This window comes from Hetaerina americana, unplaced genomic scaffold (genome assembly GCF_022747635.1).
Source record: "Hetaerina americana unplaced genomic scaffold, ioHetAmer1.1.p SCAF_8, whole genome shotgun sequence".
NCBI lineage: Eukaryota > Metazoa > Arthropoda > Insecta > Odonata > Calopterygidae > Hetaerina > Hetaerina americana.
In genome coordinates, this window is record NW_027287427.1 from 73,098,442 (window position 1) to 73,240,801 (window position 142,360).

General features: G+C 38.0%; 2 protein-coding genes and 1 non-coding gene across 3 annotated transcripts; all 3 read right to left on the minus strand.

Annotated features, from left to right (window-relative positions):
• Positions 1 to 30,073: 30,073 nt before the first annotated feature.
• Positions 30,074 to 60,493, minus strand: LOC139698140 (uncharacterized). The gene is made up of 12 exons (XM_071597064.1): positions 60,344 to 60,493; positions 57,298 to 57,505; positions 54,970 to 55,152; positions 48,824 to 48,977; positions 44,569 to 44,725; positions 44,179 to 44,349; positions 41,402 to 41,522; positions 38,301 to 38,347; positions 37,975 to 38,082; positions 36,086 to 36,211; positions 32,221 to 32,386; positions 30,074 to 30,198 (listed from the first exon to the last, which is right to left on the minus strand). Exons 1-12 carry the CDS (start codon positions 60,491 to 60,493, stop codon positions 30,074 to 30,076), a joined length of 1,716 nt encoding a protein of 571 aa, XP_071453165.1.
• A 2,220-nt stretch (positions 60,494 to 62,713) lies between these two features.
• On the minus strand, positions 62,714 to 62,854 carry LOC139698198 (U4 spliceosomal RNA). The gene has a single exon (XR_011702876.1). It is a non-coding gene; the product is annotated as a U4 spliceosomal RNA (small nuclear RNA).
• A 3,926-nt stretch (positions 62,855 to 66,780) lies between these two features.
• LOC139698141 (cytochrome P450 6k1-like) lies at positions 66,781 to 79,242 on the minus strand (the record flags this gene model as incomplete). The annotated part of the gene is made up of 5 exons (XM_071597065.1): positions 66,781 to 66,947; positions 67,971 to 68,246; positions 71,490 to 71,732; positions 73,281 to 74,147; positions 79,215 to 79,242. Coding segments are annotated over 5 exons (1,581 nt in total), but the record flags the coding sequence as incomplete, so codon positions are not given.
• Positions 79,243 to 142,360: the final 63,118 nt, after the last annotated feature.

Below are 142,360 nucleotides of genomic sequence, written 5' to 3' on the forward strand. Positions count from 1 at the left end.
ACTTCGACGTAGAAATAAAAAGAGTATTAAATCAAAACTAACATTTTATAATTAACAGAAAGCTGTAAATTCTGCCAATTAATTAAACTCTTTACTGCCCTATTTGGAAATGCGCTTAATTTATGCCAACGTGCATGAAGCCCGGACATAATTGCGCAACATTATGTTAGGATACATGAATAAATCCTTACAAAAGACATTAAGACAAGTCGCGACCCAAGGAGGTACAATAATGGCGTTAGGAAAACGCTTCAAAATTAGAGAGTGTTACACTCAAGAGTAAAGAGAACAGGCGAGAATATACTTTCCTTCGAGAATAGGTATTTGTTGGACCAGTATAGATCTTCTAAAATAAAAACTAATTACGCTGCGTCTTCTGAGACTTTCAATGTTAAAGTACTTTGCGAGTATTTGGAGTGCCCATATAGCGTTCTGATCATATGGTAGGGAGATAAAAGAGGGTGAGCAAACCGTGGCCTGCTTGAGGGATTGTAATAGCATCATCCACCCTGGTAGTGAGGGAAAAGCTAATCTTCTCAATAAATTCTTCCAAAGTGTTTTCACGAACGATGTTGCTACCGAGGATTGCCCAGATGTGCTACACACCGAACTAATGGTAAATATTACAGCGGACGATCGAGGAATTATCAAACTACCGAAAGAGATTAAACACAACAAATCTACAGGTCCCGAAAGTTTACCAGTAAGGGTATTAAAACAATTAGTTCCAAATATCTGGAAGTAATATTTACCAAATCCCACTCATAGTGCAAACTTCCTAAGAATTTGAAAACCGCGCATATAACGCCTATTTTTACTGTGATGACAAGACGACCCAAGTAATTACAGACCTATTTCCCACGTCTATTTGTTGCAAAGTTTTGGAACGCATTATTATCAGCTCGATAATGAGATATGTCTACAGCATTAACTTAAGTAACAATCAGCACGGATTCAGGAAAACCCGCGAGACTCAATTAAGACTATTTAAAGATGACTTATTATCGGGTGAGAGTGGTAGGCAAGTGGATGCGATTTTTTTTAATTTCTAAAAGGCATTCTCTGCACTTTTTTGTCGTGTGTTCAGGCTCCCGTCGTCCCTCTACTCGTATGTGGAGGTGATGCCTCACGCTGTCCACTGCCAACAGCTGGATGTCACATAAATATGCATTCTACCCTTCACTTTAGAAGCTTGAACCATGGGTGGCATGGACATGAATTAATAGAACTTCCCCCTTCTTACTTTTCAGTTCTGCTTGACCGGTCTTGGTATGGTGGAGGTCTATCGTATTAGGTTGTGGTTCATTATTCCCTCCTTTTTCGTATGCCAAAGGACTGTTATGTTGGGTTAAATTAACGCTTATTTTGAAATAGGTTTTCCACCAAGATGTACTGTATTAATTTTCTCGTTTTTCGAGTTTTTTAAGTAAACATTTTCCCATTTCCCATCCTCTCTCTTATCCTCCCTTATGCCTGAAACAACCCCTGCCACCCAACTTTTTGTTGGATTGCAGGGTATTTTCTAGATGAAGAAACTGGGAACTCCATCTGTGCTTCATATCGATGGCTAAAATTGTCAACCCGTCCTACCCGCCAATGCGGAATCTAGACAGCGGGACCTATTTCTTCTGCCTCCCGGTCCCGACCGGTTTTCTGGCACCGCCGAAACATCTTGCAGCAGAAGCCGCGTGCGTATTTAACGTGCTGGAGAGCTCCGAGGCTGGGATCGAATTTTCACATACCTTGCACGAGCCTTTTGAAATTTAGGCGCACAGCCACCGACCGAGGAGAAAATGAAGAAAAGAAAAAGGTTTTTTTCTTGAGGATTTCGTGTGCCACCACGGCTAGCCGAAGGTCGTCCGCCAGGAAGCAGGAGGATGGGCGAGAGGAGGGCGGGAGAGGGGAAGGGAGGAAAACGAAACGTGTTTTCGGTCGCCCGAGATTTCGTTCGCTTTCCCTTCGCCCTTTTCCGTTGGATAAATTTCGTCACACAGCATCAGGTAAAAAAGCACTAGAGGGCGTCTTGATGTATTAATCGGTCTTGATAATTGGTCATGCAATTTCATAATCGGTCTCGATTACCAGTTGCGGCGAAACTAACACACCGAACAAAAAGGAAGTTGTACTTAGGACGTTTTTCCTACAAGACGTTTATCCCAAAAAATATCAATAATGACTAATGATGAAAATTACGGTTATCAAAAATCGTTCCCGATTGTCAATAGCAACGAAATAACCGCATACCAAACCAATAACAGTTAATTACGTTTTTTGAAATTTTATTTAGGGTCCCAATTTAAAAAAACTTGTTTCCTGAGTCAATTTTCGTTGTATTTTGTCCGAAGAAAAACAGGAAGGCCTTGTTGAACAGAGCGATTTTCACGGATTTATTTATTTCATAGTCTCTACTGTCTCCACGTGGTGAGTTCCCAAATTCCTGTTAAGTGAAGATTTAATGGTAGCTAGTTCCATATGTGATAGGTTTTCCATGCCTTGATTGTAAAAAGCATTAATTTAGCGCAACAGACCATTTTGTCCGTTGTTACTGCGATTGCGTCTAAGTTCGTAGAATCGTTAAGAAAGGCATTTTTGATTTTGTAATTGTCGTGATTGTACTCTTTCTTAATTTTGATGATTCATACGAACTGTTTGACCCCATTTTTAATGATCATCATAAAAAATATTTTACGCATTCCCTATTATCATTTTGCATTCTTATTTGCATATTTTCCAACCGGTTTAATTTTAAAAATTGTTTTAGTTGTTAACTTGGACATGATTTTTCTATAGTTTAGCGCATGGGTGTATCTTCTATATTTAGGATAACATTTACGAAGTTAATTTCCCTTTTTCAATAGTAATTTGCATCAACATAAATAAAAATAAAAATTGTGTGCTTTATGTTTTGTTTTTCATTAATAATTTGTCAATGAAATTTACGATAACAGTGTTTCATTGACACAGAAAGTAATTTAATATCCATTAGCAAGGATGGAACAACAATAAAATTGCATTTACTCTTCTAGTAAGATCTTTAAGTATGAACGAGATAAAATATTTGCAATTGCAAAAACATGTGGCTACTCATAATTTCGCAAAAATAGGTAATGACATGTAATTAAAACTTGAGTTACTTCTAAAGTATAGTCTAGCGATACGAATAAGGTGTGCAGTTTACTGTATAGCCACTAGTTGGAAGTGATGGGGTCTGAGAAAGTGCCGTTGGTTAATGTACTAGGGAAAAGGCAATGGTACATTTGCACTCTTTTGGCAAGCTATTATGTGTGAATGCTCGACACTAAAGGAATTATTATGATCCCACACTATTTAGAAAAATCAGACCATAAAAATAAGATAAAGGAGATATATTCCGTACAGCTTGAAACAAATACTCATCCTATTCCCGGACAATCAAAGGGTTCATAATAACAAGAAACTTAAGTCACTATAGAAATATTAAAAAATCAAATTTTCAAGTCAGGATAAGTTTAAACGTTGCACAGACATAATGTATATTTGTAGGTACATGTATATGTTAGTTGATAGTATATGTATTTACATGAATGTAAGTTATAAAGGTTTATGCATGAATATAGTACACGACTTTGTGGGAATAGATCGGCATGCATTTGTGATTTTTGCATGCGCTTTTACTCTCTTTTACGGTTGATGACCTCATACCCACCGACACATATCCTTGCAGCGGATTGTACGTTATTACGTAGATGTACTGTTTAAAGTAGGTTTTGGATGGGCACAAGCTAATAATTCTTAGGAGCGCCCCAAGCAACAACTGATCCCACGTAACAATAAACTATTATTCAATTCCGTACACATTTATTCCATTATTCCCTCATTTCATCCAAATCAGCTTCTTGGCTTACCCTCCCATCGCTTGTCTAACGTTCTCCCAAAAAAATGCTCTCCATCCATCTTTCCTGCCTCTTAGGATTTTCGTCAGCAATCCCCTCTCCTCCCTCACTTCCACTTCCTCGTTTGATTCACTTTCAGTCCACTCCGCCATTTCCATCCCTCTCTATACCTTCACTCCAATAACATCCGATCTACGCTTATCACCTTACTTTAACGATTGTTTCCGTACCGTACGAAACCACGATTCATATTAAAGTTTTCACTAATCTTTTTTTAACATCTTTACTTAGCTGTCATCAACTCCCTCTTCCTTTAAATGCTTCCTTTGTTAATGTAATACTTCTTCTTACACCCCTACTACTTTGAAAAATTTGGCCCAAAACATTTCCTCCTTTTTTTGAGTTTCACTTATCCTTTCTTATTCTGTAAAATGTTGTAATCTTTGTTTTGTGTACTTTCACCTACGCTCACCTATTACACTGATTTTCTGGTGCACGTAACAATGATTGTAACTCCTTGGGTAACTAGTTGACTTAAGTTTGATCATCCGAAAATGTAACTGATTTCGCAGATTTCCCACCGATTTTCATTCCTACCTAGACAACACTCTGTTTGGAGGGTTAAAAAAATAATGATTTTGACAGCAGGATTTTCGTCGTTGTAGTCATACTGTATTTTATATTCCCGTTGGATTTCATTCCGATGAATGTTTCCAGTGGCCCGAACCTGGCCCGAACCAAGTTTCTGGTTTTACACTTCACCTGAATACCTGGAATGATAACGAAACCCACCCATGAACAAATAACGGCTTGGCATCATAAATCATTTTTATTTGTTACATAATTATCATACTGGGAAAGCTCCGCGTATAAATGAAACGATCCATGTGTATTTATTTTTAATCTGAGCCTCTCAAAGCAATATTTCCTTTTTGGTGCGTTTCAACAGATCCCGAAGCAGAGACTTTATAAAGGTTGTGATCGTCTTCGTGCGTTAGATTTGCTTCACGAAAAAGAGTCTGGTGAACAGGGAAGAAGGGAGAAAGGTGACTGGCAGGGAAGTTTTAAGGAAACAAGTTGGTGTGGAAATCCACTACGCATAGTGAGGAGGATTTGAGAAATCAGATCTAGTCACTGAAAGAATTAGGTCGGTGGAAAAAAGGAAATGAATGTGGAGAGAACGAAAGGCTGGGGATAGAATTTTACAGAAAATAACGCGTGTTTCACAGAAATGGCGTTGGGATTTGGAACTTGGATGTCATCAATCCATCGAAATATCTAAAACGTATCTTTCCTTTGCATTGATTATCTCTCCCACCGATACGTGGACAAAAATGCAATCTTCGATCAAAATGCAAGTTCTTAATCATTTATTTTAGTTAGCTTTCTCCAAAAGACGTTGGAAAAAGTAATTTTGGTTGATAAAATAGCAAAGGAAGAAAGACCAGGCTTAATGGGGACCGAGAAAGAATTACTCGAAGAAATTCAGAAGCTGGAAAGATGGATACAGGGTATTTTCAATTGGGGATAGAATGTTGACTCTCGGAAGGCCGCTAGGGATGCAAGGAAACGAGAGGAAAAGAATAGGCATGTTGGACGGAATCTACGTATACTATATCTACTCAATACTACGCAAGCCGGGGAAAGGGCGTCTAGAGGGGAGTGGCACGGCAATAAAACACACTTGAGCACACACACATAATATAAACCATAAACACAGTAATCAACCCGAAGGTCGGTTTGGTAGGTGATGGTAGAGTTCACCCAGTACTACAGGGTTCGTCCGGAAAATAAGTGTACTGAGCTCAGGAAAAAAAATTTATTACACTTTTACATATCTTAAGCTAATATTCCTCAAAATAGGACCCTTGTGAGTCGATACACTTGTTCCAGCGGCGTTCCCATTCCTGGAACGCTCCCGCGAAGTCATCATCGGGAACCTCTCGAAGACACGTCGTCACGGCCTCTTTGACGGCGTCCGAAGTCCCGTATCGCGTTCCTTTCAAACTCCTCTTTATCTTCGGGAACAGAAAGAAGTCCGGTGGTGCCAAGTCCGGGCTTTAGGGCGGGTGCGGCAGCGTTGCCACGCCGTGCTTGGCCAAGAAGTCCGACACGACAAGCGCGGTGTGAGACGGCGCATTGTCGTGATGCAGCCGCCAGATGTTTTTGATCGCTGGCCGGACGCGGGCGACTCGTTTTCGAAGCCTGTCGAGCACTTGGACGTTGTTTTTGGCACATTACACTGCTCTGCTATCATCCGAACACTAAGACGACGATCAGAGTTCAGTACATCGCGAACTTTTCGCACATTTTCGTCGGTGAGTGTCGTTGATGGGCGTCCAGGCCGTGGTTCGTCGTCGACCTCTTCTCTGCCCTCCACGAACATCTTGTGCCACCGAAAGATCATGTTTCTGGACATGGCTGACTCCCCGTAAGCCTGGTTAATCATACCGACAGTTTCGGTAGACGATTTCCCAAGCTTTACCGCAAATTTGATGGAATAACGCTGCTCCAAAAACTTCGGCATTGCGTTCCGTGACGTGGGTCGAGCGTGGAGATTCGCGTTAACAGAGCTCCTCACTACACCACAGCTCAGAGGCGACTGCCTTTTTCAACGTCGCTTGCCAACATACCCCCCTCCAATCGCATCCCGTCAGAGCGGTGCTGGGCGCGCCTGGACCGGCGGGAAAAAATCAGTACACTTATTTTCCGGACTAACCCTGTAAGCCCGACGGCGTGTGAAATTCACACATCAGGGTAGGGGGGCCAGCTCCTTTCCCAGAGCACGTTATGGTTTCCCAAGAAGATCTGGTACCCGAAAAGTCACAAAGCTTGGGTGGTCCACCCAAGGGAATGCCTTACCCGGAAATCGAACCCGGGACCCTCCGGTCAGTAGTCCACCGCTCTACCCCCTGGACTACCGCGACCCATACACATTTTTATGTATGTATAAAAACATATATATATATATATATATATAATGGGCTGACACAACATAACACAAATAGAAAAGAATAGACACATATAAAAGAACACTTACACGGTAAATTGTTCGAGCTTTCGGCCCTCTCAGGGGCCTTCTTCAAGAGAGACTCCCTATATATATATATATATATATATATATATATATATATATATATATATATATATATATATATATATATATATATATATATATATAAAACATTGGTACATATAAATTCATATGTACGTCCTGCAATAATTGATGTGTTTGATTGGGCCAAAAAGTTTAGTATTTAAGCTAATGTATTCGGGTGCTTGGCTTCGATTTTGTTGTTTGGGTATCGTATAAGGGAATAAAGAGTTCTTGAATTTGTCGATGCCGGTGTTTATCTCTCTTATTTTATCTCGGGGGTCGAGTATACCAATGTAATTTGGTACCATACTTATTTCCTTCGTATCGCAAGATAACTCGGGTATCCTGTATCTTTCTAGCAGTTTTAAGTCTTGCCTGATCCCGTGAACCTAGGGGCTTCCAAACTAATTCCTCCCAACTTACCCAGTCTTTTCAATAGTATCGGGCTCACCCTTGTAATACATTAGACACATAGGTGACATCTTCAGGGACCTGAATATGTCACCTATGTGATGAAACTGGTAGTACCGTATTAATTTTTTTTGTGAATTTACGAAGTTTGTCATATTCCTTATACCCAGTCAGGCTTACTCTCTTCTTCTAGCTAGTTTTTGACACATTTGGTGGATTTTCTCTGGGGCTTTCCCAATTCCTGAAATAACGTTTTCTCCTAAGAATCCCAAGCACTTATCGAGTATTCCAAAAGTTGCCTAACTAAATCGTAATAAAATACCTCTATTACCTTTAAATTTTACGTTCCTGCAACCATAACAGGGAGGAAGGTTGAAAGAATACCTGTATATTCGGATCCGAAGAAGAATTTATTGAGGTGTGGGTTGTCAGGTTGTTACTTGTAAGGTGAAGCTTAGAAATTTATCGGTGTGGTCATACTGTGCCCCTTCAAAGCCTACCTTAAATCTTAATTACTAGAAAAATGGTAATAATTTACATAAGAAAAGGCACATAATTTTGATTCTTTTGATAAATTGGCGTGGAGAAAAATAGAGAATGATATGGGAATAGAAAACATGAAATACGAAAATTACCAATTTTAGAAAAGGATCAATTAATTGAAATGTAACCAAGACCAAATATTAAGAAAGATAAGCAAAAAGTAGAAAGTCGACTTCACTTAACTATCTCATTAGACAAGCTGTTCTTTATCAAAAACATAACCTAACGGGAGCAATCATATGTGATAAACAAAGTAAAAATGATCAAAGGCGAGTAAAGACGTATTCAATATGTAATATTAATCAGCCCCTAATTAATCGATGATTCCCTCTAACAAGACTCATGGGCAAGCAAATTATACCAGAAGGAAAAAGGCATTGGGCAATCGTCGATGCACAAGAACCACTTACCCCCAAAAATTACTAGTTATTAAGGAAACCAGAAATATTAAATGAAACCGAAATATAAAAAAAATAAGAAATGAGGTAGACGAAGACAAGGAAGGTCGCTGGGGGAAATGCGAGGAACACGGAAAAATTGGATGGGTCGAAGTCATACTGAGAGGCAGTGGGCAATTTTGAAGGCTGAGACATTGAGTGTAGGTTGTTGGGCCAGCGAAGAAACGAGAATTGGTATTGTCAGAAGAAATGAGGGAAGCGTAATTGGGCCGTTGCTATTCTTGATTTTTGTAAACGATTTGAACCACGAAGTGAAAGGTAAGATTAGGATGTTCGCTGATAACTCGGTCATCTATCGGGAGATATCTGGGGATGAGGATCATTTAATTGTAGCACAGAATCTACATTGCATTTCTAATTTGTGCTCTAAATGGCGATTGTCATTAAATATTAATAAATGTTCGGTGGTAAATTTCTTTAAAAGATCAACGGGATTTGTTTGCAAATTAGCTGGAGTTGACCTAGAAGTAGTTGATGCGGTAAAATACCTAGGGGTTACATTCACTAAAGACTTAACTTGGGGGACTCACACACGTAAAGTCTACGGGCAAGCATATAAAAAATTGGGATTTATTAGACGCGTTGTCGGCAGCAGTGACTCCAAGGTCAAGGAACGTTGTTGCGACGCTCTTGTAAGGCCTCATTTAGAATACGCATGTAGCGTACGGGATCCGAGTGAAAAAGGCCTCATTTGGGAAATTGAGAAGGTTCAACGCCGGGCAGCCCGTTTTGTTAAAAACTCTTACAATAAAACGGAAAGCGTCACGGAAATGCTTGTGGAGTTGGCGTGGGAATCATTAGAAGAGAGACGATTAAATGCAAGATTGAAATTAATAAATAAATTCAGATCCGCAAGTTTCATCACCGAGGTCTCGCATATCATTCGCACTCCAACATAAATTAGTCACTTGGATCATGTATATAAAATTCGGGAAATATATGCCAGAATTAGCAGACTCAAGGAGTCTTTCTTCCCACGGACAGTACGGAATCGCAACTGCAGGGTTATAGATAGCAAAACTTCCACTTGCCACCCTCAGCGCCTAGGGAATAATTAGTTCTACCTAATTGCAAGGACTTTCACTAATTTCGTGTGTTTTGTTGTCAAAAGCCTTCCCGCATGGCCGCATTAGAATGCCATTAAATAATGTAGTGCTCTTAACAGTATTGCTTAACTTGATCTGCTCTGTCCGTATTTAAGTTTTCTTCCAACCCTCGTCCCTCCCCGTTGGGGACCCTCCCGCTACCCGCAGCGTTTGGGTCACATTCCCTACCTTTATCCTTGGGGAGGAGAGCGTTTTATGGTGCATGTTCATGTGGTAGTGGAATTTCGCCTTCTTACTTTTCATATTCTTGTTTGCGCGTTGTTTAATTGATTTCATGCTGCATCCTGAGGTGCAATTGTTTGTTGGTTTATCGTATGTGCCTTTGTATGAGTGTTGGATGAAGGTATTTTTTCATGAGTGAGTACGCCGCTGTGGGTGCAATTTTGCATGTATGTGTTGATTTTGCATGTGGTATTGTTCCTTGTTACGGGTGGTGACCTAACACTCCCTGCCACACGCCCTTGCGGCGGCTTGCGGGGTATTATATAGATGTGGAAATGAATTGAAGTAAAATGCAATGTCTCATGCTTTTGTGTCCAATATCGAGTTGGACGGGACTCGGAATTAGTGCGAGGTCCTCGAGTAAATCAAATACGTACATACTTCAACCGGTAGACAAATACTTAAATAATACGAAATTAATAAAAGGAGAGCGCTTTCGGAAGAAAGACAAAAGATGAAGAGGTGGTGATATTGGTGGTGGAAGAGAGAAGTATGTGGAGAGAAATTCGGCCGCAGGAGAAATACTTAGATTCAGGAGATAGTGAAAGGGAATAGAATGTGAATAAAGGGAGAATGTTGGGTAAGCGAGGTAGAGGGAGGAAAAGATTGGGCCATTTGGACGGAATGAAGGGACGTAGAATGTATGTGGAGCTGGCTAATGGCTTTCTAACTATGTGTTTTTCATGGTATTTAATATCTTGTTAGACTAGGTTTAGCAGCGTAGCCGAGCTTAATCCCCGGGTCCATAAAGAACCTACCCTGGCCGGTAGACTTCTGTTAAAAATAATAACAGAGGCCACAAGTTTAACTAAGACTACAGTGAAAAAGAAGATATAATCCGATCGGAAACACTTTAAGTCGTGGCGCCCTGTCATAGTCAGGACCCTGATGAGTACAGCCGAGGGAAGAGTGGATAAGAAAAAATAAAATGCCCAGTAGATAATACACGCTGAACAAGCACTGATTGACAGATGTGAAAGATATTAGTACATGCGTGGGAATTGAGGGGTTAGCAGATAGAGGTATCCAGTGAGCAACTGTGGCCAATCATCTCAAGATTGATAAAAGTGATGTTTATATTAAGGATGTGAAAGATTTTGGGGTAATGGGGTGGCTTCACCCTCCCACGACTTGAACACTCATTCAGACGGTTAATGCGATTAACAATTTGGACATACGAGGCTCGTATAATGGTGGTCCCACGACGCCTGTTTTGGATTGGAGAACAGAGGCCGACAGAAATCGATGCTCCTCTTATTTCCAGCAGGAAGATGGCGTAAGCCTTTCTTCGCATTGAGTGAAAGTGGAGGCCAAATTGGCGATCAAAGCGAGGATCAAGTATTTCGCAAGAGGTGCGGTAAAAATTACTCAGACGTCTGAAGCTCTGCCCTGCGGAGGGCAAAGGGAAATCACATTAAAACGCCGAGGAATCGTGAATCGCTAGGTAACCTCAAACAGGTTCAAATAAAAGACGCGATAGCTCATGAATGAAAATTCATAAGTCTAACTTATCCGCGGTTGCATTATCTATTCTGGAATTGGGCGAGGTAGAACATCAGTCAAATGGGTCAATTATTTCGGGGTTGGGTTAGTAGTGATCTAAGTCTATCTATTAAGTAATCTACCGGTTATGGTAGGTTTTAGATGGACATAAGGACCAAATAAATATTTTGTGATTCCTAGCAAAACCTACTCTATATCAATCCTTCTTCATCTCTGAGTACTTCCTTCCTCCCTTCATCCCGTCCAACACCCCTATCCTGTTCCTGCCCTTTCCTCGTTTGCCTAACATTCTCCCCTCTATTGCTGTCTCCAACGTCCCTATGCCGATCAATACGCCCTTCATCCATTTTTCCTACCTCCTTAGGATTTCTCCCAACAACCCCTCTCTTCGCCCACCATACCAAGTACTTCCTCATTTGTTTTCTTCTCTTTCCATTTTACCTTCTCCATTCTTTTCCACATCCGCATTTCAAAAGCCTACAATCTACTTATATCATTCTGCTTCAGTGACCATGTTTCCGTGCCATACATAACTACACTCCATATCAAAATTTTAACGAGTCTTTTCTTAACATCCGTACTCAACATCCCTGTCATCAACTCCCTCCTTGTGAAAGCCTTTTTGACTAGCCCTTTCTCGTTTCTTCTCCTTACGTCCCTACTACTTTGACCATGTTGGTCCAAAACACTTCCGAGATACGTAAACTGTTCTACCTGCTCCATTTTTTCCCTCCTATTTTAATGTTCAGCTTAGCCTTTTTCTTTCTGGAAAAAGGCAAAATATATTTTTTATTTATATTGATTTTCATCCCGTATCTATCGCACTGAATTTCCAATTCACTCAGCAATGCTTTCAACCCCTTGGCTGACCGACAAACTAAAGCTTGGTCATCAGCAAACGTAACCGATTTTACGAATTCTCCGCCCACTTTCATTCCTAACTCCATTTCCATGCCTCTTTAATCATTTCCTCCGCATATAATTTGAACAGCACCGGTGACAATCGGCAACTGCATTACATCTCTTCCTAACATTGCCCATCCGAACTCTCCACCCCTCACTCACACCTAAGCAGTCTGAGACGTATACAGGTTGCGGATTAGCTTCATGTGCGTCCAATCCATTTCTATTCTGCAATATACTCATGGGTTTTTCCCAATTTTACTCTATCTAACGTTTTTACAAAATCTACGAAATAGGCAAATACGTCCTGATTGTATTCTATTCCTCTCGATTAGTGATCTCATTACTGCAATGGCATTGCGCATACCTCTCCCCTTCCTAAACTCAAACTGATCATCCCCTAAGTTAGCATTTGCCCTACTCTCTATCCTTTTGTTGATGATCCTGAGAGCCACTTCAGCTGTATGGGAAATCAAACTTATTGTCCTGTAGTCCTTGCATAACGTAGAATTTATCTTTTTCGGAATAGGAAGTAACACCGATCTCACAAAGTCTTCCGGCCAGATTCCTTTCTCATAAATGCTACGATACAGTCCACATAGTATCTTCCTACCACATTTTCCCAAACCTTTGAGTAGTTCCGCAGGAATATTGTCTAGCCCCACTGCCTTATTTGATTTGAATGTTATGGCAACTCCTCGTTGGCTTTAGTCCTCGCCGATGCATATTATTCTATAACTATTACTTGAATAATCTCCGCTGTCCTTCCATCTCACCTCGCATAAACACAAAATATCTACATTTCACCTTTCCATCTCTCGCTTAATATTCTCTAATTTTCCTGTCCTCAAAATTGTCCTGATCGGCAGTGGGATGTTGAAGACTGTAATAGAAGGGAGAATGTTTGGCAAACGAGGAAAGGGCAGGAACAGGATAGGAATATTGGACGGGATGGAGGAAGGAAGTACTCAGAGATGAAGAGGGACCTGATGTAAAGTAGGTTGCTGGATTGTGTTTTGTTTTGTTGGGAGTCACATAATATTTATTTGGTAGTTGTGTCCATCCAAAAACCTACCTTAACCGGTATATTACCTTAAAATAACATTGTCCTAACATTATAAGTTCCTATTCTAACTAATTTAATCTTCTTCTGCATCTTCTGTCCTGCTGCTGCCAGTTTTCCTTTGCTAGGGTTTCGTGAGATGACGACCGCGGAAAACTTGCCTCTCCCGCTGCCGGGCACGACAAACGGCCGATTGGGCCAAGTCCTGCAGTTTCCAGGACTCATATTCTCTGTAGTGTCCATCATATTAATCTTGGGAATGATAATTGAGGTGGTTTCCCGTTGCCTTCCTCAATAGTGTTTTTAACGTGACACCACCACTCAATGGCCGCCCCACTGGAGTCAGACACCTTCGCAGCCGCCTCACTGAGGAACGCTGCGTGGACTACCTTTCTTCGGGCTCCTAACCTTCGACCTATCTGACATGGGTGACCCTATCAGGAGCAATTATTATTGCTCCCGACAGCACAGCTTTAAGTGTCTTCGGAACGCACAAGCCCTTCCTCCACGTCAAGGTTGTAGTCCATAGGAGGGGTAGGTCAATGAATACTCTTATATTGGTGTACTGCTAGTCAAATTAAAGAGATCGTCAATTTATTACTGTGATATATTTATGAAATCAAAGATAAATCAATTTCCTTATATTTTCAAAGAAAACTTGTAAAATACGATCATGTAGACGGTATATTCAGAAATTTGATTCACCGTTGCTAAGGAAGATTGGAGTGTTTGGAAAGAAATAATTACTCAAAAAAACAATAAAAGCCTTTGACCTAAACATGCTTTTTGCTTGTATCGCATTGGTCCTTAAATTTGTTCTTTCTCCCTATTCTACTCAATGGCTCTTTGTAAGCCAACTTAAGCATATGTTTATGATCCAGATATAGGACACGTAGAATAACGAGATGAACTCTCCAACTCTTACACATGAAAACGCAGCTTACGTTGTTTATCCATAATCACTGGAATCCATTCGAGTGTGAATTTAGTCGGCCAGCTAACCTCCGAAGTAAAGCCAGCCATCCACAGCATTTCAAACTCACGGCAATCAGGCATTTAGGGTATGACTGACCTTTTCCCTGCACCACCTTGGGGTATCCCAGGAAGATCTCATATCCAAAACAAAATCCAGCCAGAAGATGGTGATAGATATATTGAGGACAGGGGCGGGTTATGAATTATCCATACTGTTGTATCGATAGATCGTAATACTATAGACATTACTTTTCGATACATTTATTGTTTGCTGTCGATACAAATCGGTTCCAAATCAAGTACCGATTTGAAATATGCTAAATTTTTTTCTTTAAGGAATTTATCTTTGTCAAGAATCTCACAATTCACAGATGATTAAAATACGTAACGGTCATACATTATTAAAACATGCTAGTCAACCCGTGAGATACTATTCGCATGGCATTTGAACTTAGTTATTATTCGAGTCTTCATTTATATTATACTTTAATGAGTAAAAATAAATAATAAGTACTTAATTCGTTATCATCATACATAATCAATGAAGTTGTCGTTATCAAAGTCACAAGTTTCTCGAACGCTCTTCCTTGAAATGCAGTCAGTTCGGTCCAACATGGGAGATCCCTTACGTAGCAAATAACCTCAGCTGCCAGTCTGTTCCCCTAGCAACGACTACTACTACTACTAAAGAGAAAATTGCTCTACCAATGACAGATACGCATCCAATACGTTCTTTTGTTTTGAAAGAGATCGAAAAATTTCTGACATGGTTGGACATGTAGCCAACCCTTAGATATATCAATGTAGTTTGCTGGTTCGAATTACTTTCCGTACTATACTGACTGACTGAGTTCAGTTAAGCCTTCTTAGTAGAATTTTCAGCAGGGTAGGAACATGGTTTCTCCATTGCCCTGTTTGAGGGAGATATTTAAAAAAATTATGTTTAATCGGCACCACCTGGTACAAAGGAAGGATGGCAAGCATACCACGGAAGGGGAAATTAAACAAAATGCGAGGATAGCATAGGATTGACTACGCAAGTTGAGTGGAATCGAAACATTTCGAAATGTTTAGGGAGTATTTTATTTCTAATTGAAAATGTAGATTTGTAGCTTTTCTGTTTCGTGTTTCAAGTAACCACTATCAGACTGAATGATGCTGTCCGACTTCATGTCGGATATTTTTCTTGCTCTGAGCTTCCGCGAGCAGAAGTCACGCACGAGAAGGTAGTGGAAGAAGCAGAAAGTCGCCGCCTCAGTAATAATCCGGCGGATGCGTGTAATCGTCTAAATTGCCTCTCCCGTAGAGCAGTAGGGAATTTTCACATAATCAAATTCAATGATATCCATATCCAACTCTATCTTGTGAAATCAGGCACCGAATGGTACCTGATGATTTCATATATGTGATGAAACTGGTCGTGCCGCTACAAATTATGTCGAAATCTGTAGTTGTTTTACTAATTCCTCAGGGAATTTAAACCTCCCCATTTTACATGAAACTAAAACGCTAACAATTCACGATTTACTTGTAAAATTTCCAGGAACTATGTTTTCTTATAAATTCAGAGTTTTCTCAAATGCTGAATCACGGTCATTACTTTGTTTGTTTTCTCTCGTCTTATTTTCCGGACGGAGGCTTCAATCAATGCGTCGGTCTTATTTCGCAGTAAAATCTTGTTGCGCATACAGAATGAATGCACTCACGCACGTGAACGCATGGTCGGGTATTAGATATAGTGTGGGTCTACTAAACTTAGAGTCTACATTTACATGATACCAGGCAGGCAACCGGAAGTGTGAGGCAGAGGGTATATTCAAAACAGGTATGCACAACACGCAGAGTTGCGATCCCGTTCCATATATGAATGACTGGTAGGTAAAAAAAAACTTTTGCCATGCTTCCGCCATATCATGAAGAAAATTACGTTTTTTCAGTTTGCTGGAAGTAGGAGAATCGCCACTAGGAGGGAAATAATGCAGACAAAAGGAATGAAAACATGCCATCCCTAAAAAACATTTCTAATACACTGAGCAAGTTTAAAAATAATATGAACTCCGCAAGAAAAAAAACTAAATTAAATCTCTATATTTTCGAAGACAGGAAATAGCTGCTAGTATATGAGTCCCGCGCTCAGTTCCAGGTGATACCTTTGAACATGTCGAGCTAAACTTAAGACTTTTAAATTACATTACTGTTAGAAACACTCCAGGAGGCACAGGATGAGAATAAGATTAACAAATTTTGAGTGGATTCCACAAATTATCATTTCAAGAACTCTACCTGCTCACGAACAAATATTCCGATGTAAGAAAGGCTATTATTCATTCGATATGGGGCATGAATAAAACAAACGGCGAATCCTAATATTTTCGTAATCTGTCCTATCTGATAAGATCTCATGTTTGTGAGAATGTGAATGTGATATTATTTTTCGAAAACATTATTGAATGGTTCATACGTTTTCAGTTTATGTAATTTTTTTCTAGGAGAGAAAAGGGTTGATTCTTTTTCGTCCTTTATTGGTAGCTCATTAGTCTATGAAATGGAAACAATAATCTCATTAAAATCTATTCCTGGGAATCGAGACAATATTTTAAACTCACGTCCTGTGGTTTAGAGGAAACGTCTATCAGCAGCATCAGTTGGCTGACTTACGATCGTGACTGTTCGTGACCAAGGTGACTGAGCAAACCTATGTACACCATCAAACACCACTTAATTGACTACCGAGCAAGCAGATAAATGAGAGATTTTTTTTCTCCTACATTGCTCGTAGCCACAGCAGTTAGATCATTTCGAGGGAAAATTTTAACTATCCGAAATCAAAATACACGTAGTCCAGAATGTCAATAATAACCGAATAAACTGATATGTGTAACACCTCCGAAACCGTTGCCCTAATATTCCCTGCCACTCACGCGCTTGGTGGTCTGAACGAAATGGAAAATATTCTGAATTTGGATGAACGAAATGGAAAAATTAGTTATTTTTTATCGGTGTGATTTGAGCGTATTCAGGATGAAAGTGGAAAGGTTTACGGTGCCTTGTATGGAAACAGATGCTACTGAAGATGATAACAACGTTTCATGGGTCAACGACTTACTGATTAATGTGAAATTCGTTCGTTATGCTCTCGTTAACTATCTGATTACAGAAATATGTCATTGGATGGGCAATTTTGCCATTGAAGACGCACACTTAATGCGAAAATCTTCCTTGAGCACCTTGAGGAATCGTGCAGGGATTCATACTTCTGAGACAACTTGTTCTTGGATCTTTGTTCCTGAAAATTTCGTTAACGTTCATAAGAAAAAAATTATTATCAGGTGATTATTATCATAATTCCAGCGGCATCTACACGATTCGCGCAAGAGCAAAATTGTTTTATCATTTATTTTAATTAATAGTTTTACGATTTCCTGAAATTCCGCTGGCATAGATTTTAGACTTGGTATTTAGAGTTGATTCAGCAGATGGAGGCTGAGGTCGAATATTAACTTTTTTCTATTCTTTTTCTGATCAGAATTTTGGTTGCACTTCCTACATTTCATTTTTTGTCTTTTAAGTCCTCCGCTCTACTGCGGACTCCGAAGGTTGCGCCATAGAGCTTCATTGAAAAGACACGCGTCCTGTAAATGGAATTGGAGGGAAATGTCAAAAGAAAGGTCCCTAAACAGAAAAAAATACATGGAAAAATCGTATCGTATCCCAGCCTAATGAGATAGTATATTGCTTTACCAGTTCACCTATCTCGGAAATGTTTTGGACCAAAATGTTCAAAGTAGTAACGACATACAATAAGAAGAATAATTACGTTAGGCATTAAAATTTGACAATGAAGAGAGAATTTATGGAAGGAATGTTGAGAAGAGGCTGGTTAAAACTTCGATATGGAGTGTGGTTTTGTGCGGTGGGGAAACATGGTCATTGAAGCAATAGTGATTGGTGATTGCGTGTAGATTGGAAGCTTTAGAAATGCGGGTGTGGAGAAGAATGGAAAAGGAAGTAGTAAGCATGGTGAGAAACCAACGGAAGCAGGGTATAAATCCAAAGTAGGCTGGAAAGGTGGATACAGAGCATTCTAATTGGCATTGAGATGCCGAAGTCGATGATCGAGAGGAGAACGTCAGAAAGGCGAGAAAGGGTCATAGGGTAGACATGTTGAACGGGATGAAGGGAAGAAGGAAGTATACGGAGATGAAGAGGGGTTTATTGTATTGTCGTATGCAAGGATGTGCTTTGTTCGGTGATGCAAAGAAATGTTTCATTGTATTATTGTTCAGTCTATGTCCATCCAAAAACTATCGCAAACGGCAGAATATCCACAATAATAATAATTTACTCCTCATTACTGATGGAGTTTTACTAAAGAACTGATGCCATTATTTTCATTGGGGCTCCTCGGAAGGGTTCTCTAGGGCTTTGTTCAATCAGGGCTTATATATTTCAATTTTTCTTTTTGTTATTTTTTCGTTAAAACATCCTATATAAAGGCGAAATTGGCTGACATGGGATGAATACTAAATACTTTTACTAATATTATTGGTCACAAATAATGCGGGAGAAAAATATTCAATTGATCTATCATTTCGTACTGAAGCATAGAAATCCTTGGTAGATTTCCTGATCAATTTTTTTAGGTATCGTCGTATGAATTATAAAAGACCATCTATGCTTAAAAATAGCCAGATATTTTCGCCGCACATTGAAATCCATCCCCATCGATATAATTCCTATCGTAATCTCCTTAGTATTTTATTATAATTGTCTACTCTTTAACTCTGGTTTTGGATGGAAATAGACACTAACCACTGTGATATTTCTACGGTTCACCTAACTAGACAAAAACTGACAGCCTACACTACAATTTGTATCTTTCTTCTTTATACTTTCTGCCTTCCTTCATTTCGTCCAACATACTTATCCTTTTCACATCAGTTTTCAATGCTCTCTCACAAATCAAAGTGCCCTGTATCCACCTTTCTTGCCTGCTTTGGATTTCACCAAAAACACTCCCTCCTGCTCCAACATGCCTAGTACTCCTTCATTTTTTGTTTTCCATCCGTTGTACTTCTACCATTATTTGCTATGCACCCACACCTTAAAACCTCCGATATCCTGCTTAATCCTCTTTCCTCAGTGATCAAGGCTCCTCGCTGTAGAAAATCATCCTCCGTGGCCAACTTTTCACTGATCCTTTCTTAGCATCCTTACTGTCTTAAATAGCTCCTTGTTAAACCTCTTTGCTTAGCAATTTTTCCTCTAATGCCCTTGTTACTTTGACCATCTTCGTTCATGACACTTCCTAGTTGGGTAAACGGTTTCATCTCGTAGGTACATAAATACTAAAATTACCTTTTTACCACAATGAACTTTTGTATCCATTATGATCTATTGGGGAAGATGACTAAAGAAGATATCCCGCTGCCTTCCACAATAGTGTTTTGATGACCGCCCCTCTGGGGTCAGACGCCTTTGAAGCTGCTTCACTGAGTAACAGTTGTTGCGCAGGCTACATTTCATCTGGCTCCTACCCCTCAACCTAACCGGAATTGGTAACCTTTTGCCTTTTATTGTAAAGGTCAATTGTGTGCTTGAAAGCCCTGTTTATGTTTCTTCCCTAATGAAAAACTTTTGGACCAATCAACTAAAACAATCGGAAGTCGAGGCGCAGAGAGCATTTAGAGTACATTTAATGAAAATGCGACCTATAAAATTTTAAAAAGAGCTGAAATATATGCATCACGAAAAAATGTAAAGTTTGAGCTGCTACCGCTTGCACAGCTGTTAAAATATGCACAAAGTTTCGAGAGCCGTGAATAATTATTTTGAATACAGTGTTACGTCACGCTTTTTTTTCAAATTCCTCATGCTAATATTCCCATGGTTGCACACACTTTCTTCCATCGAGAGGCTTCGCCGCTGGTCACCATACGGCTGACGTCCCATCTCTCTTCTTCCATCTTTCCGTAAGAGGTCTTTGTTTAAAATTGGAACCGGCTTTATAGTTTTTCCATGGAAAAAATCTACGAAAGAAAAATCTGACATATGTAAGGTGGGGAGGTTATTGTCCTGCCGTCACAGAAACAAACTTTAAGTGAAACAATTTCCCCTTCGAACACATACCTACGCAGGTACTGCTGCATGCTGACGGGTGTAATAAACCCACCTTAAGTAGCAAGAAGGTATCCATTATGCGTATTGCCATTGAAGGTGGATTAATATCGTTTCCAGAGTCCATTATTGAAATATTAATTTTCCGAACGGAAATGGGGAGAGGAAATGGGGTAGTTGTTTAAAATTCGTGTTTTAACCGTGTCTAGGTTAATTACTTTAAGGTCAAGGGGGTACGGATATTCCGCGATGTAATGGGAACGTTTAAGAAATTGGCTCTATCTATTAATTTAATAAACATATTGGATTTCAATTTATTTTTACGAGTAATGGTCACTTGTTCTCTAATGTTGGACAATTTTCTTCTTTACACCAAAACGTTTAGTCAAATTTTTCGGAATGAGTTCTTGAGTTTTTGTGGGAACAACAAACATATGGAAGCCTCAAGTGAACATTCAACGTCAGAAATTTCTGAATCACTGATCTTTCAATTGGATCTTTTCAGTTACTTTTACCACCCCGTCTTCATATAATCTAATTTCTAAAAATAGGGTCGTATGAATCATTCTTCTGTAAAAATAACTCCCACTAAACGAGGTAAATTGTCACTGATAAAAACTGTGAATGGAATTAAAACAGGGAGGCTGAGCCGGATACCCAATGGAGAATCATCTCCCTCCGAGGGGAATATTCTAAATATTGCTTATATGCCTATATACATGCATAAGTTTTGAATACCAGCTGTGCCCCCCAATCGTTAAGATATCTACTGCTGCGGGTGGATGATGGTGGTAGATGGGTGGTGGTCCCTCAATGTATGTATTTAGTCTTAACAATTATAATAATTTTATGCTTTCTGCGCAGGGAAAGTTTATAAAATTATTTTTGTTAACACACAAAAATGGCCACTGTAAATGCTCTTTTAGAGGCATTATAGATCCGCTGCTGCTGAGAGGTCGCTATTACATGATGACTGTACAAATATTATTGCAATTATCTTTACTAAAATAATGTTTACAAAAGGTTTCTCTAAAAACTCTTGTATGTGATATGTTTTGCGATATGATACGACTTGTCTCTTTCACGAATCGCCATTAAATCCACTGCTATTCACAAGCTGTCACACTAATTGTTATTTCAAATTACGTATAATTAGATTTTCAGAAACTGCTCTAAAACGGGATGCAATGGAATTCCTTCCTTCAAAGGATTGCCAGGATGAAAAGAGTTCCTTCAATGCGTATCTAACGGACATCATGATTTTGGAGATACTGCATGAGAATACCACTGCAAAAAAATCAAGACAGTGAGATGACATCTTATTGATTCTATAGTGAGTTAAGTGCGCATAATTACTTAGTACCAGTATTGCTGTAGACAAAAAACAGATTGGTCGAAAATCGTCTCAGAAAAAGGGTATGTATCGCTTAAAGATGATTCATTTCAGCTCGTAAGTAGAAAATCGTTTTCATTTTGCATAATTTTACTCTTCCTTGTTCCAAAGAGACCTGCTTTTCAAATGACCACGGATCATTTTTTTAAAAATCATTTAGTTAACTTCTACGGAGCCTTCTGATTAAGATTGATGAAGAAGTCATAGATGCCAAGTTCAAATAAAACCAAGATCCCCATGGTTTACACATGCGGAGCACTTTGTTACTATAAATTAACGACATTACTGTTGCACATCTCACAGAATACAAGTCAGATTTTTATTGCTGGAACTCATAAGTTGATGAACTATTGAAAATTAAAAATAGTATTACAAAATGGCATGGACGGAAGAGTGAAATGGGTGCTAAGTTAAAGAATTTATTTTATCAACACTATGTACGGAAAAATAAAAAACGACAAAACTTTGCATTAGCGATGATTTTCCGGTGTAAAAATTAAAATAACTAGAATTTTCTGATAACTATCTAAACACGCGATAAAATCTTTTTATTAAATAATCACTCTAAAATGCCTTTCTCCTATCACATAAGAGTGCATAAGGACACAAGAATCTATACGTATGTTTAAACAATTGAATAAATGCAAATCACATGAATTCAATGAAAACGGAGAGTTAATACATTTAGCACAGTGTGAAATTGGAAGATAAGACCACCAGTGGAATTTTAAGGAGATAGACTTTGTAATAAAAGTTTTTTAAAATCCTTATTACGTCGAATCCTTCGTGATTATAACAGTGTAGAGGGTTAGTTATTGCCGTTAAAATTAATCGAATTAGAATTTTTTGTTATTTTTTTCTTATTTCCGTGAAAATGACCGCCGACAGTTCGATGTAAGGAATAAATTTGCCCTCAAAAGATTCGAGACCGCAATAGTATGGATCATCTCGCACGAAAATCTGAACTTACCGAAAATAAAATCATACCAAATTCATAAAATCACCGATTAAACTAGTTGATGGTGACCTGACGTTCCCTGGCACACGTCAACTGGGCATTTGGTAGGGAGTGTTTGATTAATGTTGAAGAATGTAAGATGTAATTATGTATTTATTAGGTTTTCCAAAAAAATATGGTTTGCAAGAATAGGAAAAAAATTGCATTAACACGAAGAGCAGATTGCATGGATTATTGCCTTACCTCACCACGTGCAGGTCAAGTAGAGCTCTGGAAACTAAACTTTGAATTCCCAGGGGACGTTTTGGCCAAGGTCCACTCCGAAGCGGTCGGGGTTATCCTCAGAGCTGGTCAAAATCTCCTCCTTGGTTTCTCCAGGTCCGTGCGGTCGCTTTGGGATCAGCGAGCGGATTGGCGGAAAAATTGCCCCATCAACTTTCGGCCCCCCTCGGCTTTTCAGCTTCATTCCTTATTTATACGCGGCGGTGCCTTAACGGCAGGACTTTCGAATTTTGAGCGGTTCCCGGGGAATTGCGACAGCAGCGCCGGCTCGGCTTGACGAGGAACCAAGACTTCCTGCTAGTGACACCCATTCGGTTGAAATCGGAAACTTCTAGGAGGGACTCGGTTACTGCAATGAATACGCCAGAATCAAATTACGCGGTTCATTCAAAACATGGCCTAACTCATATTAGCGCGAAATTAGTTTCCCCACCTCACCGGCGGCGTGGCTAACCTTCGAAGCAACGGCGGTGAGGTAGCCGTCAGTAAACCAAAAGGTGGGATGGCGCCATTTATCAGGCGTCATATCTCCATAGCAACGGTGTACATAGAAGAAATTGGCAAAAATAATATAGTATGAACGAACACCTGCCATTATAAAGAAACCTCTTTCAATACCTCATACTCAACAGTAAGGCATAATAGCTCTCTCTCTGCCTCACTGTACACTGACCTCGAGTACGGTGTGATAACTCCCTCGCCTGCTAAACTAGAGGTCACGGGTTTGATGGCCTTGGTGGGCTTCTTTAATTGTCCTAGTCGTTAGTATTTTATTTTTTAAATCGTTGCGAAAGTTTAAAACTTTTATGTCTTCGGGTTAGTGATAAATAACGTAATATAGCTATTCAGTTACAGTTATCTCTATGAAGATATAATCATGAATATAGCAATGATATGTGTTATTTATTATATTATCTATATTATCTATGTACTATCTTGTGATGTTTATAAGTTATGTAATTCGGGTATGTTTTATACGATTGTGGAAAAAAACAATGGCAGTACCTAAATCATTTAATGCATGGCCAAATGATCTGAAGAAATTATAATATCTTAGAGAAGATAAAAAGGAAAAATAAAAAAGTTACAGTTGACGAAGGTGTGATGGGTCGCCTTAGTCCAGGGGTAGAGTGTTGGACTACTGACCGGACAAGCATCTTTGGGCACCCTCAGATCCAAGCTGTGTGATTTTTCGGATCTCAGATGCTCCAGGGAAACCATTAGTGGCAAAGGGAACGGAACTGGCCCCCCTACCTTGATGTGTGAATTTCACAAACCGTCGGGCACGTTCACTTGGTGAACTCTATTATCATCTGCCAAACCGCATCTGATTACTGTGTTTATAAGTTAACGAAGATGTATCAGACCATAGATAATTTTAACCATCTAATTTATCTTGCTAGTTGTCATGTTGTTGAAAATGTCACTTAAATTTTAGAGAAACGTAAAAACTGGTTTATTTTTAAAACCCTCTTACGAGCCAAGGAAGAGAGAGATCAAAAGGAACTTGACCAGACAAAATTATGGTATTGTGATGATATCCTGAAAAAAACCATAAAGCGAGTAATCAACCTGGAAGTCGGTTTGGTAGGTGAGGGTAGAGTTCACCCAGTTCTAAGCCCGACGACGTGTGAAATTCAGGGGGGGCAGTCCCTTTCCCTGAGCTGGTTATGGTTTCCCTGGAAGGTCTGGGACCCGAAAAATCACATAGCTTGGGTGGAGCTGCAGATGCCTAGAGACTTGCCCGGGAATCGAACCCGGGACCCTCCGGTCGGTAGTGCAACGCTCTGGACTACCGCGACCGGCTGTAATGATATCATTTTTTAGTTTTTAATATTTGTAAAATGTTTTTCATTTGAATTTAGATGATTTAATGTGCAAATTTTTCAAATAATGAGATAAAATAAAGCGGTCCCTAACAACTAATAAGTATTACATATGGTGTAAACTTCCTCTGGTTTTCTCTGCACTATCTCCTTCTTCAGTCAGGATTGAAGATTGGTTAAAAATAATGAGCTGATGAAATTTATATCTAGAATAGTCTTTTTCAATCCCAAAAGCCGTGCTTCAGTGGTTACACAGTAGCCTTGGTGAGGAAAGCGGTAGGCTATTGACCAAATAGGTTGGGTTCAATTCGGGGTAACTCTGAATGCCCCCTACCTATCCCAAGTTGCATGATTTTACGATGATCTTACTGAGGCAACGGAATTGTAGCACAGAAAGGAACTGGCACCCCTTTTTACCCTCTTATATTGGGAATTGAAGGCACCGTATAGGACACTAACTAAGTTTTACCCTCGCCTGCCGAAGCAACCATCCTTCGGGTCAGTTACTGCATATTAGTGGGTAGAGTGGCCCCTTATGGGAACATCAATTCTCCATTTTTATAGGCCCTCCAACAAAAGAAGACTCGATACACCAATCAGTAACAAAATTTAACATTTTTCCATTCCCTTTCAATCAGCAACACAGTGAAAATCGTCAATATACCTACTTTCTTTAGCAATAGCGTACCGATCTACGGCAGGTTTTAATGTCTCTGTCGCTACTCACTACCGTACTCGTAAGCCCGAAGCTAACAGGACACAAAATATCCGTAAACCCCCCACTACTTAATACAATAATTCGTTGTTTAGCTTAACATACTTTCCACATCTCTTAATTCCTCCAAAGATGCCTATTATTTTCCTCCCCTTACCTCGCTTTCCCATAGTTATCCCCTATTTTCTTGATTTCAGGGTAATTAAAAATTCGAGCACTTCATTTCGATTTAGTTGTGAATGAGTATCGAGAGGGGGAAGTGCGAATGCTTGAATCTCTCGGTGACGGTGTCAACCTCACTTATTTTGGCCCGATTGTCGAATTTACCAACATTATTTAGTTGACGAAAACTGACCAACGCTTGGAGTGGCGCACGTCCGTGTGTGACAATATAACGCGTTAAATGCCTTGATATTCGACAAATCCGCCTTCAAATTCGGTTGTAATGCATTGATTTTAGAAATATGCTCATAACGGGCACTTCCAGTGTCTCTTCCGTAGATTTCTACTCGTACAGTATAAATATTTACTCGAAGTGAGATCGAGGAAATTATTACGGCGCCATATGAAATATGGTAGATTGCACAACCATGATAATTTAACCGAGACACCGTCACCGACAAACTCAAGTACTCGCTCTCCCTCGCACGATACGCAAACATAACAAAATGGAACCCGAGTACCAGCATATATTTACTCAAAAGACACACATTCTAAGATGTAGTCAATAATCGCAAATGGGTATTGTATAGTTGTAGATGTGTTGAATAAACTCTTCGAAAAAGATAGTCTTTCTTCGCCAACCAGGACACGAATTTTCTTTTCTGGATAAACTCAGTGGTCACCGGCGTCACTCGGTGGAACTTCTCCACGTCGGGATCAAAAAACAACATTGTACGAACTATATACTCTACAACTATATTAAATATGCTCCAATCGGATTACATCACATCTTGGCAACTCCAGGTACACATTTTCTGATGCAAAATTTAATATACAGGGCAGGGAGGGCAGGATGGGGTAGCGGAAGAATAAAACTGTTGTTTGCACATTGGGTTAATTACAAATTACAGATTGAATCTCTTGCATTATTTGGAAACAGATCATCTTTGCGATGATAATAAAAATGCATCATTCTTCACGCCGTACCATGCAATAGGAGAGAGCATGTAAGTAGTATCTAGGGTAAAACGACATTTTTAAGGTGTAATTTTTCCCATGAACGATTAGGGAGCATAATAACTGCAAATAACCGTTGGAGGGGAAAAATCTTCATCCCAAGTTACCTATTACGTTGTCATTATTTGCATTAAATCCTTATTTTATTGTACTTGTCGCTGGCAGCCGGACTCGCCTTCTCAGAGACGTACAGACCTGTATTTCATACTTATGAATTGCCATTCGTAACACTGCTGTGAAAATTATTTCCATTTTACATAATTATTGGTTACTAAAAATTAAACAATACTAAAATTTGGAACGCCTGGTGTTATATCACCACCTGCTACGAACCCTCGGGGTGCGTAGCAGGTGGTGATAATCGTATTTTCTAATACGAGATCATACTTTGATGATCATGTAAAATCAGGGATTTACGAGATTAAATGCACCACTTGGTAGGACAAAAACGGTCGCTTGAACCGATCAGCGGTTGTCAAACACAAATGAAACAAGCTACGCCATCACATTCAAAGATTTAACGCTAATCAAACCCTCAAATAACTTCAAAGGTATCATCAACAGCACACTTATCCAATTGGTAAAAGATTTTAAACAAGCCAAAATTCAAAATGCACCAACGTACATTTCTAACATTGCAACCCCCCTCCCACCTCTCCCTCCCTTCCCCCGGCAACTTAATTTCTCACTTGAAATCGAGCAGTGCTGCTTATGTCTTCTCGCTGTCAAGACCTTTCCCTCTCCGCTGATGGTCACCGGCCAACTGAAATAATTGTATTGAAGCCTTTTAAGTTTTCTTATTATGGACTAAGGAATTACTTCACATTTACAGCCAGTGGCTCACACGTCTTTTTTCTCGCGGTGACTTGAAGGGGACCATGCAAATGCATATTTAAGGGAAAGGAAAATGGGTTGTCAAGGATTGAGTGGGCACAATGGGGGGATTGGGGAGAAGATTGGGAGAAACGCTCCTCGTGACTCAATCGGGTACGTGTTGTTTGGGGATGGCGAGGGTTGGAGAGGCGGGTTGGAGGTGGATGCGATGACCGATACACGGGAGGGAAGAGTGGTAAGAATACAATTTGTCATTTATCTGGAAAGAGTTCTCGCTGAATTCCAGCTTATTTCGAATTGCTCAAGCAAATCAGGATCCTTTTCCTTGGAAGTGTGAATCGTAACCTACAAATCACTCATATGCTCCCCTTCAACAAAGTGTTTGGTAAAGAGAGATTTGAATTCCCTATGACAAAACAATTTGTACGCACTCATCCTCGAAATCCTCCCCGTTTAAGGTAAATCGTATATTTATGTTTTATTCCGAGAACTTTTCAAATTGCCCTCGTAAGATGGCCCGTAACCAACAATTAACCCAATGAATACTCGTATGTTACCTGCATCATTAGAAAATTTATAAATCGACTTGCAAGCGATCACGCATGGCAAAGACACCAATTATGAGTTGACAGTGGATTTAAATCCGACTTGAAGGCATACCAAATAATTTAGCGGTGAGTGACCTGAATTTGGTGGGTCGCGGTAGTCCAGTGTGTAGAGCGTTGGACTGCTGACCGGAGGGTCCCGGGTTCGATTCCTGGGCAAGGCACTCTGGGCACCTGCAGCTCCACCCAAGCTATGTGATCTTTCGGGTACCATCTTCCTGGCAAACCGTAATCGGCACAGGGAAAGGAACTGGCCCCCCCTACCCTGATGTGTGAATTTCACACGCCGTCGGGCTTAGTACTGGGTGATCTCTACCATCACCCAATCACCTACTAAACCGACCTTCGGGTTGATTATTGTTTTTATGGACTGAATTTGACTAACTTCTTTGCCTTCCTCACAATCGTCACATGAGATCAGGCTAGATCGGTCGGTTTCTTCGGTGATGGCTGGAGGTGAATTTGACGTGCTCGAAGTGCGAAGGCATTAATACTAGCTCAGCCTGCGTTCCTGCCTCGCCAGCATTAACTGTTTAACGGATTCCCTTCTGGTAGGTTTACTCTCCCTCTTAACTCTCGGGGCTTCAAAAGGGTCAGTAGATGACTCTCGATTCATGGGTAATTCAACCCTTCTTCCCATTCATTCGAACTATCCTATGCACCTGTTTAAGACAGGTTTGAGACGACTCCTAGCAATTATTTACTCTCAGGTATTACGAGAATTTCCTCGTTTCCTCAAGATTCTTTCTTCCGTTCTTCGCAACTTCTAACCAACCCCCATTTTTTAAAAAATGCCTGCCCCTACTCCGCTTACCCAATAGTCTCCCTTCTCTTACAGCCCTCAGTATCCCACTCCTTCTCAATGTTTCCTCTGTCCAATTTCTCAACCTTTTTAAGATTCTGTCAGCAACTTCCCCTCTTCACCTCTATTTAGAACTTCACCATTTGTCTTACTCTCTGCCAAACTTATTTTCTCCATTTTCCCCCACAATCACGTCCAAAAAGACTCTAAAACTATGCTCTTACCAAAAAGACCAGGTTCCACATTCGTTTAGAGCTCGTTCCATATTTAATACGAATTGAGCGTCATCACCATACTACCTGGCTTGTGCCTGCAGTCTCCGAATGTAGCGCGAGAAATACAATAGTATGTTTGAGCGGAGGGTCGAAATCCCCATTAGTCCATTGCACCATTTTACAAATACATTTTATACATTAGGTTTCGCACTTTATGTGAGATAAAATTAAACGAGTTTAATTTACGATTTATTTAGGAATTTTTTTACTGACTCAAAACAGTGTTATTATCCAAATGCTTAAACAACAAAAATTTTCTATGCCTGATGATGGAAAAAATACTCAATATAAAAAATGAAGTTGATTTTTTATTTAGAAATGAGGTGTCATCAGCATATAATAACACAGAGGTCAAATATTTATAAGAGGTTCAAGTACTAATTAAATGAGAAGCGGTTATCTCTATGAATTTATTTATTGTTATCATGTTCTTGTGAATAGAATATTCAACATTGAGGACATAAAGTTCCTCAAGAGCATACATACCATAGACAATTTTTCTGATGCATTAAATCATTGAAGCCCCTCTTATGGTTAATATGTTCATGACGATGAAAAAAGCACAAACATACACGAAAACAGATTTATAAGTAGATAGCTACCATTATACCAATTAAATATGTAAATATCATGGGATCAGCCCATTTTTCAAGCACAAATGAGCCATTTGTTGAAAATGCTTAAGAATACTGATTATATCAATTAATTTAAATTTTCAAATAGAAATTTCTAAAAATAAAATTGCTCATTTCAAAATATTAGTAATTTAAAATTTGTCATTATCATGGGCTTATTAAATTATATCTGAGCAACATTATCCAAGAGTGTTCTCTCTTCTCAGGTAGTGTTTAGGACAAGTACTGTAACATAACAAGTAGAATTTATAATGCTATATTTTTAGTTAATCAGCAGTCTCTCATCAAATTCAAGATGATTATTTAGAATCTTGAATTGCCCGACTGAGGAGGACAGCTCGGTCCACTTTTCCACCTGTAGATTCAGGTAGTACATCAGTGAATACAACTCCTCCATGAAGATGTTTGTAGAATGGCATGTTATCTAAAAATGAGAAGTGGTAAAAATAAATAAACAAGAGATAGTTACCAAAATGATATAATGAATGCAGGACTTTTTTATTTATTCAGCCTTAGTCCAAAAACGGCACTCTTTGGCCTTCTACATTGGACAATTAACAGTGCTAACAATGAACACAATTACAAACACCCAAGCCCTAGGTGGAGGAAAACCCACCCAGGTGGGAATTGAATCCGCGACCCATGGATTGGCAGACGAGGACGTTAGCCCACTACCAACAAGGCCGGCAATGTATGTACTTACATAAATATGAGCACTTAATAGTGGATATGTAATTAGGTTCTTTAAATTAATTAAAATTTGTTCAGCTAAGGTGACAGGCCTTAATATTTCCAAAGATTTATGCCTTTTTACTTTTTTTAAGTTGCATTCGTACCATCATATCTCATAATGAGTGTGAATGGACATGCTTTGAGGACCAACAAAGTGTGGTGAAAAAAATGATTTGATGAAAACAATAATTGGTTAACTCTTATGGCATGATTTCAATGGGTTTACTCAGGCTATCAGATATGATTGAATATTTATATTCAATATTGTCTACATGGAAAAGCTTACACTTGTTATTTTATAAGCAACAGGCATCACCCAACAACATCTTGTTGAAAGTTACTGGGAGGAAAAGATGAAGAAAGATAAGACAATGATTCACAAACTCATCATTACATTTACCTCCTATTTTTGGTTGCAAGACCTTCTTTATGTACTTGTAGTTCATAATAGGAATTGAATCCTTTGTTTGGTCTGATGAATCTATATTCCACTGACTGTCTGTGGCAAATACATTTCAATTTTTAATCAATGGATGATTTAATGAATGGTAAATGGAAATTATCGTATTTCTCTTGAACGATAATGGTCATTATTTTGGAGTACATGAACAAATACAGGGCCAAAAAAATCAAAAACCAATGACCAATTTTCTGAATTTTAACTGTGCTGCCAGTGAGCACTTGACTCTTGAAAATATTTTGAAATCTGGACATGGCAAAACAAGTACATTACAAGTGCAGATGAATGATATGGTACAGATTGGGTACAGAGTGTATTCAGATTCTCCGACAAAAGGAAGTTGAAAAAATCATATGGAAAATGTATGCATGTCTGTAAAAAAAATATGTGCATGGAAGAAAAATTATTTCTTCTATGTGTCCAGGACATGTTTAAATAGACCAACCAACTGCATAATAAATTTTAAATTACTGAGTAATAAGGAGACTTAAATCATAATTCCTCATTACTCACTTCATGGAGTGCATCTTTATTCATTTAAAATGTTTTGTAATTAACTGAGAATAATAACTAAGGTAATCATTTGGAAACATTGATCGAAAATGTATTCATGGTGAAAAATATAATTGACCACATACTGTATTAGATATCATATCCCCCCATCAGAAATATTTTTTGCTTCATTGTATTCAAAATAAATATTACATATATGCCTGAAAGTAATGTTGAATCTCTCCCCTAAGTATAAAATTATCTACTCAAGAGTGCATTGCAATCCCTAACTTAGTATGATTTATTTCAAATTTGATATGATTGACAAATATTATTTTAGAAAAAAAAGAGAATAAATTGTTTTTGCAGATATGCATTGAAAATATTTTTTCATATTGTTTATATTTATATTCCTTCCCTTTAGAGGTTTTCTAGATCTGCTACTGTTATAATGCCTCAGGGTCATAGTCACTTGGAAATATTCTGTATCTACCCCATGGAATAATAGAAAAGGGCATGGAATTGGAATGGGAAAAGGGAATGATATACAGCATAATAAGGAAAAGAAGAATCAGATGGATTGGGAATACCATATTTCTATTAACAGGAGTACAACAGAAGAGGAAATGGAAGAAGAGGTCCCTTGAAGCGGTTCAGTTAAGGACAAATTAGTGGCCAAGTATATAGGGATATAAGGATGAAAAACTTCAGATCAATATCAATTGCAGGGCTAATGTTTATGATATCTATGGCTCATCTTACCTGCTACATGCTTCTTAATTTCTTCTTCAGTAGTGCAACATCCTGGCTTAATGACTATGTAAGCTTTTGCTGCCGATGTTGATTTAGGATCTGGCACTCCAACCACACCGACACTTTCAACAGATTGATGTTCCAGAATAACTCGCTCAATATCAGCTGGTGATACCTTCGAAGAAAATAACCAAAAAACAAACATAAAAACTGTAGGTAGTCTCAAAATTAGGCTGATGTTAAACCATGTATCAAAAAGAACTAGTCTTTTTTCTGTTTGATTTCCTTTTTAATTTTAAATACTAAAGAAACACCTAGGCACTAAGCTGTACACAATAACTCAGTTATTTATTGGTTAACAAAGAGGAATAAAATAATCTAAATTATGAGAATAAATTATTTTATTTGTTGCTCTTGGAATAAGGTGATTCATCACGCTGAAGTAACAGTACAGGTAAAATCTGTTTGTTGAATAACACATTTATTTTAGTCAAGAGAAATGGGCACAAAAAAGAGATATTTGTAGATATATTTTGTTTCATAGGTGGCATTACTCTTTTGGTCATAATAGTTCAGGCTGTTCTGATGCCCTAAGGTAATTTTGCTTGGTGGTGATCCTGTCACTCTGAAGCTAAATGCCTAAAAACCACAGCATAAACCTTCAAAAAGTATTTTATGTAACGATATGGTAATCAAAATAGCAGTACTCCTTTTTAAAAACTCCAAATTTTGGCATCTTCCCCAGTTTCCAGGTTTCAAGAGTTGACACCTACACTTAAGGTATGATCATAAGGACCCAAATGAGCTGATTTCCTGAGTTGTAACCCATAAATTGGTAATGGCTATTGCCATGGTTTTCCAATCTGAGAGGTGGCATGTAGGAGCCTTCAAAGTAAGTTCCTGTTGTTTACTATACTTGTCATTCCTTTAACGTTTTTTGCGATAATGTCTTTGTGGCGGCTCAACACTTGAATCATCATTGAGCGCCATTGCGAACGCGCCTTCGCCGGCAAGTGTTTTGGCTTCCGGCGTTCGCCACCAGGGTCCGCCGCCAGGGCGCAACCACGCCGCCAGAGCCACTCTCACTCTCACTCTCTCTCTGACTGGCTCTGGACCGTCACGCGCGCCGCCATCGTGGTCAACCCAAGGACGCTGCTTCCTGGTGAAGGATTCTTTCCTGGCTTCGCCACCGCACGGCCGAATATTTACTGAATAATTACTGTTCAATCGCCTCATCAAGGTTTTAATTTTCTGAGCACAATAAACTTTGTTAATTGTTAGGTGGTGTCATTATTTCCACCACGATACCTCCTTCAGTCTTCTTCCATCACCTACACTGCCCAATTCATTTTTTGCCTTCATATGTAATTCATTTCATTTCATTTTACAGTATCACAGCCAATTTAAGTATTTCTACAAATGTGGTCCCCACCATTTCTAAAACCTCAGCTATGGGAAAAGTTTTAATATGGGGTATTTTAAATAAATAAAAATAAATCAATGGACTTTCATATTTCAATCATTGCTATTTCATTGAGGATGTAAACTGAAATGAATTTATGACTGAAGTCTAATGATTTTATCCAAAACAAAGTCTGACCAGGGCGTTTGGATATGGAAAAGTTTAGTTCCAAATTCACCTGGCAAAGATTAATGTCTACATATTATTAATGATAATAAATCACCATTTCAGGAATGAAATTAAATATATGCAATTATACTTAGATTATATTTAAAAATTTTAGAAGGTGAAATATGAATAATGAATAATAAAATGAACATACTTAGCAAAAAATATTAAACTACAGCCTGAAACAACCTTGAAACTTTAAATCACTTAAAAAAACTTTGTATTGCCAAAAATGCCTTGGAGATACTGAAATGAATAATTATGGAACAACATTGACTAGAACTGCCCTCATCTATGAGGAGTGCTCAACAGGGTATAGGCACATTAGATGATAAAAATTGTGACAACACAGGATGAAAATAATGGTCATGCCTTATTTGGCTCTTTAGAAGAAAAACATTTCATCCTCTTATTGTGTATATATCTAAGGGCATAGTTCTATAGACTGAATAAAAATAATAAAGCTTTAATGTCATTTTCTAGGAAATTAGCTTAAATTTTTTTAATTGAGTGATAACTACAGGTATAACCTGTACTTGCTGTTGGAGTTAATATTTTTGAGTGCTTATGTTTTTAGCGTAAATATAGTCACTCCTTTACATTTCTTAATAATTTTTGAACCAAAATGGGTTGTCTACTGTAGTCAGGAATATTGGGTAATTTTGACAACACGTAAAGTGATATGAGAATTGGTCCTAGTCAATCATTGTGGAGGTCTCCACCTTCACTCATTAAGTATGAAGTTAAGAGGCTGAGGTCCATTCTTCCAAAGGATGGGTTTCCTACTATTTGGCAAGAGCCATTCACTAAGTCATGGTACCATAACAGGATTTTATTAAAGTTTGGGCCACTTTATCCAATGGATTAGCTCCTATATCCTTTACATGTACACCATGAATGTAATCCGTGTACCCATTAATTATTAATTGTTGACTACATTTACCTGTTTTTCAGGAAACCACTACTATATCCAGTGCCTGAACCACCATCTGCAATCCATGGAATGCACCTAATGGCACAAAACTCAACCAAAAAATGTTCACCACCACAGCTTTCAATCCTAAGGTTAGATGGATAGGTGAGGGTAGAGTGTTTTCTAATACTAATCCCAATGGCATGTGAAATTCATACACCAGGGTATTAGGGACAGTTCCTTTCCCTATACAGCCTATGGTTTCCCAGCAAGTTCTGGTACCCAAAAGGCCACACAGCTTGATGTAGGTGAGGGTGAACAGATACGAGGGTCATCCGGAAAGTAGTACCCGTTCGTGCCGCATGAAGTGCTGACGACGCGAGTAGCCGCTGGACGAGGTCAGATAGCTTCAGTGGCTTGTCTGCCTTCTCTGAGCCAAGTTGCGTGACGCTAGCATTGCCTGTGTTGTTTCTGTGATTGTTTACAATGTTTAAAAAAATTGAGAACGCCGCCAGTTGTGAAGTGAGGGCAGTGATTAAATTCCTCAATGCAAGAAACGTTCGCCCATGTGATATTCATCGCCAATTAAAGGAGGTGTATGGAGACAATGTAATGGACGAGTCGTCTGTTCGGCGGTGGTGTCGCAACTTCAACATGGGGAGGGGGAACACACACGACGATGAGCGTTCGGGGAGACCGTCTGTCATTACAGACCAACTGGTGAGCTCAGTTGACGAATTCGTGAGGAACGATCGGCGCGTCACAATTGATGACATCTGTGAGCATTTTCCCAATGTTTCTCGAACAATTGTTCATGAAATTGTTAAACACCATCTGCATTATGCAAAAATTTGTGCAAGATGGGTCCCTCGCGTATCTCAATGAGCTGGCGGCGAAGGACTATGCAGCAGGAATACAGAAACTTGTCACACGTTATGACAAATGCCTTAATTTGCTTGGAGATTATGTTGAGAAGTAGTTTTAAGTATCCTCTTTCAAATAAAATTTTTTATGTTTGTTAATATTTACTTTTGTGTCTTTATTTCACGAACGGGTACTACTTTCCGGATGACCCTCGTATATGCCCAGAACCAGACCCCCCAGCAAATAGTCCATTGCTCTATCCCCTGGGTAAAAAAAATCCCTAAAAGGATCAGAAGGAACCTTTGAAAAACTCTGAAGAAAATAAATATGTACCTCTCAACAAGTAATTACAAAAAAAGCAAGATCCAAGCTATGTTAAATATGTTAAAAAGAGGTGTTTTACTTGTACATATGCCAAATTATGCCAAAACAAGCAAAGAAATGCTAAAATTAAATCATATACTTACATGATGCATTAGATACTTGAATATCATTTTCAGTCTCTCAATGATGTAAATATGGCCGTCCTCATCAATAAAACCATAATCTCCAGTGTCAAGCCAGCCATGTTCATCCACTGATGACTGGTATCCCTAAGTATTACAGGTGATAATAAGTTTTAATGAGAATTACTAATGATAAGTAAATTATTGGTCAAACCATGCTCTTTGAACTTGTAGATACTACGCTAGCTTTTTTGTCTTGCATAATTCATCATCATTAAATTTGGGTTCTCTAGACAGGTTGAATCATGTCTAGCACATGCCTATTACATAAGTCAAAGTGAATGTAATGTAGTATATGAAGTGTAGAAATTTATTAAAATAGGTTCATCAGATGTAGTAACATAAATTTGTTTATGATACAATTCAAATGCATCAGGCAGCCGCCTGAGAAAGTAACACTATGCTTCACTGGCCTGTAGAGGTGTTATTGAGGAATGGCAAGGCAGAGTAACTGATCCCTTCCATCAAAGATTTTAAGATTTTTGAATGGAAAATCTACTCCTGTAACACTAAAAATGAGCAATCATGTGTAGATTAAAATAAACATTAAAATCTGGTTGGACTCAGGAAAAATGTATAATGTATGGTGACTAGCTCATTTATCACTTTCAGATGAATATGATACTCTCCAAAGAATCTTCTCCCTCCTCACCCATGACAAAACTGAAATGATGCCCTTGCTGGGTTATGATACTAATAGAACTATTAGTCTGGGATATGGAATGGAATTGAGGTTATGAAACTATTCCACAGACCAAAGGGCACCAAGGCACATCTTATATCCTGAAATTGAAAAAAAATCCCTCTTTAGAACCCTTCTTATTGCATATGTACCTCCAACATCACATGTACTGAGATACATATGGATTCAGAAATTTACATTACTATTGGATTATTGAGTTTAGAGAGGATTTGCAACTGACATTAGAAACAGTTTTGCTTTGGGTGAGTGAGATGGGAGTAGGAACAAAATTGGCTTTTCAGACAGTATAAAGGCAGTGTAAAGTTACAAAGGAATAAAGGGAGTTGTGTATGGCTAATTCTTTTAATGCATGAAAAATGATAGGTATTAAAGAATATCCAAAACCTTATCGGGTAGATGGCCTTGAATTGAATTGATTTCGTGTATCAGGTCTCTCAATAATACATCAGGGACCAGCATAGATTGCATCCTTGTCCATGGGGAAGGCAACAATGGAGGCCATAGTGGAAGAGGATGATAATGCTGCCAGTTGTAAGATGGTTTATTAAGTTTAATTACAGTTTCTATTGGAAAATTCTAACTCTGGTAGATACTAGAGGAAGATGGAGGATAATGAGAGTTTCCTTAAGAAATCAACATTCAATTATTTAATTGATACAAGAGAAAGGTATATAATTGTTAGAGTACAGGTACTTGTGGTGGCTGTACTTGTACATGTAGTTGCTATGGAAAGCAAATTAGGTGAGAGGTTATTCTTGAGAGCAACAAATATGCAAATCATGGCAATAAAAATTTTCATTGCTACCTACAAATGACCATTTTTATCAAAACATTTCTATTGGAATTAAGGAACTATAAATTTAAAAATTATATTATAATGGATTAATTGATTGATGCTATTGTGATCAATTAGTGAAATACTCACGTCTCCATGAGAGGAGAAAAATATGGGTGAGCTTTCAATCATGGCATGAAAAACCTCAGGATCTTTCTCTAGCTGTAAGGCATATTTTAACTATGGAGAGTTCTGCTAACTAAAGGATACTTGTAGACATTGACAATGCATGAGTAAATAGATATAGAAACTTTTAAGCATCCATGCATGGTACTTCAGATGACACTTGGAAAAATCAGTTTATGTTCTTACCAATGGGCTTGCAGATTTGATGTATCCTTTCATAATGTATGGGCTTCTAACCAATATCCTTCCTTTACTACCACTTCCTAATGCATTTCCACTTTCAACATCTAAAATCTAAAACAAATAGAAAACGTAGAAAATAAAAACATGAATTTCCTGTTTTCCATATTATGTGAGCAAGAAATTAAATTCAACCAGTCCATACAAAATCAGTGACAAATGAATAGTTCTTACTTAAATTATATTACTTTAAAATTTAATGGTTGACATCAATTGCAAATAATTAAAAATATAGACTATTTAATGCACAATATCATGAAACTAATACAAACCTTAGCTTCCACTAATGGGTAAAGTTGGCCACAGGAAACATAGACTTCTGTAAGACATATAAATTAATTTAACACATTGATTAACTACTAAAATTTATTTTCCACAAAAATCATGCTTCTGAATGAATGCTTGCCTATGTCTCAATTCGATATCAAGTAAAAAATTATTAGTTACACAGAAGTTTGGATTTCACTGCTTTCATTTCTAATTCTTTGACACAAAATTCAATAAAATACCAAAATAATACTCAGCATATGGCCGTTAATCAAAATAACTTTTTATAAAATGAAAACCTTCAGTTAAGCATATACAAGTATATATTCAAAGAGATGCTTACTGTGGAATAAATAATCATGCGCCTAAAAGTCTAGTCACAGATTAGTTAATTATAATTCCCTAATGTCGCAAGTTTGCGACATGGTACTCCTTTCCTGGCTCCTCCGAATACCCCAAGCGATCAAAATCACAATGTTGCAAGTATGCAGCATGGTATTCCTTCCCTGGCTCCTCCAAAACTCCCACGTGTCCAAAGACAATGTTTTAAGAGTATTCCTCCCCCGGCTCCTAAATTGGGTATAAAAGCCATGATCGCGGGGCGAAAAGAGGTCAGTTGGTTATCTGGCGGTGACCGGTAGAGCACGATACTTCAGCTATGTTGCGCTTGTCGTGACAGCGTGCCCTATTTCTGACTCAACTTCGGACGAGGGCTCTGCCTAGGTTATGCGTGTCGTGACCGCGTCCGCCCTGCCACACTCCCTTCCTTCCCGACGGACGAGGGCTCTGCCTAGGTCATGCGTGTCGTGACCACGTCCGCCCTGCCATACTCCCTTCATTCCCGATGGACGAGGGCTCTGCCTAGGTCATGCGTGTCGTGACCGCGTCCGCCCTGCCATACTCCCTTCATTCCCGACGGACGAGGGCTCTGCCTAGGTCATGCGTGTCGTGACCGCGTCCGCCCTGCCATACTCCCTTCATTCCCGATGGACGAGGGCTCTGCCTAGGCTATGCGTGTCGTGACCGCGTCCGCCCTGCCATACTCCCTTCATTCCCGACGGACGAGGGCTCTGCCTAGGTTATGCGTGTCGTGACCGCGTCCGCCCTGCCATACTCCCTTCCTTCCCGACGGACGCGCGTTGGTTTACTGAGGGTCTAGCCATCCATAAGTTGCGTATACCTTTGTAAGTGGTGCATTATAACTGTATGTTGTATAATAAATGATTGTTTGGGTAAGACTCGGTGTAGTTATTCTGACTTTCCCCGATACCCTTTGTGTCGCACAATAGGAACGCCTCTTGCGACACTAACTTTAATATTTGAAGCATTCCTTCCATACTATCTCTGCATTTTAAATCTAAACATTTTTTCCAGTTTTGTAAATATGTTTTTAAAACTTGATATATTTGCTCTACTCCTCACATATTTTTCTTAAGTCCACTTTCTTTATTGTATTCTACATTCGTTCATGCATAATTTCAGTTCTTCTTCGCCATCATGCTTTAATCATTCTATATTATCTATGCAATAAACGTTTTGATAAGATTTTATCTCTTCTCTTCATGCCCCTCTCAATAAATTGAATAATCCAGTAATTTTACAATTAATCCAGAAATAATTGTTTTGTGGCTCCTTCTTAGCTCTTTAAATCCAACTGCTCAGTAGAAAATGGTGCCACTTTCTTGACTGAGTTGTTGTTGTCTTGTTGCAAAGTGTTGCAAATGTATTTTAAAACTTACAAAAAATATCAGATAACATTCATTCCCAAGTTGGATGTTAAGACTTAGGTCCAAAAACCAAATAAGACTTCATGTTAATGCTTAGAAAAGTGTCAACATTGTTAAGTTATTAGTTATATAGAGCCTTACAGGTTCACATTGTACACACCACAAACAAAATGTTCTCCTCTAGTCATATTTCAAATATTAGCATTAGATAAATGGAAAATCATGATCAGATAGGTGAAAGGTAGTGTGAATCACCAGCTCATGGTGATGAGTTATTAAATTTTATGTATTTCAAACATAAGCATGCTATTTACCTGGTCAGAATATTTTTTGCAGGATTGATGGAACCAACGATTGGTTCTTGCATTTTACTAGATCTGATTAAATTCTAAATTAAAATGCCCAAAAATGACTTCATGCAACTCTGGTCAACAGCGCATTATCATTCAATTCATCTGCGAATGCTCTGCTAATAAGCAGATGAGACAATAAGTACTCATATAAAGTAAACCAAACCAAATGGTTGAGTCACCAGCAAGTAATGTTGAAGCCTTAGTGAACATCATTTTGTGCATAAGTAGTTTTTCTACAGAATTAAACAGTAACATAAAATGAAAACTCCATGTTTTTATTCTTATAAGCTCTTTTGAAATTACAATGGCTTCCCCCATTTCCCTTCATTCAGTACTGAGTGCTTGTAAAATAATAGTAGTAAAATCAAATTAAGCCCTTAACTAGTACAAAAATCCTCAGATATTATGGCATGCACTAAAAACAATAATTAATGGAATTAAAGTCAGTACCATACATAAAAATTACTGTGAGTGATCGGAATCAGAACTCAATCTTAATAAAGCTTACCAAATTCTGCAACCCTCATTGTGATTACTTTAAAACTCCTGTATCAGGTTAACAAGTAAATTATCAATGGGGAATTTATATGGTAAATTTTGATTTATTCTGGAATCACTGAAAATTTCTCCCTCAATAGAAACAAGTAGAAGGAGCATAGTTAACATAAAGGTGATTTATATAATATGATTAGTAGAAGTAAAATCTGAACCAATTAAGTTGAAAGACACATTAAGAAGATAATATGTAACAGAAAGCCAAGGATGAACTTCAAGAGGCAGATCATGGAAAAAGGCAGTGCATAAAGTCATGATGGACAGAATATATTGGCATTGGATAGGATAGGTTTTGCTAGCTGCTTCAAACCAATCCTCCAATTGATAACCCAAGATTATGATGAATTTTTGATACTAAATGCACTCCATTGAAAGATGGTAGAAAATTTGGAATGCTGGTATGGAGATCATTACCATTTTCGGGAAACAGTAGAGACCTAGTATTTACAAATTACTGTGCCAAATGCATACCACCATCCACTTCCAACAGCTTCACTTTGCACCTTGCCTCCATAACAGGATCCCTCAGAATCTTGTGGTGCAAGCCAAATCTATGTGATGAGATGATTAGGGTTTCAGTCATTCCATATATCTGAAAAAAAACAACATTCAAATATCTCAGGTTCAAGTATACCAATTTCCTTCAGTATACATTACAAAGTCATAAAAATCATTAACCTTATAGGTATTCCAACAGTTAAAATAGGTTTTGGTTGGACACAGACCACACAATGGTACAGCAACACCAAGAGGCCTCTCCTAATAAAATACTACCTGACATCCAACATTACAAGCCCCTCTTCAATGTCACAAAATTCCTCCTTCCTTTCATTCTGCTGGACATGCCCATCCTCTTCCTACCCATTCCTTGCTTGCCTAATGTTCTCCCCTCTATCACAAATTTTAACATCTAATTGGCAATCAAAATTCTTTGCATCCGTCTCTCCAGCCACCTTTGGATTTCTCCCGGCAATCTTCTCTCATTCCACCATACCTACCACTTCCTAGTTAGTTTTCATTTCGGTCAATTTCACCATGTCCATCCTTCTCCACACTCACACTTCAAAAGCCTCCAATCTACATCTATCATCCTGCTTCAGAGACCATGTTTCCACAGTTTGTATAACTAAGCTGCATATCAAAGTTTTGACGAGTTGTTTCTTAACATCCTTACTCAATGTCCCTGTCCTCAGTTGCCTCTTTGCCTAATAAAACATTTCTTCCTATGTCTGGGCAACATTGACTATTTTGGTCCAAAACCCTTTGGAGATAGGTGGCAGTTCTACTTACTCTAGTTTATAAATTCCTATTTTAATATTTAACTTAGCCTTTGTCTTTCTCGAAAACTGCATAACCTTTGTTTTACTTACATTTATTTTCATCCCATACTCATCACATTAGCTTTCTAATGTGCTTAGCAATGCTTGCAAATCCTTGGCTGACTAGCAAAATAAACCTCTTCTGATTTCATGAAATATTATATTTGTTAATGATTTTATAGATTACATTTTCCAGTAAATTTGATATTTCTTGGACATAATCAATCACTCTTGGGTTGTCTTTTTATGGCAACATTAGTAGCTAACAGGGGATGTGGTGGTCCAGTGAGCAGAGTGCTGGGCTACAGACGAGAGACCCTGGGTTTGATTTGGGGTGATGCCCCTGTGCACCCTCAGCTGCTCTAAAGCTGTATGATATTTTGGTGACAGATCTACCTAGTACCTTGGAAACCAAAGGCAAAACAGGAAAAGGAACTGGCCTCTATACTCTGGCATGTGGATTTCACTCACCATTGAGCTTAGTACTAGGTCAGCTATCTAGCCATCCTTCAGGTTAATAATTTGGTTTTTTATAAGCTTCCTTAGGATTGAAAGAAAAAGAGCTGAATCATCCCTCTGGAATTCAAAATAAACCTCATGACCAAAATTGCCTAAGCTCTAAATAATGCACTGGACATATGAAACTGATATTTGTGTAGAGATGTCATGATTGTGATTACATATGCATGGTTGGTGACCTAACTATAGATGAATTGATGGGTATGCCTAATTGCCTTTTGGAGGGTTAAAAGAAAGCAAAAACTGCAATTATCCCCTAGAAGTTTGGTTCGTAATAGGAGATGATAGAGATAGCATCATCTAATTCATGTGGATTGTGAAAATTTTGCATTCAGGGCTTGCCTGGTTTAAGGCTATTAGCTTCAGCTATTGTGAGCTAGATATCACCTAAGCTTCTTCCATCCCTTTTAATGGTTTTTCCGAGGTAAGTGAAAGCTTTAATTTGTTGTAATTTCTCTTCTGCCAGTTCAACATCTGCATTAACCCTTCAGTTGTGGGAGGAATTAAAATCATATAGCATCATAATGGTTGGCTTATATTTCAAAGGAAAGCAAGATTTTTGAAGTCACGATTAAAAAATTATCTTTACATCTAAAATGTCGGAAGATTTATATCTTGAATACAATACCTGCATAGTATTCAAACTTTGCTGCTAAATTTTAAGCATTGTATCTTAATACATTAGAATCTTAGTGCACATAATAGCTGGGGGAAATGAAAAATCATGCGAATTGAAGCACTTATTAGATTCATTCTTTCCTTTCATTTAAACCTCATATTGCCTCAATTGTACTCTTCAATATAATTGAGGCATTATTATATGCCAACCCACAGTTCTCCATATCAGATTAGCTTTCTCCTATAGCCTACTCAATGGTCTTCTCTTGCTTTCTTGGCTTCTTCTAACCACTGATTCTTGGAGCAAATGCCTGGTTATTAATAATACCCCTTTTGGATGCTTAACAAAGATTGACTCCAATTGTTCATCACATGGGTGCTGCTTAGCTCACATAACCACATCCAAATAAAATTCTCAAGGTGTATCAGGGGAAATAAACATAGAAATTTATGTTGGTTTTCTCCTGTCTATTAATTGATTACAACATTGCAATGATAAATGATGAGAAAAAAGTGTGCTGTAGTAGCTCATGCACTGTTTCACTTAATTCTTAAAAATTATACATAAGATATATATTATATATAAGGAACCTTACATCAATTAAAAAAATTAATTAAGTATGTACATAAGCTTTTCCTTTCAAATGGCAAGTCACTAGATCCTTCACCCCAAGGCAAGTACAACATAAACAAGTCACACTCAGTAAATATTGTAAAGTGCATTCTTTGGGAATTAGTAGTTAATTTAAGAAAACCATCACATTAGCAATACATTTTTCACTGACCACTTACCACTTCAAATTTAGCCTGGAGAAAATATTTTGATAAATTTTCTATTGTTGAGCTGCCAACTACAGATCCAACCAGGGATATACTTTTAATGAAAGAAAAATCTCTCACCTCCATCTCTGGGCAGCTGGCCACAATATTGGCCACGTAAGGATAGAGACCCAGGTGTGTTGGCTGTAATGACGGAACATATTATAAAAGAATCACAACATGGCAATGCTGATTAATTAGCACTTTAAAAATTAATATTAATCTCAACCCATGTTGACTGGAGTTAAACTAATAAAATGTACACTTTTGTAAAAAACTTTCTCTATGGAATTCTTTTACAATTAGTAGAATACATGAATATAATAAAGACAGCACATTTTATAGGAATAAATGGGACCATACCTTATGATAATCGATGAATCTGAAATAACTGTCCTTTTTGAATTTGGATATACTGACGTATGTGTTACCAAGCATGACTGAATTCTGAAACATGAAACTTGGCCCTACATTGAAGTTTCCGTTTACCCAGAGTAAAGTTTCACCCCCCAAATCTTCCCTATTTGGAAAGAAAAAAATCAATTTTCAATAAGTCACATTGTAGGTAAAATATGAGCAATTACAAAGATTGACAGGCTTTCATGTGTAAGAAAGATAATTATCACAGAATGATATATCAACGTTTATCAATTCATTAAATTGCATCAAAAACCCAATTTTATTGGAAATAGCCATTTTAGGAGTTGAGACTACTGAGGTTGATTTTTTGTAGCTTGAACCTCTGGCCAAAAGTGCCTTAAAATATGTTACAAACATTTTTATTTTAAGAACCACCAGCACTTACCTTCAAACAAATTAGTAAAATAATGAAGTAATAATCCTCAGATAAGATTTTTAGACGAGGCACACCCTACTCTTCCTCCAAAAGCCTTACGTAATTTAAGGGCGGCTACTACGTATCTTAGCTGCTGTGAACCCCCCCCCCCCCCCCCCCCCCCCGAGGAGTGCATACAGATGGCGGAGATGTCTCAACCGCGGCGTGATAAAACTGCATACCTTGTTAGCCTATATTCGTGATAACACTGAATTTATATTGCGGTAAGCATACATCTGCATTATAGTCTTCGACAAAATGTTCAATGAATCCAATCTTTAAAACGTTTATTATGTTCGCAAAGTTCATCGAAATGACCTTCACAATGAAATTTAAAAATAGGGAAAGTGCACCGAGAAAGGAATGACGATCACATACTAGAGCTATGGGCACGACGTACATAGGGAATTCTGCTCCATGTTATCGTCACCTCGTCTTTAAACTGTACCCGCTGCGACGGAAGTTGTTCTCTTGGCGCATGGCCTTTTGTTTCTGCGGAAATACAGGTCGACGCCTCAGAAGGATCGCAGCGTAATCGCTTGATTCGCGGACAGAGGCCTGTGCAGTCGCCCTTCATACCCAGTCGGCAGACTCGATAGAGATGCAGCCGCACTTTAGTAAAGTATGACACAGCCCTGACCCCAGAATGGCAAGTAGAGGCGAACACTAGCAGCGAGAGGAAGGACGCGATGTCCAGAGCGAGCTTTCTCTCGCTGGAATATTCTCAACTGAGATCTACCAGTTGCGCATTAGACCGGCGCGTGCACAGACAAATATCCATCAAAATTCAATTCACAGTGAATTCACATTCACGTTACGTCTAGGAAGTGTAATAGGAAGAAGAGGAAGGAAGTGGGCAAGGGAAATGTGCTTTGAAGTGAGCTTCAGATTTCACCGACCATCCATTACCAGGAATAGTAGGAGAAAAACATCCTTTTGTGGGATATATTGAGAGTAAAAGAAACAAGAGATTATTTAGAAGATTGACGGTGGAATATTTTTACTCACAGAAATATGGAAGAAATAAGATGCTAAAGTAAGACCTGGAGTCTATTGTATAATAAATTAACGAATGCTTAACTTGGTATTGATATACTTTCAGTATAAGCTTCTTTATTCCTGGAACGCTAATTCGCACTTCTTCATTTATTTACTTTCCGTGTCTAATATGCGATAAGCTGAATAGCTATATTCCCAACAATCCTGCCAAGAGTCGTGCATACGATATTGGTTAAACAAAAGATTTTGGGAATCGTAGACGAATCCCAACAATAATGTACTCGCAATGCAAAGCAGCCAAATAAGCTTTTTTTCCATAATTGGCTTTGTACTTCACCAATGCAGGTTAAAAAATGTCATCATCGCCCTGAGAACGATGGTGGAGTTAGTCATCAAAACATCGCTTGCTCAAATCCTGAAACAGTGGAAAACCCACGAAGACTATACTAGAATGAAAATTAATATTTAGGAGAAGAGCGCGACAAAATATTTTACTCACACCTTTCCCATCGAATGTTTTTTCATGCCACGAGTAGCTCGACCCTCCCCCTCCGCAAATCTATCGTGAGATGGTCGTTGTGGAATTCTGCCGAATCTGTATGGATTGGCGAGTCTAACGGCCCACGAAGCATTGCGCGCCGGGAATACGATCGACTCGGCCCGCAGGAGTTTGACGACTGCATGACGAACGATTACATTTCAGAGGGTTTCCGAAAAGGGGGCAATGCCATTAGCACCATTTTACTTGACTGGGGGCTGCGGCTTTCGAAGAGGAGTGCGAAAGGAAGTCACTTGGTGGTACAGGGCACACACTCCACTCTGACCACCCCCGAGAAGCAGCTGTCTTCACCACTGGAGAGTGGGAGGAAAATTCGCTGACACTGGGGAAGTCGAAATCTTCCTCAGTGTCAAGTCTGCTCAGCCCGGTCTGGGTTTCTTCGATTGCCGACGGTAGCATTGGAACCGAGACCACCTCATGCTGGATTGGAGTCGGTAGTAGGAGACTTGGCCATTTCTTGCAAGAGGCTCTTCCAGCGCAGAGAGGACTCCTCGAAACCACAGTTTTTTAGAACTTAGGTTTATCGAATGCTGACAACTGGGTCATGCCCAATGACTAAATTGAATAATAGGATATCGGACAGGGCGAATTTCCCCAAACATTATCATTATGATGAGGGACTTACTCTTCATCCTGAACCTACGTGTATTTTCAACGAAACATTTTACCCTGTGTATCCATCCGGATAAACCAGAAGCTAGATACATTGATGCGGTGCAGAACCAACACATTTCCCACCAATTGAAAATCTCAAGAATGCTCGAACCGCCAATTTCGTCGTTTAACGGCGTCCTTTGGTTGGGACTAGCACCACAAGTTCCGGGAAATGCTTTTCTTGTGGACGCACAGGTCACATTTCTCTACGATCGTCGCTCCAAGATTTGGAAGTCATTTCACTACTGGTCTATGGGACACATTTCAAAAGATTGTGCCCTTCTTTTTTGCGGAATATGCATGAAAGTGGGCCACCGCTCAACTAATTGCACTGAGCGCTCAACCCTTACTGAATGGAATAGCACAGACCCCTTGCCGGGTGCAATTTGATGTTAGCCACTACTCTAGCTAAAGGGATGCCGCTTAGCGTCCAGATACTGGAGAGAGTGCACCACTTCCTTGTGAGCAAAAATACAGAGGTCGCGGTAGCAATACACGAGAGAGTTTTTCCCTTTGGAAAATTTAGAATATCCTCAGGTCAATGAATGGTCAGTCACATTCCTCTTTGTATGGATAATCGCATTTACCCTCACATTACTTCAGTAATTGGAAAGAGGAAACAAAGTAAGTGGGTTTCATTGGCTTAGATTTTATAAAAAAGCACGATGACGGCTGAATCGGACCGAATGCTACCGTTAGAATCTGCCTGCATAAAAATGATTCAGTAGATTTAATCTCTTTAGAAGGTCCCTGTAGGTTTAGTACAGTCCACATGTAAGTGATGTCAAAAAATCTTTCAAATGTTAAAATAGATTAAAATTCGGATCATCCTTGAAAATATATGAAAATTGAATTTAGTTATTTATCATTTACAATGTTATTTAATTAAACAACAAGATACATACGATGAAGACGAAAAGAGTAGAAAATATTTTAAAAGGAAAAAATTACGAAATAAGTTGATAAATAATAAATTATTTCTAAACAAATAAATATTTTGTGTTACTAATATACGCACTGCATATGGCTATGGTTAATAATATACACTGACATGAGGTGATACAATTCTTGTTAATTCATTAAAAGGTGAGTGAAAACTGTTTGCTTTAGAAGCCACTAACATTAAAAATGAAAGAGTTTTGAAGACTGCTATATACTTAAAAGTTTAAGGTATACATTTGTGGAAGTGATGAAGTATGAATACAAAGAAGTAACAGACATTGTACTTTTCCAAACTATTTAAAGTGTATACTAAGTGTGGAAAAGTATCTTGTCTTTGACTTCTTGGAATATACTGTATTCTAGATTAGGTAGGCGAGGTAAAAAGGAGGAAAATTATTGTAACGCTGGACAGAATAAAAAGAGGTGGAGAGTATGTGAAGTTTAAAACGATTTTTGTGACGTAGGGTGCCAGTGTGTTAAGGGGCGTGATCAGCAGTACTTCAATTGTAGCGATGAATAATCCCTGTGCCCATCAAAAGTTTACCTTAAACGGTAATACTATTATTAATAATAATAGTAAACTAATCACACGTGTGTGATGTTACGATGAAACTCTATAGGGAAAGTACCTTTCTAGATCTAATGGTGCTCCCAGGCTGGCCTGTAGAATGACAAGGTTCCGGTGCGTGTGCAAGGCGCCTTTCGGGGAACCAGTACTGCCACTGGTGCTCGGGATGAGCAGGATATCTTCCTCCGGATCAATGGGCACGTCTTTGTTGTACGCTGCAATCGCCACGAAAAAATAATAAAAATCAGACGTGGCTCCTGAAATTTGGTTCCCAAGACCGTACAACAGGACTCTGTTATGATGGCATCAAGGCACCAGGTGGTCTTCGAAGAGTGACCAACAACTGCGCTAGTCAAATTCAAGTAGACTGCGCCAAAAACCATGAAGTATGATTCGACCCGAATGCACCAGCTGACCAGACAAATCAAAAACTACTACGGGGCTGGTGAACTTTATCCTCACTACTGAACTTGTGTTGTGGTGCATGACGTTGACTAATTATCATACTGTAATTAGATCAAACAAAACAAATGCTAATTTAATCGAAATATCCTAATTATATAATTTCTTCGCATGTGAAGGCAGCTTGTTTGTAATCTAGTGAACCGGTACCAGTCTAAAACGAGTCCATGGGATTAGAGATAACGTCTTTTAGTGGTATAACTCAACCAAAACTAAACTTTGCTCATGTGACTGAGCAAACTTTAAATATAATAGCATAAATGCCGCACAATCCTACATATTAGAAAATTCAGGAGTCAGAGCAAACTACAAAAACCACAAGCACGAAGGGATTCAACGGAATTATTAAGCGATTATATATTGCTTTTGTTGTGCATATAGACAAAAATAGACAGCACTCACGTTGAAGAGCTAGTAAATTTAATGTTACAAAAATAAAGAAGTCAGTATTTTTGAAAATAAAACGGCGTAAACAATAAAAATTCAGCATTTTCCAATCCTATGTAACATACACATATAAGATATATTATGACTTTATGTATGCGTGTCTACATATATATATATATATATATATATATATATATATATATATAACGATTGTACGGAAAAACTCACACGAGCGGCACAATAATGGGCTGACACAATATAACACAAATAGAATAGAATAGCAACATTTAAAAGGACACTCACACGGATAATTGGGTTGGATAATTGGGGCGCCAAAGGGTTGGTGGATCTCAGAAGGTTTTTGAGATTGGCGGGTCGTCTGTATGCGATAGATGGGCATTGGGGTAGTAAGGATGAGGTCGCGTCATTGTCATGTAAAATTGGAAACAGTTCTTTAAGGAGGGTTTTCAGTCTGTGTGATCCGGGGTAATAGGTGGTGCAAAGGTTGAGTCCTGCGACAGATGTGGGCTTGTTATTGTGTGGTGTGTGTGGTCGGGTGGAACGGTGGATTTTATTTTGTAGTAACTTTTCTGGGTAACCGCGTTTGAGGAGTGCAAGATGTAGATTGGCAAGGTATTTGTTGAGAGTGGCTGTGGTGTTGCAAATTCGGTGTCCGCGGATAGAAAGAGAGTTAGGAATCGAGCGTTTCGTGTGTTGAGGATGACAGCTAGTGTGGTGTAGGTATTGCTGATGGTTAGTGGTTTTGATGTGTACTGAAGTAGTGAATTTGTTGTTTTGAAGTGAGATGTCTGTGTCAAGAAAGGTGATGGTGGAGTCTGAAATGGAAGAGGTGAATTTAACAGTGAAAGATGAATTTAAGGCGGATAAGAAATTGTTGAGAGAATCAGAGCCATGTGTCCAGAGAATAAAAATATCGTCTATGTAGCGGACCCAGAAAAGAGGTTGAAAGGGTTGCTGTGACAGGAAAGTCTCTTCGAGATGGCCCATGAAGAGATTGGCGTATGATGGTGCCATCCTCGTTCCCATCGCTGTGCCTTTTGTCTGTAGGTAAAAACAATTTTGGAAAGCGAATGCATTTTTAGTTAGGATGAAAGTGGCAAGATTGAGGAGAAATTCCGTCGAGGGGCGCTGGGGTAGGGGGCGTAGAGAAAGATAATGCCGGAGGAAGGATAAACCTTCTGCATGGGGAATAGAAGTGTAAAGTGAGGTAACGTCGATGGTGGCCATAAGTAGGTTGGGTGTGGAGGGAATAGAGACGGAATTTAGACGGTTGAGGAAGTGGTATGTGTCTTTCGTGAAGGAGGGCAAGGAGAGTACAAGTGGTTGTAGGTGGTGGTCAAGGAATGCGGAGATTCTTTCGGTGGGAGAATTGTAACTGGAAACTATAGGACGACAGGGGATGTTGGGTTTGTGTATTTTTGGGAGGAGAACCCTCCACACCTCCCCTCCCCGCCCATACCTCTTTCCCCTCTCCAAAGCAACAGCATATTTTCAGTCTCTCTTGAAGAAGGCCTCTGAGAGGGCCGAAAGCTCGAACAATTTACCGTGTGAGTGTCCTTTTAAATGTTGCTATTCTATTCTATTTGTGTTATATTGTGTCAGCCCATTATATATATATATATATATATATATATATATATATATATATATATATATATATATATATATATATATACCTCTTTCTGTTCAGGGAAGAACAGTGAGGTAGCTTTTTGGAGTTGTTAAAATTATTTTAAACACACAATGTAATACAGGAGGTCATAAATCCTTTTTTCGTGAGTGGGCTAAAATTATGTAATAACTAATGCATAATATAAGTTATTTGAACAGGACTGACTGTTAACATATTGTGTAAATATGTTGAAACAAACTACCCGCTGGAGCAAAAAAATACCTATCTTAAGTTAGATAATGTATTATTATACCTAAGGTCAGTAAGCAATGATAAATAAACTCTTTGTTTCTTATAATCCGCTCTTATGATTATCAATGATATTTTGTATTTCCTTATTTCGTTGATTCAAAATGTGAATACTTGTATTAATTATTTTTTAAGCACTGAGGTCTTGTATAACCATGGTATTTTTATCTTCGTTGAAAAAATTGCTCAAAAGAACTATAAAAAATAAAATATTAACGTACTTGTACGATTTATACCCTTCAATCAAGCAATGATAATGAAAAAATTACTCTTATTCCTCAACCGTTGACACAAATGCTATTCTAAAGGGTAAGTACCGAGGAAAAGTGCATACGGTAAAACATACTGTATCTGAGGCAAAGCATACAATATAATTGCATTTTAATGGATTATTTTAAAATTAAAAATCTTTGAAATCAATATTTTGTAGACTAATTGTCATCCAAGACAGTACGTGAAAAATAACGACTATTAGAGAAATGCACAATTAATTAAGGAAAAGTTCAGGGATTGATGATGTTAAGTTTATAGACGCTTGAAAGAAGTTGGAATGTTAATGTATGTGATCTCCTTAAATCGTATCTTTCCACTAACAAAAGAATTTTTGATCACGTGGATACTTAGTTTCCAAACGCCGCTACTATTTGCCATATGCCACGTGATATTTCAGCTCGGAATTTTTCCTTACTTTACGCCTATACCTGGCCTATGGCAACCGCCATCTATCTATACTGATCTAGAATATGACCTTCCACGCCCGTTAAAAGGCGTGTTAAATGCCGAGGGACATCAAGGGTAACAGGGAGTAGTTATTCCCTTCCCCTGTATTGCCTCGTAGCTCCATCAGGAACCTATAGTGACCACCGTTTGGATTTGAAATGGAATGGTTGAAAAAGTGCGAGTAAATAAATACGGAACCCTTAGGTCGGTAACCAAGTCTCTAATCCAGTGATTCCCAAAGTGGGCCTTGCCAACCCTATTGGGAAGGGGGTCTGAGGCAAAACGGGGGGTAGTTGCGATAGAATCGGTGTGTGGCTGTTGCCTCGGGTGCGTTTTGGCACGAGGGCGGTCCAGAAAGTAACCTCCGTTTGCGTGCAGTGGGGGGAGCTGAAAGTTTGCTATGTTGACACACACACACGCGCTAGAGAAGTATGCCTCGATCTGCCGTGTTTGGAAGGCCGCATCACATATCATTTGCTTACAGTAGCGAGTAAAAATGAACAATCCCAATGGAAATTCCGTCAAATGCAAAATTCGTTCAATGATAAGGTTTTTACAGGCAATAAACTTGAAAGTTGCTGAGAATCATCGGGAAATTTGTGCTGTGCACCAACTAAGTGAAAAGCGACAGTTTTATGCGTCAGTGGTATTGTTAGTTTAAGATTGAAGGGGCAAATATCCATGATGTCAAAGAACTGGCCATCCGTCAGTTCATCTGCCACAAGGCTAGGCCGACCACCCTGGTCCTCGTCATGAATATTGGTGCGGCCATTTTTAAACCAAAACCACTGCCTCGCTCCGCCGCCAACCATTATCCCGTCTCCGTGCACTCTACATAATTACCAATGAATTTCAATTGGCTTGTGTTTTTTTTGCAGTAAAAACCTAGTCACAGATCGCACTTCACAACTCGTGTGATTCTCTATCGCAGCGCACATTTTAATAGTTAGCAGTTAGCAATATAGAAAAAGCCAAGTCTGCACACTACCACAGCAGGATGCGTTACTGAGTGCAGGGAAGTTTAGTCAACAAGATGGTGGCTCTAGCCCTATCCACCGCCATGCTAGGCCGAAATGTAAGTTATTTTCTTGGCAGCCCTCGTAAAATAACAGTAAAGGGGTCGTGGACTAATTAAGATGAAATAGAACTTGAGGAATTATTTAAATAACCTTCCTACGTGTTTCAACTGTTGTGTAACAGTAGCAGTTAAAGTTGTTGTGTGATTGCTTTATTTTCCAAACCGCCTAGAATGATCCATTCTTCACCATTTCCCTCTCTGCATTTACTATTTCTTGCGAACTTGGGAATTCCGGGCCTATCAAGAAAAATATTTCATCCATAAGATAGAGCTAATGCGTCAGTAGAACGTACTAATCAATGAAGCATTCGTGATGGAGCATAATTAATATATTTAAATTAATAACTGAATATGAATTATTTATACATTTGAATATCTCAGAAATATGCAGAAAAATCTCGCTTAATAAGTTTTAATTCATCGAAATATTTAAATCAACACTAAGATTAATCCCCACGATGCTGGTAGAATCTATGTCAACACACTGCGCTTCAGAAAATACAGCACTCAAATATAATTGTGATCAGTCAATTTAAATAGCGTGTATAATATCAAATGTGTGTCCAAAAGTTTTAATAGTCCCTCTGATTAGTGCTCTTACGCTATTGTCTCCAGCCCTTTAGTAAACTGTTTATCCAATACCCAAGCTATTTTATGAACGACCTCGCCGTTTTCAGGCAAAGTCGAAAGTAAGTCGAGTAGTTAGAATGGGTTGTCCATGGATGTTTGACTATGCATCTAATGTATCAGACATTTAAAATTTTAACATTAAAATGATTAATCTAATTAATTGTTTAAAACGTCCTCTTATGTCATTACCTCCATGTAATCCGCACGAAGACAAATTTCAAGAAACTGCGGGAGAAACCTCGATAGTACGGAGCGATAGAACGGAGTCATCCGCATTACGATGCAACAATTTTAGTGTAAAAATCAATCCCGGTCAAGGCGAATAAATTTTTACAATCGGAAATTGTTGTATTGTAATCAGCCCAAAGGTTGATTTGATAGGCTAAGGTAGGTTTCAACCACGTACCATTTAATATAACATTTCTCAAGCTAATAATGGGATTTTTCGAAGGTTTGAAACACGAAATGAAAACTAACATCCTGAAATCTATGCAGCTTGTTGATACATCCGTGTCGCAAGGATTTGCGTCGTTTCGAACGCGCCTCTGGACTATCACCAATATCACAGCGGGCGGAACACAATGGGTAGTGGCTTATCTTAAACTCACGTGCGTTATCGGACGAAAGACAATAACCGTTCGCAAGCTATTTGTAATAGCCTTTTGTGTGGTTTTACTGTCGCTACGACCATTCAAATACAGTGACATGAGTGGAAATTTTCTAAACCTACCGTGAAACCATTAAATCATTCATAAGTATAAGAATGTTCTCGGGAAATAAAAAGGTTAAGTTGAACAGTAAAGATGGAGGGAAATAACCCCAGAACGTCTAAATGTGTCAAATGATAAATAGTGTAATTATTCAATTGCATAGCGTAATTAGTCCATGCATAGTCTTGAATGACTTCGAGGATTGGTCATCGAGTATGCTAGGCGAAATATTACGACGATAAATGGGAACGTTAGTGATTTTCAGAGACTCCACTCACCTGATCCGTCGTCCGCGGAGGCCATTACCTCGACGGATGAGGCCCCTTCCACGGCGCCGTCGATGGACAAGTAGTGGACCGGCCAGCCCAGGCGTCCAGCCGCTGCCTTGACCAACTCAGCTGTTTCTGGCTCGCAAAGAATGAATCTGCATTTCACCTCCATCATCTGCCTCTCCATTTCATCTAGAGATGGAAAGTTCATCATTCAAGTTTCATCAAGGAGCATGAGAAAAAATTACTAAGGGGATGATCTATTTGGGTTAAGAAAGGGGGGAGAGGTACGCACGATGCCATGAGAAGTAATTTGGCCACTAATAGAGAGGAGCATAGAATACAATCAAGATGTATTTCTCCGCTTCGTAAATTTTGAGGAAGCATTTAATAGAGTGAGTTTGGAAGAATAATGAATTTATTGTAGAAAATAGGAGTAAATTGGTGGGATAGGCGACTTATCCATGAGATCCATAAGGTTAAAGAGTTTACCTATCTAGGAAGTGTTTTGAACCTAGTATGAATAAGTAAGTTAAAAAACAGCTATAATATTCTTGGACCGAAAATTATCATCCCCTAGGTAATCATTTGCTCTGCTCCCCATTACCCAATTGATAATCTTAATAAGCACATTAACAGCGAAAGGAATGAAAAACTATCGTTCTGTAGCCCTATCAAATGGCTGCCTTTCCTTTTTTGGAATAAGAGACACACTGATCACACTAATCTGATCTGACTAAATCTTTCGGCCAATTCCTAACTCAAATGTTAAAGTTGTTCATAAAAACTCTTCCTTTCACCTTTTGGTGAACCTTTAAGTAGTTTCGCGGGAACTTTGTCAATCCCCACGGCCTTATTTTATTTCAATTCCCTTAATGCCCTTTATATCTCACCATCAAGTAGCCCTAGACCTAGGCTATCTTCAACGGCATCATATTCTCTTTCTTTGTCAGCTGTTTACCATGTAATTCTCATAAATATTTATATCATCTCCCTTGAATCTACTATGGTACAATGAATAATTTTCCTGACTTATCCCTCATTGTTCACATGGTTTTTCCCTTATTAATTCCTGACAGTCTCAAATTGCAGTCACTTACAACGCTACCATATATCTTCCTTTGCCTCCCATCGCGCTCCAATCTACCACCACTGTCAAATGTTTTGCCCCCAGGGATACCTGCGATTATTTCCTATAACTGATTGCATACCCTATCAACTCCTTCCTCCCTATGATTGCATAGCGGTATCAACATTATGCCTGAACAATGTCCGAATTACTTGGTTCAGCTTTTACTTATACTAAAATTATTTCATCATCCGCTTGCTCGAGGTTTACTATGCTTCTTCCTACCTTTTTATTCATTTTTATTTCCACCCCTTGCTGGCTCTATTTCCACCCGCTGTATATTACTTTCCCCTGCACCCCGTAATAAGGATCCGATGAGACATGGATTCCATCTCCATTCCAGAACTTACGCGCTATCGGTCGGCACTATTAAAAATATTCCAAAGACACCTCTGTAAGAAAAATAGAAAAAGTACTTTTAAGTTTGACGAAAGAGTTTTTTATTGCGATTACGCACTGATTACATCAATGAGGTGCTGGTTCAAATAAAATGAAGTTACACTGCGTAGAATGTCTACTTATTTTTTCTAATTTATTTGAACAGAATACATAGAGTGAGATGAAAAAAATGTTTAGAAACACTTGTAAAGGGTTGATAAGTGTTAAATATATCTTAAGTGACAGTTTAATCGTAGAGAATTTCAACAATATATTCTTTGGTGACAAGAGATAATTAAAACTCATAAACAATGTCTGAAATATTAAACCTCAAGCATGATCCCACTTACTATGCCCATTTCCCCTTGTCTATGAAGGCGTTCTTTGCGAAATACGGCGTCGCCGTGTTGGAACACCCACCACACTCGCCAGATCTGGCCCCCCGTAACTTTTTTTATGTTATCAGGTCAAATCGCAGTTTAAGGTAACAAGATTTAGCAATGTGGAATCAGTGAAATCAAAAGCGACGGAGGTATTCAACAAGCTGACATAAACGGACTTCCAGCACTGCTTTGGACAATGGAAAGATCGTGTGGAGCGTTGTAGGGATCGACAAGGAGAGTAAATTAAAGGCGATAAACTTTCTAATGCAATTGATGATAAATGAAATGTTTTGTTGCACCAGACGGGTTATTTAAATGCCACACCTCGTATATATCCACCACTCCTAATCGCCATGAGGGAATGTTATGAGATGGCACATCCCTTGCCCCGCGCCCCAAAAGCCTTTCGTAATTTAAAGGATCTCCCCCAATAGCGTCCTTTCTCACCCGCGTCCTCCTTCTGGAAGCAGCCCTTGACGGCGCCCCCGCACAGCCACACGCCGAACTGCAGGGCGAAGAGCAGGGCTGCGTTGTATGTGACGTAGAACATTACATCCCCCTTCTCAAAGCCTTTCCTGGTCAGGGCGCTTGCGAAACGAACGGCCAGAGGCTCCACGTCCTTGTACAGTAGGTGCTGCCCCCGCACGGCGTCCACCTGTTGGGAACGGAATCTTTCGAAAAGTGACACCCAGTGCAGAATCATGGAGAAAACTACAAGTACAACAGAGACGCGCTGTCTCGCTTCGTCTTTTTTTTTCTTTCGGGTGGCATCATGATCCCGTCGCATGTCTGCTAGGTTGAAGTTGAATTGAGGAAATTAATTTATCAATTAATTATCATCTAATGAGCACATTAACTACCGCAATTTAACGCCGCCGCGCCGGAGAAATTTGCTCGGAAACACCTCCAGTGCACTGAGACCCATGGCTTTGCCCGTATATACTGAGCAAGCTCCCACGTTAGCAGCAAACTTAGATTATTTTCAGACGACGCTGATTACAAAAAGTAGGAATAAGGAATACATTTATTTGGTCTTATTCACGCTTATTCAAGCTAAATCAAATTCTACGCCAATTTTATTCTCCACGCCCTAAGCTAATGTATTTTATGTTACTATTTTCATTACAACCGGCGTTCGCTGAAATGGCGCGAGGAAACAACGTCGTGGTTCAATATGTACGACTGCCATATGATATCGGGGTCTCGGGACAATAGTGAGTGTTAATGGCCCCATCTGCGGCTATGATTTTCACTTCGGAGGCCTTGCTTGGTCACTATATTGTAAAACTAGTATTCATAGGAACTTGGGTTCTCTGGAGAAGTTACGTAATTATGACGTTTCACAAGTGGGCATTGAAAATAAAACTTGAATTATGATTTCTCTATAAAAAACAGTGATTGTCTAAAAAATATTGCAATCATGTTTCTTGGAAATCACCCGGTTGGCGTGACATAAAATGGCGGATAAATTGGTTGATTATTTTCTCCCTAATGAAATTATTCAACTTGGGAATCCCTGTGGAACATCGACCCGACGAAGTGAGCAGAGGTTTGATAACGTAGCAGGCCGATTCATTGAATTAACATAATGTATTGGGAGAGGGCTCATTAGGTAATGCCTCGAAATTGTCATTCTTTGGCAATACCGATATTATAACCTCATCGCGTTGACAATTGCCAATTCTTGTGCATTTGATGTTAAGAATTTGCCGCAGCCTTGACGTCAATATTTCGTCGCTGTCGAGGCTTACCTAAGGGTACGTCCTGAAATTAACCGCTTATGCCGCCAGTACTGCCTTAGTATGGAACGCAAAACTGTCACCGTAGCAGCGTGAATAGATAGTTTGGAATACTCGACAGTAGAGATCCGCGGTACTGATCCTCTTTCCGTGGGAAAATATGACTATGGCAATGACTATTCTTAACAAGCCTGGGGGATGAATGAAAAATTTATTAATTTTAACACCGCATAAGTTATGTACGCAAAAAATAATTTATTACTATTTTTTAATTCGATTCTACTCAAGGTTAGTAATAATAATTATTTTGCATTCGCAGAAAAGGCTTGCTTTAACCATTTACTTCAAAGTTTCATTTTGTTAATAGGGGAACACGAAAATATTTGCATATTCATAAATTATTAGCTGATATATTTGCATCATCGTGTAAATACTTAGATATAACGTATAATGGTGATAGCAAAGTACACGCATGAGTACTTGTCTTTGGGAATTAAGTATGAAAAATTGTATCATTACTCGTCTGAATTTTATTCTTTTACTTCACGGGAGCATTTTTGTAGATCAACTCATTTCCCATTTTAAATTAGAAATATCGGATACAATCGTTAGTTTGGTTGTTTAGAGCATAGTTTAGAAAGAATAAACGTGTTGGGATCGGATGAAGACGTTGGGATATTCAATGCTTATATGGCGGCATTATTTTCCTTCAAAGAAAGATAATTTTGACACGTGGCATATATTCGTAAATATATATCGTTATACGGCAATTTAGAGGAAATTTACTATTGTAAAAGGGAGTTTTTGCGATGCATGAATTGGTAATAAAAACGTACTTATGGGTGGGGCATAATCTTTTCTATTTCTATTCGTCTATTCATTGTGAGTGTCCTCTTGTTATTTGATGACACCAGATGTTTGTAGGACCATACACTCTTATTTACTATTTTATGCATCGCACGAAGAAGTTATTACTCAGATTATTATTGAAACAATGATTTTAATATTCTTCGTAAAATTAAGGAGCCGACGCTTAAATACTGAGACCCATATTATTTTCATTTTTGTTTAACCAACTGGTACGAACCGCAGAACTTGAATGTTAAGAAATATTACACGATTCTTTTTATTGGCTAGAGTGTTACCACGGTCACCATATTCTGAATTTCCTGCTCGTGCCTTTACCGAAAAAGTGTATGATAGTGGGCAGTAGTAACGGAAGTGGTACTCGGCGGTAAGACAAGTCACCACTATTATGTTATAAACCATAACCGAACGGTACCGCAAATCGATTTCAAAACGAACTTACAGTACTGGGGGTACTGGTGTTGAGTTTCGGAGTGTACCCAATGTCAAGTGTTTTGGGCTAAAATTCTGGACGGCTAGACCACGTCTACTCAAGCTGGTCCCTGTGAAGCCGCAAGCGAAGACAAGACCTGGAAAAACACACATGACAAATTTTGGCACTATGGGGTTGTTCATTTTAAATATATATCGGGACTAATATTGAGACAAAATTAATTTTTGATGTTGCATACTTGGTACTGATTCACCCCCTACCAAACCCTAGCAGAAGCTTTCAGGTACCCTGTCGACGTTCATTTTTTTGCATTAACCTACAAAAAGGTGATAGAGGGGCTGGACTTCCACAGTGGTACATATTTTTCCGACGGGGTTATCATGGACCACGAAATACCATAGACCTTGATTGCCTAGTACGCCTTCCCTGTTAACTGTTAAGGTCAAGGACTCACCGCGGCAGCTCTGTCACCCAGGAACTTCAAGTTTTTCCGTATGCAGTCGAATGCGAACGTCGGATAGGAGACGTTGGGTACCACAATCTCCTTCACCATGTCGGCGAACGACGATCTGAAGACGTGCTCCTCCTTCCCAGTCATCGTCATCTTAGAGGACCTTTCAGGGTGAAATGTAAAACACGTCCATTCCCCTTCAGATCCATCTTCATGTTTTATTCACAAATTAAGTTCCATGCATGAAATTACTTCGAAAAGGATACTTTGAAGCTTACAGTTGGTAGCTTAGGTTACTAGATATATCTATACGTCGATTACTCACGCTAAAAAAATATGAACCTTCCCTCCTCAGTTTTCCTAAGAGGTATTACAATTGAAAATGTTTTTTTCTATGGAATCTGGTCGTGGTCTCGTTAATGACACTTTAAGTTTTTAAAATTCCCATATCCAGGACTAAAGAGTAATTTTTTATTCAATCAAAATGTTTTATTCATCATGTTGAAACGATTAATGGCGCATTCCCGAACTCTATTTTTCATCTTTGCAATTAGGTTCCAACTAAGGTGAAAGGAACTTAAATAAAACAGGAATGTGACGTATTTCCTCATGTCAGATAGCGACTTCAAGGCAAAAACTGGGTTATAAAATCCAAATAATGTCAAACAGTAATTAAATTAACAGGTATTATTTCTATTATTTATTGCAATGTAATGAATGAGTTGGTCGCTTTTGGCAGAAGTCGCCATGTTAATACCTTATAAACAGAATCGCCGATAAGAGTGGAGGTACTAAATTAGTTACCTTTCATTCGTATCGTTTTAAAAAAATCAAATAAAGTATGATAAAAACTATTTTCATAAAAGTTGTTTACTAGTTTGAACTGTGTATGTGTAAATTAAAAATGTTTACATTATCTTGAAAATATGGGGGAAAACAAGGCGTTATGCATTTGTCACTGATATAAAATAGTTTTCTAAAATTCCAAAGTATTTATCAATAATTCCTTGATAAAATTCATAAATACGAGTATCTAAGACAAAAGTGAGGTATTTAGTCTTAAACAGGTGTAGTTAACAATTATAAAAAAACGGCTAACTCGGAAATACTTCAATCAACTATTACTATGTGAATCGTAGTCAGATTGTCTAGAATAAAATAATAAAATAAATTGATCAAGTTTCCGAAATAAATACTCACTTATTCACTTAAAATTCTCCAGTTTCAATAATAAAAACATTAAATAAATATAAAATTTGAAAAACTAAAATAATTTGATATAATTAAAGGCAAGTAAGTAAAGTAAGCAAGTAAGTAAGCAAAGCAAGCAAAAACCTGACGCAAGTAAGACCAAAATTAATTTTGGGTTAAATCTTTCACGGCTTTGAACATCGCTTTTGCCAATGCATAGCTGCATATTTTTTATTTTTTTCTGAGGACCAATATATGGATTTAAGCGTCGTGATTGACGATGAAAACTAGAAAATACCCAAAGAACATCTTGAACATCTTATTTTCAGGGTGCTCTTATTCTGAAACCTCGTGACTCTACATTTTCAATTTCACCTACTCAATACCCCCACAGGTCGCTGCAAGGACGCATGGCGGGTGGTTGTGTGGCACCAGCCATAGACACAAATACTAGGTCATTATATATATATATATATATATATATATATATATATATATATAATGTGTATGTATGTGAAGTTAGCACTAGTGGACGGTTTTTTTGTGTTTCTGTGTTTTTGTCTTTGTCCACCAGTGCCAACTTCATATACATTATTATTCACGTCCATGAGAATTTAACAAAAGTGTTGTATATACATATATATATATACAAATATATATATATATATATATATATATATATATATATATATATATATATACACACACACACATGTACATTGGATAAAATGATAGGCATAGATTGGGGACTTTTGAAATGCACAAAGGAGTGGAAACGATAGAAACGATGGAGAGGACAAAAAGGAAAGCAAGCAAGTGCCATTCATGTTTGGGGAGGGTAAAAATACATCTTCATAAATACTCCGCAATCCACCGAACAGGTGTGTGGCAGGAGGTGCAAGCACCAGGAGTGGGTAATAGTTGGTCATGAATGACTAGGTTCCCTAAAATCTCTGCCACTCACCCTCGCGGGATATTATATTGATATTAATTTGAACGATATATCAAGCCATGTTATAGAAAGTCATCAAATATCAGGAGCAGTCCAAATTGCACGGAAGATAATATATTCTTTATATATTACAGGACGTGCAAACAGTCGTTCTTATCGTAAGAATGAATCCTTAATTCTTCTTTAGTACCTCCCTATTTAGAACACCTAAGCTTGTTATATATAAATGGCTTCCGTAGAAGCGCTCAAAAATTGCACAATCCGACGGTTTCTCACGTCGAATCGGCGGGGTATTGGTATAAGTTTTCAATTAGCAATAATCGCACCTCAGTAGAACCTAATTAGTTACGATATTACCACTTCGCAGAGATAATAAATAATAGTAGTTTTTAGGGGAGGCGACCGACAGCTAAGGTCATTTGCGCCATAGGGGATGGACAGGAAAGGGTGAAGGGAGGAGAGAAACCCGGCGTCGGCATTAGCCTGCTCTTGCCCTACTTCCACCTTCCAGGGTCAAAATCGTTTTAGTTTCTTTTATTTTTTTCGGCGGAATACATTTCATACTTTAAAATAGTTAATTTCGATTTTTATTCTAGTGAGATAAATCTTTGCTCTTTGACATTTAGAAGACCTTCATCATCTTCCCCGGTCCGCATAACAAGGGAACTGCTTTGTCTAAAGCCCGGTTTTGCAAAATCTGGTGGAAACGAAGGTTTAGTTTCGCTTTCATTTAAAATACAAATAAATCAATTTAGTATTCCGTGCCTAACCGACCATTAAAGTGGTTATTAAGTGATGATCAGAATTACTACGCTTAGCATACTCACTCACGTTCGCTAGCGAGCAAAAATCTAACGTGTCGCTAATCTCCATCATTTAACATATAAGGAAGTGATTCGCAATATTTTTCGCCAATAAATACCGCCATATCATATTTCATGATCATCTACATCTACATAATACCCCGCAAGCCACCGCAAGGGCGTATGGCGGGGGTGTTAGGTCACCAACCGTAAAAAGGAACAATACCACATGCAAAACAACAACATGGAAAATTACACCCACAGCAGCGCACACACTCATGCGAAAATCCCTTCATCCAATACTCATGCAAAAACATATGCCATAAATCAACAAACAACTGCACCCCAGGATGCAGCACGAAAGCCATCCAACAACACGCAAGCCAGAACACATAGTTAGTGAGGAGCCTAGTTATGGAGTTCAACAGGATACTGAAAGCAAGGACTCTTGTTTTGATTAAAAATCCTTAGGACGAGCAGAAAGCGTCAATAGGAGTATGTTTTTGCGATAGCCTAAGATGTAGTTACTGAAATCACAAAGAACACATGCACTACTTAAGCGTTTAGATAGGTGCAAATAATTCCGAGTGCAACACTGACACAGATAGAATAATTTTAGCACCATATTGCATTGGTGGTGGAAATTACAATTAGAAAAGTAAAGGGAAAACCTTTGATATACCACAGTAATTAACCCGAAGTTTGGTGTCATAGATGAGTTTAGACATCACCTTATACTAAGCCTTATACGACGTGTGAAATTCGCACACATCAAGATAATAAGGGGGGGTAGGTACTTTCCCTTTGTCACCTGTTGTTTCCGAAGAAGACCTGGTACCGAAAAATCATCCAGCTTGGGTGGAAATGAGGGTTTGCAGAGGCATTACTTGGAATCGATCCCGGACCCTCCGATCAGTAGCTCAGCACTCTACACACTGGGCTACCACGCCGCATACTGATTTAAGGAATCCTTTATCCAAATCGAACGATAGTTCGAAACTTAAGAAAATAAAATAAGGCGGAATACCATTAATTTCCTATTTCACCCATGACCGGTAAGCAAGCATCTCCTGCCAACACACGCACGTAAGTTGAAAGGGATTGATTACACAGACGTAAATAGTCTCCTTGGACGTTTTACCATATGAGCACGGCTTATTTTCCGTTGATCCATTCCTTCACTTACCTTCACCCAATATTAGTCGAGATCCAGGCGAGGAAGAAATGTCGAGAAGGCGTGAAAAGTCGATCGGCAACGAAGGGATGCTCCAGCTCGATCTTAGAGCAGTCTTGAACCTTTCCTTGGCTACGGACGGAAAAGAGTGGACATGCATATCCGATGCGCATCGCCCGATTTGATCGTTAGTAATAACTGCTGTTGTTCTTCGTTCACGGACTTTTGACCTTAAGCCACGGAGTTGTGCAACCGTCTTCGAGGCGCTCCGGAAAACAAGCTCCGATCTACCGGTCAAGATGACTCGGGGCTTTTACACGAAATAAAGGAGTCGACTTTGCACCCGGCAGTGGCGACTCAGGAGCTTAATGGCCGAAAGCAGCAAAGTCATCTTTGTATTATACTGTCTCACACTCTTCGAAGCGTGGCTTCGCCGGACTTTGTTCTAAACATTGAACATCAGCACCATAAAGTTCTTGAGGTGAGTCACGATCCATTGAACTCTCATCAGGCTGCGAACGGGTCCCAGTTTTATTCTGAGCTGTACACCAGCTACTAGATTATTAAGATCATTAGATGAAGTAGAGCTCAAGTAACTTAAAATTCGGTAAAGGCCGATTGCCTATTTCATTACTGATTTTAGGATGCTTAAAATCGTATCAATCACAATCGTATTGAACCCGATTAATCGTGATAATAGAAATAAGTACGACGCTTATTTTATATTATTTCATTCAAATACCACCCACAGATGAGTGGGAACGTTTCATGAGACTACTGATTGTTGCTTTTCCAATCAACACTGGCACCTAAGAAAACAAAAGACACACAGCCTTTGCACATGCACCAAAATCGAAAGGATTGTTGGTTCGTCTCAAAGGGCTGTATCTGCTACTGGGCATCCTGATTTCAATAACTGAAGTACACATTGTGTAAAACCACCTTGGGGAAAAGCTTTGCTTGACAAAAGTGGGGGGTTATACCACCAGAAGGATTATTAATACATTAATGGTGCAGAAATGTATGTTGTTCTCACAAAAAGCTGCTATCATGCGCCCAATGTAAGAGTTTTAATGGCCTGAGACTTATAACCCATTCAATGAGGCAAAGAAACCCATATAAAACTAGTCCATGTTTAAAGAATACCTTGCCCAGTCTTTGTGGAAATAATAATGAACAATAAAATGAAAGTTTCTCTCTCACAGACTAAAGGCTATAGGATTCTTCTAGTAGATGTTGCAGTCGGAGTTATTATACTGTGATTTAAAATGAAAATATTATTCTCTTTCTTATGAAGGCATAGTAAAATTAATACATATTGCTTCTGTACTTCAATTCAAAATCTGTGTCTTCAAACTACTCCCGTGGTCATTTTCATGAATTGAGCCAGTAATGTGACTTTTAAATTGTTCACTTTGTGATTTATAATGCATGTTGTAGACACAAATGGACTCAGATTCTTTGAAGTGATACCCTGATGCCAGTCTACGAGGGCTTTGATAAAATACATTCAATTTCTTTGAAAACTTAGGATATGTAAGAGCCATTTTATAAAAGACAGAAACATGGCACATGACAATCATTTATTTAAAACCAACTAACTTCTATGATATTGGATTTACAATAGAGTTTTATCTGGGCTTCCAAGGCTCAGAAATTGCCAAGGTAACAACCCAACATAAATTCCATACATGATAATCCATTTCAGAACAATACCATGCACACATGGTTTTAATTTTCATGTAAATCCTGATTTTATGTCCCAATTTTGAACACATAATGCAGCATTTAGGAACACAATTAGGACTACATATAACTTAGAATTATAGCATTAAGGCACTGAAATACATTTTGAAGTAGATAATTAAAGTGAGTTTTATCCAACACAGGAACCTGCAGTGCTTCTACTTGCTGGGTAAGTTACACCTCCACATCACACATATGGCTGAAGGTAAAGGATAAGATTAATACCACAAGAGAATATCTGTCATGAAAAAACCAATTAACCATGGAGTATTTCCATTATCCATCAATTGATATTTTTTTTGAGATTTCTTGAGGAATTGCAAAATTTACAGCTCAATTATTGAAATCTTAGCACGGTGGCCCTGGATCACAATTTCTGTTAACCTAATTAGAGATAGTTTCTTTGAGGAAGTTCTGGAAAAAATAGACGGACCAAGACAAAACCAGAATTGAATGCAATAGGTGCATAATTATGAAGAGTTGTTCATGAAAATTCCTTCCCTTCCAATGTATGGAACTATTTTTAATGTGCATGCTCAATTATTTCCCATTATAATAGCACATCATGTTCCCTTCACATTTTATCCTGCATTTTGATCCATAGACCTCCCTTGGACACAGTGATGAAATAATGTGGGTCCATAGTGATGGGTCGTGCTGTGTCTTCATGAGGAAGGAGCTTTGTGATTGGGATTAGACTCGCTATGGCTGCCTTTGCTAGCAACAAGCCAAACTTGATTCCTGGAAAGAGAAGTGGAGCAATGAATCGGGAATGTGCCCTGGTGAGTATGCATTCAAGGAGCAAGGAACTTTGGGAATGTATAATTGTGAGAAGATTCAAGGGGAAAAATCGCAAAGCTCAAAAATGATTGGAAGCTGAATCCTCCAATTCTACATGATCATCCCTCAATTCAAGGTATAAGGCTCAATCAAACGTTGAGGAAATAGAAAAACTTTGTGGCTTTCACCAAACCTCATTGATGTATGAGTATTTTCATCACATATGTGATTTACCAGAAAATGCCATGTATGTGATGATGCTGGTTGTACCATAATAAAGTCTGAGCGAAATCTACAAATTTTTCCTAGTTCCTCAAGTGCATCTAAGTGATCATGGTATCCTTCTAATATCAGCTTAAGCACTTTTTAATTGTATTTGCTCATTACAATGTACAACATTAAATTGCAATGAAAATTGGCCACGAAAAATGAACAAGACACCTTGCATACCTTATATTGGCATAATAAAGCATGAATTTGACCAGGCTCACATATTTAAAAAAATCTTTAATGAAAATAGTCATCATTTTGACTAATAAGAGTGTGATAGCTGTTGACCATTGACCCGTGTGTTTAATGCTGAGGTGTTTAAATAAGGATAAACAATGGCAGTTTCATTTTAACATGCATTCAATGATGATATGAATTTATCAAGACAGTGTTAATAAATCACATCGCAGGACATATTAGTGTGTGTACAAAAGGTTAGGTTAGGTGTGCTAAGTCAATTCCAGAAAGATTTAGTCTTTGTATGATTATGTGCATGTATTAGCATGCAAATAAATGCAAATAAATGCAAATAAATGCACATTATTATGCATGCATGTATTATGTACCCATTGATGATGCATTGATATTGAAATATGTTATACAAAATAAACTGCTGGGGAAAATTATAATTTTTATTATTTCAGAATGTGTTTAATTTTCACAAAATCCCCTACTGCATAGATGTGTATCCAATTAATTTCTTAGCTTACTTACCTATGCATACTCTTGGACCTCCGCCATAAGGGTAATAGGTGTAGTGTTTTCTTTCACTGATTGCTGCCTTAGAAAACCGATTCGGATTGAATTCCTCTCCATTAGGAAAATAGGCATCATCCATTTGTATGGCCCGTGTTGGAACTATGACTGGCATACCTTTATCCAGTACAAAACCACCTTCTATTTTGCTGCTCTCATTTGGGTTAGGTAGTTTGTATTTTTTGGCACAAGATCGTGTCATGTAGGGCACTGGTGGATAAAGCCGTAAAACCTCTGAATCATGAAAAAAAATAAATGTTTGACCTTTAGATTCATATAATAATTCATGCTTCCTTTCGATGATAAGAACTGCAGACACATGCTGATTATTTTGTTTGCACATGACAAACACTTTGAATGCATTTTATACACCTTTTTAATATTTGTACACCCATCCAATGAACTCAATGGCCCAAACTCCTTCTTGCCATGATTAACTTCCTAACCTTCTTGCCAGGCCTAACTTCCTCCTTTCCAAAACTGGTTACTCGTGAGGACTTATATTCCACCACTATGAGATATCACTTCTTGATCCAACTTTCAGTAAGTACACCTTATGTGGGTGAAAATCAATAGATTTACACATGATGGTGTCAAATTGATCAGATTACTCATGGGAAATAAATATGATGAGTTTTATTCTGTCATCAAAACTTTTTTAAATTATTTCTAGATTTAAAAGCTCCAATAGAGGGTCATCAAAGGACACACTACTGTGGTCCTTCCTTGGGATGTAAAAAATAAACTGAGGAGCTTATGAGTTTCATCTACCTGCTTTGACTTTATCAATGGAAAAGGGGGATGTAGTTTATCACTTTTCTTCTGCAAAGAATGACAAAAAAATTATCAGGCTGATGCAGTTGAAAGGTTGAGCTCAAATTTGCAAAAAAGTGCCTATATTAAAAATTTAATGTGTGGTATTTACATATCTCGAGGAATTTTTGATTTCATATTGAAAAATTTGACTCAAAAAAATGACCACTGTGGGCAAAAGTAACTTAAGAAAGATTGGGATTTTACAATCTTCCTGCAAACATGTGGGAAAAGTGATCTTTATTCATACTGGTTTTAATGAAATATTACAATATCTTCAGCTGGAAAGAAGGTAGCTGCTAAAAGGGTAATTCACATTTTTCAATTGGGTGCATTTTAAAAATAAATATCAAATTTTAACCCCTAAATTCAAACTAAGAATCAAGCAGAGGAAGGCTGATGTTGAGACATTCCTCCCAACTTTTAACTTCAGCACCTTTTGTGGAATTCTAGGACTTTAAGTGTGTTAGTTTCCATGAAGTTGAAGGCCTCCTTAACTGATTGCATTGACATTTTGCACTCCACATAATGACCAGGCTTTATGGGATTGGTGAAGGAAGTAATCTACAATTTTCAGCTCAAAGGGATAAAGAGTTATAGTTTGAAATATTTTCGATACTTTCCTGACTCTAGAGACTTGTTACATCTGATAACAAATGTTTATAGGAGAAAGACAAAACTGCTATATCCAGGGACTCTACAAATGATCACAAGTTGACTGAGGAATGATTAAAAACTGCTTTAAATTGATTTTGATACTAAGAATTCAAAATAATAGAGTATAAATCAAAAAAACTTTACATGGTGACAATGATGATATACAGTACAAATTAACTTCAGTAGATAAGTAATGGAAGTGGTGACATCTGGTAAGAGGATCTCAATTAGTGACTAATCTGAATCAGTGACAATCAGAGTGACATAAATTACAGACTAGCTGCCAGTGTGAGCATTGATACACCTGCATCATCAGCTTCCGATTACTGTTTTAACTACTTTCAGCTTAGGTCAAGTGAAATTCATTAACTATCACTTCCTATGGGAATTAATCCTGGACCTGGATAAAAATTAGCCACAATTAAACAGAACTATCACTTCCTTTGGGAATTAATCCTGGACCTGGATAAAAATTAGCCACAATTAAACAGAAAGTATGTAATTAACATTGGAAAGTCTAGGCTGGGAGCCACTGGCAGCATGAAAATGACACGAAAGAATTAAAGCTCTAAATAAATAAACATAATTTGAGTTCAACAATGGTAGAGTCCCATTGAGGTAAATCATGATATTCTAGTCCCAAATAGTAGATGTAAACAGGACCAGGAAAAAAATTACAGAGCAACTAAAGCTACTTAAAAATAAAATGCAACCTAATGCTTCTTCTACATGATAAAAGTTACTAACCACTCACACATTGGGCAAATTACCTGAACTGGCACTATTACACATTCTCAAATGTTCACAGAGTGAAATGTTGATGCAGATGAAAAGAAATTCACTCTACGCACAGAATATTATTTTCAAGAATTGGTTGGGATCATTACTTGATAGTCTATTGTCAATCTCTGTCACTGGATCAATCACTCTTTTGATTGACAAAAAAATTACTTTAATTAGAGATGGTACCAGAGAATGATCTTGCCATGAATATTGAAATATCATATTCAAAGGTTAAATTCAACTAATTTTGACTTAAAGTGACAGAAGCAGGAAGAAAGAGTGAATTAAAAGGTGTTTTTGGAAGTTCTAGGTATATGGTAGTCAATTTGAGGAATATGAATTTCTTTAAAAGTGAATGCATTTTTTCTAATAAGTCTTCTTCAAGTTCTGAAAAGGTTCCCTTCATTCTCCACCTATAATTGGGAATCCAACATGCCATTTGTGCTATTCACCAAATTGGGGAAGGCGGTAGAAATACCACTGAGGAAATATTGGTGTACTTATAATCAATTAAATTAAACTAAAACAAATTCAGGTTATATTTAAAAGGAATAGTAAACAGCTGACTGGATTCCAAGCACAGGTTTCAGTATCATATGAGAGATAAATTAAACTTGATTTAATTACAAAAAAATACTAACCTGGTAATAAATTCCAACCAATTGAACTCATTTGAAAATTCTTGAGAAACCAGGGCAAATGATTTTTAGAGAAATGAAATATGCAGTGTGATATTCTTATAATTAAAAGAATATGTTAGCCCAATAGTGGATGTACCTCGGAGGTTAAAGAAACAAAAGGATCTTTTATGTACTTCAACAGTTTAGCTTGAATTTGACCTAGCTGTATGTGAGATATCATTTTACTCATGTTCATGCCAATATCCCTTATCTCTTTGTTGGAACTCCTTCCTCTTCAGGTGTTGGCATACATTATCACTACTTCAATTGCATATGTATTTGTTAAGCTTATTTTTTAATCATACTACATTCTTTTCAGGACATAATTTTAAATGTGATTATAAGTCCCATTTCTAATTTTGATTTGTGGCTATTCAAAACAATACTATTCAACCACTTTTGTTAAATTTCATTTAATCCATAGAGAAAATATATGCTGACAAATCTTCCACAGAAAATCTGCTAAAATGTTCTGGGTTCAAACTGTTGGAAGACAAATATATTTGTTTAATTTTGTAAATATATGCACTGTTAAAGCACTCACCATACAACACCATTTCCAAGTAGGTCATCTCTTGCAATGCTTCATAGGTTGGAACCCCCTTATAACGTTTTAGGACTTCTTCAACTTCCTTTCTCACATTTTCCTGAACATCTGGGGAATGGGCAAGTTCAAAAAATGTGAAGCTGAGTAGACTTGCTGTGGTCACTGTCCCATCGCTTACAAAAGACAGTGCAGCAGCTGTTATGTCATCCATTTCATTCCCCTGGAAAGCTACATCAAATACTAGAATTATTTGATGAATTAGTAAAAAATAATAATATGATACTGATAGCATAATTTCCCAATTACATTAAAATAACAAATTCGATAATTAATGATACCGCTTGGTTTGAAAAGAGGGGAAATGCATGAACTCCATGCAACAATCTAAATACTTTAACCTTTTTTTGCTGAGAGAGACTGAGAACAAAACCTTTAAAGTTGACTACACCAGTTAGTGGCTGTAAATGCAAATCCCAGCAAAGTAACTTAATTGAAAACTTATCTATTCGCTCTTCTATTGATATGTTGCATATGCATGCTTATCTTATAATAATGGGTACGCTGACAGCCCTAAATCAGTCATGTGGAAAATTAAAATTACAGTTTAGGAAAAAAGTAACTCACACACATTCATTTACATAAATGCACACATATATTGTTTCCATCATGGTAATTTCTGCACAGTGATAAACATTTGGTCTGGGCACCACAAACCCTCTCAAAAAGGCTGGGAAAAATCAGATACCTGGAAATACTGGCACATGCTAATGTACCTATCATGATGGAAGCATTCAAGTTGACACTACAATTTCCTAGGACTCATTAGAGTTTCCCTAATAAATTTTTGTCCTTGGATTCAATCTTTTACTTTAGTTTTACTTATCTTTTGATATTTAACTACCCCTTTGGCTGACCAGGGGATTATTCCTGTTTGTTGTTGCAATTCATCCATTCACTGTTTCTGCCTCCATGCTGTCTAACAAATTTACTCTTTTCCTCTCACACCCCACTTACCCACTATTCTCCCTCAAAGAATCCAATATCCCACTACCTTTCAGCATATCCTCCACCCAATTTTTTCGGTCTATTTCTTATTATTCCCATCAACCCCTCTCTTCGCCCGACCCATTGAAAATTTCAGTATTGTAATTCCTCTTTGTCTTACTTATTTTCTCCATTCTCTACCACTCTTATAATTTAAAAGCCTTTAACCTTGGTTTATCCTCTTGTTTCAACGACCAGGTCTAACAGTCATATTAAAGCAGTAAACTCTACATTAAAATATTGAATAGTCTTTTCTCCATATTTTTACTCAATGATGTGTAATTCTCTTCATCTTCTAAATGGCTCTTTCCTTATGTGATTCTTCTCCTCATGTCCTCACAACCATATACCTCTAAAATACTGCCCAAGTTTATTTCTCCCTACTTTAATGTTTGACTGCCCTACTCTTTGGGAAGCTCATTCCTTTCATTTTATCATGGTTGAGAGGTATGATATCTTCAACTCATACCTCATGCACTACTCATGTGAAGCGCTCTCTCTCTCTCTCTCTCATAACTGTTCTCTATAATCTCTTGCCTCTCTGACTAACTATTGCTTGATCAGCTATTACAATATCGAAAGTGTATTTAATAATGTGATCATGGATTGCTACATATATGTTATTGCTAAAATAAAATAAACCTGAATTAAAGAAGAAAAGACATGTGGAACTCTTAAAAAGGAAGATTCCAGGAAAGAGATTAAGGAAAAATAGAGGTGGTCTCAGTCGCCACATCTTCTTACCTTTTTGCGGGACTACTTGATCTCCATTTAACCCTCCCTCATTAGTGAAATCCGAACGCAGATTTCCTTCATGCCAGAGCTTTATGAACATCTGCATGAAATCGTTACGCTGGATGCCCGTCCTCCCCCTCCTATTCACCTCCGCCTTAACGGTCTTTCTGAAGTACTCCGTGACCTCGCGGGGCACAAACGGTATCCCCAGGAGCTTGGCCAGCCAAGGGATCTGCAGGAAGATCAGTTGAGAGAGCACCTTCTTAAGGGATGGCTCCAGCAGAAGTCTCACCATCCTCCTCAGCTCAACGTCTGGGTGGTTCATGGCGTCGCAGGGGGTCCCCAAGGCGCACGAGGACATGGCCGACGTGGTGAAGTTGCCAAAGAGTTCCCTCAGCTCCACCTTCCAGGGCCCACCTGCTTCGGTCATCCTCAGGAGCACGTGGGCCTTGAGGATATTGCACACTTCCGGGAACAGCTGGCTAACCTCCTGGAGCTTGCCGGCGGTGAAGCCAAGGGCCAAGAACCGCCGTAGTCTGCTCCATCTCACGCCACTGAGGGCGAAGAGATGCCGGCCAAACATTGGATCCAGGTTCACGTCTCCATGCACCTCGTTGGACGGGAAGTGGTCGAAATCCATGACGATGACTTTCTTGATCAGCTCCGGATCGCGGAGGATGACGGCGGGCTGGCTGAACTTGTAGAACCCGATGTATCTCTTCCCCTCTCCCTTCTTGTAGATATCAGAGTACACTTGGCCGATGGGTTTGCGGACGAAAGCGGCCTCAGAAACGCTCCCGAAGATGGGCCAAGCGGTCACGTGAGGAATTCCCCTGCGGTTCCAGTAGCCTAGCTGCCACGGGGAGAAATACCAGAGAAGCAGGGATACGATTTGCAGTATGATCGCGGTCACTACCCATTGTCCCAAGGACAACCACGAAAGATCGCCCAGCATTGCAACCGAGGGCTGGGAGGAGTCGAGGGTCCCGAGTGTCGAGCTTCCCACGTCGGGCACTCACACCAAACGTCCTCCTTTGAACAGTCGCGCCGTAGGGAAGACTCCTGAAAGAAGATCAATGTCAATTGAATTATTCACGGGAACTATGAGTTGATACTGATATCAATAGAAGGCTGATTTTCTGAACCTGACATTATAAAGTTGGAGAGGCCACACTTATTCAACTTGATATAGAGAAAATCTTTTGGTGAAGAATCGTTACGAACGAAGTGAGAGCGACAATACGTATATCATTGAAATAACTGGTTTGTGAACCACTGGAAGCATGAAGATTGCACGCATGACTCTGACTCTTAGATAAACAAATTATTCAAGCTTAACGCTGGTTAGAGAGAATTATTTTAGTCTCCCATTAAACTGGTAGACAACATTATAGCAAGAGGTAGTTCTCACAGACGCAGTATGAGGTTCGTTTTCCAAGACTCGATAATAAATTAGTCGATATACGCCACGAGTTACGGCCCTGGGGTAAGTGGCAGAAGCTCCATGCTTCTAAATGTAACTAAGAAAAAATTCCAAAAAAGAGACTCATCGCGTGAACTTGAAAAATATAGCGGTGATGACAACAAAATACTGAAATAAAGGAAATAATTATGCGGCATATGCATTTAAAGGACATTTTTTTTACAAGTTGTTGCAGTTTTTACAAGACATTCAAACATTAGACCACGCATTAAGTTCCGCCCATTATGTTACTGTGCTTGTTTACATTTTTAATGCAAGAAACCAGCCGTTAACTACGGTATTACAGATCATCGGAAATAATTTACAATTCTAGCTACTTCAGTGTTGTAAGGTCTGGTGCTTTACCGGCGTATTTGATTAATGAAGTTTTCTCGGGGCTTCCACCGGGTCAGGGGTTCCATATTGGCCGACGTTTCGATGTTCGGCTCGTGCATATTCCTCAGGGTAGATGCATCTACCTTAAGGACGATACTTGAATCAAGCATCAGAACGTCGGCCAATATGGAACCCCTGACCTGGTGGAAGACCTGAGAAAACTTCATCAATCTTCAGTGCTATTTTTGGGGCAATTTTATGGAGGGTGTTTGAATTTTGAAAAATATGAAGGAATATTTTTGTGAAAATCACCGTATGCCATCATGGGAAGTGTTTGATGTGATGTGAAGTGAGTGATTAAATTTATTATTAATAACGCAGTTCTTGAGTAAAAGTTATTACTATCACTAAAATTCCCACTAATTTTAGCCAAGTCGGAATTAACTTGTCTTGCGATTTGAACATTTAGTTGTTTCTGCAAGCAAGAAAGAAAATGGACGAAGATGGATGATGAACGGTGTACTACTAAGGAAAACGCAAAATTCACATCCCAATTGTTCGAACCTTATTTGCAAATTCCGCGTCAAATGTGAACAAACACGTCTTTACAGGGTCCATAATTCGCATGTAAAGTCTCACATAACACGTTATATATAGCCAGGCCAAAATGAAAATCAGACTCAGGAAACGTTCTTCTGTTGGGACTTCGTGTATCACAAAAATATCTTCTACTCTGAGTGTGGGCTCATTTTAGCAATTTTAATTATACGTTTCGATCACACGAGAATAATCTGTTTATTACGATAGTACATGTACATGCATCTTATTGTAACCAAAGAATCGAATTGAAAGTAGCGAACTTAGCTTAAAACGTAAGCCAACTTCGTTCAACAGGTGTTCTTTCCCAACTCTTTATGGAGCGTTGTTAATTGTAACACTCATTATAGAAACTCAATCCTCGTTACTAGACTCGTAAAACATATATTTAGTGTATTCTAGAAAATCAATTACTGCAAAGGTTCCCGTTTGGTTTTCCGGCTAAGCACTGTTCTTTCGTATGTTGACAAATCAGTTGTAATGCTCGGGTTTTAGGAGTTATTGCGAAATAATACAGACTCGTGAGTTTCGAAGCTGGTTGTTCGTTACCTTAGGGGTATGTGACGCGATCATATTAAATACGAAACGTATGAGAATTGAATGTTAATATCAAAGCGCGTTAAAGTTCAAAATGTAAAAGTCGTGGGAAGGATGATTGATAAGATAGTCTCAATTTATAGCTATCTAAAGATGGGAACTTACTCGTGGATTAGCCTACATTGTATGAAACCTTATCATGAATTCATAAAACTCCATGTTTAGAAATGCAGCGACCTAGTCACTCAATTATGAATAAAATTTCAGAAGAACACAATGCTTTTTTCTTGAATTTTTCAGATAAGTGCCGGAGAGAAAACGCATCTGTTGCGTCAACAAAAACAAGAAACTGGAAACATAGTTCTTAAAAGGAAGAAGTTAACAGGTCGTCCGGTTAATGGGAAAACCCCAAATAATTACAATACCACGAACCTTCGTTTTATGCCGACTCGTGTGAAGATTTTATTTGCTGCACTTGATGTATTTTTACCTTATCCCTCCGAGTAAATTCATAGCTTTTAAGGTGAAGTAACTCTCTGAAACGAGCACTGACAACTATATTTTCGAGCGAAATTCCAAGATTCAGTCGCAGTTATTTCCTAAATACAGTAGCATATAGAAGAATTTAAGAGATTAGGAGCAACTTTAGAGAAAAGAAGAACCAGATCGAATGGGCACACCGCGAGAAAGAATGATTTTATAAATAATATAATGGCAAGAAAAAAGGTAGAAAAGACCCCACGAGGAAAGTCATAGGGCAAATATACAGGTAAAATAAATAGGGATGTATGGCAGAAGATGTGCGAAGGCAAAAGAGAATTGTATGAGATAGGGAGGAATCAACATAGGCTAAATTCAGCCAATATTCGGACTATTGTTGATGATTTACCAAATAAAAATAAAATACTATTTCGTATACTTAAAAACTTGTTTTATGTAATTATGTTATTCTCCGACCTAGGTTTATACATTTACCATGAATATCAAGGTATCGAAAGTACTTCGAAGTTAGTGTCGAAACCTTGGTCGGGTAGTAAAAAGATGAGTTTCTTTTAATTTGAAGATAATTAGTAAATTCCACAATATAACCCACAGGATCTTTAAATTTATTAATTGTCATGTCAGTGAATCCCAATTAGGTAATTTGGTAGTAATTTTTTACAAAAAGACCAATGGAAATTAATATTCGTGTAACTGAGAGCGGAACATTTGGTCATAAAAATACAATTACGTGAGTAGCTGAACTTTGTTGAAATTAGTGCTATTCCAGCTCCATTTTTTATTTCCTTCAAGTGTACACGATTTCCATTTACTTTAACTGTTTTCACAAACAAACGAAAATAAACAAACTATTCACTTGAATGATTATATTCATAGAAGTAGTAATTCACTCGTAAGGCTTGAGGTAGCGGGCACTAACGAATGAACTCTACCCTTTTTCTTCGTCCTAAAATGTTGAAATTCATTACAAATTTTAATGAAACGACATGTAAATATGGTGTTGAGACAATGTTTTTTATTTTTGCATACCATTTTGACGCAAACAGTCTTAAAGTAAACCTCACACTCAGAAAATGACTAATATTATTTTCTATTGAGCAATCATATTTCTCCTCGGGAACCATCGTATTCTTAAAGATTATGTCACTATGCATTTCGCCGTGTTTACTCGCTGACTCGCGTTCTTTCATCAGCTGAAGGTTTAACACAATGACGCTCCCCCTTTCTCTTCCCTAATTAAATTGAGCAGAACTACTTAAATACGACAGAACACCATCATTCATTTGGAAAAATACGAATTTTCGATAACAATGCTTATTCTAAACTTCCATGAAGTTAAGCTTGAGATAGGGTGTTTATCACGAAAGCTCATTTCCTATGAATGAACAAAGGGATACAGTATAGTCTTTCACTTTCCGAGAGGATCCTCTCACTGGACACTAACTGAGGCCCGAAGGTGACCTTTCTTGCGCCCATTGTTCTCTGCCCTTGGCTTTTGCCAGGAAAAAAACGGAAAATTAAAATCACAAGGGGCCGTTTCTTAAAGCTTAGTACCCGTTTACAACTCGCCAGGAAAGACTTTTAAATCTAAAATAAAACTTCCAAATTCGCGCACCGTATTATGTCGGCAGTTGCTGGAGCATTCGTTATAATCAGCGAAACGGCATGTGCGTATTATAAGGACTTGTTAATTTATTCAAATAGATTTTAGCTTTTCTAATAGTTGTATCTTTGTGAAACATACCTCTTATAATATTAAAATTGATTCAACGAACAATTAAACAGAAAATGATGCCCAAATGGCGTACGAATACATATACGAGTATTTTACACCGCTTGAATACTTACAAATAAAGGGTGCGGCATCAACTTCCTTCTTTTATGAAGCAAAACCCCTTTAAAAAAGGAAGGTGTGTTGCCATACCCTGTAAATATGATGGGCTTTGCGAGGATATTATGACCGATATTGAATAAAAACTCTCGTTAACTGCAAAACACTGGTAGATATCAGAAGTAATTTGGCCACGAGTAATCTGGATACTAATTTCAAACTTCTTGAAAAAGCATACGAAATTTGCCAATACAATGCGGTAATCGAAACGACAAAAATGATAATTTAATACTCTTTATGATATACCTAACCCTTTGATAATGGTTTATTTGGTCAAGTTAAATGCCTACATTTTTGTATTTGCAAGCTGGACAAACTTCACTTCTCAGTATTTACAAGTCACAACAGCAATATCATCCCTTTCCCCTTCGCTCCAGGCACGTGTCATGTTTACCGTATTTTCCTGGACACGAACAAGTGAGTATCAAATAAAAAGTGCTATCAGTCTCAAGAGTACAAGGATCCATCTCAATAGGATGTCCCGAATTACTTGTTACATTTTATTATTCCGAGAATCCTAAACCCATTTTTCAGAATCATCCGCTGCATTTTGCAATTTGCGACTTTTCGCCGAATGTTTCCACCCGGTCAAATATTCAGCAAAATTCATTAGAAATGTTGGCCAGAAGGAGGCGCGAAGAGACTAGCAAAACGATTGAATATTAACACAACCAAATTGAAAAATAAGTTGAGAGCAAAAAAGACCTACGCGAAGATGTCATTGTAACCACCGCTGAACTCACGATGGTTCGATGCGACATGCCTCCACGAAACAACGCTGTTCCTGACGCGCTATGTTGCGCTACGGGGAAACCTACGCCATGACAGGTTATACTCATCAATTTTCAAAACCTTGCGTATTGCATAACGCCATGAAAATCAGAAAAACAAAATTAATTTTAAAAAAACGCGGGACAGACCTTTTTAACAATTGTACGTAAACATTATGATTTTTTAAAACTAAATTAACTAATTACATCGAAAAGTAACAAATTTCATTAGGCTGTGAATATAAGGAATAATTGAAGTAAAATAGTCATAATATTGCATAAACGCCACATACAAAATTGCTTTCAGCAAAACCCTGCCAATTATTAAAATTAAAGTGCAATGAATATTGTGTCGTCTCCAGAGGATTCTGAGACCCGACGCCGTCCTGATTGTGTCACCCACGTTATACCGCTGGAGGGAAGTGTCCCGTCTAGGGACACCCGGGAGCTCCAGTTCCACATTCGGCATACCCTACATTCGGCAAGTGGGCTCGGATACCGACACCCCCCTAAGCGTGGGGCGCCGACAAACGAGGATCAAGTGTCTCGAGCGTCCCGGCTCTCCTCAAATCACCGTTGCACATCGGTTAGAGGGAAGTCTAACCTGAGGCGTCCTGGCATTATCCCAAGGGTGGAATCATCACACCAACAGCCGCTCGCTCGAGTACGTGAACCTAATGTTAGAAACTGCAGTTCCTCTCTCACTGACTATGATTACTAATGCAACGACAGGTAATCAGTGAGATAAAGCTAACCTGTCTCACGACGGTAAAATGGTCTAGTAATAATTGGAAACGACAGAAAGGAAAAAGCTAAAATTATAAGTGTCGGACAAGGATGTCCCCTTTGACCATTTGTATTCAACTTATTTATAAAGGAGCTGAAAATATAAGGGTATTAAAATACCTGTAAATGTATTACACAACCACAGCATGACTTTAGCAGATAATACCGCGATTTTATGAGAATAAGTGAAATAAATACACAATATGATGGAGGCATTAAATGATTTCAACTTGATAATGCACGCAAATAATCTTGATTTCGAGATGAATGAGGAAAGCAAACATAAAATACTAACCTAATTAATAAAAACAGAAGACGTATAGAAGTTTTGTTACCTGGGAAGCATGATTTCTAGAAAAAATATCAATTCGACAATAATATGTTTGGCAAAACTCAGTCTTTTGAAACAAGAAACAAATGATGATGAATAATTACACGACCAAGAAAGAGGAATTAATATAATATTTGCTGAGAGTGTGAAGACACATGGGCGCGAAAGCTGGAATACCGGAAGGCGAAAGAGAAACAAACAACAGGCTGCAGAAACTTGGATGAGGAGGAGTCTAACCAAATATGTTAGGTGGAAAGAGATATTTTTTACCATAAATATCCATGTACTGAAATAATCTGACGGAAATAGATGTATTTGCATTTTTATATAGCCTAAAATACTACGAAAAAAAGTATAAGTAAAATTTGCAAAGTAACTAATCGGCTGGAACGGTTATGTCAAAAACCGACAGTAAAGTGCTGGGTATAAGACTACTATAAGGACGACTAAAAAATCATTTCTTTTCCGATTAATTAAGGCAAATAAACTCCATTCACTCATTAGGCAAGCTATTTATAGTAACGGATATCCAGCGTTCAAATTTGCTCATACACGGTTAACATGCCAAAAGCGAGCAATACAATTCTTTTGAATCAGAGTGCTTTACGAAGGATTCTTCACGACCTTTAAGTAAGAATAGTGTATCTGAAACGAGGGGTACGTGTCATAAAAATCGAATTAAGTGGAGGTGTTGGATGGGAGAGAATGGGATTTATGGGCGAAAGAAGACTCACAGAGAATGTACGGAGTACTGAAGAGTGCTATAATGTAAGTAGGGCCAAAGGGATTTTAGATCGAGAGAAGGTGATCAGAAGTTCACAGCTTTTTGAAAAAAAATTCAGCTTTCGTTCTAAATCTGTCTTCAGTCGATGGAAAACCCATGATGACGATGAATGCACTAGTTGTGCGCGGTTCCCCCGTAATATCCTCGATTGTACTTCACAGGAGTCACTTGGGAAACAACGAGATAATAATTTCGCACATCTAATGACGATGGTTTTCTCACCGAAGAAGTACACTAGGCCTGCCTCTACTAATTAGTTTATTTTAGCTGGTGCTAGTATGTACCTTAGCGAACCTGGGGTGTCCCAAGTGGAGATTTTGTAGCGTTCTGGGTTGCCAGGGAAAACTTCAAGACGAGGGTCGACAGGCGAAGGGAGGATTCTCCGGCACCGATCGCACACGACTGGTCTCCCAACCAGTTGAACCAAGAATGCGCGCTTTCGATGCGCGAACTCGCAGAGGAGGGCACTGCTGTTTCAGCAATCCGCTGCGAGGTGGGGCAGGGGGAAAAACCACCCTGTTGAAACATAGTAAGCATGAAAAGTGTATTGTATTATTCCTTCCCCAGATGGCAGGATGTCATACTTGACGTTAAGATGACTCTCCATAGTTAGCGTGGTGATATATAGCTGGCGATTTTTCTTTGGAATTGTGTGCGCGAGAGCATAGATTAGAAAATCAGAAGCCATCATGGCCGGAAATAGGCGGAAATCATTTCAGAAAATTTTTCGCCGATATATTTAGCTTCATATTTATCGAATCGAAATCCACGATTCTTACATAGTCTCACTTTTTCTTAATGTGCTACGGACTGCTGTAATAGTATCTTCGGCCATTGGAAGTCTTCTGTGTGTTATTCATGTTATCATCCGATTGGTCAATAAGGTGTTTCCTCAGGAAATATAAACGAAGAAGAATGGTCTTCACTTCAAATGAAGGGGAAGAAACTCTCCATTTACATTTAATTATAACTTGCAAGCCGCCATGCGGTGCGTGGAAAGGAATTTTATGACCCTTTCTCTTGTGAAAGCTTTGCATAACGCAATTCTTCTAATATTCCCAGATCCCCAATATTTTAGCCATCTTGGTCATAACCACTTCTGAAATGGATAAACTGTCCACCCGCTCTAATGTATGCACTCCTCTTTCTGCATTCAGCGAAAAAAACTTTTCGAAAACCGCATTTCCTTTGTCTTACTTTTATTTTTATCCCATGCCTATCGCTAGGGCCTTCCAATGCGCTTAACAGTGCTTTCAACTCCTTGGCTGACTAGTAAATTAAAGTTTGATAATCCGAAACTTAAATAATTTTATGAAATGACCTCCGACTTTTATTCCTCTCCAGTTCTTCCTATACTTCTTTGAACATGTCCTCCATGTACGTACGTATACGTTAAACGGCGGTGACAATGGGCAACGCTGTCTTACTCGTCTTCCTAACACTGCCCATCCGGACTCTCCATCCTTCACTCGGACCTGGGCAGTCTGAGATATTTACAGGTTTCGGATAAGTACATGTACTGTCCATCCAATAAAATCCTATTTTCTGAAATTAGTTCATTAATATTACCCAATTCTCTCTATTAAAAACCCTCTCGAAATCAACGAAACAGGAAATACATCCTGACTGTATTTTATGTTTCTCTCTAGTGATGATCTCATTTCTGCTATGGCCAATACATGCCTATCCCCTTCCTGAATCCAAATTGATTATCCCCTAAGTATTCTTGTGGCCTGCTCTCTATCCTTTTGTTGATGATTCTGAGAACAAATTAAGCTGCGTACGAATTCAAACTTATTGTTCTAGTCCTCACATATGGCTGCCTTTTCCATTTTTGGAATGCGAACTAACATTGATCTGACGAAGTCTTCCGGCCCAATTCCTATCCCATAAATGCTAGGAATTAGTCCATAAAAACTCTTCCTCCCACATTTTCCTAAATATTAAAGTAGTTCCGCGGGAATGTTGCCCACCCACATGGCCTTATTTGATTCCAATTCCCTCAACACCCTTTCCTCTCGCCATCGGGAAAGCCTGGACCTAAGGACCTCATCTAGGTCATATCCACCTTCTATATCTCATCTTGTTGGCTAATGTCTTTACCATACAGTTCCTGTATATACTACTCCCATCTCTCTTGAAACTTCCCTGGTTCACATATTATTTTTTCTGACTTATAGTATTCCATCAAATCACGCCTGAAACGTCTCTTTTTAGAAGATGTAGAAGTTGGATTTGATGAAACCTAAGTTATATATGTTTGATTTCAATATTATTTATTTATTTAACGTCACATGTGGTGTGATAAAATGAATATAGGAATCACGAACTCATTATTTATTCAGGATTTTTTAAACCCTACGAGTGCAAAATATCGCGTCATCTTTTAAACAACCGTTGACGTGGCTCTATTAGAGCTCCATTGTAATGGCAGATCGTGGAGAACCTTTGGCTATAAACTGCAAAAACATTCGAGATTTTATGACAGTCACATTCCAAATCGACGTATCCCATAGTCTTCAAAGGATAAGACAACTTCCTTCCCCGAAGCCCAAGACATTCAGAAGATCTTCATTCAGCTTTGCCTCAACGATTGTTACCGATAAGGTTTTCCCTCTTGCACATCATAGGGTTTCGAAGAAAATAACTAAAGGGCAATTCCTTTGTTTGCTTTAACACTGAATGTGCTATAAAATAGGTTTCTCAACGCAATTCGATGTATTCCGTTCCTCTAAAAGATGGCATTGAATGCTGATGGCCATTGAAATAGCATTAACGCTATCCACTAAAAGATTTGAATTAAAATTCCTAAAATTGATATTGGGGGAGAAAAATGAACTGACTTATTCGATAACTTCCCATTTATTTTTCTTCTCCGTCTTTTCTCACCCACATAGTGCGCAGAATAAAAGAACAACCCAAATTTTGATAATCGGAAGCGGTGTAGTTTTCCCTGACAAGTCAAACTATTCCATCTGGAGTGTACAACGCACGTGATTCACGGAGGATCTGTACATCCCCACCACGCAAGGGGCCTATTTCGTTCCCTGTAGTGATGCTTTCTAAAACATTGAAATTTATTATGCTACTATATTCATCAGCATTATTAGCCTACTCAGTGGCCCCAATTTTGGCTAGCTGGGCAATGAAAAGATATGAATACACCCAAAATGTAGTCCCAGCGCTCTGTTTGCTGAATGAAATCCCCATAACTTTCCATTCGTTTATGCGGATTCCGTACCCACATAATGCATTCCGATTTTCCAGAAATTTACGAGTATAAACATCCTCTGTTTGGTGTGGAATATACACTGTCGTGCTCCCAAATTGATCGAAGTGAGTGGAAGAACACGCCTGGAAGTTTAGGAGGAAGAGACGTACAAAAAAAACTTATGGGTTCGCACTTCGTGGAAGTTTTGTATACTTTTGACGACTATTCTCGCTGAATATAAAGAGTACTTTCTTCTAAAACAGGCTACCATCAGCGTCTATGAACCTTGGCTGATAAGGACTCTTGACAAACAAAAGTACTTAGAACAAATGCAGGAATATCATAGAAAGTACTTTCCTTTGTAAAAAGGTTACATCAATTTTTACGTACCTTGGCGGATTAGTGGCAGACGGGAGAAAATGTACTCTCCAAATCACGATCTAGTCGACATATTTACAGAAACCAGTTGCAATATCACGAAAACAGTCATATCCATATTTAAATAATACTTGGAGGCTCAAAAAGGGTATTTTCCTATGTAAAATGGGACCATCACATTCTTAGAACAGTAGCCAATAAATGCCGGTTGCGAGCAAAAGTACGCTACGAACAACGAATTTAGGGAAATATCAGCGGAAACTGGGACAGGTATCACGAAAACCGTCAATTTTTTTCAATTGATCTCGGAGTATCGAAAAGTGTAGCCCCTTCTAAATGAGGTTGCATTCAATGTCTAAGCACGTAGGCGGAGAAGAGCCAGTGTGAAACCCAAGTATCCTCCGAACAACGATCCCAAGAAGAACCACTGCGGAAATAGTCCATATATCACAAAAACTGAATCAATTCGTTTTGAAAGTTAGCACGAATAAAAAATAACAGTACTTTTCTCTACATGGGCAAACCACTCAATTACAATGGACAATTACACTCTGGGAAAGTTGGTCGTTTAGGGCCATTTCTGAACCACGCATTGTCATTTTTTCTTCCGCCTTTTGTCGTGAGGTTTCTTCAATGTACAATTTTCTTCTATGTTTATTTTTCTTGAATACTTTTATCAATATTTTATGTACTTTTTTAGAGTTTTTAAATAAAGATTGGGTGATTTTAGGTTTTTACAATTATTATTTTATCGGCACTCGAAATATATTTAGATGTTATTATTATTGGTTTTCTAACGGTTAAGGTAGATTTTGAATGGACCCAGCCAACGCAATTCTACAACAGCAGGTTGGCTTTTCTCTCCTAACAAAAACAAAACCTGAAATTGGACACAACAATTCCCTCATCAATTCCGCAAACTTCTTTACGGCGTTCATTCCAACCAACATGCCTATCCAATTCCTTTCCCTTCGTCACTTGCCTAACATCCTCCCCTCTACGACTGTCTTCAACATCTCATTCCCAAACAAAACGCTCTGAATCCATCTTTCCTGCCTCCTTTGGATTGCTTCCAACGATCTCCTCTCCTCCCCCACAATTCCCAGTACTTCCTCGTTTGTTTTCTTTCATTTAACATTTTACATCCTTTGTCACACCCACTTACATGTAAACTGTTCCACCTGTTCTAGTTTATAAACTCCTATTCAAATATTAAGCTTAGCTTTCCTCTATCTCAAAAAGCAACTGATCTCTTTGCACTTGCACTTTGCACTCAGCTAGTTAACTTTTTCGATTGAAGTGCGACTTCGTTCAGTTACGCTGCATACGAGGTCTGTTCAAAAAATGTCGCGACTTTTGTGTTTTTTTAAAAATTATTGACTTATTCATGAATATCTATTTTTTCCACTTCAAATTAATCCCCATTAGATATTATACACTTGTGCCAAAGTTTTTTCCAATCCCCAAGTACTTCAAAAAATCATTTTTTGTGATCTTGTTCAGCTCCTCCTTCGATGCAGTCTTTCTCTCGTCAATCGTAGCGTCGTCCTTTCATGGGCCTCTTCAGTTTCGGGAACAAGAAAAAGTCACTGGGGGCCAGATCTGGGGAAAACGGTGGCTGCGGCATCATCAGTGTTTTGTTTTTGGCCGAAAATTCGCGCACAAGTAACGATGTGTGAGCAGGGGCGTTGTCATGGCCAACAGTCAATTTTTGTTCTTCTACAAATCCGGGCGTTTGTGGCAGATTGCTTTGCGCAAATTGCGCATTATTTGCAGGTAATATTCCTTATTCACCCTGCGGCAAGAACTCATGGTGCACCACGCCCCTGTGCCAAGTGGAACCAAGTGGAACTTGCTCTAGTTTTTAGTGTACTAGTGGAAGCACTAGTGGAAGTGGAGTTTATGTATCTCGGAAGTGTTTTGGGCCAAAACGGTCAAAGTAATAGGGACGTATTTTGAGCAAGGATGATAAGAAAAGGCTCTTCAAAACTTTAATATAGAGTTTAGTTATGCACGCGATGAAAACATGGTCACTGAAGCACGAGGATAGATAGGAAGCTTTTTAAATGTGGGTGTGGAGAAGGTGGAATGGCTCGAAAGGGAAACAAATGAGGAAGTTCTAGGTATGGCGGGTGAGTAGAGTAGATTGTCGGAAGAAATCGTAAGGAGGCAGGAAAACTGGATGAAGGGTGTATTGATCGGCACTGGGATGTTGAACACTGTGATAGAGGGGAGAATGTTAGGCAAATGAGGAGGGGGAAGGAATAAGATAGGGATGTTGGATGGAGGGAGGAAGTAAACAGAGATGAAGAAGGGTTTCTTTTTGGTTAGGATATAGTGATGTGTTTTGTCAGGAGAAAAAATATTTATTTCGGTATTGTGTCCAAACAAAACCTACCTTTACCGGTAGATGACCTAATAATATGTTTCAGAAACATCTTGAAGATCGCCCTTAAGACCGGGGCAGGAGGCCCACCTAGCCATTTTGAATGAAATGTTGCCTACGAAAGGATTTTTATTGAATTTTGTTAATGTCATTCATCATTGTGATCTTCTTTCTCTCTTGAGTAATTTTCTTGTTACTTGTCTTGAGATCCTTGTTTTTTGTCCTTCTTCTATGAGACCTGGCATCAGTTCTTTGGTGTCGAAGACGTGTGCCATTGATCAGTCACGGGGTGGATTTATGAGTGTCACCTCCACAAAGTCATGTGATAAGAAATAAAGGTGAAAAGCACGCGGGGTAACGGATCTACAAAGTGTGATCAAAAAAAGGAAGGACTGATTTTATAACTAGTTTATTTCGACGGTACAGCTTAATCGAACTTGTCGCCCTCAAATTAAATGCCTTGGATGACGACACACCTTTACCAACGATTCTTCCAGCTCTCAAACCCTGCCTGGTAAGCCGCCTTAGGCATCCTCTTCAGGTCCGCCGTACAATTAGTTTTAATGTCCGCAATACAGTCAAAACGGCGCCCTTTCAAGGTTAAGTTTAACTTTGGAAACAAAAAAGTCTGATAGAGCCACATAGAGACGTCTGGAGAGTAGGGTGGCGGTTGACGGTTTGACTTTGAGGGACGCATTCGTAATGAATCAGCCCTTGCCAATCGAAGAAACACACCAGCATGACCTTCACATTGGACCGGTACATGCAAGCTTTCTTTGGTCGCGGAGAATGAGGACCTTTCCACTGAGGAGACTTGGCCTTTGTCTCAACATCATAATCGGAAACCCAGGTTTCGTCACCGATTACGATGGTTTTAAGAAACTCTGTGTCGGCATTGGCCCGATCCAGGAATTCCTGACAAATGTCCACACGTTTTTGTCTCTGTTCATCAGTCACCACCCGCGGGACGAATTTTGATGCGACGGGCGTCATGCCCATAATGTCTGTCAAAATTGCCTGACAGGATCCAAAACTAATGTTCACTTCCTAGGCTATCTCCCTAACAGCAAAACGGCGATTTGCCTGCACCAAATCGTTCACCAATTTGACAAGGTTGTGGTCTGTTGAAGTGGAAGGACGCCCCGTTCGCGAATCTTCATCAGTCGAGGTTCTGCCACATTTAAAACAACTATACCGCTCAAAACACTGGTTTCGACAACAAAGCTTAGATAAAGAAAGCTTAGCAACATAGCTTTATTTACAAAGGCTTGCTGAATCATTCCAAATGTCTCCGTAGCACTTTTGCCAAGTTTGAAACAAAATTTCACGCCCACACGCTGTTCCTCTAGCTCCGTCATTGCTGCCGTTGCACGCGGCGACGAGCAGGTTAAGACACGTACCGCTGTTGCTGCATAACGACCCGACGTAAACAAACGCAACACCTCTTGTTTTAGTTGTCAGATGTGTCACTCTGTGTCTCGTTTCGATCCGATTAACGGTTAGTGCAAAATAGAATCACCCCAGTCTTTTTTTGATCACACCTTGTATTTGTTGTGTATGTGTAATCAAGTTGCTGTTGTTTTGTACAAGGTTGGTAACATTGTCTCTTTTGGGCTGGCTTGAGCGATGTTTGTATGTGTTTGCTTTTGTTTTTGTAGAATAAAAGTAGGAAGTCGTTTTTTTTTAAACGTCACTTCCGGCCCCACGTTAAGTTGAACATGTCGTCTCAATAATTGCTAAAGATCCTAAATCCTGTTTCGTCACCACGCTGCAAGAAGATCACAACAGGTTATGGGCCCAGAATGTGGAAATAGGAGTGTGAGATCAGTTTGCATGAGATAATTAGGTTCAATTAAACTGATTCCGGCCTTGTAGTCAACCGAGCTGTACTCGTAAATTGTTGCCTCGTGTTTGGATGACAAGTACAATGGAATCAAATGTCATCAACAACATCACGTACGGAGGTTCATTGCCTCAAATTGATAAATTGCGAGGATCGGTGAATTACGAGCAGTGGAAAATGGACGTGGAAATGTACTTGCTTCACGAAGACCTTTGGGACTACGTGGAGAGTGAAGTAGCAATGGACGCGTCAGCTCATGAACGAAAGCAGTCACAGCGAGCAAGGGCGAAAATATATTTGCTACTAGAACAAGGACCGAAAATGGAAGTCATGGAGTGCAAGACGGCCAAAGGTATGTGGGACAAGCTGCAGCACACCTATGAAGATAAGGGTGTGAACAGGCATGTCGCCCTTATAGACCAGCTGTTCGACATCAATTTGGGAACGTGCACAAATATGGAGGACTATGTTCAACGTTTCACAACAGTCGATGCGAAACTAAAAAGCATTGGCAAGAAGATTGACGACGAGCTGCTCGCGGTTTTGATGCTGCGGGGCCTGACGGTTGAGTACAGACCGTTTCGAATGGCTCTAGAGAATACAGTCACAGGGGTCATCAAGTCTGACCTAGTGAAGCAGAGGCTACTGCAGAAAGGGTACAAACGGGCCACAGATTCCAAGGAGCAGCAGGTTGTATTCTATGCCAAGCGGAACCAGAGGCATCAGGGAGAGTGCTCATCGTCCTCGGAGCAGAGTTCGAGTACGTCCGGGGCCAGAGGTAAGCAGAACAAGAAGTCCACCTTCGATCCGAGAAAGGCCAGGTGCTTTAAGTGCGGAGTGATCGGGCACATCAAGAGCGATTGTCCCGAGGAAGGGGCAAAGGTGTCGTGCGGGAACAGCAAATCAAGTGGGGGTGCCAAGAAAGGGAATCCAGTTGCCTGGTTGACAGCCCTTCGTTGTGAAGTGGGGAGTCATAAATGGTACATTGATTCTGGGGCGAATTCCCATATGGCAAGAACTACGGAGTACTTTTCAGATTTTCGACCAGATGCAAGTGACGAAGTAACAGTTGCTAACCATGACAAAATCAAAGTGTCAGGTATTGGTAGTGCATCAATGGATTTGATTCAGGGAAGTACTGCCACCATATCAAATGTTAATTATGTGCCAGATCTTTCAACTAATTTGTTGTCTGTAAATAGGTTAGTGCAAAAGGGTACTGCTGTTTTATTTGATTCATCTGGGTGCAAACTATTTGATGCTGAAACTTTACATGTAAAGGGAGTCATTCAAGCCTCGGGAACAGAGGAGAATGGGTTGTACAGTCTAGATTTAAAACAGTGTACCTCAGGTGACAATGTTGTCAGGGAGGGTGCTGTGGGATTAGCTGCAACTACTGAAGGGAATCATTCTCAGCTATTATGGCACAGAAGGTTAGCGCACTTGGGGCATAAAAATATGCAGACATTAAGGGGGCGTGCCAGTGGTCTGGATTATCCATGTAATAAGCCTCTTCAACCGTGTGTGGCATGTGTAGAAGGAAAGCTTGTTAAAAAACCTTTCACTTTGGGACCGAGAACGGAAAGGGTGAGTGAAAAGCTGAGTTTGGTGCACTCAGACCTGTGTGGTCCAATGGACCCTCCTGGCAATAGGGGAGAACTGTACATGCTCACATTTATTGATGATTGCACTAGAAAAATTTTTGCCTTCTTCATTAAAGGCAAGGAAACACATGTTATCCTAGAATGTTTCGTAACCTTTAAGGCTAGGGTAGAAAATGAAACGGGGAACAGGATTAAGTGTTTGCGGACGGATAATGGTAGTGAGTACATGGGGCGGGCTCTGCAAGAAGAGCTTAGAGCAAAGGGAATAAAACATGAGACAACGATACCATATAATCCTGAGCAGAATGGGCTAGCTGAAAGGGCAAATCGCGTCATTATAGAGAGGGCTAGATGCATGTTATCCGAGTGCAAGTTACCTAAGAGCTATTGGGTTGAAGCATGTAAAACAGCTGTGTATTTAAAGAATAGAGTACCAGCTAAGGGAATTGGGAATGAATTACCTGAGGAGAGATGGACAGGTCATAAGGTTGACCTTAGTCATTTGAGGGTGTTTGGTTGTATTGCCTATGCTCATGTGGCCAAGGCCATGAGAAAAAAGCTAGATGCCACATCCAAACGGTATTACTTTGTCGGATATTGTGAGGAATCCAAAGGTTATCTCCTGGCGAATCCTGAAAACATTGGACGAGTAACAAAAGCGAGGGATGTAGTGTTTTTTGAGGACAGTTTCAGGGAAGAGCATTTAACTGGGAAAACATTGAGGAATACAATTATTCTGCCTGAACTTTTAGGGGGGGGCGTGTGTTTCACCTCCCAGCCCCAGACAGAGGTCAGCATAAATGATCAGGCTGAAACTAATGAAAACACTAGCACAAGTAGTGAGGGTAATAATGATACCTCAAACATTGAGACTGAAGGAAGTGGTCGTGTCTATTGTGGGCAAAATTCAAGCTCAGGTGATGATAGCCAGAGGGAGGAGAGTATTGATCCGGGAGAAAGTAGGTATCCTGTTAGGAATAGAATACCAAAGGAATTTCCAGATCATGTTTTATTTTTGGCATCAATTAATTCAGCCTGTAATCAACCAATGTCTTTGTACTGTGATCCTCAGACTGTTCAAGAAGCTTTGTCTTCAAATGGGGATGAATGGAGGAAGGCCATGCAGGAAGAATGGGAAGCTTTAGCAAGGAAGGGCGTCCTTTCTTTAGCTGATTTGCCTGAAAACAAAAAAGTTGTAAAATGTAAATGGGTTTTCAAGCGAAAGGTGAATGCAGCTGGGGAAATAGAGCGTTTCAAGGCAAGGCTGGTAGCAAAGGGTTATTCCCAGGAGTATGGTACTGATTACCATGAAACATTCTCTCCTGTAGTAAGTTATTCTGCCTTGAGATTGTTGATTGCATTGTCTGTGGAGCTAGATTTAAATATCACTCATCTAGATGTGACTGCAGCCTTCTTGAATGGTGATCTTAAAGAGTCAATTTACATTGAGCAGCCTGAAGGTTTTGTAATTGAAGGGGCGGAGAGTAAGGTGTATTTGCTGCATAAGGCAATATATGGTTTAAAACAAGCATCCAAGGCATGGTATGACAAATGTCGGAGTATTTTTAAAGGTCTTGGTTTCAAGAATTTGACAACAGAATCATGTATTTATGTTAAGGGTATTGGACTTGATATTTGTGTAATAGCTGTATATGTGGATGATTTTTTGGTGTTTTGTAAGAATGGTGACACTGTGAACAAGTTAGTTTCATCATTAAAAAAACATTTTGAGCTGAAAAATCTTGGAGAGGCCAAAAGTATTCTAGGGATGAGGTTAACTAGAACCAGTGAGGGAATTGAACTGGATCAGGAAGAGTACATCAAAAGCATGCTGGTTAAGTTTAACATGTCTGATGCTTGTGCAGCCTCTACACCCATGGAAGTTGGGTTGGATGTAGCTCCTGGAGATCCAGATAAATGTCCTGATGTACCTTATCAAGGATTAATTGGTTGTTTAATGTACGCAATGACCTGTACTAGGCCTGACATTGCTTTTGCTGTTTCAAAATTAAGTAAGTTTAATAATAGCTTTAATATGGAACATTGGAAGTTGGCAAAAAGGGTTTTGAGATATTTAAAGGGCACATCAACGTATCGCCTTGCCTACTCAAAATCTGGTGGGTTCCTTGAGGGCTATGCTGATGCAGATTTTGCCAGTGATAAGATTGATAGACTATCTCGTACAGGGTATGTTTTTAAATTTGCTAAAGGGGCTGTAGCATGGGAAAGTAAAAAACAATCCTGTGTGGCTTTATCCACAACGGAAGCAGAGTATGTCAGCCTAACTGCTTGTACCAAGAAAGCTATTATATTGTGTCGAATCCTGAGGGAAATTTTGAAACGGGATTGCAGAAAAATATTTGGCACAGAATCTGTGTGCATGTATAATGACAATCAGTCAGCAGTTAAGAATGCCAATTGTGTTGATGTAAAGGAAAGATCTAAGCATATAGATGTAAGGTTCCATTTTGTAAAAACAGCTGTGACAGATGGTAAAGTGTTTGTGAAATTTAAGTCAACACATGAGATGCCTGCAGATATGCTAACTAAAAGTTTATCTAAGAAAAAACATTTTAACTGCATGAAGGATGTGAATGTCTGGGGCAACTAGATTAAGTGAGGGTGTTGTATATGTGTAATCAAGTTGCTGTTGTTTTGTACAAGGTTGGTAACATTGTCTCTTTTGGGCTGGCTTGAGCGATGTTTGTATGTGTTTGCTTTTGTTTTTGTAGAATAAAAGTAGGAAGTCGTTTTTTTTTAAACGTCACTTCCGGCCCCACGTTAAGTTGAACATGTCGTCTCAATAATTGCTAAAGATCCTAAATCCTGTTTCGTCACCACGCTGCAAGAAGATCACAACAGTATTATCCAAGATATTGGGCACCCCAGGTGCAGTGGAAAATCTAGTCACAGAAAAATATGGAATTGTGCTTAAATTTAGGGGTAAACTCAGCAAGCTTAATTTCAACTTATAAAGCATTTTTCCTCTACCAGAGAGGCATGGCATCAGCCTCTGTCTTGATAATTTCAATTCTAAAAATATTGGAATTTCCAGCATGCTTACCCCAACAGGGTCAGTAATTATATTTTTCCATCAATAATTTACATTCGAAGTTGGGATGCCAATAGTTCATCTCTGTCTTATCCCACTGGAGGCACCATCTGGTATCCCTAAAAGATATATTGTTTCATTGGTGATTAAAAAATTCTTTGGTGATGGAGTCAATTAGCTCCACCACCATTGTCCATTGAACTTAAAGCAGTGATGGCTAACTCGTTCAGGATTATGAGTGCTGGTGGCATATGAGTATGAGAGGGAAAGGTCAATGGTGTGCAGGCTTGGAGGGTAGGTGCACCAGGGATCTGTTCTGATGTCAGTAATTACGAAACAACTGGTGCCGATATCACTTTGATTAGCCCTGGTGACTATATCAGCTTATGATAAGGCATCCCCTTTGAGGTTCCAAGGATGGTGTGGAGATCTGGAAGGATGAAATATTTCTTACATGGGAGAACCACGCAAACCAAAGAATGTATTTTCTGTGAAAGTAAAAAATATTTAATAAATTGGTGTTCTAAAGTGGACAAAACTTTTGCAATGTTATTCCCTTTCGTAATATTTCAACTTTTGTGCCCAGAGAAGTTAGTCAAATGGGTATGCAATGGTACCTTATTGCCAGAAGTGAAAAAAGTAGAGTATATATCTTCTTGATACAACCATATTGTAGAACATTCCTGTTCAAGTTGAAAAACAAAACTCTCCATAAAAGTCAAGGAGTAATTCCTCATTTTTCATAACATTTGCATGTTGCCATAAAGGAGACAAAGCGAGATATGGCACCACAAGAATTCATGAACTGCAGATGTTTGACGACCAAGAAAAATGGTGAGATCATCAACATACCATCCTCATAATTTTACTTAGACCAGTAACCTGAGAAAGTGTTCATGCCATTTGAATGCATTTCAGTATGACCTTTCAATCGAAATCCAATGTAATGCTTTAATTGCCAGTTCTTCAGCCACATCTCTCATTGAAATGAGTGCAATTCCAGCTGTCCATATTACAGCAAAGAAAAACATGACAGATGATGCGTGATGCTGAACCATTCAGCATGAATTGTGAAGGAACACTCCCATTGCATACCCATATTTCCCTTAATTGAGAGAAGAAAAGAAGGTAATGGAAAGAAAAATGATTAGAAACCACCACTTCACTTTATAGAACCATGAAAGAAATATAGACAGTATTGGTACCAACTTTCTCTCACTCATTTGCCACTTTTGCTCAGGTCAAAAAAGTAGGCTACAGTCTCCTCAACTTAAAGTCTGCTGAGAACTTTGAAACTCAGAATATGTCAAATAAAAAGGCACCATAGGTCTCTAAGGAGATGGAAAAGTAATTTTTTACTTGAGATGAGATCTGACAAACCTAAATGCCACTACTATTGATAAGCATAGTACTCGACCCTAAGGTCGGTTTGTTGTATAATATTGGAATTCACCCAGTACAAGCCCAACAGCATGTGAATTTTACACATCAGGGAGGGGAGGGGGGAGTTCCTTCTTTCTAGGGCAGCCATGGTTTCCCAGGGAGATCTGGTACCTAAAAATCACAGAGCTTGTGTGGAGCTGCTGATGCCCAAAGCGATCTACCCACCAATCGGACCCTCTGGACAGTAGTCCAATTCTCTACCCATGGACTACCGGGACTCCTTGCCTACAAGTGATGGAATGAGAAAAATGAAAGGAGTCGTATATAAAAACTAAGCGCCAAAGCTTACAACATATTGTAAAGTATGCGAAGGAAAACTCATTTCTGTCTGGGATGTTTTGATATCTGGCATAAATAAAAATATTCAAAGAACATGATGTAAAGTGTAAAGCATTCACATTAAAACATTGAAATATTTTAAAATTGCGCTTTGAAGTAAGCTATGATGTAAAAATATTAAGATAAGTTTATAGAACCTATAGTTCCAGGCAGAGGAAAAATTGTTTATAACAGGACAGGAGAAAATTAAAATTAATTTCGAGTACTATTTCTTTTAAATCCTTAACCCGTGGGTGTTTATGGTGTGCATTAGCATCGCAGCAGTTCATTCACCTGTGTGAGCATTTACTAACCGTTAAAACGCTCGTATGAGAAGAAAAAAAAGGAGTTGGCATCCCAAAAACCAATACACTTCGTATTGAGAACCCTGTGATGGTCTAATAACATTGATTTATTACTTTCATATATTTTCATAGAAAATATTAGAGCTAATTTCTTCTCTCCTACAGCAACGCTTGTAATTTTAAATGCATTTCCATGCTAATTTATTGACTAACTTCAAGCTTCTAATGTGCTTAATTCATATCCTTCACAGTGATGTAATTAAAAATGTCGTCCTCCTATAAAAGATTTTTTATTCAAATATACGATTCAAGCAGCTCATTTTTAGGTAACTATTTTTATATAACAACTCATTTTACGACATTAAAAAATTTCCCCCTTCCATGCTTTTCCAATTTCTTTCAAGCCGACTTCTTTGTTTTAAAATTGAAACCAGGTATTTGACATGTTTACAAAGTTGTCCGAATTGGCGCCATTGCTATTTATCTAGAAGGCACGTGAAGGAAGTAAAACAAAATAAAGTGTGATAAATGTGTATACAAGTGCTCATATGCTTGCTATTTTCATCGAAGAGCGATTTAGAAGTGGCGAAGCAGATTTCATACTGCCAGGTATTATGATATATTAGTTGAAATACATTTATCTGTGCAACGACGAAGAACATGGAATTGAATGTATTTCAATACCTTCCTCTATGAAGCCCGAAAATGCCTAGGAGATTTGGATGAAGGTAGTAGGTGATCCAGGTTTTGGTACTTCATGTTGGCTGCAGGTGCTATTTTATTGCTCGGCAACGCCGATTTTCGAAAACTGAAGTAGACCTGAATGATTTCCAAGGTAATAGCGTCTCACAATCTTGTTATTTAGATTTAAAAGTGGTTTGTTTTTTGTACCGTCAGCTAATTAGTAGTGTTTGTGAGTCTACTATGCTAGTTCGTGTAAAACATTCTTGGGAAGACCCTCTAAATTTAATTTTCGTGCGAGCATTCGCATTGATCATGTTCGACCATCAATCAATGGTAGCATTGATTTTCATGGTTAACCTTTTTAAATTGTAAGTTTATTTGGACAAGAGGAAAGGCGAAAAGGGAGAGGTTATCAGCGTGAATAGGTCCTTCATGGAAGGTTCGTTCGAAATGAATGAATAATCTGTTGCTGGGACTATAGGACACCTACGGCCGCGTATGCAGCTGGTCTGGATAGGCACATTAGGGTCATGAAGTTTCAAATGTCTTGCTAGTTGAATCTCTTTGAAAGTTTACAGATGAAATGTCTGTTGGGCCCAAAGAAATTTCTCCGGAAGTGTCCCAAGAAAAGCAGGGTTATTAGCGACACCGACCTTGAGAATGTAACGAACGATTCACTGGTACAAAATGTTCATTTTGTCGTCGTTGTGCATATTTCGCCGTTAATTTAACAATTTTCATGTATTCAAGAAAAATTGCAGTGTATTTTAGAGTATATAGAATTTACATATTATCCAAGTGTTTTGAGAACTGAGGAATTAACTCGTTACTTTACTAGCGACAAATAATGTAAAGTTATTATTTTGTATATGAAGAGACGTAAAAAATGAGTTGACAAAGTTGAGTGAAAGAAATTTCTGTGTGAAAATCACCATATGAATATTTAAGATTTTTTCTTCAAAACTTGTTTCTTAAAGGTTACTACTGGCTTAATTGGGTCTTTTTCCTTGACTTTCGTCTCCATATACTTCTATCCTTCATTCTGTATGACATCCATATCTTATTCCTGCCTCTTCTTTGTTTGCCTAGTATTCTCCCTTCTATCACAGTCTTCAACATCTCCCAGCCAATTATTAAGCTCTTCATCAATTTTTCCATGATTTCTTCCTACAATCCCCTTTCCTATCTCACCATCCCTAGAACTTCATTTGTTTTCCTTTTTGTCTACTTCACCTTTTCCATCCGTCTCCACATCCAAATTTGGAAAACACTCCAATCTACTGCTATCATCTTGCCTCAGTGGCCTTGCTTCTGTGCCTCACAAAACCACATGTCATATCAAGGTTTTTATAAGGGTTTTATTCATATCCTTACTTAAGTGCCTGTCATCAACACCCTCCTCCTCATGAAAGCTTCTTTACCTAATGCTATTCTCGTCCTTGTCTCTCTGCTTCTTTGACCATTTTAGTCCAAAGCAGTTCTTAGATGAGTTAATGGTTAGTCCTGCTCTAGTTTTTGCTCTGCTATTTTAATATTTAGATTTGCTTTCCTCTCCTAGAAAACAACGTAATCTTTTATTATTTACATTAATTCTTGTTCCATTCCTATTGCACTGACTTTTCCAAGCACTCGGCAATTCCTTGGCCAATTGACTAACTAAAGTTGGATATCAGCAAACCTAACTGATTTCAGGTATCCATTGACACTCATTCCCATCTCCAGTTCTTCCCTTTGACGTCTTCAATCATTTCCTCCACATAAACATTGAACAGCACAAATAATCTAATCCTATTTTCTGTAATACTTTAACTAGTTTTCCCAATTCACTCTTAACAAATAGATATGTACTGTATTTTCCCATCTATTATGTGCGCTGGATCTATTCAAAAATGCTCAGAAGATTGAAAAAATGGTGCGCATTATGTAATGAAAATTGAAAAATTCCTTAAAACATTAACAGACCTATGTACACAATAATTTATAGAAGATTTTCGCACAAATAAATAAGTATGGAGGCATGCCTTTCTAATTGTCTTCTATTTTATACAGATATGCTACTTCCAAAGAAATTGCGGGAGATGCCGCAACAGTAACTTTTAATGGAGTCATCCACTTATATGCATTTTAATGCTATAATTTCAGAGTGTGAAAATCATTCGCCTTGACCAGCAAATGATTTTTACACTCTGAAATTGTTGCATTGGATCTGCTACTGTTTTAGTTAATTCATCTCATAAATCCATAAGAAAAAGAAGAAACATACAATTTCTATAATTCATTCATTGTAATACATACTTTATGTATACGTAGAGTACATTGTATTATATACACATATGTTTAAATATACGGCAGGATAGGTAGATCACTCGAATCCAAGAAATTTATTAGCTGAATCACAGTTAAATGACTTAAGTGCATTTATTATCTCCTCAGGCTCATCGCCAAGTTCACTCACCGAAGGTAACTTTTCCTCATCTTCTAGTCCTGGCGTTGAAATATTGCCCAAAGCTTTTTCAAATCCATAAGTTCCTCTGACACCCTGCCAACTTTCGAGGATCCAATGGCTTATTTCTTTTTGAGACACTCTTTTGATCCTTCCCGATTCTGTGTAGTCTTTCATACCAGACATCACCTTCCACTTTTCCCAGCTAGACCGTAACTTTGATTTAAAAGATTTATTAATGGATAAATCCTGGCAGACTCCTGATTTCCTTTTTCTTTTGCGAAATTGATGTCCTCTAGCTTAAACGTTGCTGTATATGATTTTCTTCTCCATGGGTAATTTTCTTGAGAAAATTCGAAATTACAAAAGCTTAACTCAATTCAGATTTGTTATAATCAGCATGTAGGCAGAAATTTAATAGAATTTGGAGGGTGTATAGAACAGCTGAGCGCCAATACTAAGAAAGGGAAGTAAAGGAAACAAAACAAGAATATTCTATTTCATTCATTCTCTTATTTTTTGTATTTGATATGCTGCAGGTTACTGTATACAGCAAATAAAAGGGCACACCAGCCTTTGTCTTGTTTTGACTTACGAATCATAGCGAAAGAGCAATAAGGTGGCATATTGTTTTGGCTTGTAAATATTGTTTATTTTTTGATCCTTCTGTTGTTTGGAAATTTCAATCACCTCGCTCTAATCTTCTGTATATTTACAGTGGGTAAAACCACAGGCAATTATGACTCCATGTACGGGGATCGAGATGGTCCAGGGGCTAACGTACTGGCTTCCCACCCTGAGGGCACGGGTTCAAATCCCGACGGTGTTGAATATTTTTCAGAGGTATCTCGATTCCTACTTGAGGTGCTTTGTGGAGGGGACTTTGAGTGAGCACGCCGTCCATCGGATGGGACGTTAAGCTGCGAACCCCTTGGCGCCTTTCGTAAAGAGTAGGCTAATGCCGACGCCGGGTTTCTCTCCACCCTTCATCCTTTCCTGTCCATCCCCTATGGCACAAATGACCTTAGCTGTCGGTCGCCTCCCCTAAAAACTACTACTACTACTACGACTCCATGTATTCATTGGTTGTTACCATCTATTAGTATATGGATATAGATGTATTTTTGCCCACAGTATATACACTCACACACAGATGTGCAGCATCTAGACGTTCAAGATAACTATGAGGTATCTATACTCCGGTATCTATACAAATTAATGATAACTGCAAAGTTCTGGGTGCGCATTATACATTAGGTGCACGTTATTGATGGGAAAATATGGTCGTTGATCGTACTTCCTCTCGCTCTTTCGCCATTATTGCTTCTCAGTCCATAAATAAGGCTATAATCTCAACCCAAATGGATGATCTATGTACTGAAAGGAATGTATGCTGAGAACTTCAAATCTTAGAAGATGTTATATGATCAAGCACCTAAGGCCTCCAACGAAGCAGAAAAGTAATGATTAATCTAAGATGGGAACTAGCAAACCTAAACACATGTAATTGGCTGAAAATAGTAACAAAGGGCACACATGTCCTCCCTTAGTCCTTTGCAGGACTTGCTCATGTATAGAGGAAATGTAAGAGCCCCTCTTAGAGAAAACCAATCTTTCAAAAACAATTTGGATCACTCCCTTATCCATGACTACTGGATACTTCAGAGCATGTTTGCATTTAATGATCATTTATTTTTGTATGTCATGGTTTTAACTATGGAAATGGAACAGTATTTATTCCTGCTAAGGAGAATTAGATATTTTAAACCATCATTTGAATCCTTGTTGCCTTTTTGTGCAAGAAGGTCATTGAGAACAATTATAAAAATAACCACAAATGATTTTTTAAATATTAGGTGAATAATATAACAGATCCTTGGGAAATAGGAGGTATTTCCATAGCAGTTAAGGAGACCATTTAAACACCTCTGTGTTTAAAATCTAAGAACTTGAGCTCTATGGCCTTGTAAATTAATCAAATAAAATGTGATAGCTATCTTAGTAATATTCTCCTAGTAGTGAGGCCCTTTTTTAATGTGTGAGTGATTGTTTTCCTGAGTGCTGAGAGTGTGTCAGCTCTGTGTTTGTCCCTGGCATGGAATTTATTCCCGAAGACAGGATTGTTTTTTACTTAATTTACTATACTATTTGTCCAAGTTGTACAAGTACATGTCTGTTTCATTATACACCAACTCTGCTTTCTTCTAAGCTAGGGTTAGCTAACAGTAAATTGCAGTTACAAGAGTATTCTGATCAAAGTGGTGTACCTTGTTGCAATTCTTCACACATTAACATATGCTTCAGGCATTACAGCTGAAGATAAAGTTAAATACACAATATCAAAATGAGGCTACCAAACATTCCTTGATAATTGCTGAAACCTCCTGTCTATGGTTATTACTGCATGATCTGTATTTGGCCGAAATAGCCTTTGATGGGAACATGGAGTACCCTAGAAAACCCAAATTTCTGAATACAGTTGTGTGTTGACTGTGCAGCATAGCAGGAGGCCATCAATATGTATTATGTAAAGTGATTATTATTTTAATGATGATTAGTGAGCTGTGGATTTTGAACATACTATATAGACATACCATGGCAATACTCTTTGTCATTGAAACTTTCTCTGTGAAGATAGTGTTAAATGATTTCTGCAGTAAATTAAAAGTGAAGTAATACTTTAAAGATAAATACATTCTATTTTGTTTTTAAGTACACATTTGAATTGCAAAGTAAACTTGGCGTTCTCAATTCTCAAAATTGTTAAATAAGTTGGTATTCTGGTAAAAAAATTATACCCATTGTATTTTTGCCCTGAGAGTTATCTTTGCATTTTTAATTTTTAATCAAAAATGGCTAGTTTACAGTGTCGTTAAAATTAACTTGGCCAGAGCCGCAAAGTGGTGTAACATAAGATTTTTCAGCTCAGAATTTATCAGGTACCACAAAAGCCTATCTCCGGGAAACTGAGGCAAAATATATTGTCATCTTCAATTATGCAAATAAAGGGTCAAAGATAATTTGGGCAGTTTTCTGTGACATAAACTTATGCATTTCAAAATTTTCATCATATAATATTGTTAATCATAGTAGCCCTGATTTAAAAAATTATATTTGTCATGAGGTTGTAAGCATAGTAGCATTTTTGTTAGTCATAAAATCAGTCCATTATTTTATGTATTTAGGTAAGACAGTGCATTGAATACCACACCAGACTATGTACCCCAGGGCCCTCTTTTAGCAAAGTTGGTCTGTCTCAGGGATCAGTCGTTACCCTCAGATATTTAATGTGCACCCACTATACATTTGTTGTCTAGTTTTTTCTTGAGGAAGTGCAAGGATGCAAAGAAATATTGTGTAGAAATAAAAATTCTTGCTAGAATTCATAAAAAGTGAATATATTGATACAGCGGCATTACAAAACTGAGAATGGTTCATTCCTAATGGGTGCAAAATCTTCTCACTGCTGGAAATCCATAAGTTCTGTTGAGGGTGAAAGAATTCCACAAAGTTAAGCCTGAAACTGTTAGCTTCATAAGTTCTGTTATTTACTCTCATAGAAAGAGTCTGATGCTTCCTCCAGTGACCAAAATTGCTTAATTTAAAATCTCTCTGTAAAGTTAACACAGTTCCAAATAATAATTACATAAGAATACACTACAAATTAGCTGGGACAGCTCATTTACTCCTGTAAAATCAAACTATTCATAAAAGCGAGATTTACTATAGTTGCCTGCGCACAGGAAATGATGACTTGTGTTATTGTCTATGATAAAGTAACACAAAGGTAGAGTATGGCGCATGATTAGTAACAACATCCTAAGGTATTATGATAAATATCTAGAGCATATTACTTCAAAATGCCTTACTTCAAGACATTAGAAATGCTGCTTTTCATGTATTCAAGGGTAAAGATGCAGTTTTTTTTGTCTTATCATCACTCTGAAGCTGCAAGGGCTACATTTGGCTTGCAGCTATCTTACTTATATTATTGAGTGAGATGGAACATGAAAGTCTTGGTCATTGATTTACCTATTGAACCTGGGGACTGCAATGATGACAAATTGAGGCATTGTGTTAAGACGCTGAGAAAAAGTGAAAGAAGGTGGGACAATGTTAAGTGAGTTACAATGTGGATATGATTCTGGTGCTTGTTCATCCATTTCATAATCAGATAACATTTTAGCCTATGTGGCTAGTTAGCCATTTCTCATGCATGTTAACCTATATGGAAATGGTGACAAGAGTTCTAGATTTTACTGAACACTTTTTGCGTTTCCCTTTTGACTAGTGTAGGCTAATACTGGTGCCAGGTATCTGTCCACCTTTTCCTTTCCCAATCTATCCCAAATGGTGCAAATTACCTTAGCCGTCAGTTGCATCCCTTAAAAGTACTACTATTATTTTTGCCTTTTTAGATTTTTCTGGCATATACGAAATTGTTTTATTGGAGTAAAATATCCTGATCACAAGAGCATTTTCTGGCAGTGTGGAATGTATAACACTTGAATATAATATTAAAACTGTTGACGTATATTTGTGGTGTGATTGGTAAAATAAGAATTGAAATCGTGGTTTTATGTTATTTTAAAATTGACACTTTTCATTTTAATTTATACACTCATCTGGTTCTTCTTTGTTAACCTTATTGGGTTTTGAGAGGTGCTAAATGAGCCTAGTGTTCATTGCTACCTAGTACAATAGAACTCCTTTTTTCACTTTTCTTGGGACCAAAGAAAAAAGTCTTGAGTGCAGGAAAATGAAAATAATGGGATAAGGAGAATTTTAATTTTTTAATGGTTAATGGCTGAAGTCATTTCTATGGCTTCATCATCATCACAAATAACATCAAATGGAATGTTGATATGACTTCATCACAATCAACATAAAATCCTGCCTTTCTGAAGCAGTTACATATTGTAGAATCCTTAACTTGCTTACAACCCCATGATATGTAGTGTAAAGCATCCAGTGCAAATTCCAAGAAACTGTAGGGAGATGCCGCAACAATGACTTTAATGTAGCCATCTTCTAAATGTGCATTTCAATGCAACAATTTCTGAGTGTAAATATCATTTGCCTTAACCAAGATTGGAATCCCAGTACCTGGATCCCTCAATATCCAGCTGAGTGCTTAAGGCAGTTAAAGTATGGAGGCATCTTCTTGTGCTCCAAAATTTTGGGGGCTTTCAGTGAACAAGAACAAAGTACCACATTCCACAAGGTAAAAGCCATCTTTAAAAACTCGAGTGTTTTACCATTGACAAATTCCAAGCAACTGTGGAAGATACCCTAACAGTAACTTTTAACGGAGTCATCTACTAAATATGCATTTCAGTGCAAGCATTTATGAGTGTAAATGGAGGATCTGGGTGTGAATTCCAGTCAAAGTGATTGACATTTTTCCCTAAAAAATTGTTGTATTGAAATCTCGTACAAGTTGGCATACCAACCAGTCATGGCTGAAGCTTCTCACTGCCATTTGTACTTGTGTTAAATGAGACAGTAAATCAGTCTTAATTTCCATACTAAAAAGAAAGACTCGTACTTTTCCACAGATTTTATTATACGGTACAACGCGTTTCACCGACTTGCGGCATCATCAGGTACAAATTTGCAAAACAGACAGACGTATATGCTTGCTCTGTCTGTTTTGCAAATTTGTACCTGATGATGCCGCAAGTCGGTGCAACGCGTTGTACCGTATAATAAAATCTGTGGAAAAGTACGAGTCTTTCTTTATAGTATGGATATTAAATACTTCCACGAAGTGATGCCTGAAACAATAGAATACAGTCTTAATTTGTTAAGCGCCCTTCCATGACTTTTTGCTTCAGAAGCACAGTGTTTTTGCCGGCTGCACATTAAAATATAATCCTGTCTCATTTGAATTGAAAAGATCTTTTAGGCTATAGCCTTAAAGAAGTTGATTCAATTCTGACACCGTCCACAACAACACTTCTACTTTTGCCACACACAGCCTTGTAAACAAGATTTTGTCAATTTTTAAACCATTTGATGCAATTAAGTCTTTGATTCCCAATTTCGTGGCATGTGCAGTACTTTTTTTCTTATTGATGCCATTCATTGGGATATTTGATGATCTATCAGTAGAAAACTAACCACACTTTCATTAATTTTTCATGCTCAAAATGCTTTTAAAAATTTTCTCATTTCAGGCAAATGTTTGCCCTGATTTTTTGTTTCAGATTCAAATCATAATGTTTCAATATTTTATTTAATGCAGAGGCCAGCAATCATAGATATTTTGCCTGATCAATACATCCATCCATCTTGAGAATCAACTTATGCTAAAGTCTTAATTTTGTCCTCAATTAAAAATTTCCTTTTTTTACCTTATTTTTCCAGTGTCTAGCAGGTTAAAATTTACCTTTCAGGGTAATCGACGAAAACTAAATACATGATAATGTGAGCGACCTAACCAATCTTTTAGTACAAATAGTTCCCTAACTTAAAAATGTTGTAATGAGAATAAAATTATATTTTATTCAGTGTAGTTTTAATGCTTTAAAGCAAGTTTAAATATTTTTTTATTATTCAGAAGTCCATCACTGTTATATCTGTTGTGTCGAAGCAGTGCAAATGATCCCTCCAGTCAATCGCCAGTCGTTTTTGTTTTTCATACTTCAAAATGTTTGGGTCAAATTCATTTTCATTCCTCACAATTTCAACTTATGTATGCAATGAATAGTCTCCCTCGGATGTTATTACAGTGCATAAACTTCATAGCTCCTTTCTAGTCCGTCATTATTTATTTTTTACTTGAGGACTGAGATTTCAAGTTCAAGTAGCTTAAATTTCTGTCTTTAGTGCTCACCATATTCAAATTCTTTGATAAAACTGTTCATATTAATACTCTTTCCAATCTTTATATGGTTATGTGTAAGAAACAGTCAAAAAAGTTTTTTTAAGAAGACAGTTGTACATGAGTAATTGTTTCAGAATGTGAACAGTTTAAAATCTAGCATATAGTCTTGCAACTAGTGGGAAAACTGGAAATAAACTCGTGTAAATATGAGGTACCACATGCATTGGAAAAATATGTTGTATGGGGCCTAATAAAAATATTGTAATTGTTGGGGAAATGTACTTTCTGTTCATGCAAATATGAGGTTTCCCCGTACAAAATGTATATTACGGCTACTGCATACGTTTGGGGTTTGTTGTGCTATTCTTCAATCATTTAGTTCTTCTGGGAACATTTTGTGTTTGTGCTTATGGTTTCATCTTCAGGAAGCGGGAAGTCTTCCTGTGGGAATACTATATTCTTGGGGCTAAGAAATCCATCAGCAGAATGTATGTGAAGACTTCATTTTAGTCATATGAATTGAGTGTCTCTACTGACATAAAAATTGTGAAAAATGAACCAGTCATCAGGCGAATATCGAACAATTTTTTTTAATTTTCTCAATAGTTTTCATTGCAGCAATCAAACTTGGCAAATATATTGTCTTTTGGTCATAATTTCCTTCCTTTTGCTGTGAAATCCTGAAAAATTGATAATTCAAGGAAACTGCATTTAAGAAATTATTGGACAATAGGTGAAGAATAATCCACATTTTAAAATGTGTAAATTTGCAGTAGCATTATATGAAGATGCATTCAGGGAAGATTTATTTTAACAAATTTTAAGCCATGCCGCTGTCATTCGTCACATATTTATGTCAGAATTAACCTCAATAAGATAATATATTTTGTGGCCAAATTCAATTTTCATCAATCCTGTAAAATATTTATTAACACTTTCCATTTTCCTTAACCCTTCAGTTCTACTGAGTGGATGTTATATGAAACTAGCCATTTGTATTCCAATTCCCTTAATGATCTTCATAATATGTAGTAGTTATGGTTGTGGATAATCAGCCCTCATCTCTGTTAAATCTTTTCCTTTGACTAAGCTTGGTGACCTTTTGATGTAGACATTTTAGATCATCTCCATTATTTCAACTTCTGTTAAATCTTTCCTGTGTCAGTTATTGATTTTCCTGACCTATCTTGAATAGTTAATGTAGATTTTTCTTTCTAATTTCTAGTTATGCTTTTACCTTTCTGAACACCATATCATCCTTCTTATGTAATCTTTCTGTATCCTTGCACTGCATCTATCATGGTTCTTTAACCCTTCAAGTTACCTGTTTTTAGTTAATTTTTATACCTTTTAACTAATATTGTTTTACGGTTTTTCATTTCTTCACTCAACTATAGACCATCCTGCACAAGGCTGAGGTACCGGAAGGATGTCGGCAACTGGAGGCCCTTAGTGCTATCTTCTTTTCTTCTTCGGTCATCTATTGACCATCTAGGGGCAGAGCAGAACACAGCCATCCTGGCATACACTGACAACCTGGTGCTGGTGGCCTGAGTGAAGAAAACCTACAGCAGCCAGTGCAGCCACTACAAACCCTTTGCTAGGACTACAGATAATCAACGTAGCAGTCCCATTTGAGAATACCAAGGAAGTGCGGCTGGCAGCCAGAACCAAGGAGTATACAGTCCTGGCAGAGGGTTTGCCAAATGGGACGCCTCTAATCTGTTGCCACCATCATTGTGGGATGCTTGAGGACATGGGATCAGAAGAATGACCCTGTCCTTAAGTCCTTGGGCTTACCACGATGATATTGTACCACCATGCGGAGACTGATGATGAGCAATGTCATCCAGTGGACCCGCTAATGCTACGTCGAACACATTACTGGATATAGTACGAGAGTGGCGCTGTTTGCTGAAATGCAACAAACTCAAGTGAAGTTGTGTGTGTAAACTTGTTTTTTATCCCCCTATTTTCTGTTTTTTGTTTTGTTCATCTTTCCACATCCCCTTATGAACCCTAGAGTCCCAGATGGGCTCCCACAATCGGTAAGCTCCCTGGTTTACTATCAGAGAGAATGTGTAATCAGGAACTAGGCGCCAGTTCTGCCCACTCCCCTCTTTTCCCCTTTCTCTCAGTTATTGTCTTCAAGGCATATGGTGGGACCTAGTACCCACTCAAGGCCTCGGGTCCCCTATGGACCAATTTCCACCTCACTTAAGGCTAAACCCTAATGGACATGATGGTGGGTCCCTTAACCCGATGTCACAAAAGTCTCCCATCCACCTGGTGCACCATTGTCCCTTCTGGACCGACAGATTAAGTACCAAGACATTCTTCTGAGAGGAAGGTGCCCAGAAGCCTGGGGGGTGGGGCCCACGAAAAAATCAACCCTACCAACGTCGCATGTAAAAACCCCCGCCCTCTTACACTTTGCATTGGAGGAAAGTCAAGGCAAGCCCCAATCCTCTCCCCGACCCTCCCACTGCCACCGTCCCCAACCATTGAGGCATCAGAAGCACTTTGCGAAGGACGTTCCACTGAGCGAGGGCATTTGTATACTGACTTCCATTTCTTCATGGTGACATGTGGTGTCGGCGATGTAGCCACACAAAAGAGACCCTGCCCCACTTTACTAACCATTGCAAAATGCATTCAGGGACATTATGGCTGAGACTTAATGCTGTCCAAGACCAACTCCACAAGGCTCTGATTGGACGTCAGGAATTATGTGATGAAGAAATCAGGGTCAACAGACAAATAACTGGTGCTGACTCGACACTGGCTAGACTTGGTTATTACCTACTAGGTGGACAAGACAATTACCCTGATTGACATAGCAGTCCCATTTTAGAACATTCAGGAGGCACTGTCAATAGCCAGGACCGCAAAGGACAAGTATGCAGCCCTGGTGGAGACTTTGCCAGCAGGGACGGCTTGAAATACTGTTGTATTTTGTATTGTTGTAGTTTTGAGACTGAGGGCCATGAACCAAGTTTTTTGGGAGAAGGCAGAAGGGAAGGTAGAAAACTTGTCTTGTGACTTTGCAGGGACCAATTAGGATGCAATTTGCAGGGTACCTTCTCCATCTCCAGTTTTTCCTCTCCATTCCTTCCACTTCTCACTTCCATGTCATGCTATTACATTTCCTGTCTTTTTTTTAACCCCTTCGCCATCACAGCGTATCAAGAGAACATTGGTGGCAGACAGTGGATAGATGCTATTTGGTGTCAAATCAACTGGATAACTGCAAGGAATATGATCATGACATTTTTTCATGATGACTCTTTGACATAGAAAAGGTTTTACTCAAGATTTCTAATGTCCTTGTTAGGAATCATGAAGACAAATACTCTGGACAACATTGTTCACCTGAATACTTGTTAATTTCCACTAGGTAGTCCATTAAGTAAGAATTTCATTGAAAACAAGGAAGGGTTGATCTAATTGGACAAGAGGTATTTGTAGTAATGAAAAAAAGATCATTTAAGATCAAAATTAAACTTCGAAAAGGTCTCATTTTGAAATTCATTGCCATTATGGCTTTGTAACAGTGATGGCATGATTATGAATAGTTGTACTGCAAAAACTACTGCTGCTACAGCATCCTGATCGGTGCAGTATAACAGTTGTAAAAGCAAACAATTGTAGCAGTATTGTGTGGGCAGTACTCGTGGCAATGTTGGTGAATTTTTGAAGGAAGTCAGTCTCACTATCAATTGAATGAATCAAAATAAATAATGCTTGGTTATAATTTGTTAACCATTGTTGAAAGTACTAAATTATGTTATTTTCACCCTTATTACTGGAGAAGATGCATTTAATGAAATTTTATAAATAATAATTAAAATTACTTCACTGGAAGTAACACATTGCCATTTAATACGTACAAAAAGCTACTCATACCACAGTTTTGTAAAAATTGGAAATTTTAAGTAAAAATTCAGGGGCCAACTCGAATATGTCGGCCTGAATGCAAGCATACATTTTGAGGCCATCCCTATTCTTTAGTAACAAGGACATCAGCCAAGGGATTATTCCATGTGAGCTTCTTGATGCCCCCTCAAGTGATGCCTCTGGAAGGATATAAATTTCATTAAAATAGTGGGTTTTTGCTGCCTAATGAATCAGAAATATGGTAAACTTAGCTATGCAAAAGGTACAAAAGAACAGATAGTGTCACGGATATGTTAGATGTACTGAAATGGGAGAGTTTGAAAAATAGAAGAAAAAGGAGTAGGTTAGGTGCGATGCATAGAATTGTTAAAAAGGACGAAGTGTGGGAAGATTTATGGCAAGGGATAGAAAAGCCTAACTTTAAGGGAAAAAATGACCATAGCCACAAAATAAAAATAAGGACTCAAAAAACCAATAAGAAAAAATACTCTTTTTTTAAATAGAAGCATTATTGATTGGAACCAGCTGCCTGGAGGTTTGTTTGAGCCCTTTCCATCCAATTTTAGAAGTTTTAAGTTGAAATGTAAAGCAGCCACTGGGTAATAAACTTCACCGTAGTTTTGAAAATATTGTTTGTATGTGATGTGGACGGCATTTTGTATGTGATGTGGAAGTGTCATTGTGTAAAAATATTTTGTCTCTTATCTGTTTTTATGTGTTCGTATGTAATTTTCGTTGTTAGTAGTTATCTTTGACCTAACCTGACCGTTGCCACCAGGAAATTTGCCTAATTGCAACGTAATTGTGTTAAATAAATAAATAAAATAATTCTAAGTTTCATCTGTCAATCAAAGTACCTTGCCCAATACAATTTATCCCTAGCATGAACAAGGAGACATTTTTAAATATAGATTAGAAAATGATGATTGACAAAAATGAAATGAAATGAAGATGGTTAGACTGGGTGAGGGTTGAAAACTGTGACTTTTCTTTCTTGTAAGAGTAGAATTTTTACTTTGTGTGTCATATCTGAGCATCATTAATCTGAAATCGAACCAATGCAATTCTACTTGGGGTTGTTTTTATATGAGAGATCTCCTTGAATTAATGCAAATTATATGTACCATGAATGAAATTCACCCATGAACAAGATCATAAGATGGGCTGGTTCCATTTCATGTTCCAGCTCTTGTTTCCTAGGGAGATCTGGTTAACTGAAAATCACACATGTAATAATCAATCAGTCCGTGACACAATATCTATGAAAAACTTGGAGTGAAATAGCATGTTTTCCAAGATACTCATTTCTTATGCTAAATTTCAGCCTAAATCCAGATAAGCTATTGTTTACAGACAATGAGTAAGTGTCAGCTTCTAAACTAATTGCTTCTAAGATTTTTAATAACTGTGCCAAAAATTCACCAAAATGATGGTAAAGGAAAAGCCATATGTTCATATCATTGGAGAACATGGCCTTAGCTCAGTAGTAGTGGTTGACTACTGACAGAAGGACCCAGGTTTGATGCCCAGTCATGCTTCTCAGGCACCTCAGCTCCACTTAGACCTGTGATTTTTCTTGGTACCAAATCTTCCTCCCTAAACCATACTAGGTTTAGGGAGGAACTGGCTCCCCTGCCCTGATGTCTCCCTGACATTTTCACATCCTGAGTTTCACACCCTGTCAGGCTTAAATACTGGGTGAACTCTGCCATCACTAACCGAACAGACATTTGGGTTGATAACAATTTTTTATAGTTAATATCATCCAATTATTTAGTGGTATTCATAGTGGTTATATCATGATGTGGCTTGATTATTCTACTGTTTTTATATTTAATTGATTCATCCTAATTTGATATAATGTAATCCCTAATATGCAACATGTAAATAAAGTTTTCTTATCTATTCGTGGAGTTATGAAGTGTTTTGAAAAAATATTTTACAACCAGTCATTAAATTTTGGAATTGCCAGAAACCAGCTGCAAGCGGCAGACAAAATGAATAGAAAGGCCTATGGTTGAAAATATACGAATACCTACTGATTAAAGTGAAGTGTGATTTATGTTAAATTTAAGACAGAGAAATGCTAAACAAAAAGCAATGGGTTTACTGGAATAAAGTAACCATAGAGAAGAATTTGTTAAAGAGTGGCCCTTTGAAATGGTTCTTTAAGACACATGAAACCCAAAAAGCCTTAATCATTCACTCATATATTGACGGCCTACTTTCATTTGACCTTTATTACAAATTTTTCTTCCAATTAGCAGTTACCAGGAATATAGGTGCATGTTCTTCAACACTTCCAAAGGTTTATTCTCTCCCTTTACTTTCACCATATTTTCTAAAAGTTCAAATTCTAAATCTTAAAACTAGATAATTAAATCCGGATTGAGAGGTGCAACTAAATGTAAAAAGCATTGGCTGTAATTTGAAATTAACTCGTATTAATCAATCCTACTTAGTCACTTTTTTGTCATGGCAAACCAAAGTTCCCAAAAACATTTCCATTAAAATCCTTCCACTGGCAAAAGAAATTAGCCTACTCTGTTATTTTCAGGTAATTATGGTCCATTAAATAACTGTTAAGCAAATTTAGCAGCTCTTAAAGTGTCTGGTTCAACATTTATATTATACCTAATTATTGTTCTGATGTTAGATGCCAAACCAAATATAGTACTTGATTTGCAATCTGTTTATTTTAAATTCCAAAATATTTAATTTTCACACAATTGCTACATGTCCATTTTTTAACACACCTTCCTTCATTCCATCCAACATCCCTATCCTGTTCCTACCCCTTCCTCACTTGCCTAACATTCTCCCCTCTATCTCAATCTTTAACTTTCCATTGCCAAACTAAATGCTCTGCATCTAGCTTTCCTGCCTCGATCTGATATCTCCCAGCAATCTCATCTTCTCCCCTGCAATGCATGGTATGTACTTCCTAGTTTGTGGTCTAATAATATACGGCTCGAAATATTACAATCCTTAATTTCTTATGCATGTACAACTAAGGAAATAAATCATTGGTATGTTTTTAATATGAAGCCCGTGAATTGGTGAACATCAGTTATTGATTCATATGACATACTAGAGTGGAATATGAGTAGTAGATCATAGTTATTTTGACACAATTGAAAGGACACATAATACAGTTTTTCCGTGTCGTAAAAGAGTAAATTATTCCTATTTTTTTATTGACAAATATTCTGTGAATATTTTTAAATGTTGTACTTAATTTGAATTTGGGTGAAAGATAGGAAAACGTACACTTTAAAAGAAACTTAAATAAAGTTACAGTAATATTATCCCTGAAATATGAGACATTTAGTTAAATTTTGGTTTTGTTAAACCCAAGAAATCATTGATAAACTGAACTGTTCTTTTGTGCATTGTTTTACGATGAACTTAAGATGCATTTAGCTGAAACGTTTGCATTTAATTATTTTGAAATCAATAATGGTTTTGTTTATTTTCTTGCATAAATAATTCTTGTGCATAATTACGATTAAAACAATGACTGTAAGAGCATGTGGAAGTTGCAACCAGTGCATTGGATGAAATTGCATGAATCAAGGAGGATTGAAAGCATTCAGAGGTAAAGTTCTTAAGGAATGTTTTGAAATTACTATTAGTAACCGAGGTAAAAACATATCATACCCTCAAGTAATACCTAGCTAATACAAAACAGGTTTCCCGCAAATTTTTATTAGAAGCACATTGGTCTTGCAGTTATTAATTGGGAAAATATTGTAACCACACCAACAGAATTCCATAAAGCCAAACGCAAAATTCATCACGATACTTTTTGTAAGACCATTTGAAATTAGATGTTAGTGTCACTAGTAGTAAAAGAATGTATTAAGAAGTTCTGTTAGTTGAAAAGGTGTCGGCAAGTGAAGGCATGCGCTTAAGTGAAGTGAAGGCATCTGTTGACTTAATTCTCAACCAATACGGTTGAGAATTGGTCCGGCTATTGGTTTTGGACCTGTGGAGAGCGTTAGATAATTTTTGACCTGAATAATGGAGCTCATATCTATATTGTAATGACGAATCACACCATGAAAACCAAATAACAATGGTTCAGGCAGAACACAATGTTACTAAGTGGGATGGGCTTAATTACTTAAGATTAATTTAACGTTTTTAGCCACCAATATTATGATAAAGGCATCTTTTCATATGTTACATACGATACATATTGTGATCATAATACTTTGTTTCATGCTAGTAATTAGGTGAAATAATGCCTCTTTCATTGCATTATTTGGCTTTTGAACAATCAATTTGATAACAATATTTCCAATAGGTAACTTTTGCAGGAAATGCCAAAAAATGGTAAGAGTTGAATTATGTACTTATTTTTTTATTCATAACGATTTAACAACTCATGTTATCGAACGTGAACACGCAGAGGGTGTAAATAAGTTCAAACTTCTATTATTTTTTAGAGATCTTTATATTTTGCCAACTTAACAATTTAGTCATTAACAGTTGATAATTCAGTTCAAAATTTTATAAACTTTGGAGTTTGAGCCTCAGAAAAAAGTTACTTCTTTAATTTGCAAATGAATTCTCGGACTTCTGTTTCAGTTGTTTACAAGCATATTAGGGCAAAATTAGTCATTCAAAAGTTAGACAAATATAGGGATTTTTAAAGTGAAACAAAGTTAATGTTTTTTCGTCTATATTACTCATAAACACTTTTGTTGACAAACATCAGAAATTGAATCAGTATTCCAAATATTATTTTTTAACAAAAACTGCCTTTATTGAAATACACTCCTAGCCGTTATCCGCAAAGCAGTGGAGGTGCTGCAGGCTATCCAGAGGCCCCATTGAGATCACGCCCACATGAAGTGTACTAATTCTGATGGTGAGGGTACCGTCCAACTTGGCACCAATGGGGAATCTACTCCTTCATTCCTTCAAGTGAGAAAGCTTGCAGATCAATCTTGGTTCCCATGGATGCTCCTCTTTTCAACTAGCATAAGTATCCAATGGAAGGCCTGAGGGAAAAAATTGAAATATGATTAAGGATGTTAACATTAATGCAGTATTTCAGCAATTACTTTAAGATTTTAAGCGAGAAATATCCATAAAATACTTCGGTTTTCAAAAGGGCTAAAAAAAAATTTTCTAGTTAAATATTTCATAATTGGTTCGATAAAAATTTAAAAAATGGGATGGGGATGGGAAAAAAATCAATGAGAATTATATTAAAATAATAAGCTTGCAGCATGGTAGGGGAGGAGGGAGAAGTTATTTGGAAGATATTTGAAGAAAGCAGGAATAGTGACTGCAGTGCCTATTAACTGACAATGAAAATCCAAAGGGTGTCATGGAAGGGAGAATGCTGGATACACCATGTAGCAAGAATGGAAAGAGTTTATGCTTTGGATCAAATTTAAAGTAGGAATAAAACTTGTGCGATAGAAAGCTAATTTATACTGGGTGAGGGAACATAACTTCCTTTTTTGATAGCACTTTGGGTTTGAAAAAAGGAAGTTTTGTTGCCGCACCCTATATGCTAAGATGTTTGTTTTCAGATATTCAGTGTAGAAGTGTTAAGATATTCAGTGCCTTTGGAGTTAAATGTACTTGGTCTCATAGTTCATTAAAAAAACTACATTGACTGGTAGATTACAATCAATTTAAAAAACAACCCCAAAGCAATCAACTCCAATCTCCTTTGACTAATATGGATATATCTCATCTCATTACTCCATATTGCACGTGAACATCATAAATCACAGTGGTGAGGGGGAGCAGCTCCCTTTTCCCTGTGCCAACCCAGGATGACCTGCTAACTGAGAAATCCCCCAGCAACTTGTCTCACTTCAACGTGAAGTGGCCCCTCTGGCAGTTGCAGCATAGGCTAGACTGCACCAACCACCCTGTGAAGAATTAATTTCATTGTCAAATATTGTTGAAGAACCAGAGATAGTTAAACCCATGACCCAAATAGTACAAAGGGCACCACTTCAATTCACTCTTGATGAACTCTAAAGAGAGGAGAAAGGCTCCTAAATTCCATGTTAAAGTAAAGCTGTAAGATTGAGCCACATGACAGAAAATAGTGGCTTTAATAGCCATTACTAGTTTTCTCTCTTTTGAGTTTTAAATGGGTACACATGGAAAAATGATAAATTTCATTGGCTCTCCCAAGAAAACAGAAACTAGCATCCAACACTGTATCAACCTTGTGTTCAGTAATGCATACTTTCTACCTCCCTTCATTCCATCCAAATATACATACGCACTCATCCTACCCCAACTTAGCCTGGATAATGCTCTCCCCATTATCATCCTTCAACATCCCAAACCCAATCAAAACACACTGAATTCACATTTCCTGTTTTATTTGAATCTCTCCCGACAATCCCATCCCTCTCCATCCCCAGCACTTCCTTAATTGTTTCCCTTTCTGTCCATTTTGCCTTTTCCAGCCTTCTCCAAACAACCACAATTTAAATTCCTCCAATCCATACCTATCAACTTGCTTTAATGACCATCTTTATGCACTGTACAAAATCTCACACCATAACTTAGTTTTAACAAACGATTTCTTAACACTTCATTTTTTCCCATACCTTAGATGCTGATGTTCAAATGCACTCCCACAATGTTTGTAAGATCTTAGCTGATGGGCAAACTAAGCTTGATCATCTGCAAACCTGAATTGATGAATCCTCCACTGAATTTTTCATTCCTTTAGTCAGTAATCCTGCCTCCTTTACCATTTCCTCATCATATATGTAGTGTGAAGGCATGAACATCCCTGTCTTACTTTTCTTCTTAACTTTGACCATTCTGACCTTCTATCCACCACTTGCACCTTAGTACTAAGTCTTGAGACATGGTGCGATAGAGCATCCTTCTCAAGGACCAACAAAATATTATAGACCTCAACAGTTTCCCTCCTTTGGGAGCTATTGAGTCAGTATCTGCAAGTTTCTCCACTGTGCCTTTAGAAACTATCGCGAACGAGAAAAGAACTTTCTTCTGGGGTAACTTAAATGCATCTTTAGTAGTTTAGGAAGCATAGGGCTGTACAAGGTGATAGAAAATCACAAATTCAAATTCTGGAAACCAATAAACATTACAATGCAATAATGTCAGGGTATAAAAATTATTTGCCCTGACTGGAATTCGAACCCAGATTCCTCGATGTACAGTTGAGTACTTTATCCAGTTAAGTTACAGAGGCATGCTCTTACACTCCAATATTTTTGGGGCTTTAAAGGAGCAAGATGGCATACAATGTCACAGGCATTCATAGTCATGCACAAAGCGCCGCAGTCCATGAGGTTAAAGCCAGCTTTAAACACTAAGGTGTTTTACCTTTAACAAATTCCAAGAAACTGAGATGCAGTGACGGTAACTTTTTATTGAGTCATCCGCTAAACGTACATTACAATGCAAAAAATTCAACCCGGAATGTAATGCACGCTTAGCGGATGACTCGTCACTCACCATTGATAGAGAGCTGATAATGATTTCGACCGCTTAGTCATTTCCATCTCCACTACGACTTGCTCTCGCGGGTTGCAGGAACTATGGAATCGCAATCAATTCATCCGCCTCGATCGGCTGTCTCATCCCGACTCTAAAAGCGAACCGGAGAGACCGAATGCCGGCAACGAAGGGGGTTGCCCTAGCCGGGGGGTTGAGGTACGCGATAATTGAATAGAAGACTTCGCACTAGAGAGAGAAAAATCCAATTGGGAAGATGCAAAAGGACGCGCAGGGAATAGTAAGCCCATTTCAATTCCGAAAGTGAGCATTTTTCGTTCCTTTGAGGGCTTTGTATGAAGCGAAATAGAATCCGACAGCTTACCACTCACTTCCTCGCCGAACGCTGGAATGTCGAGTGTACAGCTGTCTCCAAGAACACCAGCCAACCACGCAATTTCGTATCCCTCCAGAAATGCGCGCGCGTCATTAAACGAGGAATCGTGTGGCCATTCAATGAATCCAACATGGGTCTCATAGTTAGTCCATGACTATACAAATACATGCCGTAACATAAGGAAATGAGCCCAATGATATTGCTAATGCCTTGCGACCCGGGAAATAATTTGAAAGTTCCAATTATTGGCGATAATTACTGTAAGTAAAATTTCATCAGGAACTCAGCAAAATAAATGTGTCGGCAACTATCATTCCTTAGCAGGTAGTATGAACCTGAATATTTCCTTTAGTTTTCTTCGAGTTTACTACATAAGAGCATGGAACCTAGTACATTCCGGGGAGGGTGGGTTGGATTGTTAGAGAGGGGGAGGGAGGGTTGAGGCACAGGTGAAGCAGCATTGCCAATCCCTCCTTGGGAATGCGATGAGTCAACTATGTCCCTTCCGAAGGGCTGTGCACTGCTCTAGGATATCCTTGGGTGGCATTCAATTCCTCTCTCGCGGTCAGTCTATCATCTAGCATCCCTTTGGTTTCGTTGTATCCTCATGCGGGTAAGTGGATCGAGAATTCTCCCGCAGTATCTCTGACTGTCGCAAGACGCGACTAATAGGGCGGGGAGACAACCCCGAAAAATAACCCCTCGTAAGCAAGGGATACGTCCAGACAGTCTAATGGATTTACTGTCTACGTACGGCCACACCATCTAGCCTGCGATCGACATGGGTGTCTGCCACGCCTGGTGACCCGTAAGTGAGAGAAGGGGATCCTGAAGGGTGAGCATTCTGGTTCCCAACCGGGTTTTGGGAATCCGGTATTAATCAGGGAGTAACACTCCTCTTTGGCTCTGGATTTCGTAAAAACGGACGTCCGGGTGCTATTCAGACATTCAGGATACGTCTAAATCGGCAAATTCTTTCCCGCTGCAAGTGCCAAGGCGGAGGGGATCTGCTTAGGGTGGCAGGAGGCGCAAGGGTTTTTGGTGGGTCTTTGCATTGAAGATGCTCCCCTAAAACAGAAAACCACTACTGAAGCACTATATCCCTCGAGCTAGCCCTGGCCCTAGCCTCCGATTCTGCGGTGCGTCGTCCCGAGAATATGGCTCCGTGGGGGTTGGGGAGGCTGAGGGACGAAATGTAATCTTGATATAGAGGAAAATATCCATCCAACATGAAAAAGATCCTGGTGGACTTGTGTGGGGGACAAAATTTGAAATGCAACAAGTATTTAAAATGGGTTGCTCAAAGAAAGGTGAAACTTTTCCAAACGTGTGAATAAAAATTGATTTCTCCGTACTTGAATTGCACATTTTGTTTTAAAGGGCAAGCACACCCTTAAGCATAAAAGGTCTCATCAATACTTCATTACAATATGTCTCTTAGCATAATTTTCATAGTATTTCAAATAAACACAAATATGTAATAAAATTTTGAATACCATATTTCCTTCAATTTTAAATGCCTAATACTTTCGTTGCTCTTGTGGTGCGATTAGTAGTAACATACTCATACTAGGAGTCCTAAAAAATTTTTGCAGCAACTTACCTTTGATGCAATGCTAAAATATTCTATGCACTATAAAGTGACTTACTCATAAGGTACCATCAGGCAAATGAATGATACTAAGAAGTTTTATGATTTAGACAGTAAAATAGGCTGACCTTCACCAGTCAGCATTAATACTCATATTTTAATAACTTTCTACTCAAGTGAACAATGCCAACATAACATATCAACATTTATTTTTTAACTCCCTGTTGCGAAAGTACAACAGTAATAGCAGCCATTGCTTTCATTCTTTCCTCCATATCTTCCTCATCCCCTTTCATGTCACCTGGAAGAAAGGAAGTCACCGTTCATTATTTTAAGAATGATCCACAACACATTGAGAAACTAAAAATCTTTCTGTTCTAAATGCCACATTGATGACATTTTTTTCATGCACAATGGTGGCATTCAAAATATTCTTAATTGTAGTCAAGAGGAATTCTCTCTTCAATTGCTCTCCATATGATGCATAATCACATTAATTCACCATTAGCCTCACATTTGTATAATCGGTATAAGGAGCACCAATCATTATGCTACGAGTTTTGAAAAAAAATCATAGAGAATTCATATTATTTTTTTATTTAACTTTCCAAACTGTTTTCTTAACCAGTAGCACATAGGGAGTCATACCAATTATATGAAAGTCATGAATTCATATGTATTCAACCAGAAAATTTCAGGCACAATGCCATGAAGAATGTGAACTGTAAGATTTAATAAAACACATTTTTGATTCATGAGTGATAATGAGTAATAGAATAGTGCCTAGAGATTTTCATTCATTTAGTCAATAGGTACACTGAATGAATGAACTTGCATACTGTAATAGACATTATCAACCTTTAAGAGAAGTTAAACATGAAACCGCAATTTCACATCTGACATGCTAGGTTGCAATGATATTTTGCTGATTATTTCAGATGACATAAAATTCACATACAGCTGCAAGTAGCAACCTCCCTGGGTAGTTAAAGTGTTCCCGCATCAAACAAGGATATGGATCCCAAAACCAGCATGTAGGAACCTTTTGAATCATGTGCTATCCCAGGCAAAATTCAACCATATACAATGAAGTAGTCACAGGGAAAGGGCCTATATGATTCCTCACGACAAAACATCATATGATGTTTTTTAAGTGAGAAAAGAATTGCTTTCCTAATAATACTCAACAACATACGAGGGTAGTTTGAAAGGTTCTCGGAATCACCACCAGATGTCACTGCTAGTGCAACATGTTTCCCATGCAGTAATAGGTAATCCTTAATAAGTAAACACAGAATGCATCAGGGCTTTGGGAAGAGATCTGCAATGTGGACACCTCTCTGTTGTTGTTCTAATGTGGTGATTTGTGGAGATGGAAAAAATTGAGATTCGAGCAGTGATTAAATACTTCATAAAGAAAGGTATGAAATCAAGGGTAATCATGCTGGCTTTCAGAACACTCTGGGGGACCCTGCACCTTTATATTCAACTGTTGCCAAGTGAACAAATGAGTTTATTTGGTACAGCTTAGATGATGATCCATAAATTGGTCTGCCAACATTTTCCACTAGCCCAGAAATTATCCCATAAGGTCATTGAATGGTCATTGAAGATCACCTACTGAAAATGCAAGAAATCGATGAAGCTGTAGGCATCTGAACTGGTATATCAAACTTTAACAGTAAAATTGGCTATGAGAAAATTATCTGCTAGATGGGTGTCATTCTTGATGTAGAATCACAACGGCATCAGAATGGAAATTTCTGAACAGAAATAAATATTTTCAAATAATGCTTGACCCATTTGAAGAGCAACCAACAAGACTTTCCAGGAATAAGGCCAGGTTGGCAAGGACAAAAGTCATGTACCTGAGGATGACGCCGTAGCGTCGAAACTAGTCGTACCTGTAATAAAGTGGTGGATTGGAACAAAGTGTTTCTTTTTCATTTATTAAAATGAACTTCCACAAAGTTGAGGCTGAAACTATTGAACTGACAAAAGTCATCTATCAAGACAATGCATGTCCACACATGTGTCATTGCCATGGCAAAAATATGTGAACTAAGATAGGAATTGTCACCACACCCGCCTTATTTGCCTGTTTTGGCTCCATCAGAGTTCCATCTCTTCCCCAAGCTCAAAATTGTCCTTGGTTGATGGAGATTCCCTTCACACAAAGAACTAACTGCTGAATTAGATGGGTATTTTGCAGGCCTGAAGGGATTTATTTTTGAGACTGGATCAATAAATTAGAACATTGCTGGACCAAATGTATTAGTGTCCTGGGAGACTAAATTGAAAAATAAAAGAGTTTTCCAGGGGCAAGTCATTTATTTCTATTCCATTCGAAGAACTTTTCAAATTGTCCTGGTATAATGATTTAATAAGAAGCAATACAAACCAAGCTATGTAATTCATACACTCACCATTGTTTTTGTCATCCTCTAATGATATCCAAGAAATCTTCGATGAATTTTCCTGATCTTTTGATTGTTTCAGCCAAGCTACAGATAGTTTCCTAGTCCTGTGATAAAACTTTTTCTTTTTTAATTCATTCCCATTAATCTTGGGATTAATAATTTCATCCCAACAGTCATCTTTAAATTTGGAGGAAATCTGACCACCTGCTCTCAAACGTAGGTAATCATAAATGGAGAACTGATCATAATAATCTCCAGAAACATCCGAGTCACTGTCCTCAGAAGAAGCACGTGGTGAGTCTCTTATGTACTCTGCCTTCTGGACCTCTTGACCCTCCTCAGTTCCAGTCGGCACTTTTTTCCTCATATGTTCATCACCTTTGATTGTCCCTATCTCTGCATCCTTCATTTGACCAGACTCTTCTGGCATTGCGCTTCTTTCCTTTCTCTGGACCATTTTGCGGCACCATTGAAAAGATGGTTTTTTTCTTTGCCAAAATTCTGTCCAGAATTCCAAAAGGCTGAACTTATTTTCATTCTCAACATTAGTGAATTTCATCTGCAATAAAATCGATCAGCATAAAAGAAAGAGTCAAGGGTTTCCTAAAAAAATAGTGATAGTCTCTATTGCACACTTATAAGTAATTCATGCAATTATCAAGTCGTACAAGAAATCCTTCCTGATTTTATGACAATTTGGTAGAATAAATACATGGTTATATTTGGTAGAATATATAATAGCTATAATTGCTATATGGTCATTCTATGCTGGTATATGTTTTTCAGGTTGGTCTATAATTATTTTGGATTCACCCCTTACCAAATTTCATGCTACACACTCAAATCTATTTGAGTGTGTCCAAAATTCTTTTTGGCATATGGCACTGTCAAGGTTAATCTGAAAAAATTTGGAATCAGCTATGTTGGAATCATAAAACTCATTTAGATTTATTGCCCCTGGATATATGAATAAAAGTTACAAGCTCAATGTTTTTCCACCACTTATTAGATAACCAGGTTAATTGCCCAGGACTTTGCAAAAGTCATTGAAGTTATTATTTTGATTCAGTAGTCATATGCCTGTTAAGGAATACAGATAATTTCTGTGAAAATCGTGGCTCCTACATGTCATAAAGTGCTTGGTGTGATTCAATTTTTGCTTGCAAATGGATTTCCTGATCCATGAGGAAAATTAACTTCATATAGGGTTGTACCTTTAAGATCATACAGTAAAGAGTGAAGGAAAGGTTAAACAATGGTGTTGAGGCTTCAAAAATGGCTGCACAGATGTACATGATTACAAGTTAAGTAGCAGACCCGGTATCCAGTCCAACGAAATCATTCAACAAGTCGATCAAGAACTGCAATCTGATTTCCAATTAATGATCTGGCTGAATATTATCTTCTACTTCCTTCCTTGACTTTACATCCTAACATTCTGCCTTCTAGGTTGCATTGTTGTGATCTTCAATGAAAAATCTTGACTGATTTATCCATAATTAGCCTAGACCCAAGAACATTAACTGTAGACAATGTTGTTGAGGCATATTATACATTAATAAAGAGACAGGGTATGACTTTACATTTTCCCCTGTGATGTCTAAAGTTCAATTTGCTAACCATGTTAGTAATTTTTGTGATTTCTAGTAAAAACAAGGATCAAAACTTACAAGGCAAAACCATCAAATTTTTATCACTGATCATGCTTTTTTATTCCAGTGAAAAATGACTCTTTGACAAATGTATATTATACATACAATTAAATAATTCATTTTTGTTGAAGAATGACAATGGTTTACTAAAATCACCAGGTGGGGTAAAAGAGGTTAGAGACTTTCCATGCAAACCAAGAATAATAATGTACCTACCTAATAAAATTATGCCAACTATATAAACCAAATTTCAGCCATTTTGGATGTTTTACTTGAGAAATAAATGCAAAAAGTAATACGCTCGGAAAAGCACCACTGACAACCTGTGACATAAAAATTATTAAACCTCCAAAAAGACTTACTCTCATAAACCACATTACCTCTCGATTTGTTTCCATAAATTCTTCCATTACAATGGTTAGGAAAAGGTTGATTACGTAAATAGCACAGCCAATTCCAAAAGTACAGTATAACATTTTGCCAAAGTAACCAACCCTGCAACAAATCACAGTAAATTTTAATTAGAGTTGAAAATTATGTGAAAAACAATCTATATTGGCACTGTGGAGCTCAATATTAAAAAAGCCCACAATACCATGCTTACTGTAGCAAATGAATTACACTTATTTAACAGTGTCCAATACTGGAATAATGGAATTAAATATGACCATAATTAAAAACCTTAAAATTTTTAGTGAAAACCATTAATAATATTAATTGCCAAAGTTACTTTACTGATCTATACTATGAGCCATAATCAAATTTATTTTAAATTTTGCTCAAAAATTCAAGTCTATTATGAAATAAAATTTCATAAGAAAATGGGGAATATATAATTTAACGGCAATTTGGAATCGTTTGGTGCTGACTAATGGCATAGCCACGGTTATAGGCTTAGGGGGCCAAATTAAACTGATGTTAGGCAGCCAATGAAACATGCAAATACAGTTAACTTTCTTGTCAGAAATGACAAGGAATGGTTTATAATCTCACCAAGATATTAAGCAATAGCATATATACTTGTTTAAATACGCATATGCTGTAAATATACATGAATACATGAAGAGTTACAAATGATTACACCATTCTGATCAGAAATTCTTTTGTAACAACAAGTTAGGAATGGCCTCTCTAAGAGGGACAAGGATTTCCCGGAAAATTATGTTTATTCAGAAAAAATGGTAATTAACTGTTTCATTAAAATGATAGGTACATTTAAGAAAGAATATAAACTATGCCATCGTGTACAGTATATCACTTCCGTAGCACTGAAAATTTCATATTCACAAAAGCAAACCTGAAGCCTGAAAATTATATGCCACCATATGATTGCAAACACAAAAATATCACCTCATGGAAAGTACATTGTCAAGTGAGACAATGATACCTCACTCGTCATTAAGCACAATAACAAATATAAAGGTATCACAGTAAAAATGAACATAAAATAACACTGGAACAACATAGAAATACTCAGATAATGAAATATTTAAGCTCTTATTTTAGCATAAATCATGAATTAATATCCCAATTTCTACAATCTCAATGAAGTTTCACACAATCGAAGGCCAGATCCCAATCAACCTAAATCGCTTCATTACAATATGAATTAGAAAAGGCAGTCAAATGAACACTTGAGAAACCTGTGAAAATATGAAAACAAAGTTATAAGAGCCAAGCATACCTACCCCAATAGCTCTTCACTAGCTTCTACTCCAAGTGCCCAACCAAGTAAAGTTGACAAAGACTGCGAAACAGATGAGAAATCATGAGTTGAACTCCCAAGAAGAGAACTGGTGTGGCCACTACACCCAAATGCCATTAGCATTATCACAAAGCACACCAACATTGTCGGCAATGGTCCTTTGCCGGTGCGTACCAAGGTTTTTTCAGGCAACCGACGGAAAGAGGGCAGTGTACACCACAAGGCTGATGTGGAAAGGCATATGTCAAAGGCAAGAGCATACCTAATGACAAAAATATTATTTCATTAAGAAATTTTAAAAAATGACATAATTCATGAAAACTAAGCTGCCTAAAATGACCTTAATTTATGAAGGGCATAATAAATATACTAATGACTATTTCCTTTCTAGATGCATATGACATTCTTGGTGTAGTTATCATCAAATCGGATTTTATTTTAATACCTTAAGTCATTCAATGTATAGGTTTACTTTTTCGGTCACTTTATACAATCAAGATGATTAAAATTAAAAATGAAAAAATAAAATCAAGAAATGCCTTGCATTGATTAATGATATTAACAAGAACATCATTTGTGGGAAGGTAAAAGTGATTTTTCCTGACCGCATTTAGAAGAATTTTCAATGGACAAAGAAGTATTTAAGGCAAGTTTATGAGAAGAATCAGCACCCACAGTATTTTACGGCATGAAGAATGAAGATGATTCATTCAATGTTGCATCATACATTGAGAAGAACCACCCTGATAAGGCAGTGGTTATATGCACTACAAATTTAATGGCAATTCTGGGTTGCATTTTCACATAATTTTAAGCATGCCAACAAATGTAAAACCAATGTCTTTAAAAGGCTTTCTAGTAAAAAAGAATCAGAAATGTAACATGAGTAATAAACTAATTATTTTGATTCTTGTTTTCCTACAAATTGAATAAACCTACCACTGCAAATTGAATACACCTACCAGGTTGGGCCATATTGTGATAGAAAAAAAAAGATACAAGATTCACGATTCTCAATAGGGTAAATTTCATTTTCTGTGAATTATCCTAAAGCATGATTTATTTTGTTCAGCATGGAATGCATTATCATATTTTACATCAATTTATATGGGAAATTTTTTTTCATTTTACTGGCAAGATTTGAGGATGGATTAGGCTCATTGAGTGAGGTTCCATTGTGCATGGAACATATTAACATTTAGTAATTAGTCACACCTTTGTCTGATTTCATAATATGCGGATAGCTCTATAATGATGAATGAAATATTTATAATCTAGTTACTGATTGAGATTACCATATGATTTGCATCTTACTATTAATTTATATTTTTCCTCTCTTTAACATAAACTAGCCATTATAGAGAACAAGACTGGCATATGCTTTTGATCATTTCAGATTTAAAAGAACTGTAAGATGCATATGTAAGGATTATAGTGACTTCACTGAAAGTGCCACCTTGTTTTCCAATTTCTATACTTGGACCATCATCACCTAAGGCAAACCATTAAAATCCATCACTATATCATCTAAGACAGGAAAGCTATAGGTGGTGCACATTTAGTTTGATCATTTTAACATATTACAAAATTTTGGGAAATAACATCTAGGTAAGATCCCCCTTTGACCTTTCTGTACTTACTTGAAAGCATAGTCCCAGTTTACTCCCAACTGCAGAGAGACAAACTTGTGGCGTTCATTTGAAGCTGCACCTTGGTCTAAGCGTTGAAGAGGCTCATGCATGGCATTATTCCTCATCACATAGAAGACTAGTATACTGATGGCCATACCAATGAGAAGCCACTCGATAAAAGAAGGAGGTTTCAGTGGATACCGAGGATACACTGGGGTGGATGACACCATCTCAGGATTGACAACAGGAGGTGATTTCTTTTTGGAGAGTAATCCCTTCAGCTCAATATCCTCTTCTAATGTTTGGTTTGAAACCTCAGGCCTATTGTTCTCAAAGACACCTTTCAATTGTTGCAACAGGGAAGTCCCTTTGGGAGCTGGCAGAAAAATTATTATACAAATCCTTTTCCACTTAGGCATATTACTGATGTCAGGCTTTGCATCTATCTCCAAATTCAGGTTCCGTGAATTTTTAAAAACTCTTGAAAGATACAAACGGCGGCATTGGCGATAAAATAAAAAGAGAGTTGCAAAGATGAAGGCAATGTATGCAACTGTTTTCCACAGCTTTTGGCCAAAATGAATCTCTACAAGCCTTGCAGTTAAAATCTGAAAACATTAGATCAAAAATATTTAGACGATTCATTAATTAGAAAGATAAAGGGGATTGAGGCTTAAAAGTGGCCAAACAAGTGTGGGTGATGGACCCTGAAGTTGATGTCCAGCAAAGTATCTGGTGCCTCATTAGAATCGAGGATCGATGGACTTATTTATGATAACAGAAGAATTACTGTTGAAATGATAGCTAAGGAAGTTCAAGTAAGCATTGGAGCTGTTCAAATTATCATTCATAAAAATTTCAAGTACAGAAAAATGTGTTGGAGATGGGTTCCCGGGCAGCTTACTGATGCTCATAAAGAATCTTGACCTTTCCATTGTTCATGACTTCAAGCAACAAAATTTAAGACGATGCTTTTTTGAAAGAAAAGACACTTGCGACGAGATCTGCATCCATCACTACGATCCAAAGACTGAAAGACAAGAGTATGGAGTGGAAACACACCAGCTCTCCCGGTTCAATCTTCTAATGAATGAATGGGTGTATATACATGCACACATTCACACCCATATACATACTGTATTTCCAGGCATATATGATCGGACAGTGTATAAAATAACCCCCATTTTTATACATGTTTTTAAGAAAACAATTATTACTTTCTCATAAATTTGTACAATGATTTATTGTCCTAATGTTAAGAGTTATTTATTTCAATAAAAATTTAACCAGGAACCATTGAGAATAGGTGCATTTTCATCGCCAATCTCAAAATTCAGATATTTATCTCTGTAGCCAAATGAAGAATCACTTGAACCCTCTTCTTCAGATTTTTAGCCTTCATTTAAAATATCTCTGTGCTATCAATTACGAGGGAGAGTCCAATGAAAACCTTGAAACATAACTTTTTATCATCATAATTTTCTTAATGCAAAAAAGGTTCTCTGTTATATATTATTTTCGTACATAGTCTTCATGGTGTGCAATAGAAATATTCCATCACTTTAAAAGTTCATGATAACTCTAGAAACACCATGGCTTTAATTGCTACTGCGGCCATTGGTATCAATTATTAGTGAGCTAGACCTGGTCAAGGGGATTCTCTTAGAGAAGTATTGCTACTTAGGAACTGCCCAGTTCACATGCAGACTATTTTAAGCGACAGAGATTAATCATCATACTTCATTTATTGATGCATTTCATCAATGAATGAAGGATGATGATTAACTACTCAACTACTCTTAACTACTCTTAACTACTCTTAACTACTCAACATTTAATAAGAGAATGCTGTTCCTCTGTGGTGCATGTGGCAAATACACCTGCCATCTTTACTACTGTTGCACCATATTGTTGCTTTCTGGCATCATGCTGCTAATTGTAGGACACTCATTCCACTGCACTGTGAAGGATTTCACTTGATTCACCCTTGTACTTGTATGTTAATAATTCCATATTTCTTAAATGATTTTATTGACTGCCTCAAATTTGACAGCATTCCATGAACTTTTGGCCATTTAAACATCTGCAAAACACTAGGCGTCTTCCTCCTTTCTGATGGTATAACTTCAAAATCTTTTTATGCATCCAACTTTTCCATTTCTTCTTCATTAATGGTTTAACCTTTATCAGATAAAAGGAAACTTTTGTTCCCACAAAAAAGTAGGTTCTGTTGGACATTGGGAACTTAAGGAACCATTTAGTTTTGCTTATCACATGTTTCTTCAATGAGGATGCCGGTGGTGCTCCATGATGTTTAGGTTGTTTACTTTTCATTCCTTAGCATTTTTGAGTTGCTGAGCAGCTGTTTCTTATCTTGAAGGCATGGTACCCCATAAATATCATTCTGAGTTCCCATTCTTCTAAGTGCTGTCTCTGATAAGTCTAGAGTTTCTAGGAAACTGAAAAATAAGTTATTCTTCCACCTTCTTTATATGAGTCTGGAACTCATGGATTGCCATGCTATCCATTAGAATCAAATTGCATCATAGGTAGTTTCACTAGGCTCCAATTAGAAATCCTCTAGCTGAAGCCTGGGAGGGCAGTCGCCTGATTCATCACTCTTGAGGTCACCCCTCTCCATTGTCAACAATATATTTCACCATGAGGTGAAGGATAAAGAACAATGGGCTGAGATGGGGAGAAAAGCCAATTGCCAGTTATGCTCCCTTCAAAGCAAAGAAACACACTGTTTTTGGTAGCTCAAAGTGCAACATAAGCCTCGGTGATAATATTTATTTCAGGAGTTACCATACAACAATTAAAAAATACCTGAAAAAAATATAAAATAAAACCTTATTTGTAGGGATATTATTCGCAGGTTAAAATGTGGGGAAAATAGTAATTTTTAAACTGAAATATCATATATTTTTGTACTTTTTAGTATAGTTTAACTAATTTTGTAAAAAAAAATATAAAATAAATGCTCATTTCTGAAGGTACATTATTTGCAATTTTAAAATAAAAATTTAACAATAACGTGCATGTTTTCCTCCTATGGACTACAACCTTGACATGGTGGAAGGGCTTGTGGGGTCTGATGGCCTCAGGAGCCGGGCTGGCAGGAGCAATGATATTTGCTCCTGGTAGGGCCACCCTTGCCAGATAGAAGGTAGTCAAGGTCAGAGGTGGGAGCCAGACAAAAGGTAGTCTGCACAACATCTTCTCTTCAGTATGCGAGAGTAAAGGCTTCTGACCACAGTTGGGTGGCCATTAAGTGATGGTGTCATGCTTAATACACTATTAAGGAAGGCAACAGGAAACTACCTCAATAACTTATCCCTAGTGTTTCATGATGGACACTAGAGAGAAAATGGGTCCTGGAAACTAAAGAACTTGGTCCAATCAGCCATGTGTGATGCCTGACAGCAGGGGAATCAAGGCTTCTGCGGTCATCATCTCATGAAACCCTTGTAAAGCAAAAAGCAAAACCAACGGCAGTAGCACAGGAGAAGACCAAATTAGATAGAATGGGAACTTGGAATGTTAGGACAAGTAAAGAATATAAAGGAAAATTAGAGAATATCAAGCAAAAGATAGAGAGAGGAAATGTAAATATTTTAGGGCTGTCCATGGTGAGAAGGAAGGAGAGCAGGGATTACTGGAGTGATCGTTATAGAATAATATACAGTGGGGGGAAAAGAGTCAGCATAATACTGAAAAAAACAGTACGTAGAAGCATAGTAAACATAGAGTAAGCAACTAATAGAATATTATTACTAGAAATAAAAGCAGAACTGACGAACTTGGTTGTTCTTCAGGTATAGGTTACATGAGTAAATTTTTGTACTCAATAAGTTGGCTGTCCATTATTTCTCAATAATACTCAAGGAACCCTTGTGACACATAAAAATAAGTTTTCCAATGCCATAAATAACATCAATACTTCAATGCTGATACTTCAAACTCATTTCATTCAAAACCATGTATTCTTCATAAATATCCAAAATTTTCAATATTCATTTTAACTGAACAGCTTGTACCAAAAACAACTGAAATTTTTTCATTTGATACTAACCTGATGGGATGTGACAAATTTTCCTAAGCGACTTCTTTCAACTAGAATGTGCCCTATGGTGAAAAGGTTAGCATCAACATTATACATTGAAAATTCCAGAATGAGGGCTCGCGTGTATCTGTCAATCCACTCACTGTCTTCAATGTATTGGAATACTCTTCTGGAATTGTTTAAGTTTCTTCCTAAATCACTTGCATAACCATGTCCTTCGTAATTTTCCAGTTTACCTTTTAAATGAGAAAAACATTAAATAAATACTCAATAATCTTGACATTAAGTCAACAAGTTTTTTATGAATAGCATTAATTTGCTATACATACAGGTATTTCATTTATTTTATACATTGCCCATTATCTAAGAAAATTTTGTTTTCTTTGTATGCACAAGATTCTATGCTCATTATTTTTGCAGTAGCAATTTATAGGGCTAAAATGACGCAACTCTTCCAAGTACAAACTAAGGGTTTCCTCCTAATATACATAGATGACATCAAAAATGCATTTTGATATCATTGCCCCATTTTCCAGGTGAATGTGTTGAACATAGGGTGCCATGTGTGCCAAGGCTAGCTAGAGACATAGGGTCATCTCCAGTCTGGATGTCGCTATTGCAACAGGTTAGTTTATATCCACAGACACAATGCAACTCTGCATGTTTTGTATTACTAATTTTAATACCATTATGGCATCTGTACGACACCAGTCTCACTCTATGATTATGGTAGTAGGGAATGATTGGAGTACCATCTAATGGAATTATTTCTTCCCAACCACAAGGCAGTTGCTAGTTACCAAGCCTGATTTTGTTCTCATTGCACATCTAATACATTATGCTTGTTATAGAGTTTTCAGCTCAGGTTTAAATGTGAATGGATGTGAAAGTAATGGAAAAATTGATTGAAAATCAAGAGCTGCTATCCGAGCAAACACATCTATACCTGGGATACTTTATGAAGTTGATTGAACCTATTTTAGGCATGCTTGGTAGAGTGAAATATTCACAGATCAGTAACATCAAGTGCATCCTGGTCAGCAGGTCAAAGGTGGATGTACTTGTAGTAAACAGGCTATGCTTTGCCGGTTCTATACATCAATTACCTGGCAGAGGAGGATATGGCTATTGAAATGAAACCCCTCTTCATAGTTTCTGGCCATTATGATACCAAAGAAATACAATGTTTACTACGGACTTGAAGGTGGATTTGCACCAAATTTAGAGTAGCAATAATAATTTCATCCACTAAGAGAAATTTGAGCAAGGGATGCAAGAAAATGATGATCACCAAACTCAACAGACCCCACTTAAAATCTTCCATTACCAGAGAGTATCTCTGAAGATATCTAGGAGATAGAAGACTGCCGAGCTCAGAATGTCTCGCCAACAGGGCAGTTCTGGGAGCAGTATGCCAACTGTTTCACAGCACAAATTTCCTTTTGCATCTCATGAAAGGACACAAGAGAGTGGGTGTGGATATTTTTATAGTATAGATAGAGAGCAAGGATCAAACTTATTTTGGCATTAACCTTCCTTTCTGGAGAATGGGCAACATCTCAATACCATCTCTTCACTGAAAACAGGCATTCCTAAGCTTTAATAAGGAAAGCCAAGCGGAAGACCCTAATCAAGGTTAGGCAAGCACCGGCAAACCCTAAGGCCAAAGGCTCAAGTTCTGTTTCAGCTATGGGTGTTGTGTCTTTCTGGTTATTTAGCCCATAGGAAGTCTGATGACTAGCCAAGAGCATAATGGGATGCCAAGGGGCACATGGACCACTAGAGGCATCTGGAGAGCAAAAATAGCAGAATGATAATCCCAAGCTTGAATATTTTCCATCAAAACATGGAAATGGATGGGATATTAAAGCAGCTGATATTCCCAAATTCTGCAGGTTTGAAACTGAAGATTTTTATCCTTGAATGTTTTTAAGTGCCTTGAATAATAATAATACAGATGAGTACTGTTGACTCATGATTGACTGATGATGATGAATGATTCCCTATTGACTTTTTTGTGATGTTACTATTTTCCTTGCCCCAACATTGAGACATTGAATTATTGCAATTCATTGGTGTTCCATTTGATGCAGATGGAGGTGTACTGCAGAACTACATTTGAGGGTCTTTCTGTAATTCTATTTCTTATTATGTTGCTTCAATTATCTTCTTTAATGCAGCCTAAAGCATAGAAAGAGTTCACCCAGGGAACTATTACAATTCTAAAGATAATAATTTAGAAGGACAAACAAAAGGACACTCATATTTACCAACAACTTGCAGTGCATCTATTTCATCAGGGTCATAGCAATGCCAAATCTTATCAATTCTGTCATTTGGATTCATGAGATTTGGTGCACCCCAGTGGATTCCATAACTGCACTGGTCCATTGGATTCTCATTCAGTTCAGGAAGACAAGTTTTATTTTCTGCCCATTTCTCCAATTCCAGGGGTATATTGCAAGGCACTGAAAATGTTTCAGCATTTAAGTTTGGGTAGCACTAAACAATGCAGTTGAAAGCATTAGAAAGTAAGAACCTTGACTATTCAGCTATTAAACAAAATGATTACTATGAAACAGATGTAGCAGCTAGGTCTAGTATGTAGATTTATATCTAATGGACAAAGGCTCATGTAGTTACCGTAAAGCTTCCTGTTGACAAATTTCATGGGATCCAAAATTTTTGCATTTTCATTAAATTTTGGAATTCATAGTATGAAGGTGAGTTTAGATAACATGTCTTAAGGGACAAAGTTTTTTTTACTTATGGATTGTGGCTACTCAAATGACATCATGGGTTTTATACAATAGCAGCTCAACAGTTTCATGAAGTTTCTCCTTTCTTGTCTAAATTAGTTATGGGTGCTTGCATTGCACAAGCATTTGGAAACAAACATGGATGGGAAATATATGAGGTCTGTCTGGAAAGGGTCCAGCCATGCAATATGTTGAGAAAAATGGCCTACCTATCATAAGGCCTTAATCTTATTTGAAGTACTCTCCTAGGGATTTCACACCCTAATCTCATCACCTCTTCCATTTTTCAAAACAATCGGCAAAGCCCTTTTTTGGAATGGTGATCAGCTGCCTCATCGCATTCTCTTTTTTCTTGTCAACCGACTGTTGGGAAGACTGGATTTTGTTTCAGAGTTACAGCTCCATGACTCATATACAGTTATGACCTTTTTAAGAAAACCTAGGTCAATATTTTCAGCTTGGAGCAAGTCCCCTGCCATTGCAGCACGAAATTCTCGATGTTGACGAGTTAAAGGAGAATGTGATGAGGCAGTTGATGACCATTCCAAAAATGGACTTTAGCTATTGTTATGAAAGGTAGAAGAGATGCTGGGTTAGTATGTGAGGTCCCAAGGGGAGTATTTTGAAGTGGACTAAGCAGAAGGACATAATGTCAATATGGGTTGTTCCATAAGTCCTAAGGAAAAATTAGTACAACAAATTATTTTGGTCATTTTTTAACAATCTCCTTTTAGCTTTATGCACTTGTCCCATTGTTTATCCATGCTGAATGCTGGATGATGAGTTGTAGTAATAATGCACAAAATTTAAAATAATTACTGCCAGACATAACATGAAGTTTGCAACTGATATTAGGGCATTAACACTATTGATTTTTCTGCACAATTATGAGTTATGGGAACTGCAAATTATAACTGAATGACATTGAATTTTAACTTCTTTTGGAGTTTACATCATTAGCCATTGGTATAGCTTGCATATTCTCTGCAAGATCTCTACTGATTTATTGGGAGAATTTTCTTTGAATATTACGATTTGCATATTATATATGCAAAGAATCTATTTCTGAGTTTATATTTTAGGAGTATGCAATAACTAATTCCTTAGCTAAACCACTGGATAGAAAATCAGTTGACCACAGACTCATGCAGTGAGAGCGGATGGCAATGTGATGAATGGTTGAGGATATGTGCACTCAATTTTCCAGAAAAGGGTATAGCGTTGCACTGCGTTATGGCCCTAGAGTGTAGGACTTTATGCCTGGGAGTTATTTACTTTAAAGCCTTTACAAGAGTTCAGTACAGAGTGTTGGGAATACATCACAGCACTCCAAATCATTTGCCAGTGAATTACACCAGTAAGAAAGGGTTTAATGTGTCAATGTCCAATTCCCTCTACCAACAATCTCTGCTAAAAATATGCGTAAGCATATTCATATGCATAAGCAAGTTTCATAGTAAGAGGCAAATACAAACAGACAGGACAGTTTCTCCACTTTAGTGCTCAGAGATATTTACAGCATGGGGGTTCATAGTTAACAGGCCAAACTATTTTTTTTTAATCACACAGTTTTAACTTAACAAATTTTGCAGGACCAACAAGATTTGTTCTTTAAAAGGCAGTGTTCATAGCAAAGGAGTTTGTTAACCAGAGGGTTCACTGTATACCAAATATACCTTTCTTTTGTCATATGATATCAAATGAAAGAATGTTTTTAATGGGTTCGTTTTTCAATGGAAACATGTCAAGGATGCATGATTTTGGTGATAATATTTGAGCATAATTAAACAGGGAAGATATGGCAACCCAGTGGGTAGACAGTTCAACTACTGACTAGAGGGCCCATGCTATATTCTTGGAACTTTGGCCATGTTGCGCTCAAACCAAACTGTACTATATTTTGGTATTAGATCTCCCTCGGAAACCATAGGTGGTATAGGGAAAGGAACCCATCTCCGTTGTTTGAATTTAACAAGCTGTATGTCTGGGCATGATGTGAGCTTTACGATGTATATCAGATCAAATCCAATGTTTGGGTTATTTATTATAGTTTAATTAGGATTATTAAGAGAGATAATTATCATATCAATGTTTTGAAAGCTTGAAAGTACCTTCAATAATAGCAATTTTCTCTGTAAATGTGTGCCATGACTGGAGTTTTTTTGTCAATGTATATGAACAAGTTGCTCTTAAAAATATCAATTCATGCATGAGAATAGGTTTCAATAAGTAATGCAAAGACTATGTCACAACATATTTTGGTATCAACTACACATACAAAAATACATATTGTCCAATCACTAATCAATAAAAATATATTTTATAATCAATAAAACCTGATGAAGTTCGCCATTGCCGAATACGTGGGGTCCCCAAAAGCTTTGACGGAAGATGAGAGGTCCATCCATCATCTGCATCAAAGGAAATATCCCCAAATCCATTGCTTGCATGTAATGCAGGTAGAACTGTATCATTTAGGTAGTTAAATAAACTGAAAATAATTTTAAAATTCAGTTACCTAGCTTTTCTGTTCACATGGGTGAAAGATATACAAGCTACAGCATTTCACTATAACTGCATACACTAATCAATTTAATCATCAGAATACCATTAATAATAATATATCCTACATCACTAATTGAATCCTTGTCATATAGGCGAATGGATTTTCATCATGATCAAATAGAAGTCAATCCCAGTCATTCATTATATTGAATCCAGATATGACCCAGTTTCTTCTTTGTGATCTAAAGCCAAATATAAACTAAAGTACTTCTGTTGAATTACCTGGACTTCATATAGATCCAAAAATAACTTGGGAGTTCTCATGCATTATTCATAAGAAAAAAATTGCATGAGCCCTATTTATGCTCATAATACCTAAATTAGTTAGCAATGACTGCATAATTAATGCAAACCATGTATTTTTTCATCCACAAATCTCTAACAGAAATAACCCCTGAAGTCATGCATCAGATATACATCACTTGCTACCAAAATATGACAGCTGGAATTCTTACTCTAGTCCACTTGAATACCATTGGACTCTTCAAGAATCTAAAAATCATGGGTTTTTCACCATATGTTTTTATTCTAATCAATGTCAAATGTCAAAGAAAATTGGAGTAGGTATTCTAAAAGAATAGATGTCCGCAATAAAAATACTAGAGGTAAAAACTCAGTGGATTTGGCACAATGTAGATTACTCAGAATTCACAAACCAGCAAATTTGCCAACGATATACTAAATTTTTCCTAATTCTGATAAAACAGCCTCCTATAATGTGCTCTGCAAGGTTTGTCATGAATGGCTTACCTCCATATGCCCCTTACTCTCTGGAGGAGTATTTTGAGCTTGACTTCACCAGGGTACATTTTTAATGCCTAGATTTAGATTTATACTTTCTTGGTTTATTTTTACCATTTAATAAGATATTTCCAAGTATGTATCTGATAAATAAAGATTACTATTATTATTAGTTTTTTACATGTTGCTAACATGCAGTGGGATTTTGTTGACTGTGCAATGAGTGCTGACCAAACCATATTTTCATTATTTGGGACAAGAATATCCTAACTATGACTGCTTTTGCATGATTCTGTCAAAAAATTGTTTGATTCTATTCATTTTGATATAGTTGATGGATTTTTTGCTGATAATGACTGCTACCAATACTGTGATGGTCACAACTGTTACAAAATTTTGCTTCCAGAGCTTTTTCAACTCAACTGCCAGGCCAAATTTTGACATTTTTTTACCTTCTTTCTGTGTTTAGATTCAAGTAATTTGGAATGGATTTATTTATTAGGAATATAATATTTAGTATTTCGTAAACATACAGGGTCCGTACAATAATAATTGGGAGTGGTTCCAGAAATCAAAATATATTGATTGCAGTTATCATTACAATTTCTTAATAATCTTCAAAATACATTCCTCCTGCATCCATGCACTTAGTTTGGCACGTCTGCCACTCATCAAAAGCCCTCTGGAAGTCAGTTTCCGGAATACTGTTGAGAACCTTTGTCGTTGCCACTTGAACTGCCTCGGTGAAGTCGAACTGATATCTTTTGAGCTCCTTTTGAGCTATCCTTTGAGGTAATAACATTGTTGAGAAAATCTTCATCTTCCTGGACATAGTCCAAAATTTCTTGCAAAATTTCCAACCGCGACAATTTTTGTTCCTCCCTCAAGACTTCCGGCACCAGTTTCGCACAGACTTTCCTCATCGCAAAATTCTCTTTTACAATGGTGTGGATGGTTTGGACTGAAAGGCCGGTCTCCCCACTGATTAGGGCGATGGTTAAATGCCTGTCAGTGTTTTTTTTCACTTTGGCCACCTGAGCATCAGTTTGAGTGGTCATCGGGCATCCAATGCGGTGGTCGTCTTCGACGAGCTCCCGGCCTTCCTTAAACATTTTGTGCCCCTCAAAAACTCTTGTGTGGCTTAAGGCATCATCCCCATAAGTCTATTTAATGATTTCAAAGGTCTCCGATGCAGATTTCCCAAGTTTAATGCTAAACTTCACAGCATAGCGTTGCTCGATGGTGTGCTCCATGCTGGCGCCATGACACCACAAACAATCACACGTCAAAAAAATCCACCTCCTGTCTCAATGCATGCCCGGAGGCAACTGAACTAAAGTGCACCTGAGTGGTGGGAGATCCCTCCACCAAGCCAATTGGTCAGACCCCCATCTACCGCTCTGTTAAGGCTACAGTGAACCAGTCACAATACTTATTGTATGGACCCTGTATATAATGCAAGCCATTGCTTGTTTTTGTTTTATCAGGGTGCAGTGTTCTGTCCCAATATAGTCTGCATTTCTCTTTTTTGAGGATGCTCTTAGGAGTGTATGGAGTACATGTCATAATTAGTTAATATTTGAAGGTTATTTCTTTGAGTATCATTTTTGCTGCTGTTGTATCTGGTAGTGTAATCTGTTCCGGCAAGAATTTTGCATCTGAATTTTATGTGCTCAATAGTTTCTCCAAATTGGTTCCATTCACTGCATTTCCCTATTTCAATATTTTCTTTCATTACATGTATATTTTCTGTAGTTCCTTGTTGATATTACTTAATCCTACATTTCTGATATAAAATCACCAGTTTCTGGAGAGAGATGCCCAGTAAAGAGTCGTGAATAGCAGTGTATTTTGTAAAAATTGTTCTAATTATAATTTATTGTATTTATTTATAGCTCACAAATTGGGTTTTTCTGACTGTGTTAAGGGTCCTAATAAATTATGGATACATCTATTATATTTTTATGATTTTTAAATATTTTGCTGACATATATAACATCTGGCCTATCGCTTCTTATTAAACTAGTATCAATATTACTGAAAAATTAGAGCTGACTTGAGTGCTTTTATATCAACTTTTACGCAGGGCTATTTCAATTCTAAATTTGATAATATTGCTGAACTTTTTCCAGGAAAAAAATTCAAAGCTCCAAATAAAAATTGCAGTGAAGTATACTTATCAGAGTGATAACTTGGCACCACCATATTCTAACTTATACAAGGGTAGTCTGAAAAGTTCTTGGTCTTGCCATTAGATGGCATCACTACGGACATGATATTTTTGTTCCATGTTGCCACAACTGTTAGTAGATACTGTGTAAAATTGCAAGCCATTCCATCCAGTAGTTTGCTGTAGGCAGTCATTTGAATCGGTTGCGGTGCATATTTTTTTTAGAGATGGTAAATAATTAAGTATCATGCAATGATAAAATTCTTGGTAAAAGAAAGTTAAGATGCCTATTGAAATTCATTCTGGGATTATAAATATGTATGGGTACTCTTCTTCAACTTCCACCATGAAGATATGGGTGGCCAAGTTTAAATGTGGTTGTGAAAGCCTCCAAGCTAATCCAGGCAAAGGATGTCTGAAAAGTTCAACCACACTGGAAATCATCGAAAAAGGGCATGATATATTTTTGGAAGATTGGCATACAAAGGTGTGAGACATTGCTAATACTAAAGGGATATCAAAATAATGCATCAGTAACACTTTGCACAAGGAACTGCGCATGAGAAACCTTTGTGCAAGATGGGTGCCTCACATGCTCACTGTGGAGCAAAAATGCATTCGGATGACACTTTCCACAGAATGCTTTGCAAGCTTTACAGAAAAACAAGAGTGATTTTCTGCATTGACATGTGACAATAGATGAAACAGGATTTGCCATTACACAACAGAATTGAAAAAAACAGACCATGCAGGGGATGGAGGTTGGTTGGTCCAAAAAAGGTGAAGATGGTGCCAGCCAAACCAATCAGTTTTTTGGAATGCAAAAGGGATTCTGTCGATCGACTATCTTGAAAAATGTAAAAAAAATGACTGGGAAGTACTATACTAACCTTGCAACTGGATGCAAAAATTCATGAAAGCCAACCAGGATTGAAGAGAAAAAAAAACTGTTTTCCATCTGGAAAATGCATCTGCCCAAAAAAGTGTGTTGGTGGTCAGAAAATTGAGAGATTTGCACTGCAAGGTGTGATCAAAAAAAGACCGGACTGATTTTAAAACTGGTTTATTTCAATGGATACAGCATAATCAAACCTTTTGCCCTCAAAGTTGCCTTGACTGACAACACACCTTGGCCAACGTTTCTTTCAGCTCTCAAACCCTGATTGGTAAACCACCTTAGAGATCCTCTTCAGGTTTGCCGTACAATTAGTTTTAATGTCTACAATAGAATTGAATCGGCGCCCTTTCAAGGTTGATTTTAACTTAGGAAACAAAAAGAAGGTTTTAAGAAACTCTGGGTTGGCATTGGCTTGATCCAGGAGTTCCTGGCATATGTCCACATGTTTTTGTCTCTGTTCATCAGTCAGCACCCGCAGGACGAATTTTGATGCGACACACGTCATACCCAAGACGTCTCTTAAAATTTTCTGACAAGATCCAAAACTAATGTTCACTTCCTCAGCTATCTACCTAACAGTTAAATCGCGATTTGCCTGCACCAAATCGTTCACCGATTTGACAAGGTTGGGGTCTGTCGAAGTGGAAGGCCACTGCCAGTGGAAGGGTTTACGAATCTTCATCTGTTGAGGTTCTGCCCAATTTAAAAGGACTGTACCACTCAAAACACTGGCTTTGACTCATAGCTTCATTAACATAGGCTTGCTGAATCATTCCAAATGTCTCCGTAGCACTTTTTGCCAAGTTTGAAACAAAATTTCACGCACACGCGCTGTTCCTCTAGCTCCTTCCAATGCTGCCATTGCATGCGGCGACAAACAGGTTGAGACAAGTAACCGCTGCTGCTGTGTAACGACTCAATGTAAACAAATGCAACACCTCTCGTTTTAGTCATCAGATGTGTCGCTAGATGGTGCACTGTGTCTCGTTTCGATCCGTTGAACGGTTCGCACAGAATAAAATCAATCTGGTCATTTTGTAATCACACCTTGTATTAAGTGTTCGAATATCCACCCTATTCCCTGGATTTGCCTCCCATGGACTTCCACCTCTCCTGAAAACTCAAAATATTTCCTGACTGGATAACTTTTTTTGTCCAATCAAGAAAGGATTGCAGCTGTAGATGAGTACTTTGCAGCACTTCCAGAAGAATATTAAAGAGACAGGATAAAGGGAATGGAACACCAATGGATGAAATCAATAAATCTTAAAGGCAATTATGTTGAAAAATAAAAATGTTTTGAAAATACTAATTGTCAAGTTCATCATCAGGCTGGGAACTTCTCAGATCACCCAAGTATCAGCCAAAAAATATCTATAGTAAAAGTCACTGCAGTAAGTAAATACTCAATTAGATTTAAAGGTTACTCATGTTGCGACAAGCATGAATATACACTACATCAGTTGTATGAGACTGTTCAAGCAGCTAGCACTTTGGCACCAACACATCATTGTTTTGAATTTGAGGGTTTCACTTCTAAAATTTCAAAACTAGATAATTCTATACATATTTACCATGCAGCATATCTGTCAGAATACCCTCTCACAAAGTGGATTAAATCTAGGAACAAAAAATTAAAGTATTTTTACTTACTCATTATGTCCAACAATGCTGGTCTGGTCTGGCCTTGATTCTTCCATATTATTGAGCCCATTGAGGAGAATCCTCTCTAACACATTGGCATTATCCCAAGAAAGTGGATCCCCAGTGCCATATGTTATTGCATGCAATGTAACCACATAAAACACAAACGCCAAGATATCAAAAGCGTGAGAGCATGTTTCTCTCCATTTAACCTCCTTCATTGCCAATAACTAGAAGAGCAAAACAGAATTGCAGATGAATGATACAAAACAGCTCATATGAGAGAGAGAAAACCAGGAAAATGTAGCATTTATTTTTCTTGAAATTCCTATTTAATCACTTAATTCATTAACATACATAATATAGTGTTAATTCAGCTTTAAAATTCCAACTACACAAAATCATCAAGTCAAGGCAGAAAGACTGAGATACCTGATCCCAGTTTACTAACAAAAATGCTTCCAAAAATGGCAAAAACACTGAAAATTTCCAAAACAGTACTAAAATTCAATCTATAAAAGACAGAAGGGTCAAAAATTTGATGTATTTTTCCTATTATTAAGGGATTAAATTCATAAATGGCAGATTTATAACCAGACAATTATCTTTCACCAACAAAATTAAAGGTGTAATAAAAAATAGCCTGAAAACCAGAATATTCACAGGAAATCTTGGTCAACCACTATCAGTAAACAGAGAATGTCAATATATTTTAAATCAACATTTTTCATTTTGTTTTGGATGGTTTTAGATTTTTAAAACCATTTAGTAGCTCTTTTCGAAAAGAAATACTTAGTTTTTCCACATATATTTATTAAACACAACCTAGGTTTCGACTTATGAAGTCATCATGAGATCACCTGATGAAGACTTTGTAAGTCAAAATCTAGGTTGTGCTTAATAAAATATATGTGGAATAACTAAGTATTCCTTTCTAAATGAATCCATTCCACAAAGGACGCCTCAAACCATTATGTTCACCATTTAGTAGATTTTGTTGTCAGAAT

Coding starts and splice junctions, on each gene's coding strand:
- LOC139698140 (XM_071597064.1), bottom strand. CDS start 60,493: ATGACGATGACTGGGAAGGAGGAGCACGTCTTCAGATCGTCGTTCGCC. Junction 48,978..54,969: donor CTCCGCGGACGACGGATCAG/GTGAGTGGAGTC, acceptor TGGCGATTGCAG/CGTACAACAAAGACGTGCCC. Junction 38,083..38,300: donor ACCCATTAGTGGAAGCTAAG/GTTTGTATTAGT, acceptor TATTTGTTTTAG/ATTTTAGATGTTGAAAGTGG.